Source organism: Triturus cristatus, chromosome 2_2 (assembly GCF_964204655.1).
Source record: "Triturus cristatus chromosome 2_2, aTriCri1.1, whole genome shotgun sequence".
NCBI lineage: Eukaryota > Metazoa > Chordata > Amphibia > Caudata > Salamandridae > Triturus > Triturus cristatus.
The window spans coordinates 705,603,550-705,747,728 of NC_140582.1; the positions used below are offsets into that span (position 1 = coordinate 705,603,550).

The 144,179-nt window shown below is 45.6% G+C and overlaps 1 protein-coding gene across 4 annotated transcripts; it reads left to right on the forward strand.

The window, feature by feature from the left end:
• The first annotated feature begins 16,462 nt into the window (after positions 1 to 16,462).
• On the forward strand, positions 16,463 to 113,909 carry CDKN2AIP (CDKN2A interacting protein). Of its 4 annotated transcripts, none has more exons than XM_085641883.1 (3): positions 16,463 to 16,815; positions 82,789 to 82,919; positions 111,003 to 113,909. In XM_085641883.1, exons 1-3 carry the CDS (start codon positions 16,613 to 16,615, stop codon positions 113,135 to 113,137), a joined length of 2,469 nt encoding a protein of 822 aa, XP_085498009.1. In that variant the 5' UTR covers positions 16,463 to 16,612; the 3' UTR covers positions 113,138 to 113,909. The 4 variants fall into 4 exon arrangements, with proteins under 4 accessions (XP_085498009.1, XP_085498011.1, XP_085498010.1 ...); XM_085641885.1 differs by having other exon boundaries at positions 16,477 to 16,815; positions 82,789 to 82,888; XM_085641884.1 differs by having other exon boundaries at positions 16,485 to 16,935.
• The last annotated feature ends 30,270 nt before the right edge of the window (positions 113,910 to 144,179 follow it).

Genomic DNA, 144,179 nt, shown 5'->3' on the forward strand with positions numbered 1-144,179 from the left:
GAGTTATGCTGTGGTGCTGAGTCAAGCTGAGGTGGTCCTGAGTGATGATGAGGTTGTGCTGCGTTGGGGCTGAAGTGGTGCTGCATTGCTGCTGAACTGCTGCTGAGGTGGGGCTGCGGTTGCTGAGGTGGGGCTGCGGTGGTGATGGTGCACTAATGTTGAGGTGGTGCTGTACTGATGCCGAGATGATGCTGTGCTTATGCTGAGGTGGTGCTGCGCTGGTACTCAGGTGGTGCAGAGCTGGTGCTCAGATGGTGCTGATGCTGTAGTGGTGCTCTGTTGTGCTGAGTTGCTGATAAGTTGCCGCTGCGCTGGTGCTCAGGTGCTGCTGCATGTGGGCTCAGGTGGTGCTGCATGGGTGCTCAGGTGGTCCTGATGCTAAGTGGTGCTGCGTTGTGCTAATGAGGTGGAGCTGTGGTGGTCCTGAGGTGGGGCTGCACTTGTAGTGGTGTGCTGATGCTGGAGTGGTGCTGTGCTGATGCTGAGATGGTGCTGCGCTGATGTTGAGGTGGTGCTGAGCTGGTGCTACGCTGGTGCTGCACTAGTGCTGAGGTGGTGCTGCACTGGTTCTAAGGTGGTGCTGCACTGGTGCTGTGCCGATGCTAAGATGGTGCGGTGGTAGTGCTGTGCTGATGCTGAGGTGGTGATGAGTGATTCTGAGCGAGTGCCGAGTGATGCTGAGGTGATGCGCTGATACAGAGGTGGTGCTACACTGATGCTGAAGTGGTGATGTAGGTGGTGCTGTGCTGAGATGGTGCTGGGCTGATGCTGAGATGGTGCTGTGCTGATGTTGAGGTGGTGCTGCACTGGTGCTACATTGGTGCTGCACTAGTGTTGCGCTGGTTCTTAGGTTGTGCTGCACTGGTGCTGAGGTGATGCTGTGCCGATGCTGAGAAGGTGCTGTGGTGGTGCTGTGCTGATGCTGAGGGCGGAGCTGAGCGATGCTGAAGCAGTGCTGAGATATGCTGAGGTGGTGGTGCAGCGCTATGCTCCGGTGGTGCTGAGTGATTCTTTGGTGGTGCTGTTCAGCTGATGCTGAGTGATACTGAGGTGATGCTGAGGAAGTGCTGAGTGATGCTGGTGCTCAGGTGGTGCTGAGTTGGTACTGTGTTGAGTTGGTTCTACACTGATGCTGAAGTGGAGCTGCATTACTGCTAAATTGCTGCTGCAGTGGGGCTGTGCTGGTTCTGAGGTTGGGCTGCACTTGTGGTGGGCCATTGATGCGGATGTAGTGCTAAGCTGATGAGGAGGTGGTGCACTTATGGTGAGATGGTGCTGTGCTGGCGCGGAGTAATACTAAGTTGGTGGTGTGCTTGTACGTAGGTGCTGCTGAGGTGGTGCTGAGTGATCCTGAGGTGGTGCTGAGTGATGCTGAGGTGGTGCTCAGGTGGTGCTCAGGTGGTGCTGTGCTGGTGCTTTGCTGGTGCTGAGTGATGTCAAATTGCTGGAAATGCGGTGCAGCTGCACTAATGCTGAGTTGGTGCTGCGCTGGTGGTGGTGCATTGATGAGGAGGTGGTACTGAGCTGATGTTGAGATGGTTCTATGCTGATGCAAAGTTGGTGCTGAGTGATAATGTTGTGGTGCTGCGCTGGTGCTCAGGTGCAGCTGAGTTGGTGCTGTGGTGATGCGCTGATGCTGAGGTGGTGTTGCACTGGTGGTGGCACAATGATGCGGGTGGTGCTTTTACGTCTTTCTTTTCCTCCCTCTTTCTGTTTTGTGTGTTTTTCCTTCTGTCGTTCTCAGGAAAAGTCTGATGAGGAGAATTAAGTATTGTGCACCCCACTGGCTCAAATTAACCACTAGTAGCATGCCTCAGTGGTCAGTGCTTAAAGCTGCACCAGTTGCCAGTGTAAGAAGCAGAGCTTTAAGTCGGCTGGGTCTCACCGGTGCTGAGCACCGGCAGCTTTTTAAAGGAGGCCTCGAAACGGACCTCTATCGGGCTCTGTTTTGTGCCTTGGCACAGGCGGTCTGTGTTTTTTCCGGAATGCAGTGATTGCAGGCACATCGATGGGCGCGTGCTCACACTGCTCACTTCTCACTAGTGGAGAAGTTACGGCATGACGTCATGCCAGGTGAGCATTGTAGGGGAAGGGAAATCCTTTCAAGAAAGTCATTTTCTCTCTGGATTTCCCTTCTCTTATTGAAACTCAGGAGCAGCAACATTGTTGTGGTGTCACCAGGGCTTTAGGTGGAAGCTTTTTCAATATTATATACAAGCCATAGTTGCTGCTTATTTATCATATGTAACTAACAACCACTGACAATGACAATAGTCCTGACTTATATGGATGCAATGACAGAAACAGCAAAATACAAGTCGGGCGGCACACTATGCTAAACACAGATTTTTAGCTTATGTGTTTTTAAGCCACGCCCTTAATTACATTGGCCACACCCCTTTGAGAGACCCCCAGTTTTTTCATCTCACTTAAAGCCCTGGTAAGAAGCATCTGCTAGTGACCAGCGCTAAGAGCTGCACTAGTGGACAGTGCAAGAAAATGGCATTAGTGAGCAACGTGAAATGTAAACAGTGTCAGGAATTGGCACAAGCTGACAAATTACTTAGTACTGGGGGGCAGGCTTGAAGCGTACATGTCCAAGGTTCTAAATAAGGCACTCGTAGGCGTATTAGGTATACCCCTAACCCTTCATAGCACCTAGCAGCGATTCTGTTACTGTGGGCACTACAGAAGGACACCAGATTATTCACAGGGGTCCGGCCAGGCATCCGCCTGCCCCTGATGAAGCCACAGATTACTGCTGAGCACCAGGGCCTTGACTGTCCGGAGAGTTTAGAGAGCTTGGATAAACAGCTTCTATTTATAGAGCACGGAGGACAGTGGGTGAGCCATGGGCAGGCCTCAGAGATGTGTTACAGCTGCGAACCCTGCGCACCCCATACCCCTAGCCCCTCTCCACAGGCAGACACAAGAGCTGCAAACAACTCGCAAGGACAGCTTCTACAGATGAAGCACTCTGGGGGTGGGGGTAAGAGGGAACCCCCTGCTTTCCGTGCCCCCTCAGAGAACCCACAATCGAAAAAATAATTCGCTGTGAGAAGAATTCTTTAAGCTGAACTGCAATTTTTTGTCCCAATCCTCCGTGTTCTCTTCCACTCTATGAGGAAATTAGGAGAACAAGCATGTGATGTGGTCATCGCCATTTCCAGCAACCCGGAAAGGGTAGCGGTGGACCACCTGTTGTATATATAGCACGTGATAAATGTTTGATTGTTGGGGGTGGGGCTTATTAATTAAATAAAAGGATCCTGGTGCGAACAGGATATTGAACAGTCTACTTCCTGGCTACTGGTTGTCTTTGATCTGGACATAACATTTCTGGCGGCGAAGGTGGGATACCTGCTGTTCCTTCCTGCTGCTGTTTTCTGGATCCTCACCCTTTCTTTGTTGTTGGCGGTGTCCTCATAGTCTTGGTCCCTGGAAGCCTTGCTGTGTGTTCTGGGTTTCCTGAGTGTTGCTGTTCGGCTGCCCCGGCTGTTCCTGGGGCGTGGCCAGCTAGAAACGATGTACAGCGTGCTGCTGCGGACCGTATGGTTTGTGGTGGTGACGGCTGGTGTGCTGTTGTTGCCCTGTGATGAGAGTGAGAGCGAGAAAACTCCCTGACTGCTCTCATTTCTGTTGGCTGCTCTTGTTTCTGATGCCTGGCAGTTTGTGGCAGTTGGTAGTATCCTGCTGCGTGTGGAGGTTGCTTCTGGTGCTCCGCGGTCTGGGTCGTCCTTTGAGGTGAGAGGTACATCTCTCTCTTCTGCCCGTGCCTGGATCCTGGTGCTGGGGATGTTTGGGACCTGGACTTGGTTTATTTTGTCATCTGGATTCTAAGGACCATATCTTTGGTCTTGAGGCTGGCGCCTGTGTGGGGTGCTCTGAACTGTGTTTCATTGGGTCATCATGTTCATTGGGTCATCATGTCGACCGTTCCGCCGGCGGAGCATTTTCTGTTGGACGGTCCTCCATCTGCTCAGGCGGCCCGCTGGAAGGAGTGGGTGGACCGCTTAGAGACCTATTTTGATGCTATTGGTCTGGTGGAGGAACGGAGGCACCCGATGTTGCTGCATCTGGGAGGGGCGGCCATTCACCGTTTGGGGAGGTCAGTGGTGGAAGGTGGACCACCACATACCTATAACACCTTGAAGCACGCTCTTACTGCCCACTTTGAGCCGCTGGCCAATCCAGACTATGAGCGGCTCTTGTTGCGTCAGGCTCGGCAGTTGCCTGATGAGTCTGTGGACATCTTCTGTGCCCGTCTGCGTGAATTGGCCAGCACCTGCACGTTGCCCAATGCTGCGGATGAGATCAGGGCCCAGTTTATTCAAGGCTGCTATTCCAGTAAACTACGTGAAGCAATCCTGCAGGTGCCGGGGATGCCTATGGCTGATATGTTGACCCGTGGCAGGTCGAAAGAACTTTCAAAGGTTAGAGCCGCTCATATGGAGGCCGCTCTCCAACACGTGGTAAAGGTGGAGCCAGTGAATGCCATTTCGGCCCGAGTCCCTGACAGACAAAGACTACAGAATCGGGGAAAGATGGACTGACCCCGGCATTGTTATGGCTGTGAAGGTTCTTTTCCTCATATGGGGACGTGTCCTGCCACTGGGTAGAGGTGCTCTAATTGCAATAGGCTTAACCATTTTGCGAAGGTGTGCCGCTCTGCCCCTGCACGAGGTTCTGTTCCCATGTCTTCTGCACAGGTGTATGTAGCTGCTCAGTTGCCGGCAGAGGGAGACATGGATGATGATGAGCTTAGGGGACTATACATGTCCTCCATGCCTTGCAGCCTGGGGGTTCGGTTCGAAGAGGTCTTCCTAAATGTTGTGTGATGGTGGACGGTCACACGGTGCCTGCTTTGATTGACACGGGTGCTTCAATAAATGTGATGGCCGAATCAATGATGATGACACTGCCAACTGCTCCTGCTTTGAGTTCAACCACTACGAAGGTTTTTGCCTATGGGGCCTCTGACCCCCTTCCTTTGGCTGGTGTTTTTACTGCTGAGGTGGCACATGGTTCTCATGCTATGAAGACACGGATATACGTCACAAAGGGGGGGTCAAGGGATGTTGTTGAGTTGTCGGACAGCAGAGGGTTTACAGTTGGTCGCTTTTGCTTAGGCTGTGCATCAATGGACTGTGGAGGATTTGGTGGTCCAATTCTCACCACCGTTGTGTAATGGAATTGGCTGTTTGAAGGGTCGTATGATCAAGCTACACATTGATGACTCCGTCCAGCCAGTGGCAATACGTCACAGGAGAGTGGCGTTCCATCTTCGGCCGAAGGTGGAAGCAGAGCTGGTGAAACTGTAGAAGGCAGACATCAACTCCCTGGGTGTCCCCTATTGTGGTGGCTCGTAAGCCTAAGCAGCCTGGTGAGGTCCGCATTTGTGTGGATATGCGGTTGCCGAATCTTGCAATTAAACGTGAACGGCACCTCACCCCTACTTTGGACGATATCGTGGTGGAGGTGAGTGGGTCACGGTGGTTTTCCAAGATGGACCATCATGCTGGTTACCATCAGTTGATGCTTGACCCTGCTTCCCGTGCGATCACCACGTTTTCTACACATGTGGGTTTGCGGAGGTATAAGCGGTTGAGTTTTGGGATTTCCAGTGCCGCGGAAGTCTTCCAGGACAAGATCCGTGGGGTTCTTTCTGGATTGGATGGTGTGATCAATGTCAGTGATTACATTTTGGTGCATGCCCCTACGTTGGATGAGCATTTCAGTTGTCTTAAGAACGTGTTTCAGCAGCTGCTGGATCATGGACTTACGCTACATAAAGAGAAATGCGAGTTTTTGAAAACTGACATCTCGTTTTTTGGATATCGTTTTTCGCAGGATGGTGTGTCACCTGACCCTTTGAAAGTGTGTGATATTCAGACTGCTCCTGTTAATGTGTCTGGTGTGTGGAGTTTCATGGGGATAGTGAACTATTGTGGCCGTTTTATCCGTAACTTGACTGATTTTACGGCTCCTTTGCGGGAACTTACTAAATCCAACGTTGCATGGAACTGGGGTTCAGAACAGGAATCTGCTTTTCAAGCCACGAAGCAGGCCCTCTCCGCTGATACCACTCTGGTGTATTTTAATCCTGCACTGGATTCTGAATTGTCCATAGATGCTAGTCCCGGTGGCCTGGGGGCTGTGCTTTCTCAGCGGCAGTGCAATGGAGAGTTGGCTCCAGTGGCGTATGCCAGTCGTGCATTGACTGTGACTGAACAACGATATTCTCACATTGAAAAGGAGGCTTTCGCCATACCTGGGGGTGTCGTCATTTTCATTTGTATCTTTAAGGCCAGCCGTTTGTTGTGCATATGGACCATAAGCCGCTTATTCCATTGTTTATGGGCTCATCTTCTAAACCTCCCCCTCGAATTGAGAAATGGATCCTGCAGTTGCAGGATTGTTGTTTTACGGTGAACTGGAACTTTGAATCCTGCTGACTATCTTTCCCGGCATTTCCATCCTGCTACTCCCGGTGAGGAATCTGCTGCTGAGGATACTGAGGAGGATGTGCGCCTGGTGGTGGAGCGTTCCAGGCCTCTTCCTATTTCTTTGGAGGAGATTTTGGAGTCCACGAAACAGGATGGGTGTCTCCAGCTCTGTCTTTCTGCAGTGGGTACCGGGTAATGAAATGTACTTATGGATTCTGCCAGGTGTCGTACTGAGGATGCTAGGTCGACTTTGGCATCTCTTTTCAATGTACGGGATGAACCGGTGATATCCCCGGAGGGGTGCTTAATGAGAGGTCCACGGCTGGTGATTCCTGCCTGTCTCTAGCAGAGGGTGGTGAATTTGGCTCATTTGGCTCACCAAGGGGTTGTGAAAACCAAGTCCAGATTGAGATGTAAAGTGTGGTTTCCAGGATTGGATGCCTTGGTAGAGAATACTGTGTTGCGTTGTGCGCTCTATCAGACTGCTGGGGCTGGTGACTCTCCGGCTCCCATTCTTACGGAAGATATTCCCTCGTTTCCTTGGCAGCTGGCAAGTGCTGATTTCGGATGTTTACCAGATGGGCGTCATATGCTGGTGGTTATTGACGACTTTTCTAAATACCCTGAGGTTGAGCTATTGGACACTACCACGGCTTGTCGCACTATTCCCTTGTTTTTGAAAATCATGGCGACCCATGGTTTGATTTCTGAGTTACGTACTGATAATGGTCCTCCTTTTTCCAGCCATGACTTTGCGACCTAGTTACAATCTAGGGGCGTTCGTCATAGAAGAATCACCCCTTTATGGCCTCAGGCCAATGGAGAGGCTGAGCGTTTTATGTGTACCCTTAATAAAGCTATCAGGATTGCTGTTGCCGACCGCCAGGATTTGGACTGTGCTATATTTACATTTCTGAGGGAATATTGGATGACCCCTCATTCAACTACGAAAGTCAGTCCAATGTCCTTATGCATGAATCGGCCTATGGGTGATTTCATCCCTCAGATGGAGGCGGTATCTGCCAAACATGCAGTTGTAGCTGATGAGCTACGGAATCAAAAGCTAAAGAATGATAAGGTGGCTTTCAGGTGTGGAGCTAAACTCAGTACTTTTAATGTGGGTGATGCTGTGGTGGTGAGGAATCGGCATCCAAAGGGGAAGTTTAGTTTGCCTTTTGAGCCTGAGCCATGGATTGTTCAGTCTGTTCATGGGACTAAAGTTACTGCGGTGAGGAATGGAGTGAGCATTTCTCTGAATGTGTCGTTTTTTAAGACCTACTGGGCTCCTGTTGACGCTCAGGTGAATGACCATATGGCACCGCCGGATACTGGGTCTCTGGTTTCTGATGATGAGTCCACAGATGGGAATCCGTTTCCTTTTCCGGTGCTGGACCATAACCGTCCAGGGAGGGATCATGCAGTTCCTGAACAATGTGGTGTGTCTTCATCCGCCATACCGTCTTGTGTGGCTCCGGAGCATGATCTGCTGCCCTCGTCTGATGAACGTCAGGTGCCTGATTCTGGTTCCCAGCGAAGGGGTGTTGAGAGATACCAGCTGCAGCCATGTCCTGCCAGGTCTACGCGACTAAAGAACTGTGTAACCTATTAAGGTGGACTTGGGACTCATTGTTTTGTTTTTGTTTGATTTTGTGGTTTGTGGAGGAGTGTGATGTGGTCACCGCCATTTCCAGCAACCCAGAAGGGGTAGTGGTGGACCACCTGTTGTATATATAGCATGTGATAAATGTTTGATTGTTGGGGGTGGGGCTTTGTCATTAAATAAAAGGATCCTGGTGCGAACAAGATATTGAACAGCCTACTTCCTGGCTACTGGTTGTCTTTGATCTGGACATAACAAGGCAGAGGATGTGGCGCAATGGCCAGCGCTGCTGACTCTGAAGCTGGGGAACCAGGCTCGAGTCTCGGCAGAGATGTTCCACATCCTGTAACTCTGGGCAGATCACTCAATTTCCTCGTGTCTACAAAACATTAATGTGTTTTTCTTTGATGTAACTGGTGCTCATTTAAAGTGCCCCAACACGTTCGGGTCGAAAGTGGATAAAAAACACACACAAAAAAACGTCTTGGGCAAAGGAAATTTGGGATGTTAATGCGGGATGTTCTTGATGCAGTTCTTCTGGGGACCAAAGCATTTCCTGCCAGGGGACACCATTTGTTTAGGTTGTCTGGCAGGCAGTAGCCCTTCTCCCATTGCCATTGAGGCTTTCTCAGCCCCCTCCCCCACCCCAACACACACGTGCAAATTCAGTACTGCCACTGGTTTAAATCTGTGGGATCGTGTATAAAGGAAGAGCTGGAGGAAAGGGTGGCTTGGACCCCAAAGGTACGCCTTCCACTGTTTTACCATGGAGAGAAACATGGTCTTGATCTCTACGGTACATCGCATTGGATAATAAAAAAAACACACGCCTTAGCGTGCCTGAACCCATTTGCTGCAGAGCTAGCGCACACCCACAACCCTGAGGACAGGCTAAAGAGGTCATCAACACTATGAAGGGTACTCCTGGCTCTCCCCCTCCCCATGCAGTACGCAATTAACGTTATTTCCTTCTACAATCAAACCCTAAATCAGTTTACTGTGCCTCTGCAATTGCAAGCTGTAATTCAATTCTGACAATTACCAGGAAAAATGTGTCCCATTTTAACAGACACATTACAGTTTTGAGGAAGTAATCGAGCACCGACCCTAGCTTCATTTGTTGGCCCGTGCCCCTCAAGTAAAAGCAGCTTGCTAACTGAATAAATCAGAAATATTGTTACAGAAATTATTTTGTTACTGACACCCAGTCAGGTTGTTTAAAGATTATGTGATTATTCAGTTGGTATCGAAATTATGTTTCCTGTTTTTAACTGGTGCCACTTCCTGTCCATGACTGTAGCTTTTAAATCAAGCTAGTGTGCATGAATTTGAATAAACTCTTTCATCCGTTGACATCGTACAACTGAAAATAAGAGGCAGCCACGGGCGGGGATGGGATGGCACGGGTTATTGACGACAGGCGCTGAAATAGTTAAAATAACAGGCAGTGACGGGCGGAGTGGCACAGGCAAATTCTTGAAAAGAAAGATTTACAGGCGTGTTTTCAAGCCGGTTTGCACTCAGCCAGTTTTGTTTTTTATTGCAATCTGAAACGAAACATGCAGCACCTGTCCACATAAAGAGGGTACTGTGCTGATACACGAACGGACTCAAACAATAAAAATTTGAAGAGACTTCCAATGTAGTGCCTTTAAAAGATCAGAACCGAGATACAGCACATTGTGGCTTGGATGTAGCTGACTCATGTTTGTTGGCAGAGGGAAGCAGTGGGCTCCTCTATTAAAATACCCTCCTTGTTTATCTGACCTCTGACCAGATGTCAAGAAGGCGACTCTCTGCCACTTCTGTGTCTTCAGTCAGCTGCACTGTACATTCTGAGACTTACCGGCCTGGACATATAATGGAGAAAAAAAATACAGGACCAATGAAAAAACGTGCATATGTGCTAAAAAATTACGGTCATTTTAAAAAGCTTTCACTTTAAGTTCAGTGAGGTCGGTATTATTGTGGAAAATCTTCACAAAATAGATGCAGCAAAAAAAGGCGGCTTTAGATAAAAACGTGCATGTTATATATCATATGTATGTGGCAAGAGAGCCTTTTTTTAGGTCTCGCCTGACCCAGCGCATACGCTGGTCTGGCGAGACTTATTGAGAGGGCTCCAAAAAGTGCTACCAGGCCAGCCTAGAGCTACAGTGCATGTGCGTGGGGGCACGCGCCACTTTTACCGCGATTACTTTCATTTACACGGCCGCTTTGATGTTTGATCGCGATCGCGATCACTTTTACTTTTGCAACTGTTGCATGGCTAAACGCTTATAAGGTCCCAAAGGCGAGACCTATTGGCTATGCCAATGCTTGTTTTAGGTGGGGGGAGTTTTATATAGCATGGACTTGACCCGCAGGTATTAGAGTGCTTTACATGATAGTAAATACATTATAATACAGACGTATGTACGGAAATACAGTTGTAGGTTAGAGTTGAGGTAAGATGAGTTTTAATACCTTTGCTTTTGGATGCTTTGTTCCTTAAAGGCATTTTTAATTGTTTGAGCGAGAGAATGAGCGGATTTCCATCAGAAGAGACTTCCAATGTAGCACCTTGAAAAGATCAAAACCCAGATGCAGCACATTGTGGCTTAGATGTTGCTGAGTTTGTTGGCAGAGGGTAGCGGTGGACTCCTCTAATAAAAGACCCTGCTTCTTTATCTGACCTGTGACCAGATGTAATAAGGGTGACTCTGCCAGTTCTGTTTTTTCAGTCAGACCTATAATAAAGAAATAAAACTACAGCACCAATGAAACAAGGGGGAAAGGGTTAACCATCTGCAAATGCCACTGCTGGAGTTGAGAGGCAGGCACGGGGGGTAGTGCTTGGGGGTGGAGGAGGGGGGTCGCAGTGCAAGGTCTCTTAGCCCTGAGAAACCCACAGCTGTGTGTGTGCTTGGAGGGTAGGGAGGGGCTCCGAGTGCAACGAGGGAGGGGGAAAGCCGCAAACAGGCAGCAACGGAAGCGAAAGCGAGAGCTGCCCTAATAGCAATGTGTCCAAAACTTAAAGCAGTGCAAATGTGAAGCTCTGCTGATAGACATGCGAAGGGAAAGGAAGAAAAAATTCAGCCACAACGGGGCGTGGGAGGGGTCTGCTTCTGAAAGCCAGAAAACAACATTCCAAACACGAGCTGAGGGCGGAAATTTAAAGGGACTCATAGAGGAGTTGTGGGGGCGGGCACACGGAGACAAGGAGGCACTGCAGATGCCGCCCTGCGCGCCTCTACTCGCTCCCACAGGCAAAACGCCGTGGGAGTTGACCTTTTCAGAAGAGGTGGGACATGCACCCACCTTTAGCCATTTACAGGCTACGATTAGAAATAGACACACGCAAAAGCCAACCCGATACTAGGGGGAGTCAGACCCACACAGAGTAGATAAGAGTAGATACAAGAAGCCTCGCAGGGCAGCACATGCGCGCTGCGCTAGGCTCACCCTAAAAAAAAATAGATGAAAAAGGGCAAGCAAAGCGGGCGCCTTGCAGGACAGCATGTAGCGTCTGCACTAGGAGAAAATCTTTAAAGAAAACAGTGCTCACAGGCTGTAAATAAAACATACCGTGTAACAACTCTTTTAAAAGGGCCAGTCCTCAAGGGAGGTTACAAATGTAGAAAAGGCGGTACTAAGGAGGGACTATCAAGCCTAATAACGAATCAGAAGCCAACATTTACAAAGGACAATGGCACAAACCAATGAAAAATATGGAGCTTCAAGTTCATACCTGAATACAGCATGCCTTTAAGAGAGAGCGCAAGCGTTGCGCTAGGCGAGTTCTAAAAACTAGTCAAAAATGTTAATGTTGTTGACAGTATTCTTAAATGGTCTCTGAAGCAATCATATGGAGAATCACTGCATTAAAAAGCAATTACAGGATTTTACAAAAATATTTTTCCAGTACCAACTCCTGTTAATTTCAGAACCTCCTGTCATACACAAATGGCTGTTATTTTCTCTGAGAAAGGTGACAACCCTATCGCTTAACCAAGCCGGCAACCTTCCTCTCCAGTGTCAATGATCTTAACTAAATTATTCAAATTAAAAAATACGGATGAGGATGTGGCGTCTTATATCCAAAGCTGCTAACTTTGGAACAGGGGAATCAAGTTCGAGTCTCAGCGTCGGTTCGATATCATGTGATTCTGGCCACAATTACTCTCCCTGCGCCCTCCCAAAACAAGCATTTACAATGCAATGGTCTCGGCATTGTTAAAGTTAGAGCTATTGGCATTGCTCATGACATTATTTTTGTTTATGTTTTTGTTTTTAAAACATTTAAAGAAACGGCATTGTTATTTACAATGTCAATAGCTTAATCACTCTCAAATGCGAGACCTATTGCATTTGCACCCACACACAGAGCCACACACACAAATAGAGCCACCCACACACACAGAGCCACCCACAGAGAGCCACTCACATAGAGCAACCCACACACAAATAGAGCCACCCACAGAGACACCTACACACACACACACACAGGTATTAAAAGGTGTTTATGATGGTGTGACAATCGTCTGCTCTAAATACACAAACACAACCGGTATAGCCATTCGCCGCAAAGCACGCATATACACACATCCTTACGAACACACTAATATGCATAGATGAGTGCCCACACAAACACAATGCCCACACTCTGGAAACTCATACGAATGAAGAGGCACACACAAACACGCACCCGCGAGTGACTAGGCACACACACGCACACAGACATGAATAGGCATGAACACATACACACACATTTGTACAAACACACTAATCTGTATAGATGAGTGCCCACACAGACGCAATGCAAACACACACGAAGAGGCGCACACACACACGAATGAAGAGGCACACACAAACACGGATACGCAAGTAAATAGGCACACACACCAACACAGACATGAATAGGCACGAACACATACACACATATCTGTACAAACACAATAATATGTATAGATTAGTGCCCACACACAAACACAATGCACACTCTGGCAAACACACACAAAGAGGCGCACAAACACGTACAGGCGAGTGAATAGGCGCGCACACCGCACAAACACACAGCCCACAGACATGAAGAGGCACAAACACACGCTTACAGACATCTAGCAGTTTTTTGACACACTCCTACAGAGTATACAGAGTATGAAAGTGGACGCACAAGTTGATCAATAAAAATGCAAGTTCTCCAGACAATGCACACCATAAAAAGGCTAGCTGGGAAGACATTAATGGGCGACTGCGTTATCAACACACAGATCTGTTCTATGAATGGCAAAGCCCATTCATAATGTCTATTTGTATTACGACTATTAATTATTCAAGCGCCTTCCTCCCTCCCCTTTTAATATTTAATTTGGCTGCACCCCCATTAAGTCAGACGTGTCTTTAACATGCAGTGCTTACTCAGAGATTAAGGAAGCGCTGCCTTTAAAAGTCCACTCACTTCATTTATATGAAGCAGAGGTCGGGGAAGCGGTCCACAAATCTGAGGCTAGTGCTTTCACAAGGGCCTGGCCCTTCCTGGCCCTGCGCCCTGGATTCTTTCCGTTATCTTTCATTCAAAAATGTACCTGCTGTCTCGGGTATCACCAGAGTTCTGTTTCAGCGACCCGACCTGCAAGCCCCTTCAAACACTGCACCTTTCACTGGCAAATCCCGGTCAGGGAGACTTTTTTCCACAAAACAGATGACGCGATTAGGAGTGTGAAGAGAAACTTGGCGCTCTTTGCAGGGCTCGCGCTTACAGAGTAGGGCTGGCGGTGACGTGTGATGAGAACGTGTCATAGCTTTAAATGCCCTCGCGCTGCCCCGTGAGAGGCAGCTGGGGAGGCGCAGACTGAGGGCCTACCACCGCAGAACGGCGACAGTCGGCATGACGCAGATAGTGCGCGACAATGTCCACCAGTCACAGGTGGGGACGGGACAGGGTGCGGCACTGGAGAAAGAAGTGGACACAGGACTTGGTGTTACCCATCCAACGACAGGGGTAAATAAATCCAGCAAGAGCCTGGCACTGCCCACCCAGTGACCGGGGAAAGAGGCGCAGAGAGGTCAGGCAGGGCCTTTCACTGCTCTTCTAGTGACAGCGAAAAAAGAAGCATAAATATGACTTGGCGCTGCCCGGGTGAAATGAAGTGCAGACAGGGCATGCACTGCCCACCCACTGACCGGAAAAGAAGTGCAGACAGGTTATTGCACTGCCGTGCAGTGCATAATGCATATATGTCTTTGCTTCGTTGTGTCCATTGTGCACCTCTGGCCAGATTCATACTTATGGAAGTGCACACCTTTTCATTTTTATGTTTTTGTGTAAAACGAGTATGTACTGTGTACTAGTCTGCACTGTGTACAGCAGATACGGTGTGTGTGTGTGTGTAATATATATATATATATACATATATATGTGTGTGTGTGTGTGTATATATATATATATATATATATATATATATATATATATATATATATATATATATATGCATATATGTTCGGAATGTGTACAACAGTCTGTTTCCTGCTCTGTCAGTGGGTGTTCGTTTATGCACCCACACACAAATAGGCTCTATATACAATCGTGAATTGGGTGAATATATATGTAACGTGTAGAACTATACCGGTGATCATTCTCACTGTACAAATCTATATATTTATTTAAATAGATCCTGCAAAGCGTGCATGTAACGTACGTATTGTGTGCAAGATACCACCATGCTCGCTATACACAGTTGTATGTTTCTATATGCATGATTCTACTATGCATGTTCATACCGTGTGCAACATAGCATGCTCATTGTACACATCCCTATGTTAATATATACAGTAATCTGCTTTGTACATGTGAGTAAGTGACACAGAGGACACTTATTTGTCACACTTTCTTTGTATTCACTTTATAGAGATGACAGTCACTGGATTGTTATGAACGGGACGTGCGCATTTTGCAGAGGTGGCATCTTGAGGTGCTAGGCGCGGTCACGGGGTCACAAAGGAAGGGCGCATCCACACAGCGATGGGCGATGTTTATCATAAAAACAGGAAGTAGGACCGGAAAGGGAAGAAGGACTCGAGGGCGCGAGGGATACTTAGGCAAGGGAGGTGTGTGGAAGGGGGGTGGGGGGTGCGAATGGGGGTAGAGAAGGAAACAAGTGCTGGAACTGACTAGCAAGCGGGGAGGGGAGGGGAGGGGAGGGGAGGGGAGGGAAGGCAGTGAAAGGACAGAGAGCCACTGAAAGCAAAGAGAGGGAGGACTGGCGTGTGCAGGAAGGAAAGGCTCGGAGAGCTCGGATTTTTATTTTTTTCTTTGCAGTCTTAGATAGCGCGGATTTGATCCCAGGGCATTAGGGCGCTTTCGATGACCTCCAGATAACATTACACAAAGTCAAATAATTATTTTTTAAGACACCTGGAGATTAAGTGATTTGCCCAGAATCACAGGATGTCGAGCATAGGGCAGCGAGAGCCATGCACACCGCCGCCTTTCTCCGAGGTTAAGCAGAAATGCCTCGGAGAAACGCAGCGGCATTTTCAGATTCGGGGGCGTGTTTTTTTTCTCTCCTCTTGCCATTGGCTGGAATGTTTACATTCCAGAGGAGAAAAAGAAAGTAAAAAACACGCCCCCGAATCCGAAAAAGACGGGGCTTAAACGGACAGACGCCCCTCTCCTCCAATGGCTGGCCTCCGTTTAGGAAGCCAGCCAATGGAGAAGAGGGGCGGGTTCAAGCCCCGTACTAAAAAACATGAAATCTCGCGAGCGAGACTGCGCATGCGCAGCCTTCGCTAGCCGAGACCTAAAAGTGAATGTGACCCTGCTCGTGTAAACTGCTTCAGTACATTCGAATCGAGTTCACGCTGTGTTAAACTGCAAAATAGAAGTGCACGAGTGCGCTAAAATACTAATATTTTTACAACTGGTCCTAAACATATATTTCCCATTTCCCAATTGCCACCATTGCCTCATGTAACGTAACGTTTGTTTTTGTGTTTTGAGTGTCTGCCATTTATTGCAGTATTATACCTCCACTTGTACTTTGTACGCTTTTGTAACATGCACACATGTCACTTTTTCCTTTTGTAACGTATCGTTTGCTACCTCTTGTATTTTGTTTGCTCTTGATACTTGCACAATTGTCACTATTGCCTCATGTAACGTAACGTTTGCTTGTGTAACATGCTCACTTGTAATTTTTTCCTCATGTATCAGTACTGTTCCTATTGTGAAGCGCTCTGACTCCTTCGGGTAAAGTCCGAGCTATATATAAACGCACAAAATAAAAATAAATAAAATAAAACAAAACATAGTCCTACCACCGACAACATGGCGCCCACTCCTGCCAAACTGTGTAAATTAAGGTAGCACTCTAGGTCATTATACCCCTGCCCCCGCCCCATTTGTCGCAATCCCCTAACTAAACAGAATGAGAAAAGACAGGGGTTGACGTCATAATGAGACGCCGGAAGTGCGCGCACGGGGTTTGTTGTGTCGCTACGGTCTGTCAATTCGTACCATCTCTACTCCAAAGAAGCGGCGGTGACCTGGTCCCCTGCCGGCGGGGCGAGACGGCAAGCCCCTGGTATGGATGCCACCCGGGGGGAGGCACCAGAGGTCGCGTGGGTAGAGGCAGCGCGCGGGGATTGCGAATCGGACAAGCAGTGGATGCACCGTCGGCAGTTTCTGCTGCGCAACGCGGAGATTGGACACGTACCTCCTGGTACTTGCCGAGACCGGCTGTTGGCCTACTCCATGGTGTGGGCCAACCACGTGTTTATGAGCTGCCGGTGAGTGAAGAGGGCCACTTGTGCATGTGAAGATACAAAAGAGGGTGAGAGCAACACAAGGACCGAATATTGATCGCGGCAAGGGCTGTCTTAGTCGTGCGACATGCAGAAAAGGGACTGGTGCGTGGCTTCTTATTTCCACTTCCGTATATCTACTATTTTTATCTGTTTACATATCAGGGTTTAAACATTAGCGTAATTATAAAATTCGCGTACTTTAGGATAGACCGGGGCAAGCCATATCTTGCACGAAGGTTTGGAAGCATGCGATATTACAGTTTGAACAAGTACCATAGATGAGGGCACAGTACCATAGATGAGGGCACAGGCTATCTATCAATCAATCAGTTCTTGTAGAACGTGGCTTAAAACCCTTGAGGTTATCCAGGTGCTGGGTTGTTAGGCTTAGTCGAAAATCTAGGTATTGAGTCTTCCCGAATTCTGTCAGCGAGGGTGATGTTCCAAGGTACAGCGGGAGGGCAGGGTATTCCAGAACATGGCGGCTACGTGGGAGAAGGAGCGGCCTCTCCTGTGGCGGATGTGCGGTGTCTATGTGAGGGAAAGGGAGGCAGAGCGAAGGCTTCTGGATGGTTGGTGGAAGTTCGTTCGGTGGCTCATGTATGCTGATCCTTAAGGGCTTTGTAGGCATGTGTCAGTAACTTAAATTGGCCTCTTTTCTGGACTTGGAGCCAATGGAGGTTCTTCAGGTGTTGGGTAATGTGGGTCAGTTTAGGCAGGTTGAGGATCAATCTGGATGCTGAGTTCTGTATTGTCTGGATTCTTCGCATGATTTAGGTGGTGGTTCCTGCGTACAGTGCATTGCAGTAGTCCAGCTGGCTAGTGATTACGGCTTGCGTGACTGGTTTTCTCATGCTTATGTGGAGCCATTTGAAGATTCTTAAGAGCAGAGGAGACTCGGTTGATATGTCGTTTTCTGGTGAGTTTGCTGTCCAGGATGATGCCGTGGTTTCAGGCGTTGCCTTTTGATGTGGTGGTGGGTCCGAGTTCAGCGGGCCACCAGGTGTGGTTCCAGAGGAAGGTATGCTTCCCAAATAGACTCACTTCGGTCTTGTCCATGTTGCGCTTGAGACAGTTGTCCTTCATCCAGGCTGCAACATTCTTTATGCCTCTAGGCACCTTTTAGCATTTTAAAAAAGAATATATTGGCTGTTTCACCTGTAGAGTCCGGGCATTTAGGGTTGCAGGACATTGGTTATAAAACTGCGGACTGATGACCTAAAATGTCAAATTGAAGTGCCTCAGTTTGCAGTTGTTTTCTGTAGGAAGCGCCTTGACAGATTCTCTAAAAGCAAATGTGACCCAACCGGAATATTATAATACAGACAATATTATTAATATATAATGTGTTTTGGATACAGGTGCTGGTGTTTCTTGGCCCTCAAGTGTGTGCCTAGTATAGGAGGTGGGCTTACCTGCGCCCCATTAGCACTATAAAGCACTTCTGACGTTCCCACAGCGCAGGACATATTTTGGATACAGCTGCTATTCTTTCCTGGACTTGAAGTGCAACAGCAGGACGAGGGGATATTCTCTCCTGTTCACCAGTGCCCTATAAAATGTGTCAGAAATTCCGTCAGACCGGAAGGAGATCACCCCCTTTTGTTTTGGCTAAAAAAAATTATAAGGCCCGCTATTACCTCTGGTAGAGCAAAAGGTTCCACGATTGATGATTTGTGAGCGTGCTATGGTGGTAATAACTAAAGAAATTGAGGTAGCTGGACTGACCTCCCACCCCACATACACACGCTTCATAAACTACTACTTCTACTATTACTGTAAGCTCAATCAATCAGGGTTGGTGAAGCGCAATACTCACGCTTGGGGGGGGTCGGGCGTTTGGGCAGGCACGCAGCGCTTATAGGCTCAAAGGGCTTCAGACCCCTCTGCCCCCGCATTGTGTGTCAGCCCGGGCACACACACAGACAGTAGCCTCCTGTTGCATGCATTTTCCCTGGTGGCATGTGAGCAGGTTCCCTACAGATTTTCGCGCCCAATATTAAGTCTCTTGGTGTGCATCAAACAGTAGCCAAACAGAAGAAAAGATGCCTGCGCCACAGAGTTTTGCTGATAAAGGTGTTAATGCAACCAATACACTTTCATGTTTACCTTTGTCCGAGCAATATTTGTAGGAATCTATTCATTCTAAAATTGGCAGTAAAATCAAAAACTGCTACAGCAGCTTGTTGAGGGGAAAAAAACTCATGGAGCACCAACTTAATATGGTATTACCGTCCTCAACTAACTTTTCAATTTGTTTCCACAGTCCCGCAGAAGACTAGACCAGAGCAGTCTTATAGACCCAGACCTTACCAGCCGACCAAAGCCTCCCTTCTGATTCATACTACATTCTGATTCTCGTCAGTGTCTCAAGTTTAGGTACTTGCAAAGCGTAGATGCTTCTCAGCAAAATACAGTTGGACATTGGCTGTAAAAAAAAAAAAAAACATCAAAAATACTAATAGGAAAGTAGGGTCTAAGGGAAAAATTATTTATAGACCTGCCCAAGTTCCAATCCCCACTACTGACTTAATTATACACACAAACAAGAACTGGGGGTCTAGTAACAGACAGCACAGAAGAAAGAGAAGGAAGTTGATGCATAGAATCAATCCCAAACAGTCCTAGAGCAGAGCATGGATTACCATCAATCTCACTCATAGGATGGAGCATGGAATTGGAACATATTAGCTCTCTTGATCGTTCATATAATTTGGTCATCCAACTAATAACGGAGGTATGTCTCTTGAACATCAAGACTGCCTCACTAGTTAGAAGCTCTATTGCTCATTTGGGCTGATGGATATTGACCACACAAGAAAGTCAAGAGATTGTTATGTCCAGGATGAATAATCCTGTATAGTGCAGTGCGAAGAAAACGGTGAAAACTAAAAAAGGTTGTGTAGAGAGAAAAATCTTGAATATTCCATTCACTTCACACACCTTGACTAAAAAAGTGTAACAAAATTATAGCAGTACTTCCTAGTGACTGCTATATGTAGGTCGACATGTTTCAGCCATCCGGGTATACTACCCACGGCTTTCTTCAGGACCTGTATCTATCTAAAACATGCTACTGCAATCAATTAACACACTGCCAATAGTGAAGCATGACCACACAAAACCAAGAAATGTGAATAATAAACAAGGTTGGAATTCATACAACCTCAGTTGATCCTAATCCTCTGGATCACAGGGTGCAAACGTCACCTAGAGAAATAAGACAATTATCACACAAGTTCCAACATCAAACATTAACTGTGCTGTCTTAAAACAGGCCCATCAAATAAGTATGCCTGTTCATTACATAAAAGCATGTACAAATTGCTTACCCAACGTGATCTGGGATTGCACCTCACCTACCCTGGAACCTGTCTCAGGTGAAGGAGGCCCTGCTCTAAATCGTGAGTGACAGGAGAAAAAAATTCCTTCAAGCCGAGAAACTCATCGGAATAGTCATAGTACAACTTGATACATATAACTCATGGTGTCAAACGCAGTACACCATCAAGCTCACTGGGGCAAACTAACTCCCAACACTAAAAAAAATAGTCCTAATCAAAGCACAAAAATCTCGCTTGAGCCTGTAAAGTAACAGACCAATGGTCTAACTGGTCAGAACAATGATGCATTATTTTGGCATTCCACATCATTCCATTTTAAGGCACAACTAATTCGAACTAAACATAAACAATGAAGAAACCATTTCGACAAGCTTAAATGGATCGCTTTAAAGTCAGGCCGACAGCAAACAAAATGTACTCGTCACCAAGACAGCACTTACCTGTCCGTCGTTGCCCCAAGTCTATCTGAGCAGGGTGGGAGGCAGCGACAGGACCAGGAAGTCCGCTTAAATATCGATTGCTGGCGCAGCTGAAATCAACCAGCGAATCCTCGCAGCTGAGTAATATCACACGCAGCTCCGTGGCAGCGATGCTGTATGCAGATGGAGTTTAGAACTACAGGATGATGTCATCCTGCATGGGGGATGTAGTTCCGTTTGCTGCCCATAGAACAAATCATGCGTTCTTTAAATACACACGTTCTTTAAGTATACACCAGACACAGCCTACATCATACCCCGAATAGTGATCACATGTGTCTACTACTAAACAACTACCAATCCAGTAAGGCCTTAGAGGGTAGCGACTATGTACCGAAACTACAGACTGATGTCATCCAAAATGGAATCGTAGTTTCTTCGTAGTTGTAGTTTTTCTTTTTTAAATTCCGTTTTTGTATTTTTCAGTTTTTGAATCGCCCATCCCTCGTTATTAAAAGGCGAAAGGTGTTGCAGTCTCATTTGCACAACAATTGTTTGTTGTTTAGTAGTAGACACATGTGATCACTATTCGGGGTATGATGTAGGCTGTGTCTGGTGTATACTTAAAGAACGTGTGTATTTAAAGAACGCATGATTTGTTCTATGGGCAGCAAACGGAACTACATCCCCCATGCAGGATGACATCATCCTGTAGTTCTAAACTCCATCTGCATACAGCGTCGCTGCTACGGAGGATGACATCATCCTGTAGTTATAAACTCCATCTGCATACAGCGTCGCTGCCACGGAGCTGCGTGTGATATTACTCAGCTGCGAGGATTCGCTGGTTGTTTTCAGCTGCGCCAGCAATCGATATTTAAGCGGACTTCCTGGTCCTGTCGCTGCCTCCCACCCTGCTCAGATAGACTTGGGGCAACGACGGACAGGTAAGTGCTGCCTTGGTGACGAGTACATTTTGTTTGCTGTCATCCTGACTTTAAAGCGATCCATTTAAGCTTGTCGAAATTGTTTCTTCATTGTTTGTTTAGTTCGAATTAGTTGTGCCTTAAAATGGAATGATGTGGAATGCCAAAATAATGCATCATTGTTCTGACCAGTTAGACCATTGGTCTGTTACTTTACAGGCTCAAGCGAGGTTTTTGTGCTTTGATTAGGACTATTTATTTTAGTGTTGGGGAGTTAGTTTGCCCCAGTGAGCTTGATGGTGTACTGCGTTTGACACCATGAGTTATATGTATCAATTTGTACTATGACTATTCCGATGAGTTTCTCGGCTTGAAGGAATTTTTTTTTCCTGTCACCCACGATTTAGAGCGGGCCCTCCTTCACCTGAGACAGGTTCCAGGGTAGGTGAGGTGCAATCCCAGATCATGTTGGGTAAGCAATTTGTACATGCTTTTATGTAATGAACAGGCATACTTATTTGATGGGCCTGTTTTAAGACAGCACAGTTGATGTTTGATGTTGGAACCTGTGTGATAATTGTCCTATTTCTCTAGGTGACGTTTGCACCCTGTGATCCAGAGGATTAGGATCAACTGAGGTTGTATGAATTCCAACCTTGTTTATTATTCACATTTCTTGGTTTTGAGTGGTCACGCTTCACTATTGGCAGTGTGTTAATTGATTGCAGTAGCATGTTTTAGATAGATACAGGTCCTGAAGAAAGCCGTGGGTAGTATACCCGGATGGCTGAAACATGTCGACCTACATATAGCAGTCACTAGGAAGTACTACTATAATTTTGTTACACTTTTTTAGTCAAGGTGTGCGGAGTGAATGAAATATTCAAGATTTTTCTCTCTACACAACCTTTTTTTAGTTTTCACTGTTTTCTTCGCACTGCACTATACAGGATTATTCATCCTGGTCATAACAATCTCTTGACTTTCTTGTGTGGTCAATATCCATCAGCCCAAATGAGCAATAGAGCTTCTCACTAGTGAGGCAGTCTCGATGTTCAAGAGACATACCTCCGTTATTAGTTGGATGACCAAATGATATGAACGATCAAGAGAGCTAGTATGTTCCAATTCCATGCTCCATCCTTTGAGTGAGATTGATGGTAATCCATGCTCTGCTCCAGGACTGTTTGGGATTGATTCTATGCACCAACTTCCTTCTCTTTCTTCTGTGCTGTCTGTTACTAGACCCCCAGTTCTTGTTTGTGTGTAAAAAAAAAAACATCCTAGATTTTAATACTGTTAATTATGAATAGATATTGGTGGTGAGGAGAGTTGCTTGGATTGGGGCTTGAAGAAATCTTTGGTGGGTGACAGGATAATTAATAATTTTAAGAAACCTATTTATGGCAGCAGTTTACTATCCCAGGGTCAGAAAGGCAGTCTATGAGTAGCCCTGTTGAAGTCTTACTTTTGTTTTTTCTACTACCCGTCCTCTCTCTCAGCATATAGTGCAGTTATTCAAACTGGTCAACCAGTAATTGGCTCAGTTGGTTGTGTTATTCCTTTTGGAAGTGCTTACCCATGTGGACTGCTGCTTGGCCTGCTCTAAACCTAATTCCATAGATAATAACAATCCTTGTTTGATCCTTTGCCCACTTCTAATGCTATGTATATTTGAGCGATATGTGTACTCTTAAGGTGGCAAGTTGAAACATTTGCCAGAATTAGTGGTAAGATTAACATGCATGATTTGGGTGTCATTTATTAATCCATATGAAATTGTCTTATTTCAAGAGGCGTTGGCTGATTTGTATTTTGACAGCTACATCTGTTAATCCATCCCTGTAGTTTCCTTTGACTCTGGTAGGGCTAATGGTGGGCTTTCCGTTTGGTTTAAGTTATCGCTTTCTGTTCACATTGCTGAAATAGCTGTTGACCCTAGTGAGTTTAAAATATTCTCAGTTAAATGGGAGAACTTTTTGTTTAATCTCATTCATTTTTATAATGGTTTTACTTATCATGGTCAACTTTTTCCATCTTAGGCCTCTTAGTGCAGGTACATAGGATTTCTTAATAAGCAGGGGTGTTGAATTTAATAAAATATCTACTTGGCCATTGAACAGGTAGCTTCATAAAGCTACTCACCCTGTAAATTAATCTACTTGTCCCTTTGGTGCCGCGTAATGTGGTGAAAAAGTATGGCAGCAATCTCATCAAAGAACTCTGATAATAGTCCCTCTGATTATGCCAGGGCTCATGTTACAGTATGGTTTGAATACTAGCTGTTCACTGTTTTGCTACCTTACCACAGACCTACATATTGGGGAGGTAGCAGTAAACAATACCCTAAAACAATAGTTTTAGGGTAGGAATGCCCCTTTGCGTCTGTGCAAACCTACTAACTGGCATGTTTTAGGGGGTTTCACAAGCCCTTTTCTCATCCTGAGAAAGGTTGGAAATTTACTCCTGACAAGGGCAGAAGTAAAACTTATTCCAGGGCTGTGACAAAAAGAAGTTGCAGGAACAGTGAATTTCTAAATGTTTAGCAGATTTTCACATGAGCAAATCTACACATGCATATTTGCCGTGGTAAAATGTAGTTCACCGATCTTTTCTACGAGGACCATTTCCTGGTCTATTTCTGTGAATTCATGAAAGGCATACACCTGCACTAATGTATGGGTGCATTTTTGAGACTCTCTTTAAGACTTGGGCAACTAATTAGGTCCGGCGTTAAAGACATTTTGGTTCTATTAAAATTCTCTCCCTCTCCCTATCAGCTAGCTTCACTGTGAGTGAAGCGTTCCGCTCTTTTACAAGGCGCATATTGGTACACAAAGTAGTTCTTTTCAGTATCTGGGACTACTGTAACGCTCAGTGCATTTTGACACCAAAATATATTTTTGCCAATGTTTGTAATAATGGTGAGGGACTGGATGCTCCAGCACCCTTAAGTTTTTACAATAACCAAGTCAAAACAAGACGCGCTTTGACAAAAACCAAAAGCCTGACCATGAATATGGCTTTGATAATCCTTGTTTATTTTCATGTTTCCCATAAGCTTGTTGAAACTAGTTGCACTGATATTTCATTCTGAATATTTTTGGGAATACTAGCATGTATCAACACTTTTTAGGCCTCGCCTTGGCAGCGCATGCGCTGTCTCAGCGAGACTTAAAGTAATCTGTATGTTGGCTCAAACTCCATGTAATTTGTTTTTCCTCTTGTGATTGGTTTACCTGTATCATTGCCGTTGTTATCTAGCTTTCGGTTTGCTCTGATCCTATGCTGACTTCCGTGTTGTCCCGAAGCAGCGGCGCCTAACTTCAGTTCTCATCCGCTCTGCTCGCACTTGTTTTAATTGCGTACAGTGTGCAGCGTTGTTTATTTATTCTGGAGATCACCCCCTGCGCATGTAACTGGAGACGCTCCTTTGTGGGATCAGCCTCTGTAACTACAGCGGCAGCATTGGATGATAGAATTGTGCCGGGCGGCCGCGCTTTATGTTTGCCATAAATCACCTCATTTCCCCGGGGCATCCCCCACCACCTCCCGCAAGTCGCAGCAACTCTGACAGAAGAATGCTTAACAAGATGTTTTTAGAGGGACGGTGGAAGCATTTACAAATAATTTAAGAAGAGCCCTTTCTTGGCAATTAAAATGCTTACTGAATAAAAAACATTTTTGGCGTATTAGCTCATCGGGTAATATCGGCGCTGGGCCGCTGAACCGTTCACGTAATCAGAAGTGGCGAGGACGGGCACATAGGTGCCAGCGTCCCTTAAAGGCACACTTCTGAGCCGTTTCAGGAAGACCCTTGCTAAACTCGAGCTAAACGTGTGGTCAGAGTCCTGGTGCGGGACTCGGGCTGCAGAGGAAAGACTCTCCCCTCTGTGAAATGAGCGCGGACAGCGTTGCGGGCTTCAGTGAGCGCGGCCGAGGTCCCCTACTTCTCACCGACCCTCACAGCCCGCAGACCTGCAGGTATATTTTCTATACAGCACATTCATCGGGTAATATCGGCACTGGGCCACTGAACCGTTCTAGAACCGGCCCTGGCCCAGAGCCCCTCCGCTTCTGCAGTGCGCTCTTTAAAACATTATCATTTTAGTTTTGTAGTGCCTTGTGCTTGCTTCAGCCCGACATAAAGGGAGCTTAGAACGATTCTTATTAACCCACACGCATGCATTGTTGAGAAGGAGTGAATGGATTGATCCAGTAATCTCCTCTGTTCAACACTTTTCCATGCAGCGCAAATGTTTATCACAACTGCCAAGTTGTTGATATGTTTTCTCTGCTGTATTTATTTTAATTGAGCATTATATTGAGGTTTACTTAACGCAAATGTTGGTTTGAGGTAAAAAAAAAGTGGAGATGTGACGTAACAACCAGAGCTACCGAAGCGTCGGCTCAACATCCTGTGATTGTGGGCAAATCACTTAAAGCGTACGGGGAAAGCCTCGGTGCTACAGTAACGGGGAGCTGATGCAGTGAGTGCAGTACCACCGGTCACTGGTACAGCCCAAGAGCCTGAAGTACGTACCAGGTGGGTCAATCTATGCTACAGAGCCGAAATAGGAATGCAGTAACAACTGCCCACTGCTGCCCTATGACTCAAGGGATCCACGTGTGCGAGGGCAGCTAATCAGTGCTGCAGAGTCAGAGTCGAGGTATGAATGCAGTAACTTCTGGCCCCTGCTGCAGCGTGAGGGAGGCTCGATAGGAATATAGACACAACATCACTGCTTTTTGGTGAGCGCTGCTCGGTTAGGTGAGCAGTGACTCTTCCACCCCGCCCCTCCCCTCACTTCACTTTGATTGCTGCTGTTGTAGTGTGAGCAATGCAGGTACATGTCCAGTGGCACCTTGTCTCTGGTGTAGTGTTGTGGGGGTAAGGTATGGTTCAGTCACTGCTGCACTGTGAGGGCCCAGGCAGTTTCAAGTAAAACGCACATGGGCGCCCCACTGCTCTGTCAGTTTAGTAGTCCGCGAGTGCAGTGACACCCCCCTCTGCTGCCATATGAGGAAGCCCCCTGTACAGTGATGAGCATTCACTGCAGCAGTGAGGGAGGCAAGAGATGGGTGCAGTACAGTGCGGGTACCAGTGCGCAGTGCAGTAGCCTCACTGCAGCAGAAAGGGAGGCAAGGTGCAGTACAGTGAGGGACACTGTGTGCGATGCATTCATCTCCACTACAGCAGTGAGGGAGGCGAGGGATGGTGTTGTACAGTGTAAGCTACTTAGTTCTTCATTGCCATCTGTTTGGTAGTTAGGGAAAATGTACGTGGATACCTTATCTCAGGGGTGTCGTGTGTACGACAGAAAGCCACACCTGCAAAACTTTCTGGTTACCCACTGAATATTTAAACTAGTTTTATTTAGATTAAATGTGTATACCTTTGTCGTGTCTAAATCTAGAAAACCTGTTACAGGGAAGTCTTCCTGGTACCCCTGCCTTATTGGGTTGATACTATGCAGAATGACTGAATAGCCTGCTCTGAATGGGTACACAATGGATTAAGGGCTCCAAAAAGAGTCTTAACTAGCTTACCCTGCAATAGGTCTCACATTTATGCAAGTTTGAGGTATTGGTATTGCAAATAACAATGCCTTTTATTTTGTTTTTTGTTTTTAAAACATAAATAAAAGGCATTGTCATTGACAATGCCAATAGCTTAAACTCGCGTTAATGCGAGACCTATTGCATTGCAAATGCTTGTTACTAAATGATGCTTCAAATAAATGGTGCCAAAAATGTAACAGTAGTTTAGCAAAACATTTTTTTCATAGTTGCATTTTTTGTGAACATTTAATTTTGAAAGCAAAGAATCATCTGTCTTGCTTTCAAGCTCCTGCAGATATTTGCAACTAATCAGAGGGCATTCTGGGTGCATTATACGTAGCCTCATATCGGTAAACTTTGCAAACGTGTACATATTTTTATACTGAACCAATGTCAGTAGTTCAGTCCGCACTTACACTACCATAGAGTGCTCACCATAATAATTAAGACTTTGCTTCAACAAACCATAAATACAAGTTCGAACTGCATTTAAATATGGATACACATGTTACCTCCACTGCAGACAGTGCCTATCCCAGATTGATAATGTGGTACAGTAAACTGGCAGCAAAAGGGTTTGTGCTGCAGTAGGGAAGGCCTTCTAGTCCCAAGGACAAAATAAATATGAAAACTTGTTGTCCTTGACCCAAGCAGTATGTCCTGGGCTTAGGGCTAAGAAACTCCACACCCCTGAAGCCCCTGTTGCTGCTTGAATCAAACCGGGTCAATTCCAGATAATATCACATATAGACCAAGTAATATAATACATGGGACAATCCACAATGCAGTGCCTTCCGTTCCATCTCAAGATTTACTTTCAGCTATTTTGCACAGCGGCTGGGCTGCTCTGCAACCTGGCTTAAAAAAATTGACAAAGCCAGTAGACCTCTTGGCTTTTCCAATGCTTGTTAGCAGGATTCTTGGAATGGGCCATACATAGGATGTTTGTTTGAAAGTTAAAGGTTTGGCCATCGACCCGCTTTCAGTGGCTCTTGTTCATAGAATAGCTGGGTCCCATACCAAATCATTTTCGCCTTTAGTGCATTTTTATTCAAACTGTATTTGCATATATTAAAAGGACGACGGTTAATTTCAGCTCAGTCCTTTCATAACGAATGACGACCCTGGCCGGTAAACTCTTCTGTGTATCATTAATGACTGTCTTAAATTCAGAGCATTTATTAAGTTCATATTTTGACTGCGGATGGTGTATTTCTCTTGGTTGTCATGGTTGGGTTGTTTTACAGAATTTAAAGACGCTATCAAGGCAGCCAATTAAACATTTTGTTTTTCAGGATAAGCCAAGTGTGGTCAGCCATTAGAGAATAGTTATCAGGCCGCTTCATCATCTGTCCAGAATGTGCACCACAGCCCTTTTCTATGAAATCTTGCTTAAACTTCAGCCTAATCATTAAATATTTTGTTTTATATTGTATGGTTTGTCTCTGTGTCATTTTAGAAATAAAACGTCATAATTCCATGGTTCCTTGTTTATTGTGTTGATGCTTTGTTTTTTTTAATTCCTCTGCTTCCTCCCCACAATAGCCTTTTGTGTTATTACATGCTCAGATGTACCAGCACTGTAGTTATTGCCCACTGACAAACAGACTGAGTGACAAAAAACATGTTTTGTATGTTATATATCATAATCTTGTTTGTCACTTTTTTGGATACATTATGTAACCATTGCATGTCTTGCACATTTGCTGCAGTTTGGAAGTTTGCACATCGCTGGCTTATACTGAGGTTGAATGGTTCAAATGTTTGCTCTATATGCATTCAGGACAGAGAAGAGGGTAGCTTTGCTATCTAAATGTCATCAAAATTCAGATTTCAAACTGTTTGTGGGCAGTGACATTTTATTGCAGATATGATCTAAGACATAGGTGTTCCATTACCTCAGTGAATTAGGAAGACTTCATGTCCTGTTGGTGGCTCGGGGGGGGGGGCCTTATGCACAAATGTGGTTTTGGCTGTTTTTAGTACTATCTTTGGACTGGTATCGTCAGGATTTTTGGTGGGCAGGATGAGTGACTGATACTTAGGATCATCAGTGATATGGTGAAGTTTGAAGGCACACTTAACATTCAGGCATTGCACCCATTGTAGATTCCTTGGTATCATAATGCATTAATTTCAGCAACTCCGCTATCTCTTCTAACGATTGTTGACTTTATGCTTATCTTTGACTGTGTACAATGCTCTCCTGTCTCTTAGTCATGTTCGCACTATAGACAAGCATTGGCATAGCCAATAGGTCTCACCTTTGGGACCTTATAAGTATTTAGTTATGCAGCACAATATCCTTGGTGCAACAACATCACTGTTGCATGAGTAAACACTGATAAGGTCCCAAAGGCGAGACCTATTGACTATGCCAATGCTAGAAAAATGGGCCTTATTATGACTTTGGCGGTCCTCCTGTAGGACCACCACCACCGTGCCCACGGGATGACCGTCAAGACAGTGGTGCAACTGCCCTCCGGATTCCGAATTGAATCCAGATCCATTCCTGGCGGCTGGTGCGGCAGCGGTCTCATGGTGGTTGTATGTTAGGCTCATAGGAGAGCTTAACATGCAGACCGCCGCTGTGAGAGCGTCAACACCACATTCCTGCTCAATGTGGCATGCACCATGTCATGCATGGATATGTGTGATTGTTCCTGTGCTTTTTGTTCCTTAATTTATAGGGTGAATAAATCCCCCAATCCTGCATTGGATGTCGTATGAACAAAAAGGGTTGAGTACTCGTTTGCAGTGTTCTTTTTATTTAAAGACATGTGTAGAAATAAAGAACAGCTGACACGTGTTTCGCCCAGAGGACAGCAGGCCAGGGCTTTCTCAAGGCTGATTTTAAAGATCGTGGAATGATACAAATATAGGGTAGTGAAAGGAGTGAGAGAAATCTAAAGGTAGGTCATACATAATTTAAGACGGTGAGAGAGAGATGTGAAAATACGGAATGAAGTGATGCAAATATGAGTATATAAGAAATCTGCATAGATCATAGGGTAGTGAACGGAGAGAAAGAGATCAAAAAGGTGAGTCATGCACAGGTGAGAGAGGAAAGAGAAAGAAAAGGGAAAACACGGAGAGAAATGGTTAGAAAAAAGAGGAAGAAAGGTTTAGAATTGCAAGTGACACCCAATAGAACATAGTGAAGATATGATTAAAGGTAGAAGAGAAAAATGTAAATAAAAAATGGGAATGGTTAGGTCATATCAGAATGGGTCAGAAGTGAGCAATCCAATGAGCACATGAATACAAATGATAATTGAGAAAACGTAAGACTCCTCAGGTGGGTACATGAACACTCATGAATAGAAACGATAATTTAGCGAACGTAGAGCCCCTCATGTGGGTGCATGAACACACAAAGTCAAAACCACATTACAGTCATGTTCAGTAATGTCACAAGGAGGTAACTTAAAAAGAGACAATTAAACCAATACAGTTGACTTTTGGGGTAGCGTGGAACCTAGCAAGAGATAATTTAACAAGGGTAAATTGTTTCAAATAGTCATTACCTACACATTCTGTATGGACATGGTCAAGGACATACAAAACCAAAATTACAGTTTGTAAAAAGTTCTTACTTTCTAGTACTTTGTTTATTTCCGGGGTAAGTCAAGTTCAACGTACCGGATGAGTCTCTTTTAAGTTGATTGTGTTAATACCTGTAAAGTATGGAGGTCAATGTGTGAGTCAAGGAGTCGCAAGAAAAGCCAAACGCCAGTAAAAGTTAAATAAAGCGCGATCTAGAAGGAGTTAAGAAGGGAGTCACCTATGTGAAATAACACGCGGGGAACAAAGGTGGGGCAAGTGGTAGGCCCAGTGGCAGACCAGGTTCGAAGGAAAAGTCAGAGGTATCATTACACCCCTAAAGGGAGTGTAAAATTTGCAGCGTGCAATCGGCACAAGATAGAAAATGATTAGTCCTAAATGAATCGGAACCGGGCGAAGAAGCAAAGATGATTATAAAAATCGGGCCGCATGGGTTAATATAAATGTGACCTCGTAAGTCAAGTGGACGAGGAGCTACAGGTGATGCCTGTATAAAATTGCGTAACGGAAAACACAGGAGGAGTGAGTAATAAGCCAGCAAGTGGGGTGGGTAAGCGTCTTGCGTCAACGGGAGAAGTCAGAGCATTAACATGGGGCCAGAGAAGGTCCAAGTACTTACAATCGGTAATCTGGAATGGCGGGTTGGTGCGCCTTCTGCTAAGCGGGTTAAATACGGTCTGAATGAGCTGGCAGCGGCGCGCGCCGTGTCATTTATTCTCACATGGATGCTGAAAATGAACGAACAAAGACGGCTGAAGGCTGCAAAAGTGTCGGGTCATTGGACCTGCTAGAGCGGTTCGAAGCTGCAGTCAGACTAGTGAAGGAGAGGAGAGAGGGACGTGTGGGCGAGGAGAGAGAGGGAGATGAGGTAGGGAGCAGGAGGTGACCCCGCGAGTGGTGCGAGCGCGCTTACCGCGAACGAAAGTGAAAGCGCAAGGATGTCGAGCCGGGAGAGCCGTCTGCTCTTTTTCGAAGCACATACTCGTGCTTGTGGCGTACCTCAAGGTGGATGCCTCCACAAGCACGGGTATGTTCTTCGAAAAAGAGAAGAACGACGGCTAAAGGTCCTCCTATGCAGTGCATTCGTGCTGCGTAGGCGAGACCTAAAAAACCATAAACATACTTCCATAAATGAGGGTGACGTGTGCTTGTAATTGTCTTGGCATGAGATGCAGCTGTGCTACGCACTTATTGGTAGCTCCAGATGCTGAATTGGTTGTGACTGTTGTAGTTCCAGGTTAAAGTGTCACATGTTTTACTTTGCCTGAAAGTAAGTGGGAGTAATGTGAAGAATGATTTCATTCTTGTGTACTTGGATTTTATATGGTGTGAGTTGTCCCATTTTTGTAGATTTATCTTCTTAACCCCTTCCATGCTCATGACGGAACGGTTCCGTCATGAGCCACGGTTGAGCTGTGCTCATGACGGAACCGTTCCGTCATGGCCCCGCCCGCGCTCGAACCCTTCAGCACCGCGGCGGAATTCGCCCAGCGCTGAAGGGGTTAAGTTCCTTGGATACTACCGATTGGTCAAAATTGACTACCATGAAATGGTTACTCCTAGTGCCTTTTAAACAGTGAACATAAATGCCCTTGATACCTAGAGTCGTTTTATCTTTGTTTAATAGAAAACAGTGGCGTTCCAATATGTATGTGTGGAGCAGGATGAATACAGTCTTTGTCCATGGTCACAAGGTTTATGATGTGTTAGGATTTCCTTAAGTTACGTGAGCTTCTTTCTATCTTTAGTTTTTGATTTATAAGAGTCACAGAGATTATACGCCCAGTATTTCCCACACAGCTGTGCGTTGGCCACATTATCTTTTATCTATGGCTTCATTTACAGATTTCAAAAATAGATCACAACTCAAAGGGTCCAATAGTTACTGACAATAGTGCACCTTGAGCCCAACCAACTCCCCAAATGCTTTGGAAAAACGGATTCTTTAACCTGCTGAGAACTGTACATGGCTATAAATGAGGTAAGCCTTTTGTTCAAGTGGTGTTAATATCCCTGAATTATAGACATTCAATTAGAAAGATGTTTGTCTGCAGCAGAAAAGAAAAATTCTACATATCTTAAATGTAATTAAAAAAGGATGGAAAAATGACTCGTTCTTCTTTACATCCATACTCTCAAATCAGAATTTAGAGGAATCCTAACATTTTTCATTGCTTTCTAATCCCTTGCATTTTAAGCATATAATGGATGAGGTGCTCCCTCAGAGAAAGTCTATATTTCAATGAATAGTATCTTGAGAATAAATATTGACACCGTACACATGGAGCCCCCGGGTCTAGTGAAGTGTGGAATTGCGCAAAAAGGGGGTGATTTACCTCAAAAAGGAGGGTGGGGGTTCCTATTTGAAAACGGTTTCCCTCAACTCCCCCCCCCCCTCCTCTCCCCCCCCCCCCCCGATGGTGGCATGCTTCATCGGGAATCACGATTTCTCAGATTAACGTGACTAGAGAATCCGGATTTCATTGAAGACACGGAGGCTAACATTATGCATAATCTTTTATTATGCCACTCCTGTCAGAAGCCCTTTAAAGAACTTCCAACAAAAAATAATCCAGAATAGGACATAAGTCTATAAAGTCTCCTCCACAGAATAGACAGCCTCTTTAAATGCAATCCTGTGAGCTAAAACATCTGTATTCTCTTGCTTCATTGATCTTCCAAACGACTCTTATTCTGTAACTTAGAAAAAATATTCCTTATTTAAAAACATAAATTTAACAACTCAATATATTCAACCAAAATTATAAACTATCTTAATCCAACTCCTCAAAATAAACTTTTACTTACACAGAATTAAAAAATGAAACACGTTTTTTTAAACATGCTCATAACCACTTCAAAGGGTGTGGTGGGAGGGATAATGTTAGCCTCAGTGTCTTTAATGAAATCCTAATTCTCTAGTCATCTGAGAATTGTCATTTCATTACAATACCGGAGGCTACCATTATGCATGTTGAAAGCTATTTAACACCACATCAGACATATGCTCAATTGGTCTAAAGTAATACTTCACAAATGTATTCGCATTAGACCAATCCGCTGCTTTCTAAATATTCTCCAAACTACTACCACACAGACAACTCTTACTTGCCATTGGTCCTCTGATGGAATGAGCTTTGAAATTATCTATATTCACTCCTGCTTGTTTCATCACGCATTTCACCCACCTTGAAATTGTCGCTGTACTTACCCCTCAGGGGTGTGGAATTTAATCAAATCTACTTGTCCGTGGGGCAGGTTGCTTCATAAATCAACTTGTCCTGTAACAAAATCCACTTGTCCCTTTGGTGCCATGTGATGTGGCAACAAATTATGGCAGCAATTGCATTATATAAGAGCTCTAGTATAGCCTCTGATTATGCTAGAGCTCATACCATAGTAGTGTCTGAATACTTGCAATCCCCTTGTGTTGCCATGTTTCCGCAGATCTACATACTGGGGCTGAAGGTAGTGGTAAGCAATAGTTCCAGGGTTAGAATGCCCTTTTGAGTCTGCGCAAGCCTATTAACTGGCATGTTTTAAGGGTTTTCAACAACTCTTCTGTAATCATTTCCCATACTGAGAAATGTTGGAAATATTCTCCTTACAATGGCAGACGTAAACATTCTTCCAAAGTTGGTAAAAAAGTGGTTGGAGGGAAAGCGAACATGCAAACACTCAGATTTTCGCATGAGCAAATCTACACATGCATATTTGCTCATGCTAAAATGCAGTTCACAAATATTTTCTAGGAGTACTATTTCTTGTCCTACTTCTGTAAATTCTTGAAAATTCACTAAAGCCGTATAGCTGCACTTAATGCAAGGACATATACCACGGGGTGCACTTTTGAGACTTTCTTTAATAATTGGGCCCCTAACTTGGCCTGGCGTTGACCATGGCCTTTTGCGTTTATTAAAATTCTGTCTCTCTCTCTGTATCGGTTGACTAAACTGTGAGTGACAGCATTCTGCTCTTTCACAAGGAGCAGATCGGTACAAAAAGTTGTTTTGTTCAGTGCCTTTAACTACTGTGGCAGTGTGTGCTTTTTTGAGACCAAAAACCATTTTTTGCTTCTGCCAACGTTTCCTATAATGGTGAGGGCCCGGCAGCTCACACATCAATAAGGTTTTACAAATACCATGCCAAAACAAGTCCCAAATCAACAAAACTAAAAAGCTGACCACCAATTTCAGACTTACTGGCTTTGCCAATTCTGGTTTATTTTTGTTTCCCATAATTTGAAACTGGTTACATTTATTTTCCATTATGAATATTTTTGGGAAATACTAGCATGCATCAATCAACACATGTTACTAAATGATGCTGCAAAGAAATGATACCTGAAATTTTACATTAGTTTCGCTAAATGTTTTTTTTTTCCTGCTTACCTTTTTTTATGACCATTTTATTTTGAAAGTAAAGAATCAGCAATCTTGCTTCCAAGCTTCTGCAGATATGTGCATCAAATCAGAGAACATTCTGGGAGCATTATACATAGCATTGAAAAGCACCCCCAATGATTTGGGGTGTGTCCCCCAGGCACTGGTAGAAGCCGCAAAAGCGGTTTTTAACTTCTTTAATAAAGATGGTTCATCACTAGTTGAGTGATTTTTGACGTAAAGTTTTTATTGTTTTCTATTCCTTCATAGAAGAACAATTGACGGTTTTAATCCTTAAATGACAATATCTCCATTGTGATTTACAATTGCGTGATCATTCCCAAGAATCGTTTCCCAATGCATTTCGGCAAAACTTGCCTTCATCAGGGGAGATCTATAAACAATTATACACATCATGAATTTACAATGTTTATACTGAACGAGGATACAATACAATGTGCATGATTAAGAGAAACATTAAGTAACGCTAAAAACAAATCAAAAAAGAAATCGTGGTGATAAAAGCTAAGTGACTGACACTATGCCTATTAACGGAAAAAAAAGTATAAACGGATAAGTGAGTGCCCGTGGGTCAACGGTGAAAGATAGTGAAGTAAGATTGGCGTTTTGTAATGTTAACGGATAACGGGTGAAAAATCAATGAGGTATAACTAACGTGTAGTGATGCTAGCGAATAACGGGTTGTGCAGGGTGCCTACGGTAGTTAGTAGAAGGTTAAAACGACATTGCTGGTTGTGCCGATAATGGTCATGAAGTATCGAACGACTAAAGTAGAGCTGTTAGTGCTGACATGCGGCAACGAAGTACTAAGCATGCAGAGAAATAGGTTACAGTATGTGCTGATGTCTACGTAGGTGTTATCTTACCGAATATACGGGATTCTCGTGCGCAGATTCAGTGGTGCGGTGGTAGTCGGGATTAGTACGTGAGTTTAAAAAACGAAGGTGTAATCACGTGGTATGGGTGATGTGTTGGAAAGTGAGAACAGACTGTATAATGATGGTGAGTAATGGTGTAAAACAGAAGAAAGACTAAAAATATAACGAAAGGGTTGAGATGAATGACATTAAAGGGTGGCAATTGAAACGATATACAAAAGCATAATACAGAAGCATAAAAGAGCATATAGGGTAATGAAAATTAAGATGAGTTTCAAAATTGAATTGGTGTTGAGAACGTATTTAAGAGTTGAGGGTCGAAAAGGTGAAAAAAGAGGAGTGGTAAAAGGGAGAAAAGACTGGGTAAAGAAAATGGTAGACATGAAATATAGACAGTGACAACATTTCTGAACAGAACATAGTGTAGATGAAATTATGTTAATGGGTAATCCTTCTTGAATTGATTGATGATTGTTTATTAAAGGTAGCAGGAAAATTCCGTACGATCATTCATTCCTTTTGGCTTCATAGAGTTCAATAGATATATCCAATGATTTTCCCGTTGTAGGAGGAAGTTGTGGTTGTCTCTCCCTTCTTTCTTCTCGATGGTTTCCAAAATACAGAATTTCAGTTGGCTAACTGAATGTTTTGCTTCCATGAAGTGTTGGGCCACTGATGACTTCGCTTGTTTGATTCTTATGTTAGACTTGTGTTCGTTTAGTCTAACTTTAATCTTTCGTTCGGTTTGTCCAACATAAACCATGCCACAAGGGCATTTAAGCATGTATATGACGTTGGAAGTATCACACGTGGCTGTTGTTCTGATTTTGATTTTGTGTCCTTTCAGTGGATGTGTTATGTGCGTACCTTTGATGATGTTATGGCAGTTATTGCAGTTTAGGCACGGGATTGTGCCTTTGAAAGTCTGTTGGATGGTAGGTTGCGTTTGTTGAAGGATTTCTCCGATGTTTTTGTTCCTGGTGAAAGCAAAAATGGGTGTTTCATCGAATATATGGTTGAAGTCTTGTTCCAGTGTAAGGAGTTGCCAATGTTTGCGAATGATTCGTTTGTATGAAGTGCTCAAGGTTGAGTACTTGGACACGACAGTAATTTGGTTTTTAGATTTTTTGATTTGAGGCATCAAAAGTTCATTGCGAGTCTTTATGGATGATCGTTTCAGTGCTTCGTGTAATACCTGATCAGGGTATCCTCGAGATCTAAATCTGTTCATTAGGGTATCCATTTGCATGTCGGATCTGATTGGGTTGGAAACGATTCTTTTGATCCTGAGCATTTGTGAGAATGGAAGGTGTTGTTTGAGAGGTAGGGGGTGGAAGCTGTGGTAGTGAAGAGTGTTGTTTCTGTCTGTGGGTTTCCGGTAAAGATCCGTTTCAAAGCAGGTAGGAGATCGGGTGATGTTAACATCCAAAAAGGTAATAGAGTGGGTGCTGGTGTTAAAAGTGAACTGTATGCGTTGGTCAATGTGATTGAGCTTTTTCAGTTGATTTTCAAGGATGTCGTTTGGACCGTTCCATACTATGAAAATATCATCTATGAATCTTAGGTAAAGCTTTAGGTGATCCGTCCATGTTTTCATGCTTAGAATGTTATCTTCTTCAAACTGATTCATAAAGATATTGGCGTACGCCGGGGCTGCACAATTTCCCATGGAAGTGCCCGTTAGTTGCTGAAACCAATCGTTGTTGTGTTGAAAGTAGCTGTGTAGAAGGGTGAATTGCATCAGTTCCATCAGAAAAACTTGTAGGTCTTGTGGATAGTTGGATTGTAATAATGCGTGTTCTATGGCCTCCAAACCGGATGAATGGGGGATAGATGTGTACAGGGAGTTCACGTCCACTGTACCAACCATACTCAGCGAACACCGACACTTCATCATCGGACAGTGATCGCACTCAACAACCCAGAAAATTTACTCCTAGAGATAGCACACCGGAAACCACGGTATTTGACCAACGCATACAGTTCACTTTTAACACCAGCACCCACTCTATTACCTTTTTGGATGTTAACATCACCCGATCTCCTACCTGCTTTGAAACGGATCTTTACCGGAAACCCACAGACAGAAACAACACTCTTCACTACCACAGCTTCCACCCCCTACCTCTCAAACAACACCTTCCATTCTCACAAATGCTCAGGATCAAAAGAATCGTTTCCAACCCAATCAGATCCGACATGCAAATGGATACCCTAATGAACAGATTTAGATCTCGAGGATACCCTGATCAGGTATTACACGAAGCACTGAAACGATCATCCATAAAGACTCGCAATGAACTTTTGATGCCTCAAATCAAAAAATCTAAAAACCAAATTACTGTCGTGTCCAAGTACTCAACCTTGAGCACTTCATACAAACGAATCATTCGCAAACATTGGCAACTCCTTACACTGGAACAAGACTTCAACCATATATTCGATGAAACACCCATTTTTGCTTTCACCAGGAACAAAAACATCGGAGAAATCCTTCAACAAACGCAACCTACCATCCAACAGACTTTCAAAGGCACAATCCCGTGCCTAAACTGCAATAACTGCCATAACATCATCAAAGGTACGCACATAACACATCCACTGAAAGGACACAAAATCAGAACAACAGCCACGTGTGATACTTCCAACGTCATATACATGCTTAAATGCCCTTGTGGCATGGTTTATGTTGGACAAACCGAACGAAAGATTAAAGTTAGACTAAACGAACACAAGTCTAACATAAGAATCAAACAAGCGAAGTCATCAGTGGCCCAACACTTCATGGAAGCAAAACATTCAGTTAGCCAACTGAAATTCTGTATTTTGGAAACCATCGAGAAGAAAGAAGGGAGAGACAACCACAACTTCCTCCTACAACGGGAAAATCATTGGATATATCTATTGAACTCTATGAAGCCAAAAGGAATGAATGATCGTTCGGAATTTTCCTGCTACCTTTAATAAACAATCATCAATCAATTCAAGAAGGATTACCCATTAACATAATTTCATCTACACTATGTTCTGTTCAGAAATGTTGTCACTGTCTATATTTCATGTCTACCATTTTCTTTACCCAGTCTTTTCTCCCTTTTACCACTCCTCTTTTTTCACCTTTTCGACCCTCAACTCTTAAATACGTTCTCAACACCAATTCAATTTTGAAACTCATCTTAATTTTAATTTTCATTACCCTATATGCTCTTTTATGCTTCTGTATTATGCTTTTGTATATCGTTTCAATTGCCACCCTTGAATGTCATTCATCTCAACCCTTTCGTTATATTTTTAGTCTTTCTTCTGTTTTACACCATTACTCACCATCATTATACAGTCTGTTCTCACTTTCCAACACATCACCCATACCACGTGATTACACCTTCGTTTTTTAAACTCACGTACTAATCCCGACTACCACCGCACCACTGAATCTGCGCACGAGAATCCCGTATATTCGGTAAGATAACACCTACGTAGACATCAGCACATACTGTAACCTATTTCTCTGCATGCTTAGTACTTCGTTGCCGCATGTCAGCACTAACAGCTCTACTTTAGTCGTTCGATACTTCATGACCATTATCGGCACAACCAGCAATGTCGTTTTAACCTTCTACTAACTACCGTAGGCACCCTGCACAACCCGTTATTCGCTAGCATCACTACACGTTAGTTATACCTCATTGATTTTTCACCCGTTATCCGTTAACATTACAAAACGCCAATCTTACTTCACTATCTTTCACCGTTGACCCACGGGCACTCACTTATCCGTTTATACTTTTTTTTCCGTTAATAGGCATAGTGTCAGTCACTTAGCTTTTATCACCACGATTTCTTTTTTGATTTGTTTTTAGCGTTACTTAATGTTTCTCTTAATCATGCACATTGTATTGTATCCTCGTTCAGTATAAACATTGTAAATTCATGATGTGTATAATTGTTTATAGATCTCCCCTGATGAAGGCAAGTTTTGCCGAAATGCATTGGGAAACGATTCTTGGGAATGATCACGCAATTGTAAATCACAATGGAGATATTGTCATTTAAGGATTAAAACCGTCAATTGTTCTTCTATGAAGGAATAGAAAACAATAAAAACTTTACGTCAAAAATCACTCAACTAGTGATGAACCATCTTTATTAAAGAAGTTAAAAACCGCTTTTGCGGCTTCTACCAGTGCCTGGGGGACACACCCCAAATCATTGGGGGTGCTTTTCAATGTTTTCATTTACACTCCATCTCGGAGAGTGATACCCCGTGAGCACGGCGCAACCTTGAAAACTTTGGAAAAACTTTAGGGAGTGCGCGTACTACCCTCTTTTTTAGCATTATACATAGCCTCATATTGCTAAACTTTGAAAAAGTGTGTACACATTTCTATACTGGAACCACTGTCAGTAGTGCAGACAGAGCTTATAACATTTACTTAGATCGCTCATCTTAATAAAAAAGGCTTCCATTTAATGAACAATAAATACTATATGGACAAAAATATTACCTTAACTGCAGACAGTGCCCTTCCCTGATTCATAATGTGGTACTACAAACTGGCAGCCAAAGGGTTTGTGCTGCAGGGGGTTGGGCCAGCTTGTCTCAAGGACAAAATACATATAAAAACTTGTTGCCCTTGACCCCAAACAATATGTCCTGGGCGTCGGGCTATAGAAATTCCACATCCCTGCGTCCTATAAGGTTTAACAAATGAAATCAACAATTGAAATTCTCCATCTCTTCTATTCTCTGACATCCTACACTCGTATTCTCTCAAACAATCCAGTACACACAACTTCTTGCACTCCTCATATTTAGGATAAAATACAGAACTCAAAATAGTCTTCTTTCTTTTATGAATTAAAAAAAAAAACACCATCAGGACTGAAATTATTTCTTATTAATCTCTACACACTTAACATCAGAAACCCTTCTACATGAAATTAAGCACAATAAGGTCGCCAATTTAATTGAAATATCTTTATTACTCAGAAACCTATTTAAAGGCCAGTCAAGAAAAAACTTCAAAACCAAATTAACATCCCACATTACTTCATAACTAGCTTTAGGAGGTCTCTTTAATCTCATACTCTTTAAAACTCTGCACACTAAAACATTACTACCTACAGATTTACCTCCTACTAAAGCATGACCTGCTGAAATTGCAGATCTATATCAATTAATTGTATGATAACTTAAACCCTTATTAAACTGATCCACTAGAAAATGTACTAACTTTACAACAGGGGCCTCCATGGGATCCATACTCCATTCCACGCACCAACGCTCCCAAATTCTCCAAACTCCTCTATACCTCCTTCTAGTTCCTGGTGCCCAGGACTCCTCGAGTAACTCTGCAGCATCTTGCGAAAGTCCCTCGAGAGTACTGGATCCCCTGATACTTTCCAAACAAGATGGTCCAACGTACCGTTCTGAATTAAAGGATGTACCTCTCCTACGCTCACCAACATACTCTCTTTTGCTTTCATCAGAAAAGGAAAGTCGCAAACCAACTCCAGCACAGCCGGAAACCATGGTTGCAACACCCAAAACGGAGTTACCAACACCAATTGACAACTTTTTCTCCTCACCTTCAACAATACCCTCTGTATCATTGCAAACGGGGAAAAGCATAACCTTTGACATTCATCCAATTCTGCTCAAAAGCATCTATTGCCTCTGCTTCCGGATCTGGAAACCAACTGTAAAACCTCTCCAACTTGCGAGTCAACCTAGTTGCAAACAGATCCACTTCTAGAGGACCTAAAACAGACTGAATCTTCATGAAATACTCTGAACCCAACATCCAATCGCTGAAATCCTTCACATGTCTGGAATGAAAAATTTCCTAGTAATCATGACGGAGAGTTTCAATTCTATTAAGGACACACAGGCGAGGATTATGCTTTACTTTCTTTATTCCTTTATCCATCAGTAACTTCAACTTTCAAAACCAAAACGAATGTTCCCATGATGCACTCCAAAAGGGTCATGTCCAATCTACCAATAGACAGTCCCAGAGGGATCCAAAGGTATGCACTTCCTGCTCAACCTCCTCTTTCTTATTTGCGAACTCATTGGTAAGCCTTGTTATTCAGTCTTGGAACTTTCAGCACCTGAAAGAAGACCAGAAAAGATCGATGACACCAATTCCTTGCAACATCAGTTAATTTCTACCTACCATGATATAAGCAAAATAGCGCCCCTTACAATGTAATATTGTACAATACTAACAGGACATTTCTAGAAAGAAAAACGTATACTTATACCTTACTAGTTGTCTGAATGACTAAATATTTCCGGGATGGGCAAAAAGGACTCCCCGAGCCTCCGGTGGAAATAATCCTCGCCTCCGCGTCCTTAATAGAATTGAAACTTTCCGTCATGATTGCTAGTATTTTTTTCATTCAAAGCTTATCCACCACCAATGATGCCATGTCTGCGACTGGTTTGAAATAAAATCTCTTGAACATAGAGTCCAATGACCAGTCTGCTGCGTTTATGATATCTTCGAATCTGACCCCCAGAGTAAAAGCCTTCGAAGCCATAGCGCCCCTCACAGAATGGGCGCCGAACTGTGAGACATTAATACCCGCTTCTTGCATAACCCATCTGATCCAACGGGCTATGGTTGGTGATGAAACCGCTTTGAAAGGTTTCCTTAGCAAAATTAACAAGTGTCATTCCCCTGGGGGACGGGTTTCCTCAGTCATTTTCTCATATTGTTCTGCGCACAATATGGAAAGTCACTCCTTGTGGGGTGAATACTCTTCCTGAGATGTCCACAAGAAACCCGATGACATGACACTAGGCAGAGGAGCATGGCCTGCTTAGCCGACGGTTCCTTACGGAACAAATACTTGTTAGGTTGCCAATACTGGAACAGGTAAAGAACCTTGACATACCATAGAGAGGAATACCGGGGTTCCGGAGGCAAGGTGAGACTAATTCCTCTCATTAGTCTGCAAATCAGCTGATGCTCCCCAGCCGGGGCTCCCTGAAAGGGTACATGCCCCGCTGAAATGGCTGACCTGTAAGAGTTAATAGTACGGTACGCTGAACCCTGGGTCGGCAAGGAGGCCCAAAAATTCATGATAGCCACAACTTCGCACCCCATGGGATCGTGGTCGTTCCCTATACACCAACTGACCCATCTGCCCCATGCGGACTTGTATCGTTTGTATGTGCTGTCTGTCCACGCTGCTCCCAGAAGCTTCTGAGCTTCACTCGATAGGCCTGAGACTCTCCACTGTGCCTGAAATCAGCCATTCCACTAATGGCATCCGCCCTTGCTGGACCAGCTGGTGGGGATTGCCCTGGGGATCCCTCAGAATAAATTGATCTCGGGGTAGAAGGATTGGAGAATCCCAGGAAAGTTCCAGAAGAACTGGAAACCACACTTGAGACCTCCAATACAGGGTGATCAACACCACCTTTGTCTGTTGATGGCGTATGAGAGTGGTGAGCCTCATTATCATTGCAAATGGGGGGGGGGGGGGCGTAGCCTTCCTCCCTCGATCAATCTTGGAGGAAAGCATCTGTTGCTGTGGCCAGAGGATCTGGTTTCCAGCTGAAAAACCTTGGTAACTGGGGATCCAGATGTGACGCAAAAAGTTCTACTGTGAACGGACCCCACAGAACAAGGAGTCTCTGAAATACTGATGGGCGAAGTTGCCACAGACTCGTGTCTGACCAGCTCCTGGTCAGACAGACATTGGACGCCCCTGGGAGATATTCGGCCGTCACAGAAATGTTGTGTGATAGGCAAAAGGTCCTTGGCTAGATCGTGCAGCGCTATAGACTTTGTTCCTCTCAGATGATTGATGTAACAGACCACCGAAACATTGTAAATTTTTCAGGAGGACATTGCAAGCTATTTTGTCTTTGTCCAACATTGAATTACGAAGGAACCCGCCATCAGGTCCAGGCAGTTAATATGAAGGTTGCTTCCTGTGGTGTACTACTTTCCTCTTGTAAAGGATTCCTCCCATCGTGCTCCCCATCCAGACTTGCTGGCGTTGGATTCTATCACAAAACCTGGATTGCAGCCGAAGATGGCCCTGCCATTCCAGGCCTCCATGTATTCTAGCCACCACCTCATCTCTGTGCGCACCTGATCCAAATATTGTAATTGTAGACCTCTGCGCAGGTGAGTGGCTCTCAGGCGTTGCAGCGCCCTGTAGTGAAGCAGCCCTGGAAAGATTGCCTGGATCGATGAGGATAGGAGTCCTACCAACCGTGCTATTTGCCTCAACGAGGTGGAGGAACGAGCTAACATTCTCCTGAGTTTCCTGCGGATCTTGGTCTTCTTCCTCGCAGGTAGACTCAGGGTGCGGGCTACTGAATCTATGACTAACACTAAGAAAATCACCTGTCTGGAAGGTTCCAACAATGTTATGTTATATTGTTCGTAGAGCGCACAGCTGCCCCTGCAAAGGGGCGTCCCAGCGCTAATAGCAGCAGAAAAGGAGAACCACTGGAAAAAACAAAAGCACCTACAGCGAAGGGAAGAGATGTGTCTTAATTGCCTTACGGAATGCCAAGTAATTGGTCAAGCCGCGGATAGACATTGGGAGAGAGTTCTTGGTGTGGATTACGAACCCTAGGTTCCGAAGAAGATCCACTGTCTCCTGTAGCAAGTGCAAGAGGCGAATAGGACATTGTTCCAAGAGCAGAATATCGTCTAGATAAATAATGTGAAGATGTCCTTTCGCCCTCAGTGTCTCGCCCACCGGCTTGAGTAACTTGGTGAAGCACCACGGGCCGAAGAAAGGCTGAAGGAGAGGGACGCAAACTCGTAAATGTGCTCCCTCCACTGAAATTACAGGAACCGTCGATGCAGGGGGAAAAAAATGGGAACTGCTAGGTATGCGTCCTTCAGATCCAACCTGGCCATCCAGTCGTTGGATAGAAGGAGGTCCCTCAAAAGATGGATGCCCTCCATCTTGAAATGGCGATAGACTAACCACTGATTGAACTCCCTTAGATTTATCACAGGACGTTGCCCTATGTCTGTCTTGTCCACCAGGAAAATATTGCTGAGGAAACCCCTTTGGGTGAAGGTTTGCTGGTACAATAGCTCCTTTTTGCAGCAGATCTGCTACCTCCTGATCTTGTGCAAAACCCAGCGAACATGTGGCGAAACTCTTGAACAGGGGACCCATCGAACTGTATCTGGAAACCTTGAATGGTCCGCAATACCCATGCGTCGGAGGTGATAGATCCCCCATTGCCTGCCAATTCCGCCAATCTGCCGCCCGCCTTTAAGTGAGGAAAAGGGGAAAGGCTCACCTGAATTGACCAGGTTCTGGTCTCTTGAAGCTCCACTGCCACCACGACCTCGGTAGCCTCTGTGCGACTGGAAGAATTCCGGTCTGCCTAGATCTTGGGCCTTCTTGCCTCCTCTTTGAGGGCCTTGTGTATAGAAGCGGCCGGCCGAGTGCCCTCTGCCACGGCCGGCCCCGACAAAAATTCTGGGTTGAAACACCTTAATAGAGACTTGCGCTTTATCTAATGAGGTGAAAGTGGCTACGAACTTGGATAGTTATTTGATAAAGGGGTCTCCGAAGAACCCCCCTTGCGCCACTGCGCCCGCTTCTGAGAAAGCTAAATCCCCTAATTTAGGGTTGACCTTCAGGAGGAAAGAGCGGCCCCTCTCTGTAGAGAGGGCGCAATTGGCATTACCCAAGAACACTATTGCGCATTGGGCCCAGTTCGAAACCCTCTCTGGGGAAAGAGGAGGGCCTGCAAGTTTAGCCTCTTCCGCTAACTCCAGGATCTTAGTAAGGGGTACTGATATGTCTAGTTACTTATCTTGGCAGGACCGCCCTGATATATTTCTGGAGTTAAGTGGCCATCCTTGGATCCATCACTGGCGTCACTTCCACCTTGCCCGGCAGGGCGGGACAGGGGTATTCTGCCTTGAGGCAAGCCCTCACCTCCTTCTCCAGGGGTTTTCAGAGATGCCAAGCCACAAACGCCGAGACCTTGGGGGAAGGTTACCACTCTGAGGACCTGGGGTATATTAGGTCCTACGGAATTAACGGGTCTAAGGACTCCTCAGCGCCAGCGGCCTGTGTCAACTGAGGGAGATCCAATAGGACGCCACGGCCAGGATGGACCTGCTTCGTCAGCAGACTCTCCCAAAGACTCCTCTCCAGCAACCTGTGGGCTGGGAACCTCAGTGGACTCTAGGACTGGAACCTGTGGGCCTCCGTCCGCTCTAGCAAGGAAAGCCTTCTTCAGGCGCTCAAAAGCTCCCATGTCCAAGCCTGGGCTGCTTCTGGGCTCGCTGAGGCTGGTCCGCCTGCCAGGCGTATGCAATGCAAATTGCATTATACGCCGCTCAAAGGGACTCATGGCAGCTGCTACTGCCTGGTGGATTGAGGCATCCACCGCATCGCAAAATTCATCATCGAGGGAAAGCAAATGCAGAGACTTTTGCTCTGTATAGTCCTCCTCCATGATGATTAAGCGAGCACTACCTCTGAGCAAGGATTAAAGGCACAGTAATGCACTGCAGCGCTACCAATGAAGTATCAAGGCACTCAGCGCAAGCAAAGGGAGTATTGTTATAAGGTAGAGATGAGCAGGTTCTGTGCAGCGTAGAAAAATGGCTCCACCCAGTGAAAACCTCACTAAGCGCCCTATGCACTTCCTTTAATGAATGCAGCTCGTGAAGGGCAGTACTTTTGGCGTGTCAAAGGCACTAATTTTGGGCGTCCCCAAGGTGCTAAGGATACCCCCAATCCTCAAGGGGCGACTCGCCCTTCAGGTTTCAACCGGATGTCTCTCCCCCAGGCACTCCCCCAAAGCCTCCTGCTCACTGTTGGCGCTCGTGCGTACTGCACTTTCAAATATGGACCTGCCGAGCGGGCGTAGAAATAATTGAATACTGACCTGCTGTAACGTGGGCATCAAGAGATGAGGCAGTGAAAAATACAGACCTGCTGGTCGTGCGGGCGTCTGGGCTTCCAGGAGAGATCCAGACAGCTGGTGCGGGCGCGGAGAAACGTCGAGCACTCGTTGATCCCGCCGGATAGTACGTCCGGGACAAACGAGACGCATACGCGCGCCCCCCCTAGGATTCTAACTGAACACCGCACTGCTGCCTGGAAGGTAAGTCCGCGAGCGGAGCATGACGAACGCTCTCACGGCCTCGAAATCTGCATTTGAAAGAGTGGCACACCAAATTGCAGCGCACAGTTAAAGCGCTACAGATAAAAAAAAAAAACGCAACAAGAGCCAACAATAAATCCAATATTACTTTGTTAAGCAATTGAGATAGAAAAATAACATGTACTTGTTTTCTGGAAAGTAGGAAAGAAAGAAGAGGTTGAGCAGGAAGTGCATACCTTTGGATCCCTCGGGGACTGTCTATTGGTGGATTGGACATGACCATTGTGGAGTGCATCATGGGAACATTAGTTTTTGTTTTAAAAGTTGAAGTTACTCCTGGAAAAAGAAATAAAGAAAGTTTAAGCATAATCCTCGCCTCCGGTCCTGACATAGAATTCCAATCCGCTATTACATTCCGTACCCCTGGAAGATATTCCGCTCTCAAAGAAATGTTGTTCTTCAGACAAAACATCCAAAACTCTTTTGCTACGTCCGACAGCATCTGCAACCTCCCAACCTGTTTATGTACGCTACTGCTGAAATGTTGTCCATCTTCAAAAGCACTGTCTGACCCTGTAACTTCTCCTTGAAACTCTTCAATGCATACAAGCCTGCTGTCAACTCTAGACAGTTTATATGCAGATCCTTCTCCTTCCTTGACAATGCATCGCCTGTCTCCTGTACTCCCAACCGAACCACTCATCCTAATAGACTGGCATCTGTCTCCAATACTACATCCGGAAGGCAACCGAATATTGCTCTCCCATTCCAAAACTCTAAATTGTGAAACCACCAATCCAGCTCCTCCTTTGCATCCAAATTCAAAACTATCTGGTCCCCATACCATAGTCCTGCCCTCAATGCTTCTGCTTTCACTTTCTGCAATCAAGATAGTGTAGCGGGCCAGAGAAGATCGCTTGTATTGACTAAGATAAAAGACCTAGAATCCTTGCCAATCTCTCAAAGTCAAAGACATCCTCTTCTGTACTTTCACAACTTCCTTCTTTATCATCTTTACCTTCTTCTCTGGTAATCTCAATACCTCTTCTACCAAATATATCGTAAAACCTAGAAAATACAATTTCCATAATTTATTACAAATCCCAAATTCTTTAACATACCTACTACATCATTGAGCTGATTTTTGTTGTTGAAGTTTTCCGTATTCTGAGACATCATTAATATATCGTCCAAATATACTATCAAACGATATCCTCTCTCCCGGAAATAAGCCACTACTACACGCATTAACTTTGTAAAACACCAAGGAGCTGATGAGAGGCCAAAGGGCATGCATAGAAATTGATATAATTGGCCTCTCCACCTGAATTGTAGAAATTTCTGACTGAAATCCCCCATTGGAACAGTGAAGTAGGCTTCCTTTAAATCTAGCTTCACCAACCAATCTTTTGCCTGCAACATGTCCCTTAGAAGGTGAATTCCTTCCATTTTGAAATGTCAGTACACTAAGAATAGGTTCAGACTTCTTAAATTTATCACCGGTCTCAATCCTTTGGCTTTCTTTTGCACAGAAAAAAACAAAGTACTTTTAGGAGAGTAGGTTCTGCTTCGCATGTTTACCCCCACTTTTTGCTGGTGTTTCAGTGTTTTTCGACTTTAGTCTGGCTGGGACCCTTCTATTTAGGGCCCCAGCCTAGCTGCTTACTCTCTAAAATGCTTCCATGTACTTCAGGTACATTACGGATTGGATCTGAGGTGCCCTTATAAGTCCCTAGTATATGGTATACTATGTACCCAGGGCATAGGTACCCCAGAGGCCTACCAGGGGCTGAAGCATGTATTATGCCACCCCGGAAAGCCACCCAAAATGACATCACAGGTCTGCTACTGCAGCCTGAGTAAGGTAGTGCATGCACCCCTTACTGAGTTATAGTGAGGGAGTTGTAGCCTCTAAGGAACTAGGAGTTTCCTGTGGGAGGAGAATCCCCATGATGAAGCATGTCACCTCTGGTGAGTGAGGGTTACGTCCTAACGAGGGATCTGCCCGTGGATGATTTTACATACTTATTATTGGCTCGCATACATCCTTCAGACAAGGAATATTGGTTGATTTACGTATACCATTGATACTTGCCTAGACCCTAGGATTTCTTTGTATTACACGTGATTTGTTAGGGGAAACAATCCTTTAGAGGTCTTTAAACTCTCTCCCTTAGACCCCCTTACCTCGAACTTTATTGTTTTTCAGTAAAACATATCTTTCCATCTATTTGAGGTCTTGAGCACTCCGCTCGCAAAACACTTCTCATCTCTCTGTCCATGGGTTTCCTCAACCAATGTTTAATAAACTTAGCCACTTGATCCAATGGCCACCAATCTGCACTTCTTGGGTGCCTTATGTCATATGGATTAAACATTTCCTCTCCTAGAGGGTCTTTTAATTTTTTTTTTTAAGTAGAGAGCTGATCATTTTTTAGATCATCATTAAGATCATCTTCATGATCTACATCTAAAACAAATTCATCATAAACGCTCTCATTCCTCTGTTGGTTATAGTTATCCACGTCCATATCAAACTCCTTGTTGGAGTAATCTTGTGTGCCGCTCAGGACACCTTTTCTTTGTATGCCGCCAAGGGCATCTCTCCTTTTTGGAGTTTAATCCATCTTTCCCTTTTTTTCCCAATCTTTTTGTCTTTCTTGCCCTCTTAGATGGTCTTTTCCCACTTCTCTCATCCTCATCATCCGAAAAGGACCAAAAATCCTCCTCTGATTTATTTTCCTTTCTCTTTTTATCCATCACAATTTCCACAACGTCCCTTATTGAGCTCTTCATCTCACTCTACAGCTTGTTGATTCACATTTGCCTCCTCTGAAGACATCCTAACCTCAATTATATCACACCTGAAATAGATTAATAAACCTAAAACTCACTTCTGACCGTAATCTCTCCTCCACAAGCCAACCGCTTAGAAAAAACGATCCAAAACCAGCTGTTTTTTTAAAATTATTTATTGTTCTCGCGCAATCGTGATCTCGTTTTCTATACTTTTCACCTTTATCTGCCTAATCCAATATGGCCGTCCCTCTCTCGCGAGAGTTTAATGTCCAATCACTATCCGTGACCTCATTCCTTGTCTTCTATACGCTTGGTGCACGTGCGTTCATCAGTTTCTTCAAAACAGACGTTCGTGTCACCAAATGCGCACCAAAAATAAATGATCGCTTGCTTAGAAATCTGCCCTCGCTCCGACTTCTACACGCACTGCCTTTTGAAAGAAAAACAGCTCACACGCGACCTAAATTAAAGTGCTTCACCTATTTTCCAGTAATCCATAATTAAGTTAAATACATTATGAATCACAAATACGATACTGCACTCTAAATAAACCTCTTATAATGAAAACAAGCATTGGCATAGCCAATAGGTCTCGCCTTTAGGACCTTATAAGTGTTTAGCTATGCAACAGTTGCATAACTAAATACTTATAAGGTTCCAAAATCGATACCTATTGGCTATGCAAAGCGGCCATGCGGCCGCGAAAGTAATCATGATCCGAAAATGAAAGTAATCGCGGTAAAGCGTGGCGCGCGCCCGCGCACATGCACTGTAGCTCTAGGCTGGCCTGGTAACACTTTTTGGAGCCCTCTCAATAAGTCTCGCCAGACCAGCGCATGCGCTGGGTCAGGCGAGACCTAAAAACGCTTTCTTTACAGCACCAGTTTTAAAAAAAATACAAAACATGCACTCTGTTTCTCTAAATTAGAAACATAATCACACGCTGTTCTCATTCAAACAGAAAACAATTATAATAAAAAATGACAAATGATAAATAACTCTTATAAGTAAAAATATGAATACTCATCTGAACAGGAGCAGCATTTAAAAGAGGCTGTCTGTTCTGTGCAGGAGACATTTATGGACTCGTGTTCTATTCTGGATTGTTTTTTGTTGGAAGTTCTTTAAAGGGCTGCTGATAGGAGTGGCATACTGAAAGATTATGCGTAATGGCAGCCTCCGGTCTTGTGATGAAACCCTCCTCGCACCTTGAAGCCTAATCCAGGTGCGGGCTACAACCCCCTCGCTGCAAGGGAGGAGCTCAGGGATGTTTTAATTCAGGGGTTGTGACTAAAACCCAACATGAGCTACCAAGGGGCGGTGACTAGGCTTCAAGGTGTGAGGAGGATTCGGTGGGTGAGGGAAACCGTCCTTAAAAGGAAACCCTCCCCTCCCCCCTCTTTTTTTTGTGCAGTTCCGCACTTCACTAAACCAGAGGGCCCTGTGTGTACTGAATTAATGGATTGGGGAGTTTGCCCTTGTTGGTCTTCTAAATCGCCTCAGGCTCCCTTCTTGTCTATATATAATAAATATTGACTACTCTGACTCTTCCCCTCAAAAACCCCTTTTTACACACCCAAAAGCCGCCTCCTACTGCAATGACCTCAAAAAAATAAATACAAAAAATCTCACTCTTCAGTCCCTCCACTATCCTTTTTCAATCAAAATAACAGACTAACATGTTTACTTCTCAATTTCCATATTCCACTATACTAATTCACCACTAATCCTTTATGGGTTCCAGAGTAGTGTGCTACTCGCCAATGAAGCGTTTCAACACCCCATCAGGGTTACCCGCGCTATATAAATGCAAACCTTTTTCCCTTTTCTACCCCTCCCCAACCCTTCTCGATCCAAATAACTGACTAACATATCCACCACTCAAAATTACTTTCATGTTTTGCCATACTAATTCTACAGTAATCCTTATGGGTTCCAGAGTAGTGTGCTACTCGCCAATTAAGCGCTTCAAAACCCCATCAAGGGGTAGCAAGCGCTATATAAATACAAATCTCTTTCCCTCTTCTATCCCGCAAGCTACCCTTCTCTATCCAAATAACTGAATAACATATCCACCACTCAAATTACTTCATACTTCACTATACTAATTTTTAACACTAATCCTTTATGGGTTCCGGAGTAGCTTACTACTCACGAGTAAAGCACTTGAACACCCATCCGGGATAACGGGTGCTACATGAATGCAAACCTTCTTCCCTTTTGTCCCTCCGCTACCCTCTCACTCAAAATAACTGACTAATATCCACCACCCAAATTACTTTCATATTTCACCATACTAATACAGCACTAATCCTTTATGGGTTTCCGGAGTAGCGTGCTTCAACACCCCATCAGGGGTAACAAGTGCTATATACATACAAACCTTCTTTTTTTTTTTTTTTTTTTTTTTTTTTTTTCTTTCCTCTTCTATCCTTCTGCTATCCTTCCGAATCCAAATAACCGACTAACCTATCCACCTCTTAAAATGTACTTGCATGTTTCACTATACTAATTTGACACTAATCCTCTATGGGTCCCGGAGGAGCGTGTTACTCGCCGATAAAGCGCTTTGACGCCTCGTCAGGGGTAGTAAGCGCTATATAAATGAAATTACAATACAATACAATACCAGTAGCAAAAACGTGATTTATAAACTTTTTAAATGTGTCTTTTTTTTCCAGATTTTTTCACAGTGGGGGAGAGGCTTCAGATCAGTGTCTGGTTTAGGGCAGCATTTCAGCTTCAATAAAGAGTCATGCATTCGTAACCATTATTAGATTAGATTCATATTTAAATTGGGCGCACAGATCATCCCCGAGGGGATCTCTCGGCGCCAAAGCCGTCCGATACAGGTCTCAATTCCATGAGATGATTATAGATCGAACAACCATTTTTTCAGGAGTTTCTTGAAAGAGATTAAGTCCGATCAAAAACAAAGAGTCCAAGGTAGCTTATTGTAGTGTTTGGGATCTAAAAAGGAAAAGGAGCGGCCAACATATCTGGCTGTATGGAGAGGTTTGGGGCGTAGCAATAGTAGCTCACTGGATCTGAGCCCACGTACCGGGATATATGGCTGCAGTTTGTTTTTGAGATAACCTGGTCCCTTCCCATGCAGTGATTTAAAGACCAAACACATAAGTTTAAAGAGCGCACACTTTTTTATGGGAAACAAATTAAGGGAACGTAATGAAGGTTCAGATGGAGATCGCAGAGGAAGATTACAGACTGGGCGCGCTGCTGTGCTCTGTACCACTTGAAGTCTGGAAAAGAGGCCATCATTCATTGTGACCAAAAGTGAATTCCCATAGTCCAGACAGCTCACTATCAATGCCTTGGCCAGGGTTTTTCGGGCATGCAGAGGAGCCCAGTGAAAAGCTTTTCTAAGCCTGTGCATCAGACCAAAACAGGTTCCAGAGATAGTTTTAACATACTCGTTCATGGAGACATTATCGTCCAAAAAGACACCCACATTTTTGACCATTTTTTTTGGGTGTTGGGGACAATCCAAGTTCGGGTGGCCTCCAGTCAGTAAACCAAACTGAGTGAGCCTTCCCAAAAAGGAAGACTTCCATCTTACTAGTGTTGAGCTGAAGGACATTAGCTGTAGTTGTTATAATTAAGAAAGGTGCACACCAATGCACTTCCAGCGCCTCCTCAGTGTGCATGATAGAGTTTAGGTCTCTGGGTTTCGCAGTTTTAAAGCTGAAGTCTTAAAGTTGCCAATGTGAATGGTGCTTTTACTTTAAATTTAGCTATAATTTCACCCCTAAAAAAACTTCCTTCAGGGGTGTGCGGAATTTTGTAAATATCTACTTCTCTAATGGACATAATGATTCTGAAATTTACATGCGCTGTCTGTGTTATGCAGAAGTGACACATTTTGGCAACATTCTCATTATATAAAAAATCTGATAATAGCTTTGCTATTTGTGTTAGGGCTCATGTTATATCGGGGTTTTGGTTCCAGCAAGGTTCAGATTTTGCAGCTGTACATCTGTGTAGGCCTGCATTGGGATTTGAGCGAAGTAGAATTACCATATGGAGTTTTGCATTACTCCATCTTGAGTGGGCTTTTGTTTCCGCATCCGGATTTACCATATGTGAGAACAATGGACCTAATTTTACTGGCTGACAAACCATGGCACATGCAGAGCAAGTAATGCCCCTTTCCCCTGGAGTCTCCTTTAGCTTTTATGGCATACCCAATTCAGACACCAAACATGAGCAATATTACTGCAGATAAGGCAATAGCATGCTTAACTCCACCTGGTACACCAAGCCTGCACGGTTACTTCCCCATTGCATTGGATACATTCGTAATTGCATAGCACTGATGCCGTGTTGCTACTGCATGGTACCTGTTTCTATAGGTGTAAAGTTACCACCTCACCAATCCATGCAACTTGTAATCGGTGTCATATAGGGGCTGTACATAGATCGAAAGTGGTAGTTGCAGTTTTGGAATGCCCTGTGCATTTGCGCACACCCACAAACTCACATGTACATTGCCTTTCCATTCTCTCTCCAAATTGGGAACGTACTGACATTTCCTAACAAAGGCAGGAGCAAACATTTTTCATCGTAGGAGAAAGGGAATGTGGGAAAAGTCAGTTTGCAGTTGCTTGCAATTATGCATGAGCAAATATATGTGTGCATATTTTCTTGAGGAAATAAATATCACAAAAGTGTCCATGGACCCTTGTGAGTTCCTGCAGGTCTTAAATCTGCAGTAATACAAGGACATGTACCTAAAAAAAATATAATGCATCAAACAAGTTTTAGCTGAACATTCAGATTGTTTTTTTGTGTGTAAATTTTTCTTTCGTGTTCCTTTATGTATGTGCATAAGAACAGGTGCAATCTGGGAGCATTCTAAGTAGCTTTAAATTGTTAAATTTTGCGAACAAGTGTGTGTTTTTATACCTGACCCACCATCTGTGATGCTAGCTGAGCTCACACCTCACTGAATTTTCTAAGTATGGATACACATCTTCACTTGGTGGCAGGAACAATCCTATTTCACAGATCTATGATGTGGTATGTAACCTATCCAAAGGTTTTGTACTGTAGTCGTTGGCCCTATTTGTCCAGTGTACAAAATAAACACAAAAACCTGTTGTTCTTGATCACCTAACAATTTCCTGGTTGTTACACAATAGGAATCCAAACACCCCTACTTCCTAGCTCCCTGTTTTTAATCGTGATTACAATGGTCCGTAAGCTCTTTAAGGAGATGTTCAGCAGCCAGGTCGGGGCTCATTTGGACCATGATGTCCTCAAAAAAACACCAGCCAGGTTCCCCTTGGTAGGGAAACTGCCGTGCTTGATCTGGAAGATAACATTCTAGAAGCCATTGGCAAAGGAGAAGTATTTTTATGGTCCTTTTTATGAATCTCCGTTTCCTTTGACCCAGTGGATTTGAACCTCCTCCTCGTTAACTAACTTTTCTCTGTTGCAGGAATCAGTATCTCCCATCTTCTTTGCTGATTTGTTTAGGTTTCACCTACACAGCGCTTGCACTGTGCTTGCGAAGTCTCTTGTATTCAGGGGAAAAAATCTTATAAGGGGCGTAGAACCCGCTCCTTACTTACCTGAACATACCTTTCTGTTTGTTCTAATATTGCTGTAATTTATGTGCTTCTGATTGGCAGCATGGCGTCTGCTTTCACTACCGGCTCTGATTTGCCGTCCATGCCGTCGTGTGGAGCATCAACCAAGTACAGCTTCCGGTCACTGGCTACTGGCCAGTCCTTCCACTAGCCATTCAGTCTGCTGGTACTTTTCTTTTCCATTTACGACCACGACTCTATACATGTGCACTTGCAGGCAGTCCCTTTCCTCCCAGCTTGTGGTTGTCGTCCTACCCTTCCCCCTCACGTGCCTGCAGAGGTACTTATTTCAAATGTAATTTTATTGCATATTCCATAAAGTCAACATCTTTAAATAAAAGGCAAATCAGTTAATCTCCCCATGCCTGCCCCCTTTTGTTGTTTGGTGTCCGCCACCCACTGCCTCTCGCCCGTCATTGCTTGCACCCACTAAACTCCTGTTGCTTCACACAGATCCTCTTCTCTCCCTCCCGATCCTCCTCCAACCCTGCTTTTCACATTTTTGTTCTTTTTCTTGCAGAGAACTCAGCAGCCTCTTTTGTTGTTGCAAACATGAATGCTACAGTAATGTGAAAGAGGTTGGTCAAAAACACGCTATTTTCCTTGAAGACAACCCCTTTGGTCTCTCTTAAGCTTGTTTATTTTCTTTGCTGCACTACTTAGGAGTACATGTGTTTAAAGTACGCAACACCAACTCTGCCGCCGCCTTTGCTTGCCCTGCCCCCTCAGATCCTCCTCCTCCTGCTGTCTGTAATGGTGTGTCTTCCTGCATTTGCTATGCAGCACAATTTTGTTTGTATTTACCATAATGTATTCTATTTAATGCTAAAAGTCACCATTATATCTTAGCTAAACCAATAGTACAAAGGGTGGGTACCTGCCTCAGTGATTGCCGCGCTGGGTGTCTCTTCTTACACACTGTGCGTTAACGTGTGTGCCCTCCCTACTGCATGACCTAATAAGATTAGCCCCCAACTCAAACCTACTATTACTCATCTGACTGGTTTAAACTTTGTAATAAACAGAAAGATTGAAAAAGGTCACCCAAGTCCCGTCCCTCATCTACCCTTCCTAAAATCTTCCTGGGGTGTTATTGCTGAGCGTGCCAGAGAAACCGGGCACTGGGAATGCAGCTCAGACCAGGGTGGCACCCATGTGTGAGATGCTAGAAACGATAGCAGAAAGCGCTCGGAGGGGCCATAAACAGAGCAGTGACATCTGCAAGCACCGTCAGGTTAATGAGCAGAAGGAACTACACATACACACAGTGGCATACACGCCACACGCACCCAAAGATTTCACACAACTACAGAGAATAACACTTTACCAACACATACCTACGTAACCAGGAATATGTATACTGAACAGATTTTCACTAATCGCGAACTACACGCATACCATCTTCTCATTTATTAGCTGCTCCTCATAAGTAGCACTCCTTCTGCTGGTTCATGCCAGAATCATGTTTAATGCTTTTTGTCATCACTTTGATGCCCTCTTGACAGGCAGCACCGCAATTTGATGCAGGCCAAATGCCTCAGAGCACCGCTGAATGATTAGGCATTGCTGATGCATAACTTGGACCCAGAACTTTTTACTTTCTTGTTCAAGTCTGGTAAAGACTCAAGGAAGGGTCTGGAACAGTGCCTTAATCAATGTCAGGACCGGTTATTAGATGTCCTGGACCATCTGGCTCAGATTTTTGATATGGTCGAGGAGGCTCATATCAGCGACTCTGAAATAGACTGTATCCTCCTTAGAGAATGGAGCCTACGAGCAGTTTGCATACTAGGAAATACTAATGCTGGGCTCATAGCTGAGAGAAAGAAGGCCATCCTTAGGAGGATGAGTCTGAAGCTCGCTGAGCTGGCTAATAGAGAGGCAGAGGGTAAACTGGGAGGCCTTCTCTTTGGGCAAGAAGTCATTAAATTACTCTGCAAATATGTGTCCACCTTCACAACCCTGAGCAAAAAAGGCCAGTACAATCTGCGTCGTGTGTTTGGATCACATGTTTTTGGAAGGGCCAACGGAAGGGGACTGGCTCTCGGCTGAAGATCAAGAAGGTTCCCATTCTATGCCCAAAGTCAGTACAGTCAAAACTCCAGAGGTTACGGTTGAGGTTTCTACCCACACAGAGGTAGGTCGAGATCTAGAGGGAGAGCAAAAGTAGCTTCCGAAGGTAGGTGGAGCGATTTGTGCTGGTTATTCCCCAGTAAAGGTTCCCGAAAGGCTAACCTTTTTAATCCTCAGCTGAGAAGAGATTACAAACAAACCATGGGTTTTAGGAGCAGAGTCTAGTTTCAAAATACATTTCTAAGAGACACCCATTCAAACTTCTCAACCCTAAGAGATTGTCTTCGACGAAGAGAATGGATTTGGTGGAAGTTTCCCAGATGTTGCAAAAAGGGTGCAATAGTAAGAGTGGTAGACACACACAATGGGTTTGTGAGCGCGATTTTTCTAGTGAGGAAAAAAGACCAAATGTGGCATCAAGTTATAAACTTAAGGGACCTTACAAGATATTTTTCTATCACCACTTCAAGATGGTGGGAATCAATCTTCATCGCCACTTCAAAATGATGGGAATCCTTTTTCTTCTGGATACTCTGTAGGAAAAAGATTGGTTTGTAAAGCTGTACGTAAGAATGCATATTTCACGATCCCCAAGTTCACAGAAAGACCTCCGTTTCAGGTGGAGGGGAGTGGTTCTCCAGTTTTGTTGTCTTCCTTTTGGGCTTTCCTCTGCTCTGATGTGTTTTACCCAGGTTCTAAGACCCGTGGTGGCGGCCTTCTTGAGGGAGAGAGGAATTCAGCTTATAATATATTTGGACAACATCCTATTGATGAATTGGGTAAAAGCAGAGCTGCTGGTGCAGTTAGGTGTAACAAAGGATCTCTTGCAGAGCCTGGGTTTATCAATGTAGGGAAATCAGTACTGATACCCAGTCAGTTATTGGAGTTTCTGGTTTTTCAGGTAGATACTCTGCAGTCCCTGCTTCTTTTGCCCATGAAGGAGGTATATAAAATAATGAAAGAAGTGAGATATATTTTGGGGAAAAGCTGTGACCCTCAGAGACTTAACAGAACCATTGGTCTACTGTCCCTCTTTGATCCAGGCCACTTCCCTAGGTCCCCTAGATTACAGGGCTCTCCAGAGATTCAAGATAGTTGGTTTACGCAGGGGTCTGTGGTATGTGACTTGTTAACTTTATCTCCAGAAGCACTTTTGGACCTGGAGTGGTGACTAAACTGCCTAGAGTGTTGGAATGGGAAAACAATCTTCAGGAATGTGACCGAGTTTAATTTAGAAACAGATGCCAGCCCTCTGGGCTTGGGGGCCTTCCATGTACAATCTAGAGATGGGGACAATGGTCAGGTCTAGAGAGTTCATTTAACTTGAATTGTTTGGGGTTGATGGCAGGGCTCAACGGTCTAAAGAGATTCAGATAGTTGTTGGTGAACAGCGTGGTACTGTTTCGCATGGACAATGTCTCCGCAGTTTCCTGTTTTGTCTGCGAAGTTCAAAGTCACAGAAGTTGGCAGAATTGGCAAGGGACATATGGTATTTCTCTTGGGAACGCAAGATTATTCTGACAGCAAGTAACATTCCAGGCAAACGGAATCTGAGGGCAGATTGGAACTCTTGGCATCAAGGATTTCAGCAATTGGATCCAGGGGTTTTCAAGAGAGCAGACTCGCATGTCAGGTGCCAAGGTTTTTCAGGGGTTCTGCAAGATTCTCAGGCCTTTCAGGAAAGGCTAAGGATTTACTGGAGGAGTTGTGGGCTCCAGGAAATGGAAAGAGATATTCGGAGCTTTGGTGTAGATGGTTTTGTTGGTGCGTGGAAAGGGATCTGGAGACTCCTGTGACTGATTTGGCCAGTTATCTAGCCGATTTGTTTCAGTCAGGTTTATCTTGCAGGACTATTAATGGCCAAAGTCAGGGGTTTCAGCTGGCCACGTCCTCATAGGTGACATCACTGTTGGGAACGATCCACTGATATGTAGGATGATGAAGGGGTTAAGAATTGAGAGATGCCCTAGGTCGCGCTACGATTTCCTTTGGGATTGTAAGTTAGTATTTAAACATTTTGACTCCTGGCCAGCTAATTCTTATCTTTCCTTAAGGCAGATTTCTCAGAAATTGGCTACTTTTCTATGGTATCACTCAGAAGGGTTTCAGATGTTAAAGTTCTGGAGAGTTACAGCAGGGTTTATTCTTCAGATGGTGTTCACTTTGATATCTGGAAAAGGACAAAGGATATGTCCGGTTATGTTGTCTACCCCCATACCAGGATTGTCCCAAAGTTTGTGTGGTAAATTACATGAGGGTATATGAGCATAGGATACTTGGATTTAGACAGGATGGTGCCAATCAACTTTTAATATCTTATGTTAGACTGCACAAGGCAGTGTCTACTGCTACTATAGTTTTATGGGTTAGGACAGTAATGAGTGAGGCAGGCATTGACTTGTCAATTTTTAGTGCTCATTCAGTAAGCGGTGCAATGGCCCGTAAGGTATTCTAGGCTGGTGGTACACTTTCTGAGATCCTTAAGGCAACAGATTGGTTGAATGCCAGCACCTTTGCAAATATTTATTTGAGACCAGTAAAGCATGTAAGCAATTTAGTAGTCGACAGCCAGCTTTAAACACGCATGATGATAGCCTCAGTCCCTGTAAGGAAATGACAATTCTCCAGTAAACATGCAAAGAGAATCTTGATTTTATTAAAGACAACAGAGGCTATCATTATCCCACCCACCTCATCCTATATTCCATTAGAAATAAGGTGAGGATATGTAATCCTATCACAAAAGTGTTTTAAAAAAAATAAACATAATAAAGCTGAACAAGAAATATAGATTTTGTGCCATTTACTGGGGAATACATGCTAAGTGTTGTGCATATTCTAGTCTTGGAATAGTTAATTAATCTATCCTTTTTTCATAGGACATTATTCATGATTTGATCAGACCACAGAGCATGTAGGAATCTTATTTCTCTGATGCTTTGACAGAAGAGGGCGATCTGAGATTCATCTAGGATGTATAGCACTCTTTACCCTTTGGACTGACACAGTTTCTGGAAGTCATCATCTAAAAGCCAACTAACTGTCTCCACTGCTTCCTGAAGTTCTTTTCTTTCCCCTGAGCAGTTTCTGCTATTTATTTCCATGCTCATATTACACCATGTCCCCTCTATCCACATCATGCCCCGGTCTCCCAGGTAGTATCAATTGTTGCCTACCATTAGCAAGATATCATTTTCCTTTTACTTCTGTGTAGGAAATACATCTGTTCTGATGGTCATAATGAACCTCCTACATGAGCCATGGCTCCTAGTCTAGCCTGTGTATAATGCTTCCTATACGGTATTTTGAGAGGTTTTCTTTCCCTTCCTCATGGCTTGTGAAGAAAAAGGTAAACGCAGTATCTTCCACCTGCTTCCACACCCTACACATGCTCCGCAAGATCTTCAGGAGGCTACCAGTTAACACCAGAATGACCGTTGAGCAGGCTCTCGTCACCAGCAGGCTGGACTACTGGAGCATCCTCTACGTGGGAATTATCACAAGACTCCTGAAGAAACTACAGACAGTACAAAACTCGGAGTCCAGACTCCTCCTCTACCTCCCCAGACGAACACACATCACACCCCACCTCAAGAAGGTAAACTGGTTCCGGATCCAGAAGAGATGACAGTTCAAGATGTTGACCCACGCATACAAAGCCCTGCACAACCAAGGAACATCATACATCAACAAAAGCTGAAGTTGTTTGTTACTGTCAGAATGCTTATTCATTGATGGGTGTCCAATGATATTTCAGCTCACTGTCCCAATCCTTTTGTAATGGAAACCGTTTTTGAGGCCGTGGGGTGGGGTTGCTTGGGTGCATTTAGCAGTCCATGAATACTAGAAACATTATGCCACCATACCATAATTGAGGAGTAGCATCTGAAACAAACTTCAAGTAACACTTGCCTGCTGCGAGGTCCTGCTGGGGAGGATTCCCTTGCGCTTGTCGCCACCTTGCTGCCCTGCCTGCCTCGTTGTCTTGCCGGAGAGTGTGGAGTGCTGTGTCTGGGCTGCCCCCGCCGCCGTGTCGCTGCTGCTGCGCGGCCGCGAAGAGGGCCGGACTACATCCCCCAGCAAGCCCTGCATCACCGCCCACCACCCGGTTCCCGCGCCTGGAGGCGTACTAAGGGAGGCAACTCCCTCCGCCTCGCGGACGCGCGCGGGCGGCACCGGGAGAAGCCCGGGACAAGGGCGGGACCGTCTGTGGCCGTCTGTGGCCGTCTGTGGCCGTCTGTGGCCGTCTGTGGCCGTCTGTGGCCGTCTGTGGCCGTCTGTGGCCGTCTGTGGCCGTCTGTGGCCGTCTGTGGCCGTCTGTGGCCGTCTGTGGCCGTCTGTGGCCGTCTGTGGCCGTCTGTGGCCGTCTGTGGCCGTCTGTGGCCGTCTGTGGCCGTCTGTGGCCGTCTGTGGCCGTCTGTGGCCGTCTGTGGCCGTCTGTGGCCGTCTGTGGCCGTCTGTGGCCGTCTGTGGCCGTCTGTGGCCGTCTGTGGCCGTCTGTGGCCGTCTGTGGCCGTCTGTGGCCGTCTGTGGCCGTCTGTGGCCGTCTGTGGCCGTCTGTGGCCGTCTGTGGCCGTCTGTGGCCGTCTGTGGCCGTCTGTGGCCGTCTGTGGCCGTCTGTGGCCGTCTGTGGCCGTCTGTGGCCGTCTGTGGCCGTCTGTGGCCGTCTGTGGCCGTCTGTGGCCGTCCGGGGCCGAAGGAGGCCGGGCTGGGCCATATCTCTTCGGCCGTGGACACTGGACTAGTGTGGACTCCTAACCATTACAGGTTATTTTATTCTTGTGTTAAGACGTAGTTTACAGTCTCAAGCTGCGCATAGAGTTTTTCATCTTTTATTAGACATTGTTTGTTTTTAGCCAATTGTTGCACACGGGTTTCTATTTGCACTACTCCAGTCTGTTAGTCTGCACCCGAACTATGGGGAAAACTTCTAAATCTTCATCGAGTCGCCCAATGACTAGACAACACGCTAATTTAAATCCCCCGCTTCCAAGTCTTACAGCTATAGACAAAATGCTGCAGAAAACCATTGGGGTGGTTGCCACAGCCATTGAAAATACGGAAAGACGGCTGTCCATTACCCCTGCATTCACTTTGGCACCCCCTTCTGATGGCCTGGCTGATCTGTCTTCCTATCAGGTGGACCTGGAAGCTATGTCTTCTATGTTGCCCTCCTTTACCCAGCTACCTTGTGCACAGGCGACTCTAGATGAGTCTGTGCAAGCGGAAGTTGGCCCACTATCATCATCATATGTTTCTATAGTGGCTCCCAAGAAGCAGGTAAAGCCAAGGAATAAAAAGCCGAAATCCAAAAAAAGGAGCATACGTCCCGCTCCCCCTGCAGCTGGGTCTGCCTCTTCAGCCCCGGTCCAACACCCTTCCTTTACTAACCCACCGGTTTGGGCTTCTAATTTAGTAATAGATCTGCAGTCGTATATAGACCACTCCCTAAACCTTCTTCTAAAAACCCTGTCATCCAAAATCGACAGGTTGGTATCTTTAATTAACACCAAAGGTAGTGGGAAAAAGCTGCCAAACCATGATCTTTTGCATAATCCAGGTAGCCTGGAGGGTGTGGGTACCCTAGCCTCGACCAATACTGTTTCTTCACAAGGCCAGTCTACTTTCCCCTATCCTACCCCTTCTGTTTCAGCGCAGCTACCCTTGGCGCTGCCTATTGTTCCTTCCCTTGATGCTGGTCTTCCCATGCCCCCGCTTACCACCCGTGTCCCCACTGTTTCATCAGCAGGTCCCCAGTCTCACAGTAATAAGGATTATATTCCTCGGAGCCCTGGTGGGGGTAGGCTTCCCTCTGATACGGGTGGTAATTTAGCTCTCCGGAACCTGGTCGATTCCTCTCCCCTCGTTCAGCTCCCTCCCGAGGCAGCCCCCTATGTGGTTGTGCTTACAGGTGTTCCTCCTTTAACTAATGCTAAGGGGGAGACCTATTATGAACTCAAAAATAAAGTTACCCACTGGCTGTCCAAAAATAGACCTCTGAATGAAGTTGGGAGAGGGGAGATTCTTTTTGTTCGCAGGGTTACTTGGTTAGGGACTCGACCAAAGGATATTGGTGGGGATTGTGTTCTGATCAACTTTAGGGACCCCAGAGTAGTCGGACATATATTGGATTTGGGCGGGAAGTTTAAAATAGGATCTATTGACACGTGTCATCTGGGGTATTTCTATCCCTCTTCTGATCCGATCCATGTGGAACCTCCCAACTTCTATCATGCCTCACATAATCCCTACTTCAATGTCCCGGTTGCTAACCGTTTTGATATGCTTAGGTTTGTGGATTGACCATCATCCCTGAGGTATAACATGGGAGGGCATAGGCATACGGGGGGGAGTTTGGGTGGGGATGGGCATGATGTGGAGATGGATCCCCCCTCGGCTGTTCCTGGTGCCGGGGGCGGTCTTATTTCCTCCTCCTCCCCGCTTCTGTATAACAGCTTTACGGAAGGGGGCCCTGAGTTGGGCCCCTGTGAGCATATTGCTTCACAGGGTTCCCCCACTTCTTTCCCTCTGGTGGCTTGTTCCCTCTATATGCCTGCACGTAGACCTTTAATAGGGTCTTGGAATGTGGCTGGATTGGAGTCCAAACTCTCCGACCCCGAGTGGGGAGAGTTAATGGACAATCATGATATTTGTTTATTCCAAGAAACATGGCTACGGCATATTCCATTGAGGGTGGGATACGCTTCCTTTTTTGTTCCTGCGGCCCAAGGTGCAAGGGGTAGACCCTCGGGGGGCCTTGTCGTTTGGGTTGCAACTCATCTAGGTTGCTCTGTAAAACTCATAGATTCAAAATCCCCAGATATCCTATGTTTGTTACTCACATTCCCTACCGGTTATTCGCTGGCAGTACTAAATGTCTAAATGTCTACCTGCGTCCTCATCCGGTACAGCTGGGTTTGTCTATCTTGGGCGCCCTAGATGATGTACTACATTTCCTTCCCCCTGCGTGTCACAAATTAATAGGTGCAGATTTTAATTGTCACTTTGAACCTCTCCCTGGGATCCCCTCTCCTACTTGTGATGAGGACGAAAACTATAAAATTCCAGAGCCCACTATCTATCCTGCTAAACGTCTGATTCCACTAGCCCTTGAGATCAACAAGTTGGCCATTGCACATTCCTTGAGGGCTTGCAATGGTAGACTCTGTCCTGATGTACCGGGGTCTTTCACCTTTAACAGACCTGGGAGTTGTTCGACTATCGACTACATCCTGGTGAATGTGGAATTTTGGGGCTTTTTAGCAGCCTTTTCTGTTACTCCGCGTGTCGATAGTGATCATAACCTACTGTCACTGGAACTGGTAAATAATATTGGTGGCAGTGGAGTCCCACGGGGCCTAACACCACTAAATAGTGAGAACTTGGTGTTAGTGGCAGGAGGCAGACGGATTAGGTGGGCTAGGGTTGTGACTGATGAGTCAAAACTTGCAGCACTTTATAGCAATGTTACCAGTTCCCTGGAGGCGGTTTCCCACCTTTTGAGCCCCAATGGGGATATTCCGCCGAATTATTTCCCTGATTTACAGAATATTCACAAGGAACTCCTCGGCGCCCTGGTTGGTTTTTTTTACACCTCTACTGCCCCTAGGCCAAGGGTTGTTAGGCCTGAGCACTGGTATAATGGCTCTTGTAGGCTGGCTAAGGCTGCCCTGATTAAAGAGGTAAAAACGGGTACACAGTCTAGTGTCCAGGCTGCGAGGACCTTTTACAAAAATTTGATTAAGGAGGCAAAATCCGAGTGGGAGGACCTAAGGTGGCAAAATATGAAGCAAGCATTAGTTGATCGTGATTCGAGGGCTTTTTGGAACCTAGTTCGAACAGGTACGGCAGTATGCAGCCCTGCTATTATCCCTAACCTCAGTGAGGAGGTTTGGCTTGCCCATTTTAAACCCCTTTACTCTTCTAGTAATCCTAGGGGAGGTGTTGACCTGGCAACCCCCCCTAATGTTACTGTAATGAATCAAGTGCACCAGGAAGATTTAGTGAGTCGATCCTTCTCCCTTCCTGAAATAGAGCTGGCCCTTTGCACCCTTTCAGTCGGGAAAGCTCCGGGGCTCGATAGGATCCCTGGTGACCTTTACAGAAGTGAATTAAAAATCTGGGCCCCTTATATCCGGGTATACTTTAATGCCATTCTGCAGGGCCTTGAGATCCCGGATACTTGGCTGGGAGCAGAAATTATACCCATCCATAAAAAATCTTCCCCTTTGGATCCAACGAACTATCGCCCTATAAGCTTGATCGACGTCTTACAGAAGCTGTTTGCCCGAGTCCTTTTAACAAGACTGCAGACCTGGATGGAGGACCACCAAATTCTAACCTCCCTCCAGGCGGGGTTTCGTGCAAAGGTCTCCACTATCGACCAATGTTTAGGTTACAGTTGATCTATTGGAAGACAGTCAGTATGGGCGCTGGTAATCTTTATTTGATTTTTGTGGACCTGCGGTCCGCATTCGATATGGTCCAAAGGGAAAAACTATGGGTCTTATTACTAGAGATGGGCGCTCCCCCCTACCTTTGTCATTTATTTAAACGTCTGCACGAAGGTACCTATGCAAGGGTGAGATTCGGGAGCTGTGGGGAGATTTCAGGGCCATTCCCGGTTGAAAAGGGTGTGAGGCAGGGCTGTGTTCTGGCCCCCACTCTCTTCTCCCTCTTTATCAATGGGTTGATCGAGCATCTTTTGAGCGCCGCCAACTTGGATTCCCCTTTTCTAGCGGGGCGTAAGATACCGGCCCTAATGTTCGCGGATGATACGCTCCTGTTGTCTAAATCTTACATGGGCATCCAGCGCACATTAGAGGCCTTTTGCTCCTTCTGTAAATTAAGGGATTTGGAACTGAATCTATCTAAAACAAAATTTATGGTCTTCAGTTCTAATTCAACCAACTGCCCACACCCCAAGATGGGAGATGTTGCATTGGACAGGGTCTCTACCTTCGATTATTTGGGGGTGACCCTCAACGACAAAATGAAATGGGGGTCTCACTTGGCGAAGGCAAATCTCAAGCTAGCACAATCAGCGGGGGGTATCCTGAAGGTTTTTAATAACACCTCTTCTAAACCTCTGGCCCCCCTATGGAAATTTATAAATCCCAAGCAAGAGGGGGTGCGCTTTACGGCGCTGAACTCTGGGGACATTGCACTTGTGCTACCTTAACGTCAATTGAGAATTCCTTTATTAGGCGATTGCTAAAACTACCTGCAAGTACCCCTTTAATTCCATTGAGATGGGATTTAGGTCTAGTTCCTATAGAAGAGATTATCCTGAACCGCCCACTCCTGTTTTGGAGACGTCTCTGGTCAACTCCCGAGCTTGCAAGCTATAGGCAGGATCTTGGTGACGTACTGTCAAGGGGGAATCTGGAAAAAATCCCTTGCTTAACTTATGTAAAGAACCTTTGCTACTCCATAGGGATGGGGGACCTATGGTCCATGCCGGAAGTGACTAGTCGCTCACTTTCTAAGAATTCACTGCGGGAGGCACTACAATTGTATCGGAGGGAGATTTTACTGCATTCCTCTCTGGGCAGGCTTACCAACACCTTTCTGGACACTAAGTTTTGTCCCCAGTTTGAAGTTTTTTTGGATGTTATCCAACCCCCTTTGGCGAAGAAACTCTGCATTCAGTTTAGACACGGTTCGTTACCATTGAGGGCTCTTACCTGCAGATGGTCTAATGCATCTGATCCCTTAAACACGTGTCCTGTATGCATTGATATTTGTGAAACAGAGCTCCATGCTGTTCTTTTCTGCCCTCTATATAACAAGGCAAGGAAGAAGTGGATTATTCAGCTCTGCAAGTCCAAGGGTTTTAGGGACTATCAGGAGGTGTTTAGAATACTGAAGTATGACACTACCCCTTTAATAGTGTTTGCGACGGCCAAATACCTTCTTTCTATGTGGTTTACCTGGTCCAAAAAACTGCAATCTGTCACACAACCCTCCCGATCCTAGTGTTGCTACTTCCAAGAAGCTGTGGTGTAGGAAGAACACCGTGGGCCTTGGATCTAGTTTTAACAATTTGTTCTTATGAAATTTTTATCTTTCGTTGGATTATACTCTATGCATTGTCAATTTAATCATGTTTTATTGTATATAATTATTTGTGTCTTTTTATGGTATTTTACCGAAATAAAAGCTTGACTGACTGACTTCAAGTAACTTCACCTCTTCATTTTCAAATATGGCCCTTATACTTTTTCTATTTTAATATTGAACAGCAGTGTCTGGAAAACACAAGATTTTGCTCAACAGGGGCATCCTTACGGCTCCTATGCGCCCTAGCCACAAGCGCAGGTTGTTTTTCCAGTTTTGTAATGCTACATTTTAACTTCTATAGGTTTGCTTACCTGGTTTTAGCTAGGGTCCCACCAAGTATGTAATGACTGAGCCATCCCACTTTAACGGGGTCAGAATTTTGTGGAATTATAAGTATGTTCTTTGGGGTCGAGATATTAAGCCCTTCAGACTTGCTTGGATTTATTTTATATTCAGATACTTTCTGGAATCCTGAGTTTGTTTATAAAGGGCAGCAGGAAATTCATTGGATCTGTCAGAGAGAGCAATAGATTGGTGGCAAACATAGTGATGTTTAAGCCCATCTACCCCGAACCATATTCCTTTGATGGAACAATTGGTGCTGAATTTTTTTGCTAATGGCTTCAGAGTTGACGCAGATAGCAGGAATGAAAGTGAGCACCCCTGTCTCGGTCCCCATTTATGTGTACCGACTGCGAAAGCTGTCCATTCAACCTTGCACTTGGTAAGCGGTAGCAAGATATTATCCACCATCTGAAAATATTACTCATGCCAACCTTCTTGAGGGTGTCATCCATAAAGTCATTATCTACCCAGTCAAATGTTTTTTTTTCTGCTGTGAGTTTGCATGGATTCAGAATCAGTGAGAATGTGATTTCAGTAATTTTGGGCCTCTGTTTACTATCTTCCATTATCTCTTGATGGACTTTCAGCTGCAGGGGGTAACATTTTGGAGCCAATGGTTTTATAAAGCTAAGTTTTAATCCCTTCTGGCTCAGGTGCTTCTGATGGGTGTCAACTGGATATGGCCCTAATGAGCTCTTCTTTCGAGATTAGTTGTTCTAGTGTTTCTTTTTTTGGGCCTAGATTTTAGGTGTGCTTTCACCTACTAATTAGAATTTACGTTGGGCAGAGTCTATGGGCTCTCAAACATATAAACCTTTGTAGAATTCCTAGAACCGCACATCTGTTTTCTGGTTTCACATTGTGCAATTCAACCACTAGATGTACATGCATCACTTCCCCTATGCCCATTCCCATTCCCCCTTCCACTGCTACCCTGCTGTAATCAATGAGGCTCCAAGTCATACCGCAGACCAAAAAGATTGGTCCCTGTGAAAATGTTTGCGAGTACCCCTGGTCTAAGAGGATGTGGTCTTTCCGTACTTCACTTTCATGGAACACTGAGTAGTGTGTGTTCTTTTCCCAGTGGATGCCTTTACCTCCGCCCATTAACAACTCCTAACTGTTCTAGTTGGCTTTTCCTCACCCAAATATCACGGCTGTGCTTCTAGTAGTTTGGTCTGATTTCATCCAAGTGCAATTGATTAGTCTTAACATGTTATGAAAGATAGTCTTTAACACATCTAATATTTAAAAACTGCCTTTGTTTCGATGTAAACAAGGCTTATATTAGTTGGTACAGTTTGAAAATGTTTTAAAAAGTTTTTTTCTGTAGTTATGTTAATTATATATTGTAACGTTGCTGGTCTCCTTTCACCTACATGGTTTTCATTGGTCTTTTCTCAACTGCATTTCTGCCTGCTCCTTTACTATGTTGAAATTTATTTCTTGAAATGTGGCTTCTTTGTTTTTAGGTCTCGCCTGGCGAAAAGCAGCGCATGCGCTGCTCTCGTCGGAGAGACCTTTTGAAATCGATTCTCCGCCGTGGGCTCTTGCACGTGCCTGCATGGACAAAGATGGCTGCTCTCGCCATCTGTCCATAGCAGACAGCATGCGCGTGTCCATTTGGACAGTGGACAGTCCCACGCCATCTTGCGAAGCTTTCGTCATAGCAACAAACGCCGCTTTGCGTGCTTGTTTACTGTTCTTTTTTATGTCCCTGGAAAACATACCCCCCACCCAAAATCATACCCGGTGACCAGAATCAAATGCGCACTTGTTTTATTTCCCACAATATATTGTATTGGGAGAAATGGAGAGTACACTGTAAAGGAAACGAGCATATGTCCCCAGACAACGGCATGGATGGGTTTATTTTAAATAATCACGTCCTGAATTTCTGTGAGGAAAGGTTTGATATGCAGAAGGTCAATCGAAATTCATCTTTCCGTCTGGTTGTGTGCGGGAGTCTGCTCAGTACATTAGGACGTGGGGCCCGGAGGCATTTTGTGCCATCTGCCCTGATTCAATTGATTTTCCAGCCGCCCTCCCCGCCTCCCTCCCCACACTCTCACAGAAGCCCTGAGTGATGTGTTCTTGATTCTGCACAGTCTGCTGAGTCATAATGTCTCAGAATGCACATGTACCCCCAGCAAATACCGAGTGCAGCCTTCCCAGCCTGCAGCCCTCTCGCGTGACTTTGGAATCAACAATGTGAGAGTCGGCTGGGGGTGCGCCATGTTCTGCCGACATGCCAAAGCGGAGCGCCCCTCTGCTGGTTGGCTGCAGACACACGTTATCCCCACCATTGTAATTGGGTGCGGCTGCGACCCCTTCCAATGGCGTTGTGAGGAGTTTGGTGCAGGTTGGCGGTTTGTTCTACGTAATGGGGTACCTGATTTTACCTGCGTGTCTTCCGTGGAGAAATCCCTTCAGTCCCCAAAACTGGGCTCCCCGTTCTGGCCTGAGTATTTGTGTCCGGCGTCATGGGTATGCAGAACGTTAAATTGCTTTTGAGGCACTATTGCTTTATTGTTTTGTAAAGCACTAAATACTAGAAGCTAATTTATTTCTAGGCGCTCCCTATTTTAGGAGGCAATAAAACTGAATCGACAAGGACTAACATGATTTACTCAGGATTACATATTTTGAGCCAACTGTGTCCCATATCGTCAAGTGCTAAAGATGCAACGTTGCTACTAGTTCAAAATGTACACTTCTTAGACAAACAAACTCTCTAAAGGCACCTCTTATATAGACCAGCACCTAATTAAACCATGACAAAATTCAACAGGAAGCCCGTTTATTCTATTCACTGACATTTGCATCACCCGCCCAGTCAAAATGCAGGCATGTAGCGTGCATATGAAATATGGAACAATAACATACAAATATATGTCCAGGCATGTATATGGCGATTCATCGCAGCATTTAGCCCACTGCGAATCTCTACTGCTTGAAGTCTATAATGGAAACTGTAGCTAGCACACGGGGAGGTAGGGGGCGGTCATTTGACCCAAATCACACACTGTTGTCAGATAGGAAAGCTGGGATTTTATGCCCGGTCTCGCGAATCGACAAACAAACTTTATGTCCCAACCGCAAACATTTGCTTAGCAACCTGACAGCCTTCCCAGTGAAAGACCCGTGTTGTGTGCCCAAAGGAGTCTGTTGTTTCCGCTAGTTTCACGCACTTTGCTCTCTGTGCCCGCTTTTTTATCTGAGCCCTCGTTGTATTTTCAAGGCGCGTGTTGTCTCCGTTGGTGGCACACACACGGCTGTGTGTGCCCTCTTTTATTTCTTAGAGCGTGTTGTGTTTTCAGGCGTGTGTTGTCTCCGCTGAGTTCGCACGCATTGCTCTCTGTGGCAGAGGCGCAATTAGAGCCAAATTTCGGGTGGGGGGCTAAGAAAAAAATTCAGGGGGGGGGGGGGCTGAATCTTTAAGCAATAGGCAGAGTGGAGCTGATTTCGGGGGGGGGCCGAATCTTTAAGCAATAGGCAGAGTGGAGCTGCAGGGTCTCTTAGAAGGGGTGAAACAGCAAGGCCTCATTAACATGCAAATGGTCTTTTAAAGACCTGTCAAGTGCTCGGGTGCGGCTGTGTGTGTGCCCGGGAAGCTGTCTCATCCCGGGCTGACACACACGACGGGGGGGGGGGGGGGGGGGGGAGGCTGAAGCCCTTTGAGTCCAATGGGTGTTGTGCACCTGCTCCGTGCCTGCTTTTATTTCTGAGCCCTCATTGTGTTTTTAGGGCGCGTGTTGTCTCAGTTGATATCCACACACGGGCGTGTGTGCCCTCTTATTTCTGAGCCCTCCTCGTGTTTTTAGGCCTTGTGTTGTCTCCGTTGATATCACATGCGTGTGTGTGTGCCCTCTTTTATTTCGGAGCCCTCATCGTGGGTGCAGCCCTATACTGTGCTCCCGCCACTTGCGAGTTCGCTGGTGACACCCTCCTCTCATCGTGTAGGCGATGGGAGTTGAGGGGTGTTCTTGTAGTGGGAGGGGGCAACAGGGGTAGGCATTACACCGCTGTGGGAGGGGATCAGGGGCTCAGTCTTGACGTGGCTGGTTGCTGGTGGCCTGCGTGCAGCTTGTCGGCAGGGATTCAGCCTTTATTTGGGTGCGATTTCCGTCACATAATTATGCAGATGCGACGAAGGGAGCGCATAAGAACCCAGGTGAGCTGGACACTATAGAGTCTTGGGCCTTATAAGCCGGGAAAGTGTCTGGAGCCCCTTTCAAGGGAGCCACTATACCAGCCAATTTGGGGTATAGGGCTGATTATGCCTTCTCAATATCAGGCTTCCTCTGTCGGTTAGGTATTTCGGTCTCCAAGGTTACCGACTTGAAGAAAAGTAGGCTCTTGATTTCCCAGAGTGGCTCATGTCTACCACTCAACATCGACTCTACTATCAGCAGCCCATACAACCGGAAAGGATGACCGCCACAAAACTGAAGTCAGGTTGTACATTAATCACCAGACAGTGTATCAAGCAAATCTGTTGAGGAATAGAGCTCTCCATCTAGCCATACTTAATGCATTAAAAATGCACTAGGTCTCGCCTTTCATTAAGTTAAAGCCATTTGCTTTGCTATACAATACCATTAGCAAAGCAAATGGCTTTAACTTAATCAAAGGCGAGACCTATTGCATTTTCAACGCTTGTTTTAATGCTTGTCTTTGTAACATTCTTTAAATTGCATAACTTGTACCCTTCCACTGCTGACATCAGGCAACTTCTGTACTTTCCCTTCTCCGCTCCGCTCTACTCTTCCTCATTTCGTTTTTTTAGGTCTCACCTAGGCAGTGCGCATGCGCTGTCTCTCCGAGACATCAAGTCATCTCTATAAGAGGTGAAACTCCGCCTTTTGCCAGGGAATTTCTCCTGCCACTTGCCATTTGTTTACACTGGCATTGTGTTTGTTACAGGGCTTATTATTGGCTGTAGAGGCGATGCGTCACTTCCATTTAATTCGGAAGCAGCACCGCCTAACTACAGTTAAATTACGCAGTGGGTGTGTTTTGTCCTTTGGGGACTACTTTTGTTTATTTTTTCGGCCTCGCCTATTTCGGTGGCTCGCTTGTTACTATATTGATTCAGCACTTAATCACGCATACTGGCGTCAGCTTCACAGTCCAGTTCAGTCCCCTAATTCAACTAACCTGGATTAGAGCTCGCGCTCTTGCTTTCCGCGGTACTACTGAAATCTCGTCTTTTGAATGAAAAATGTGTGGCGACATGATGTCTGTGCTGTTTTACCTGTGTGCATCTTTATGGGGCAGTCTTTAAGCATGAACAGGCAGACACTGAAATGTGAGTGTAATCTGTTTACTGCCCGCGGTTCCCATCTCGCTCTTGCTGCTCCTCTGCATACCAGCACAGAACTTTCACCGGTCTCCACAACCCGCCCCCACGACCCCTCCCATGTCGGTACTTGTCTGCTATTAATATGTCCCCATAGCTGCTTCTTTACGTGTATTTGAAACGTGAAACGCAGTATTAGTAGGTAAAAGAGGGCGCGCGCAGGCCATGTTTTCCCTCTGTGCATCGGGTGGGGACACATTATTTCCCAAAGCACACATTCAGCTAGCCCCGCCCCACACGGAAGACCGACACCGTGGCCCCGGTGTCTCTGGTACAGGCTAGCTGCAGCCTGGCTGCAGAGTAAGCAGTAAAACAATAGGTTGGTTTTTTCAGTGTGAATTACAATTTTACTTTAAAGTTTCGATATAATTTGGACTCGCAGGCTGCACGAATATTTATTATTCACCAGACAGAGTGAAAACGAAACCACGTGAGGCTCCGAAGGGAGGGGTTTCACAACAGTCACTCCAACTTCGATGTTTTATTGCTCCCTTGAAAGCAGTCCTTCATCAAGAGTTGGATAGGCTGCTTTTATTTATGCAGTCCAGTTTCGTTCTGAATTTCCGTGGTGGGCTTCAAAGATTCCCAGTGTAAACTTCATTTGTCAAGCAGAAACATTTCAGAGTGCCCTCGAAGCGCAGAAGCTTGAACAGTACTGTATGACATTGTGTAAAGGAATAGGCAGTAACAGTGACTAAATGTGGGTATTCAGCAAGATGAAATCTATTGCTACTTATTGGCCAGCTAGCCCCTGCACCACTCTTTGGTTTTGAAGCAAGTACTCGTAGGCAATGCCCGCTGCTTTGCACAAAGACCCTTCTATTACACAACCCGATTCTTCAGAGTGGGGGTGGTCCAGTGCTCACGTGACTGCAAGGAAGAAACGTCTAAACTTTACCGAACTAAGTGAAAATGCTCACATTTGCATACACTGTTTAGCTCCACTCGTTTTAATTTGCTTCGGCTCGTGTTTTATGATTGTTGTAAGAACGGCTGGCCATTTTGTTTCCCCCGTTGAAGTGGCATCTCTATTAGGCGTTTTCAGGCTGTCTGAGTAAGCGAAATTCCGGCATCTTCTATCCCGGGCTGCTGAGCTTGTTTTCCGTTTTTTTAGTGAATGTTGTCCGGGGCCTCCTTTTGTGACTGCTGTTCTGGGGGGTGAGCTGGGTGTGTTTTTCAGACACCTTGGATAATGTATGAGCTGCATATCAGTATTGGTTCATCAAAGCGTCTGAAATGCTGTGAAAATAGTAATACGTTTTTTGTTCCCTACAGATGGTTCTTCTTTTACTGCACTGAGCAGGAACGCTTCGTTCCTCATAGCCAAACCTTCAAATGGGATGCGAGTCATGAAGACTTGTTCCTTGAAAGTAATTACTTCCTATTCAAGTGATAGGCGATAGCTGTGAGCAATCCGAGGTTTGGGGGACCTCGTAGGGAGCACTCCACCAAGCATAAAAAGTCTGTAGCGTTTCATGTTCACCATTGATTTGTACTTGTACCTATACGTGTATGTTTAGGGGTCCCCAATTACCACACTAACCAAGGCTTATGCTGTGGCAAACATGAACAAGCATTTACAATGCAATGGTCGCGGCAATATTATAGGTAGAGCTATTGGTATTGCTCATTATTTTTTTATTATTTTTGTATCCCTAAATAAATGGCATTGTCATTTCTATTGGCATTAGCTTTTTTTTGCATATGTGATACCTATTGCATTAGCAGAGAGAGTGAGGTATTGAAATAGAGAGTGAGGTATTGAAATAGAGAGTGAGGTATTGAAATAGAGAGTGAGGTATTGAAATAGAGAGTGAGGTATTGAAATAGAGAGTGAGGTATTGACATAGAGAGTGAGGTATTGACATAGAGAGTGAGGTATTGAAATAGAGAGTGAGGTATTGAAATAGAGAGTGAGGTATTGAAATAGAGAGTGAGGTATTGAAATAGAGAGTGAGGTATTGAAATAGAGAGTGAGGTATTGAAATAGAGAGTGAGGTATTGAAATAGAGAGTGAGGTATTGAAATAGAGAGTGAGGTATTGAAATAGAGAGTGAGGTATTGAAATAGAGAGTGAGGTAGTGAGAGAGAGAGTGAGGTAGTGAGAGAGAGAGTGAGGTAGTGAGAGAGAGAGTGAGGTAGTGAGAGAGAGAGTGAGGTAGTGAGAGAGAGAGTGAGGTAGTGAGAGAGAGAGTGAGGTAGTGAGAGAGAGAGTGAGGTAGTGAGAGAGAGAGTGAGGTAGTGAGAGAGTGAGGTAGTGAGAGAGAGAGTGAGGTAGTGAGAGAGAGAGTGAGGTAGTGAGAGAGAGAGTGAGGTAGTGAGAGAGAGAGTGAGGTAGTGAGAGAGAGAGTGAGGTAGTGAGAGAGAGAGTGAGGTATTGAAATAGAGAGTGAGGTAGTGAGAGAGAGAGAGTGAGGTAGTGAGAGAGAGAGAGTGAGGTAGTGAGAGAGAGAGTGAGGTAGTGAGAGAGTGAGTGAGGTAGTGAGAGTGAGTGAGGTAGTGAGAGAGAGTGAGGTAGTGAGAGAGAGAGTGAGGTAGTGAGAGAGAGAGTGAGGTAGTGAGAGAGAGAGTGAGGTAGTGAGAGAGAGAGTGAGGTAGTGAGAGAGAGAGTGAGGTAGTGAGAGAGAGAGTGAGGTAGTGAGAGAGAGAGTGAGGTAGTGAGAGAGAGAGTGAGGTAGTGGGAGAGAGAGTGAGGTAGTGGGAGAGAGAGTGGTAGTGGGAGAGAGAGTAAGGTAGTGGGAGAGAGAGAGTGAGGTAGTGAGGGAGAGAGAGAGTGAGGTAGTGAGAGAGAGAGAGAGTGAGGTAGTGAGAGAGAGAGTGAGGTAGTGAGAGAGAGAGAGTGAGGTAGTGAGAGAGAGAGAGTGAGGTAGTGAGAGAGAGAGAGTGAGGTAGTGAGAGAGAGAGAGTGAGGTAGTGAGAGAGAGAGTGAGGTATTGAAATAGAGAGTGAGGTATTGAAATAGAGAGTGAGGTATTGAAATAGAGAGTGAGGTAGTGAGAGAGAGAGAGTGAGGTAGTGAGAGAGAGAGAGTGAGGTAGTGAGAGAGAGAGAGTGAGGTAGTGAGAGAGTGAGTGAGGTAGTGAGAGTGAGTGAGGTAGTGAGAGAGAGAGTGAGGTAGTGAGAGAGAGAGTGAGGTAGTGAGAGAGAGAGTGAGGTAGTGAGAGAGAGAGTGAGGTAGTGGGAGAGAGAGTGAGGTAGTGAGAGAGAGAGAGAGAGAGTGAGGTAGTGAGAGAGAGAGAGAGTGAGGTAGTGTGTGAGAGAGAGAGAGAGTGAGGTAGTGTGTGAGAGAGAGTGAGGTAGTGTGTGAGAGAGAGTGAGGTAGTGAGAGAGAGAGTGAGGTAGTGAGAGAGAGAGTGAGGTAGTGGGAGAGAGAGTGAGGTAGTGGGAGAGAGAGTGGTAGTGGGAGAGAGAGTAAGGTAGTGGGAGAGAGAGTGAGGTAGTGGGAGAGAGAGAGTGAGGTAGTGAGAGAGAGAGAGAGTGAGGTAGTGAGAGAGAGAGTGAGGTAGTGAGAGAGAGAGAGTGAGGTAGTGAGAGAGAGAGAGTGAGGTAGTGAGAGAGAGAGAGTGAGGTAGTGAGAGAGAGAGAGTGAGGTAGTGAGAGAGAGAGTGAGGTATTGAAATAGAGAGTGAGGTATTGAAATAGAGAGTGAGGTAGTGAGAGAGAGAGAGTGAGGTAGTGAGAGAGAGAGAGTGAGGTAGTGAGAGAGAGAGAGTGAGGTAGTGAGAGAGTGAGTGAGGTAGTGAGAGTGAGTGAGGTAGTGAGAGAGAGAGTGAGGTAGTGAGAGAGAGAGTGAGGTAGTGAGAGAGAGAGTGAGGTAGTGAGAGAGAGAGTGAGGTAGTGGGAGAGAGAGTGAGGTAGTGAGAGAGAGAGAGAGAGAGTGAGGTAGTGAGAGAGAGAGAGAGTGAGGTAGTGTGTGAGAGAGAGAGAGAGTGAGGTAGTGTGTGAGAGAGAGTGAGGTAGTGTGTGAGAGAGAGTGAGGTAGTGGGAGAGAGAGTGAGGTAGTGGGAGAGAGAGTGAGGTAGTGGGAGAGAGAGTGAGGTAGTGGGAGAGAGAGTGAGGTAGTGAGAGAGAGAGAGAGAGTGAGGTAGTGTGTGAGAGAGAGAGAGAGTGAGGTAGTGTGTGAGAGAGAGTGAGGTAGTGAGAGAGAGAGTGAGGTATTGAAATAGAGAGTGAGGTATTGAAATAGAGAGTGAGGTAGTGAGAGAGAGAGAGTGAGGTAGTGAGAGAGAGAGAGTGAGGTAGTGAGAGAGAGAGAGTGAGGTAGTGAGAGAGAGAGAGAGTGAGGTAGTGAGAGAGTGAGTGAGGTAGTGAGAGTGAGTGAGGTAGTGAGAGAGAGAGTGAGGTAGTGAGAGAGAGAGAGAGAGTGAGGTAGTGTGTGAGAGAGAGAGAGAGTGAGGTAGTGTGTGAGAGAGAGTGAGGTAGTGAGAGAGAGAGTGAGGTATTGAAATAGAGAGTGAGGTATTGAAATAGAGAGTGAGGTAGTGAGAGAGAGAGAGTGAGGTAGTGAGAGAGAGAGAGTGAGGTAGTGAGAGAGTGAGTGAGGTAGTGAGAGTGAGTGAGGTAGTGAGAGAGAGAGTGAGGTAGTGAGAGAGAGAGAGAGAGTGAGGTAGTGTGTGAGAGAGAGAGAGAGAGTGAGGTAGTGTGTGAGAGAGAGTGAGGTAGTGAGAGAGAGAGTGAGGTATTGAAATAGAGAGTGAGGTATTGAAATAGAGAGTGAGGTAGTGAGAGAGAGAGTGAGGTAGTGAGAGAGAGAGAGTGAGGTAGTGAGAGAGAGAGAGTGAGGTAGTGAGAGAGTGAGTGAGGTAGTGAGAGTGAGTGAGGTAGTGAGAGAGAGAGTGAGGTAGTGAGAGAGAGAGTGAGGTAGTGAGAGAGAGAGTGAGGTAGTGAGAGAGAGAGTGAGGTAGTGGGAGAGAGAGTGAGGTAGTGGGAGAGAGAGTGAGGTAGTGAGAGAGAGAGAGAGAGAGTGAGGTAGTGAGAGAGTGAGGTAGTGAGGGAGTGAGGGAGTGAGGGAGAGTGGGAGGGAGGGAGGGAGGGAGTGAGGGAGTGAGGGAGGGAGAGTGGGAGGGAGGGAGAGTGGGAGGGAGGGAGGGAGATCGGGAGGGAGGGAGAGTGATCGAGGGAGGGAGGGAGGGAGAGAGAGTGATCGAGGGAGGGAGGGAGGGAGGGAGAGTGATCGAGGGAGGGAGGGAGGGAGGGAGAGTGATCGAGGGAGGGAGGGAGGGAGAGTGGGAGGGAGGGAGGGAGGGAGAGTGGGAGAGTGAGGGAGGGAGGGAGGGAGGGAGAGTGGGAGAGTGAGGGAGGGAGGGAGGGAGAGTGGGAGGGAGGGAGGGTGGGAGGGAGGGAGAGTGATCGAGGGAGGGAGAGTGATCGAGGGAGGGAGGGAGGGAGAGTGATCGAGGGAGGGAGGGAGGGAGAGTGGGAGGGAGGGAGAGTGGGAGGGAGGGAGGGAGAGTGGGAGGGAGGGAGAGTGATCGAGGGAGGGAGGGAGGGAGGGAGAGTGGGAGGGAGGGAGAGTGATCGAGGGAGGGAGGGAGGGAGGGAGAGTGGGAGGGAGGGAGAGTGATCGAGGGAGGGAGGGAGGGAGAGTGGGAGGGAGGGAGAGTGATCGAGGGAGGGAGGGAGGGAGGGAGAGTGGGAGGGAGGGAGAGTGGGAGGGAGGGAGAGTGATCGAGGGAGAGAGGGAGGGAGAGTGATCGAGGGAGGGAGAGTGATCGAGGGAGAGAGGGAGGGAGGGAGAGTGATCGAGGGAGGGAGGGAGGGGGAGGGAGGGAGAGTGATCGAGGGAGAGAGGGAGGGAGGGAGGGAGGGAGAGTGATCGAGGGAGGGAGGGAGGGAGAGTGATCGAGGGAGGGAGGGAGGGAGGGTGATCGAGGGAGGGAGGGAGGGAGAGTGATCGAGGGAGGGAGGGAGGGAGAGTGATCGAGGGAGGGAGGGAGGGAGAGTGATCGAGGGAGGGAGGGAGAGTGATCGAGGGAGGGAGGGAGGGAGAGTGATCGAGGTAGGGAGGGAGGGAGAGTGATCGAGGTAGGGAGGGAGGGAGAGTGATCGAGGGAGGGAGTGAGGGAGAGTGATCGAGGTAGTGATGTTTTGAGAGAGTGAGGTAGTGATGTTTTGAGAGAGTGAGGTAGTGATGTTTTGAGAGAGTGAGGTAGTGATGTTTTGAGAGAGTTATGTAGTGAGAAAGAATAAGAAACCTTTTTTAGGGGGCCAGTACATTGTGGTGCACTGCATACATGCCACTGGACCTGATTCAGACGGGAGACTCGAGATTGTTTGAGCCCCAAATTGCTTTATTTCGGCCGTCTCCCTGCTAAAATCGCATCTGCTTCAATAGCAGTTCATGGGGGAAGTACATTCTCCGATTATGTTTTTTTTTTTTTAAACTTCCACTTTCCTGTTCTTAAAGGTTGGTATGTATAGTGCAGGTAAATTCACCTCTCCAATTTAGCCCACCATGACTCGGCAAGAATCCAGTTGGGGGGTGGTGGGTAGTTACGGGAAGCATTACTCACTGGGAAATCAGAAGGTTTCGTGACCCAGCGAAAATCAGAGCCAAACCGGCCGATGTTTGTGCAGACTCGCGCTGTAGCGTAACTCAGCGAAAAACGAAATCCGACTTGTGACTGTGTAGAACCAGCCAATGTTTGTGCTTAGTCAAAAAATACAAAACCCATACCTTGACTCTACGAAAAATAAACTCCTGACTTCTGAGTAAGCAGAACCGGCCAACGTGTCAGCGCAAACACAAGAAGAGGTGCCATACTTCAGCAAATACAGTAATGCGGAGTGAATATGGGCTGGCAGAGACGGAAGAGCTCGGAGGTCTCGCGAAAATAGTCTAGTCCTGCAACTGACCGTCCTTGCCCCCCAACCCCCCCCCTTTAAGAGTTGAGTCCGGCACATAAGTGACTCTGTCTGCACTAATATTAGCGACTTTGCGCATTTAAGCCTGGAATGTACTACAGAGAAGCGGGCTACGGGTCTGGCTTGACCCCAAGCGCCAAAAGGTCGAGCCGAGTCCTCGCGAGATGTGGCTTGTAAATCGCATCACAAACATCGTATAAAAATATAATTTTTTTTTTTTAAATAAAGAAACATTGAATTTCTTCCACGTACGTTGTTTAAAATCTAGTATGTTAGATTCTATTGGTGAATTGAGTGATGTTATTTGAAAATAATCTTTGCCATGCTTAGAAGCATTGCTGTATGTCATCAGGCGGCCTTTAATGTTATCAGTTTTGCTGTGTGATCTATATAAGGTTAATAGTAATGTTATTTACAAACCACTCCTATTATTTATTGCACTGTGCAGTTGTGGCGTTATTGTATAGCACTCGTTCAAAAACAATCGGTTTCACAATGTTCTCAAACTGGTCGTTGAGAGAAAACGAGGCACTGTGAAGTTAAATGATTCGCGGCGTTTCCGTCCCAGGCAGCTGACAAACACGGAAGAGGAGCTGTAAAACGGGCACATCGGCCTCCAGAGCCAAACCCTGGGCACCAGCGGCACCCCGCACTCAGTGCAGCGATGTGCCCACCTCGATATAAAGGCAAACAAGAAACACGACAGAGTCAGAGAGAGACATCTGCCTTTCTCCGAGGCAAAGCAGAAATGCCTCGGAGAAAGGCAGCGGCAGTTTCGAATTTGGGGGCGTGTTTTGCTTTTCTCTCCTCTTGCCATTGGCTGGAGGAGATAATTAGAAAAGTTGCAAAAAACACGCCCCCGAATCCGAAAAGGACGGGGCCTGTTCGGAGTGACGAACCTCTTCTCCAATGGCTGGCCAGCATTCAAGAGGCCAGCCAATGGAGAAGAGGGAAGAAGAAGGGCGGGTTCAAGCCCCTCTTCTCCAAGTCATTATCTCTCGCGAGCGAGACTGCGCAAGCGCAGACTTCGCTAGCCGAGACCTAAAAACTGCCATGAAGAGAAAAGAAGAAAATAACATGGAGCTGCACTGAACAGGACTGAATGTTTATAATGGCTAATGCTCGTCTGTCTGTTATACTGCGGTGTTTGCTTGAGTCTCAATTAAAAAGATGACACCATGTGCTCTGGATTCGGTAAATGTTGTGCTCCTACTCCCTGTGGCTTCCCTTTTAACTTCTCCCTCTGTCCGCATAGCCCAGGATAGTTTGCATTTTTGATTCTATGATTCACAGTGGTTCAGTTTGTCCCAGTCCTATATGCTCCTACTTTCTGTTTTAATAGTTTTAACTATACCCAGTATGCACTCTGATATCATATTTTCTCTTCTTTCTAAGGCAATACTTGCTGCATGCAATTAAATGGTGGATAAGCACCCTAAGTATTGTAAATGGTCTATGCCTTTTATTTATGTTTTCAAAACCTGCAAGCATTGTTCACGCACTGCTTGCAGCTTTTCAGAACACATCAATAGAAGGCATTGCCATTTACAATGCCAAAAGTTCAAACTCTCACAAATGCGCGACCTATTGCATTGCAAATGCTTGTTCTTCCTTCCAGTAGCGAGGGCCCTTCAGTTGCTTGCCTATTATTTTTTTTGTTCTCCTGTGCTTTCTGTTTGATAATTTTGTTTAGCGCATTCAAAAGCAGCAGTTTTGAATGGTACATTAAATTTTAAAATATGCTACAAAATGGACGACAGTGTGTCATATTCTCCGGCCAGATGCCATTTGTCAATTGGTTTTGTTTGGAAAAAACACCATTCAAGACAGCTGCTGTGGTTCATGCCTACATTGTAACTTTGCTGCTAACAGTGTGTGTCGCAGCTGAATAGGGTTTCCTGAAAGAGAACTCATTTGAAAATGACCACTGTGGGGTGCACGTGTCTTATGTTACAGTGACTAATATTTTTAATTTAAAGGTTTTGAAATTGTAATGTTACACAAATTAAGTTAGTAATCACTGTTGTAATTAACATTGGAACTCACTGGTTCACTTCTCTAGGCCCCTCTCATTCCATAAAATCTTTTAGTCTGAGGTGTATACAAATGCACTCTTTAATACTATACTGGGGCATCTTCTGCATAATCGGGGATTTCCTGCATTTGCAGAGTTAATCATCATCTGCTGCATAATTTGCAGAGGTTTCCCAAAAACAAGTTTGTTTCTTAAACGGATCAAAAGTTACTAAATCGTGTGTTGCTGCACAGTGGAAGGCCCTACTCAAATGTTGACTGATCATCTTTGAATTTCCTATTGCTGTATTCCAGTGTTAAACTGTTACTAATGAGCTCGAACCGTTGTTCAGACAGTTTTAACATATATAAAAAAAATACAAAATAATGCTGTAAGACTGGCACAATATGTGCAACGCTACACCACATACTTTGCCTTGTCTTGCCACATAATTTAGTCACCCATGCCGCATAATGTTATCCTCCTCTGTCCCTGTGGCTCTGGATATATTTTATTTGTTTACTTGTTTAGCCTCAATAAACATTTCACGTTGTTTCCATTACCTTGTTAATAATGTGTGCATGTCATATTTGACAGGTTTCTTTTTCTTTCTAGGTATCCGCCGAAAGTAATGGAACAAGTGCTTGACATGGCAAAAGACATCAAAGTGGTTGATGCTCCCACTCATACTTTAAGAGATGATCTGGTTTCCAAGGTGAAGAAAAGAGGGATCTCAAATTCCAATGGTTAGCAAATAATAAATATAAACTTAATGATATGCAGTTGGTGATAGATTTGGGTATTGATTTGTGCTAATATTTGACTCTTGTACACTACTACTCTTAGGAATCGTGAAAATAAACTCCTACCTGTCTCCTGTCACTGTCTATTATAAGTGAACCCTGATACTGAGAGGGGCAACTCCAACTGATATAACAGACTCAGCACTTGGCTATAGTTTAATTGATACCAAGTTCCAGGAATTTTATTCATTCCTGCATTACTCTAGTGCAGTGTTTCCCAAACTGGGGTCCGAGGACCCCCAGGGGTCCGTGGCACATTCCCAGGGGGTCCGCAGGCAGCAGTTCTAAAAGCACTGCGAAGTTCCTTGTAAAATTAGCAGTTTTCGAGCAACTATAAAAGTGTCAAGAAAATGCCAGTGATTAATGTACCTGCTGGAGAGAGATGAGAGCTTTGTCCAGTGGCAGCTTTGACTTATCTAATGTAACACAGAGGGTTAATATGCCTACTGCAAAGAACGTGTACAATGCATTATAAAAAACAGTATTTTATGTGCATCGGTCAGTGGGTTACTGATTTTGTCACAGAGATTCTTTTGTCACTGTGCAATTCATAAGGGACAATCGTAATCTAGCACAGTGTCCTATAAACTGTCAAACAGCTGCTTGCAAACTGCATGATAAAAGTTAGCAACATATGTTTATTCCCAGTCTATCATTATACTGATGCTGCTATGTTCCCACTTCCTGCACATGAACAATTTTGTAATGCCTTTTTGTCACTTCTATGTGTGCTGCCTAATGCAGCAAACCTGGAAGTTGCAAAACGTCATTTTTTATTAAAGATTGTTTATGTGCAGGAAGGGTCACCTTCCTGAACTTAAACAATCAAAGGTGTTTTGCTTTTTCCGTTGGAAAAAGCAAAAACGAGGAAAAATATGGCATTTCTTCTTCTTTCGCCAAGTTAAGACCAGGTTTTTCATGGTCTTAATTTTGGTGCTGTCTCCTATTTAAGCTGACTTTGTAAATAGAGGGCAGCATCAAAATCAATGGGTGTTGGAGTGAAACTCCCACTGCCCACCTTTTTCATGCTAAGCATTGCGTGAAAGGGGGCCTTATTTACAAGGCAGCGTTAAGCCACAATACGTGGCTTAATGCTGCCTTGTAAATAAGGCAAAGCCCCTATTGCCAGGAACATTGCAAAATGTGACATTCCCATGGCAATAGGGACTTGTAAATATGCCCCTAGAATCCTTAGTAATTTGAGTATTTGTTTTGTGTGCACACGTGCGTTTTTTTAATTCGAATTACTGTTTTAATGTTTGAAATTTAAATCCTACAAATTGCTTGGGGGTCCCCGGCTTCCAGTGGTGACTCAATGGGGGTCCTCAGAAGTCAAAAGTTTGGGAACCACTGCTCTAGTGTCTTCCAAGAAAGCTAGACAGGTGGTTACCTTAGCCCATTACCGCCTTACCCTTGAAAGGTTTTGGTAGTGGCATGGCTGTGTCTTCCAAGGTAGAGAAGCACTTTATGAGATCAACTTTACTCTCTAAGCATTTTACGGAGACCCAAACAATAGGGTGTTTTATTTGTTTGGAAGGAGTGCATTTTGAAACTAGTTGTTCGCCAGATTGTCCTACTGTTACATCTATTGCTTGTTTTAAGAGAGAGGTGTGTTGCCATTTTCTATTTTGTTTTTCTGTGTCATGTGCCTGAGTTAGGCCCCGTAGGAATTGTTGTCATATTGTACATGCACACGGTCCTTTCCTAAAGTTGCCTTCTCTTTGCTACATCAACCTTTGACACTTATTTGCATTTCTGACTTTTAGACTAGTTTCTTGTAAGCACTGGCCTTGCTGACACGGAACGGTTTGTGAGCACGCTATCGCACTGCCTTGACATTAAGGGCATGACCCTCACGTGCGTGACACAACTGTGTTTATTATTACTTCCATGTGGTGACACCGCTATCTGTGGAATACAAACAATGGCTGGCCGATCACAATCTCGGCCCGAGGCTTGGTTACCATTTTCTATATATAACCTTTTGTTCCCTAACATAATCTTAGGAGACACTTGTGCTGGCTTTGGGGGGTGGTTGCATGCCAAAGCTTTCGCCTGGCAGCTGACCGACATCTCTGTGAGGAGTGTCCAGTTAGCAACCAAGATTGGGGGGTCTAGTACTCTTACCCATTAGGTAATGGGGCTAGATCATCGAGAAGGAGGATTCTTGACAAAACATACATTTTCAGTATAGACACGTAGGTTAGGGGGTTGTATTGTGAGTGCGCTACATAGTTACATTATTGTTTATGTATGCCTATATAAGTTGTCTCGATTAAATGCTGGAGCTATTAACTTTGTTCACTGTTCTGACATTCAGTATGACGTTCATCTGCTTCTGTCTATTAATCTTCGCAGCCCACTTTTTCTATGCAAGAACCACTACTGCTCAATAAATATTGAAAACGCCCCTCTGTGTATTCTTTGTATATGTCTCTGAGCGAAAGAAGGCACAAGTGACTGAGCGAGAAGTTTGAAGTCTGTCACCCCAGTTCCTGAGGGAACAGAGTTGTCATGTTCAGTGGTTGCCAGAACTGTCTAGGTTTGGGGGGCTAACAGTGGCACTGTGAGCTAGCTGGTCCAAGGGACAACATATCCTGCGGGGGTGCCTGAAATTATTCTGGCACCGTCCTAAGTTAATGTTGTCCCCAAATGAGCAGTTCCCACTGAGTGTGTGGAAACTACACAACATGGTGCCGCCAACGTTGGTTGGTTTCTTATTTAGTATAGATCAACTGAGTACCTCTATCGTGCATCCTCAGAGATCGCTATACACCTTTTAACCTACAGACATCCATGGTGGCAAGGAACATCCTCGGCTGAGTAGATATATCCTATATATTGGCTTTTGTTAAATTCAAGCTTGATAGGATATTGTTCCCACTATGATAGCTGTATTCTGTAGTCCTTAGTTCTCATAACATGGCACAGAATATTTCTGAGAACTGCAGACATGCGGTTACTCAAAAACATCTACAACACGGCCTCACCCTAGATGGTGGGGAAGTTACCTTTGTGGTAGACACACACAAAGCATTTAGGACTGAAGTATTTTACTCCTGGGTTAAATTCCCTGCTGCACATGATGCTACAGAGGTAATTCATGAATATGATGTGAGCGAAACACCAGAAGAATACACTCCTTACCAGGAGATGGAAATACCATTAAACCAATGAATATGTTCTTGGTAATTAAAGACTCCCTTTCCCATAGTATACAAAACCTAAGACTGGGCCCACTCAGCAATGAAGGAGCGACATGGCCAGTCCTAGCCGGTACACACCATACCCAAATATTGATCGACTGGCCACAGGTCAGGTAAGCGGATTATACAATAATTTAGTAACCATATACAGGAATCTTACACAATACGTGATGCGAACACTATCACTGGGTCCTGCGTGGACTGTTCAAGCAGTAACTCCTCAGTTAGCTTCTCCAGGCATTAACCCACAAAAGTGGAATCCAGCAATGGGTAAAATCTCCACCAAAGGGGAAGAAATTCCATTTTGGATTGCACAAAAAACAAACCAACTTGAAGCAGTATTCCCCCATATGGTCCCGCAGGGGAAACTTAATTCTAACAGTTTGCTTTTCAATGGGGATGGCTCCCCCGGTAGGAGATTGTGCCAATTGGCACAGTCTCTGCTGCAGTATATACCAGAACTCATGGTTCCCCTTTGCAGGCCGTATTACCAGAAGTGCTGAAACAAGTGCAGAATGAGCATGCGGCAACACCTGCCCTGAATCTGGGGATGAAATTGATGGGCAACTCTACCGCAGTATCTGCCATAATGTTGAGTAACATTAAAGGGGAAGCAGCAGCATTAGCTATACGCCAATGCCTAAGGGCTATGACTCCTGCTCAGCATGAGCACAAATTGTCTAAAATTAACGAAGAAACCTATGCTATGCTAGGTAGAGATAATTTGGCAGCCAGACCAGGAAAACCACAAATAAAGAGTAATTCTGAAAATGATAACTTTAAGCAAGCACCCAATTCTTCAACAAAAAAGAAGTGGGCCGATAAGCAAAACAAGGATAAAACAAAATTACGGGATGGGCCTCTTGCACAGGAATATACCTAAAAACTTTACAATCTATGCAACCGTGATAATCTTAAACTGCCTGATAGGTGTCAGGATACTGATGCGCGCTCCTCTCGTTCCTTTTAGGATACATCCGATAGACGTTCGGAGAGAGGATGGCAGTCAGCAGAGGGAGCTTGCGAAACCAAGGAAGGACTCGCAACGCTCGTCTGATCTGATTACATAATTAAACAGGGAGACAAACCTAGAATATTCTAAACCTCAATTTAAAAAGAAGGTAGCTGGACTAAAAGTCAGGCATGCCACAGATTTTGAGGACTCTGCTTCTCAATGGGGAGTGGGAACTGACCATGCTAGACAGCGTGGCAGAAGGCATGATAGTTCACCAGAACCTAATGGATTGTCTGGTGGGAGTAGCGCTGAGTGAGTATATCACGGTGGCAACACCTGATACCAGGGTAAGTGTCCAACATCGATTGTATGAGGTCCAACTATGGTTAGAGAGGGACATTCCCAGATTGATCAATGTCCTCTTTTGGGAGCAACTCACTCAATGTTATGATTTCTTGCTGGCCGAAAAAGATTGGCCACCTACCTTCATAATGGATTGTCCAAAAGGAAAAACTGTAATTTTACCAGCTTTCTCCGACCTCGTTCCTGAATCAATCAAACACTCATGCACCAGGGAGGTGATGTTGGTGCTGGCTCCTGTGTTATACCGCAATCATGTGTGGTGGGATCATGGTCCACCTTATGATATACCATTATGGGCAATTCCACAACTTCAAAGACCATACCCAATAAAAACTGAAGCTAAACAACAAGTTAGAGACATTTTTGAACAACCTGAATATCAAGGTGTTTTTGAAACATGCATCTCAATGAATAATCCTCTGGTTCGAGGCATGTGGGCTGCTGAATTCATATCTGTGCATAGATCGCCGCCTAGTGTTGGGTCCGGATGTTTGCACGTTGTTGTCCTGGAAGAGTCTTCGAAGTATCCTGAGATAGGTGACTCCTCCCCTGGACCACAGTGCGCATGGGCATCCTCTCCATCCCCAGATTGTTTTTTTCCGCCATTGGGTTCGGATGTGCTTATCTTGACTTAAGTTAGGAAAATTTAGTTTAAGGCCAAAAGGCCTTTAGTTTTCGTCGGTACTGTTCCCTATCGGTATCGACAGCTTACTTGCTAGTTTAGAAAACTTATCAAGTTTTTTTGGATCCGTTTAATCCGACCATCGACCTTACATCCACGATGGAATCGAGGACCCCATTCAAACTGTGTCCGTTTGCCACGCCAAATATCCACATATCGACGTCCACCCGGTGTGCAACAAATGCCTCTCGCCGGATCACGACGAATCGAAATGTATGGCCTGTGCCCGATTCCGATCCAAGAAGACTCTCTGGAATCGACGGGTAGCGAGATTAGAAGCGCAGCAATCTGCACCGGCCCCGACCAACATCTTCAGCACCGAAGACGAAGATATTGAAAGCGTGGAAGACATAAACTCCAGCCCCGCTTCCGAACACGATTCCCGATCGGAAGACGCCGATGAAGCGCTTTTTCACAGGGAAGAAGCCGACGATGAGGTAGGAGACTACGATGAGGCCTTTGAGGCCGAAGAAGATAGCTCTGGTGAAGAGCAGGGCCTACCCGTCCAAACGGAGGCTATCAAAGTGCGTCAGTCTACGGCTCCGGTCGAGGGATCACCTTTGGGCCTTACCTGAGATCAATCCCGCAGTTCTTCGGCCCCGCCTTCTGGCCCGGCCTCGAACATCCAGCGAGAGCCATTATTATCGAAAAAGACTGGTTTCCCTTCAACGAAACCGAAACCAATCGTCGCACCGGTTCAACAGAAACCGAAAGTGAAACTGGCAGTGGTCGGCTCGAAGACCTCCACTCCTTCGACACCAGCCAAAACCCTCGGCTCCGAACGCACAAAAAGGGATTTCCGCGCCGAACTCGCTGCAGCGGATGTCGGCACCGACCCAAAAAGGAAAACCATCGGTACCACCAAAGCGCCTCGGCCCCCGGCACCGAAGCAATCGGCCCCGACCACCAAGGTTAAAATGGCCGCTCTATCGGAGTCCACTTCGAAGGCAGCGACTAGGGTCCAGTCATCGACGCCGTCGACCGCTACTACCTCTCCTCGACTCGATGACCCTGTGGCTCCGAAGAAGTCCACGCCTACCTCTACAGAACCACTCGGCACCAAAGAACCTTCGGCGTTCTCGGTGCGTCAAGTTGCAGCGTCATTGCAACGCATCAGAGAACAGGCAGCCCTCCAGTCCACGTCTGGCTCCGACCCGAAAAAGGCTCCAAAGGCACCTTCGGCACCAACCAACATCACTTTTGGTTTGCCACCGGCCACGGCGCCAAAAATGTTTGAGATCCGAACACGTGTCACCCAGACAAGGTCCCCATCTACTGGACACTCTCCTACTGGGCCTTCACCGTCCCAATTCATCGACGCCGACACCGGCAGACTCATGCTCCGAAAACGGAAAGTCACGCCAGACCAGGCTTTGGACTCTTACAGAATCCCTCTAAAGCAGAAACTGCCAGCAGAATCGGAACCGGTTCTATATGAACACCTGCACACCTCCTATCCAGATCCCCAGTCCTTTTCTCCGACACGGACGCAATGGAGGATTACATGGGTGATGATACCACCTACCCCAGGGATATAGATCCTGAGGAACAGCAGGACCCAGATCAAGCTTGGGATGACCCTGCAGACCCGGGTGCCACAACAGATACCCAGGACACGCAGCTTTACGGCGCAAAAACATCTCCCACAGAGGACACTGCTGCCTTCAATGCCCTCATTGAACGTGCTGCAGCCAATCATGGAGTACAACTCCACTCGGACACAGTTGAGGACGACTTCTTGGTGGACACTTTCGCCTCCTCAGAGAGGACAGTCAAGACTCTGCCCATGTTAAAAGGTGTTCTCAAGCCAGCAAAGGACATTTTCAAGGAAACAACCAGGGCACGGGTGATAAACCCCAGGATTGAGAAAAAATACAAACCTGCGCCCGGGGACCCTATGTACATTAGAGGTCAGTTACCTCTGGACTCCATGGTGGTTGCTAACGCTCGCAAACGAGCGCACTCGCAAACAACTGGTGATGCTCCTCCCCCGGACAAAGAGTCCAAGGTGCTGGAGACCTCCGGCAAAAGGATTGCAGCCCAAGCAGCAAACATCTGGCGCATTGCCAATACACAGGCACTCCTGGCTCGCTACGATCGTTCACACTATGACACGCTAGAGTCCCTACTCCAACATCTACCAGACGAGTACAAAGAGGCAGCGGAGCTCCTCATCAGAGAGGGACAACTTCTTACAAACGCATCCATTAAGTGTGCACTAGATGCTGCCGACACAGCTGCGAGGGCGATAAACACCAGCGTCATGTTACGCCGACACGCTTGGTTAAGAATCTCCGGATTCAAACCTGAGATTCAAAATAACATCCTAAATCAGCCTGTCAACCCCGACTACTTATTCGGACCAGAAGTTGACACCACCTTAGAAAAGATCAAAAAGGACACTGACACTGCAAAGTCAATGGGGGCTCTGCAAACGCAGACATTTCGTAGTGGCTCCTTTCGTCGCCCCGGAAATAGGGGAGCGGCTAGAGGACAGGGGTCACAGCAAACATACAATAAAGGGGGCACACAGAGTACCTACGATAAAAACAACAGAGGTGGATATCGTGGCTCCAGCACCAAGGGCAGAGGACGCGGTTACGGCAACACCAGGTCCTCACCCAAGAACAAACAGTGACGCCCTCTCCCTTCCCCCTGACCACATAACACCTGTCGGGGGGAGACTCCAGCGGTTCCTGTCCACGTGGAATACCATCACCACGGACAGGTGGGTCAGGGATGTTATCCAGCACGGTTACTGTCTCGAATTAACCTCCACTCCACCCACAATACCGCCAAAGCACCGTCCTATGTCCTCAGAGCACTTAGCATTATTGCAGCAGGAAGTGCTAAGTATGCTGCAAACAGGTGCAATAGAGGTCCTGCCCGTCCACCAGCAAGGGACAGGGGTATACTCTCTGTACTTCTTAATACCAAAGAAGGACGGGTCACTCAGACCTATACTAGACCTGAGACCCCTCAACCACTACATTCTCTCAGAGCATTTCCATATGCTCACCCTACAGCAGGTTCTCCCGCTGCTCAAACAGGGAGACTTCCTAGCCACACTAGACCTCAAAGATGCGTACTTCCACATCCCCATACACCCGGCACACAGGAAATATCTCAGGTTCACTATTCAGGGGCAGCACTACCAATTCAAAGTCCTCCCCTTCGGTGTGACGACAGCACCCAGAGTTTTCACCAAGTGCCTAGCTACAGTGGCTGCACATCTACGGAGACAACACATTCACGTCTACCCTTACCTGGATGACTGGCTTGTTCAGGCAAAGTCAGCCCAGAAATGTGCCAACCACATGTCCCTCACCATTCACCTTCTTCACAGTCTGGGATTCTCACTAAATTACACAAAATCACATCTCCAACCCGCACACGTACAACAGTACCTAGGTGCGACCATAGACACTCTGTCAGCCACAGCTCAGCCAAATTTAGTGAGGATCAACAGCATGCAGATGCTGATTTCAAAGTTCAAACCTCAACACTCCATTCCTGCGCGAGTGTTCATGCAGTTGATAGGCATGATGGCCTCCTGCATTTTCATAGTCCCACACGCGAGACTACATATGCGCCCGCTTCAGGAGTGCTTAACACGTCAATGGAATCAGGCTCACGGGCAATTAAAAGACCTAGTGTTGGTGAGCGGTTGGGCATACAACTCTCTGCATTGGTGGAATCCACAAAACCTTTGCAAGGGCCGACCGTTCCAAGAGCCTGTTCCACAAATAATACTGACGGCGGACGCGTCTCTCCAGGGATGGGGAGCTCATGTACTCAATTACACAGTGCAGGGACTATGGACAATACAACAAAAGAAGATGCACATCAACCTTCTAGAACTGATGGCAATCTTCCTGGCAATGAAGGCATTCAAAGTACACTTGTGCAACAAAGTCGTGTTGATCCGGACGGACAACATGACTGCCATGTACTACATACAGAAGCAGGGAGGAACACACTCTCCACAGTTCTCATCTGGCTCAGAGCATGTGGAAGTGGGCCATTCAGAGGAACATATTCCTCATGGCGGAACACCTCCCCGGCAAGGACAACCAGATGGCGGATCTGCTCAGCAGACACAGCCACCAGATGCACGAGTGGGAGCTACATCCGTCCGTACTCCAACCGTACTTCCAACAGTGGGGTCATCCAGAGATCGACCTATTCGCCACACACGAAAACGCAAAATGCCAAAGCTTTGCCGCCAGGTTCCCACATCCACAGTCGCAGGGCAATGCGATATGGATGAACTGGTCCGGCAGATTTGCATACGCTTTTCCCCCAGCGCCATTGATACCGCTGGTGGCACGCAAACTACGACAGCACTCACTGACACTCATCCTAGTTGCTCCCACATGGGCGCGCCAGCCATGGTACACCACCTTTCTAGATCTTTCCGTGGTGCCGCATCAAAGGCTGCGGATCAAACCTGCACTCTTAACGCAGAACCATGGCGAAATTCAGCACCCAGATCCGCAACAGCTGAACCTGGCAATCTGGCTCCTGAAGTCTTAGAGTTTGGCTACCTAAACCTGCCACCTGACTGTATGGAGATCATTAAGGAGGCCAGGAAACCCACTACCAGAGCCTGCTATGCAGCTAAATGGAAGAGGTTTGTCATCTACTGCAACAACAATGACATTAACCCGCTAGACGCATCCATTCAAAATATAATCTGTTACCTCCTACACCTATACCGATGCAATCTGGCATACACCTCAATACGTATCCATTTGACCGCAATAGCAGCCTATCTCCAGAACAGGCAGCACCTCTCCTTGTTCAGAGTGCCTGCCATCAAAGCTTTCTTGGAGGGACTTAAACGAGTAATTCCCCCAAGACACCCACCAGCACCGGCGTGGAACCTCAACTTGGTCCTCACCCGACTAATGGGTCCACCCTTCGAACCTCTCCACTCATGTGAGATTCAATTCCTCACCTGGAAAGTAGCTTTCCTAGTGGCAATCACTTCGTTAAGAAGAGTTAGTGAACTCCAAGCACTAACCATTCAAGAGCCATTCATACAGGTTCACGCGAAGAGGGTCGTACTTCGTACCAACCCCAAATTCATGCCTAAAGTAATATCACAGTTCCACATGAATCAAACTATAGAACTGCCTGTTTTCTTTCAAAATCCACAAAATGTAGCAGAGAGAATGCTCCATACACTAGATGTAAAAAGAGCCCTCATGTACTATATAGACAGAACTAAAGGGAAGACAAAACAACTTTTCGTTGCCTTTTCTCCACAACACAAGGGCAACGCCATTTCAAAAGCAGGTATAGCCAGATGGATCGTTAAATGTATTCAAATTTGCTATCAAAAGGCTAAACGCACATTAACGATTCCCCCACGAGCCCATTCAACACGTAAGTTAGGGGCGTCCATGGCTTTCCTGGGAAACATTCCTTTACAGGAAATATGTAGAGCAGCCACATGGTCCACTATACATACATTTACCAAACACTACTGTGTAGATGTACACTCCAAACAGCAGGCAGCTGTAGGACAGGCTGTTCTCAAAACTCTTTTTCAAACCGCTGCAGCTGGCACTGGTGGCCGCCGCTAATAGAAGGTACTGCTATGTATTCTATGCACAGATATGAATTCAGCAGCCCACATGCCTCAAACTGAATATGCTACTTACCAGTATGCATCTGTTCTTGGCATGTAGGGCTGCTGACATTCATATCCACCCTCCTCCCCGGCGCCTGTGGCAGCTGCAGCTCTCAGAATTACTGTATAGCATGGTCATCACTTTCTGTATCTACTCCATCACTGCCACAATGGCGAAAAACAATCTGAGGATGGAGAGTATGCCCATGCGCACTGTGGTCCAGGGGAGGAGTCACCTATCTCAGGATACTTCGAAGACTCTTCCGGGACAACAACGTGCAAACATCCGGACCCAACACTAGGCGGCGATCTATGCACAGATATGAATGTCAGCAGCCCTACATGCCAAGAACAGATGCATACTGGTAAGTAGCATATTCATTTCCCGTCATAAAACCAGATCAGTCATACCGTCTAGTATCTGATTACAGACAACTGAACACAGCTAGTTGCACATTTGCAGCTCAAAATGCACACTGTGCTGCACTAATGAATAACATTGTGCGGAAGGAAACAAATATATGACCATCTTCACGGCACTAGGCTCACAGAAACAATTCTGCAGTTTTCCCCAGGGGTATAAGAATAGCCCCGGGCTGTTTTCAGCCAGTCACAGAATTACTAGAGAACTTTGATGATCAGGCATTGTCATTTGTCGATGACCTACACAGAACAGACGATGACCAGATGGAGCACTTGACCAGAGTAGATCGCATAATTTTGGGGTTTGCTCACATGGGCTACAGATTAATTTTCAAAACATTGCCCACCTCAGGGTCTTATTTTTGGGGTACGATGTGTCAAGTTAGGAAAAAAGCCAGGCAATACATTTTTTTAGAAAAATGTGCGTTGCTCCAACCACTGACGCTGAAAAGATTGCAACCCGTATTAAGATTTCTAAATGTTTGCGGAACATACATTCCTGACTATGCAGAAGGGGGAAAATTCTATGATTTATGCATCCAGATTTGGCAACACAGAAATCTTACGATCCTTCCAAGCTGACGTGAAAGCTTCCACACATGTGAACACAACAAACCTGGTGATCCGTGTAGTCGTGGGGACATCAGGCTACAAATATGTCACGTTCTATGAAGGTGACACTGTACCAATTGCATAGAAGTCACACCTCTATACAAATGCTGAAATGTGTTTTGCACCGGCTGGAAAAATACCGACTGCAATTCAGACTGGTTTAGTGAGAGAACGTGCCATGATATAAGGGAAACAAATTATTGTTGTGACCCCGGTACCAACCTTAGAGGAGGTGACTAGTGAGTGTACCAAACGCAAAAGCTCTACTTCCAAGATGGATACAATGGGCAAACTCCCCCACTTCAACCTATGTAGATTACAGATTTGACTCTACATTAAAAAATACAAGCATGTCTGCAGTATGAGCAAGAATATCCACTACCAAATGGAATTATGCCTCAGGATCGTTATGACAACATAATTTATACTGATGGTTCTGTGCAACCTTCTATAGGGACAAAACAACAATGTTCAGCCTTAAAAGGCTGCATGCATGATGGAACATTCCATCCAGAAAAAACCTATGTCCAATCATTTGGTGATTTCACAGCATAGTTGTCAGAACGTAAGTCTCTAGTACTGGCACTACAGAATACGGATGCTGGATTCCCCACACTTATTGTGTGTGATTCGTATTACTGTGTGCAGTCTAATAATACATATCTTCATTATTGGAGTCAGAATGGATTCAGGGGTTCAAAAGGCTGTGGGAATAGGTGGCAGAGCTGAAAGAATGCTTGCCACGGTTTGTCATTCATACCTGGTCATCAATATGTTGGCGTGCACGTTGCTGAGATTTAGTTGGCTGATGAAGCCGCAAAGGCGACACTTCGTATTACCGAAGTTGCTTCAATAACTCGTTCAAGTACAAGGATAAACAGAGACATACATCATGGTGGCTGTCAGTGCTGCTTGCAACGACACACCTGCTGAAAGGCTTTCCTCTCAACCTAGATGCACAAAACATACCGTATGCTCAGATTCCAGGAGTGGGAGGACAAAGTAATGCCAAACTGTGATCGCAGTCTAGAATTAATACTGGCTATGCATGAGGTTCTGGCTTCTGCACATGCAGAGGTGGCTGGTACAATTTCCTTATTACAACAACACTATTGGTGGCCGTGTCTTTAAGAACAGACCAAGGACTTTATCCGGAGATGTGACATCTGTCAACAGAGGAAGGGATCCACCATGGCACGTCTACCCCAGACACGCTCTAATAAGCCACTGGCTTGTGTATATCTGACCCACTGCGGCCCCCTATCATCAGACAGGGCTTACAAGTATAGCTTGGTGGCAGTGGATTCCTGCTCTTGATTCCTAAGGGGTCGACTGATGCCAGACCTGTTACAAAGGATCAGCGAGTATTTATCGGGACATACGCAGTTGGCACATTGCATTCAGAACTAGGCCCGGTGTTTAACTCTCTGCCTTACAAAGAGGCCATGGAAAGTTTGGGTGTGACCCTGTTTTTCAGATTTCCGTACCACTCCGAGGGAAAAATAGTCCTAGAGAGGAAAAAACTGGACTTAAAGCAGTCTTTAACAGCAAGGGTACTAGGCTTTGGTCGCAGTTATTGTCCATCACCTATATGGTGTCCAGAGGGCCTTGAATAACATGCCATGAAAGTCCCTGAGTGGTCGTACTCCCTATGAAATCCTGTTTGGTGTTCAGATGTGGGTCCCAGGCTTCGATAGTAAAAGCACAGTGGTGGCTGAAACACTGTTTGACCTTGGTGAAAGTTTTGCTGTTTTACAGGAGCTGGATGATTTCCTGGATAAACAAAGCAATGTCCAAATAAAACGCACTGCCACTGGAGAAGTGAAAGTTGTTCCGGCAAGAACAGGCTTGATCCCAAAGATCCGAGATCTAGGTCAGTGAAAAGATCATGGGAAAAAAAGAGTTTGGGCTATCTTACAGCCTGTCCCTGTCCTGGCTTTTGAGGGTACACGGACTGTACTACTTCTGTGCCTTGCCGGATGCTGCGGCAAAAGATTTGTCTCTATTGATCTGATCAGACTACACCACAGCCGCAGGGCCCCCTGGGTAGCTACCAGTCTCCTCTCTCTGCCTGGTGGAAGCTTTAATAGCAAATTAATCCTGCACTTTAGAACATTAGGCTGCGATCAACAACCATGAAGTACGCCTGCTACCTGTTTCAAAAACAACTACTATTGTGCAATCTGCAAGTACAGAAAAACAGATTTCTATTAGAAATTAAGAAATAAATAAGGTCAGTGACCATACACAACAGATTGAATCAGCGTCAAGTTCAATACAGCCTGCCGAGCTGCCAAAGGTAGACAGGGCCGCGTCTGGATACTTCATCGATTTTGATGACTTCTCGGATGCATTGGAGGTTCCACCGCAGCAATGTTCAAATTGAAGGTGCGTGTTTCTACCGCTGGCTGAAAAGAACATATTTTGTTAATCCATGGCTACACCTTTGAATTACAATTGCATTACTTTTCCTCATCTTTTGGATTGGTTTTGTGACTGTGTTCTTCCTCCTGTAAAATGGACATGTTGTTCCAGAGCGCTCTGCAGTACACACTGTGAACTTGGTCCTGAAACCACACGCATCATCACACCGCGAGCAAAGAGACTTGTCCCTGGTGAACATTTCGGCTGTTCTAGTTATGGATAGGATTGTATGGGAGAAGGTATTACTTGATCTGTATAGTCCCACTGAACGTTTACAAATTCCTCATTTGTTTAACATTTCATTGAATGAAATTATCACCCCCAGTACTGTTTCTGATGGTTGGGATTCATTGTATGAAATGTTGGACCGAGAACATTAAACTGTGTTTTCTTCTGTTGAGTTTTATGATGCAGGGCTCGAAAAATCATAAATATATTACTAGACCTACAGGTCTTATAACTTGAATCATCTACTCGACCAAACTGTAATATACTTGATCCATGAGCTGGTCTAAAATTATGTGATCCTAGGCAAATATTTTGTATCATCACATAAGAGAGCACATTCAAATATGCTAGTTCACTATTTCTGCTGTACAAAAAAACCTTTTTATTTACTAGACTAAACGTTTGCTCCATGTATATTAAGAATCTAGTCCACATTTAGGGTACACATGATCCCTAGCTTGCATCTTAGTTAACTAATAGCATTGCCATTTGGACAGGAGCAGGAATATTTCCCAGACTCCGCTTCCAGGACGAAATGAAAGACGTCGCAGCCTGGATGAACTACAGCTGCCTTAAGCTCAACTAGGAGAAGACAGAGGTCCTCCTCCTTGGACCCTCCTCCACCGCCCGGGACACCACCTGGTGGCCTTCCACCCTCGGAAACCAACCCACTTCATCAGACCAAGCCCAAAACCTTGGCATCATTCTAGACTCCTCCCTCACCATGACCCGCCAGATCAAAGCTGCCGCCTCCACCTGCTTCGACTCCCTCCGCAAGACCTTCAAGTGGATCTCCCCCCACCCCCTCCGAATGCAAAAAGACAAGTCACCCACGCACTCCTAACCAGCAGACTGGACTACGGCAACGCTCTCTACGCCAGAATCAACAAAACCCTGCTACACAAGCTCCAAACCATCCAGAACACCCCAGCCAGACGTCCTCAGAAACCCACAACACGAGCACATGACCCAGCACCTACGAAACCTCCACTGGCTCCCCATTGAGAAGAGAGTAACTGCTACTCACCCACGCCTACAAATCCCTCCACAACATCGGACTCAAATAACTCAACGAAAGAGTCTCCTTCCGCGTACCCAAAAGGAACTTCCCCTCCGCCGACCTCGCCTTGGCAGACACTTCGCGCATCCGCAGAACCAGAGCAGGCGGAAGAGCATTCTCCTACGTCGCAGCAAAAACCTGGAACGAGCTCCCAGTCAACAACAGACGTTCCCCCACTCTGCACACCTTCAGGAAGAGCCTCAAGACCTGGTTCTTCGACTGATCCGGAGCTGCAGCCCGCCCCCCGCCACTTTGAGACCCTCACGGGCGAGTAGCATGCTTTATAAAACCCCCTGATTGATTTTTAAAAACTCACTTTTCATGAATATATTACTAAAGCATGATGTGGTGCTGCACTGTCATTTACAGATAGCACATGTTCCATTGAGTCGGCCACAAAACGTTCACACTAACGTAGTTTTACTGATAAACCTATATAGCGCATAAACAATGTTTGGAAGTTGGGTTTCAGCAAAAATCTTTAAAATTCGCACATCAAGTAAAGTGTTCAGATTTGTTTTGATCCTATAAAAAAAAAATCCTCCACAGAATTACAAAAATATGTCTTCATAACTAGGGAAATATATTTGAAATGTTCACATATTAGATATTTCAGTGCTGTGTTAGAAAAAAAGCGCAATTGTAATACAGTTCACTTTACAAAATCCTCTAACTTCAGTCACAGAAAAAAGTAAATGTAGTCAGACAAAGTGACGTTTGACCTCGGTCTCCGAAAGCTGAGCAAATGTGACCAGATTTAAAGGCATCTTTATTGTTCATTCACTTTGTGAGCAAACAGAAGCCCTGTTGTCAGCTCGCCAGAATGGGCGACTAGGCCCTAAAAAGAGCTGGACCTGATTAAATCTGGCTCACAATAGCAAGTGGGAGAGTGGATTTTTCGAGCCCTGTGATGGTCCAGCCAATTTCAACGAGATGTTTTATCGTCAACATAATGGGCATCATTTTCTACACAAGGCCAGTACACCAAGTGAAGTATTTAACTTTACTTAATGGGAACATTGCCCCTCACCACTGAAAGGGAGTTCAAAAGCGTTTTCACAAAAGTTTGACTATTTTTCTGGTTCTGACACGTCTGACCCAGCCTTTATTTTATTATAGGCTTGAACCATTACCTGCAAAGAAAAATATGTTAACTGATACTAAGCTGATGTGCGTCTTTCCTTTCCCAGCTCTTTGCACAGGGTTTTGACTTTTGGAGGGACACAAAAGATGCAAAATCTATTTGGGGGACAAAAGATTGGCATGTCTCCCATGCAGATGATTTTCCTGAACAAAACTGTGTAACCTACAACGTATCTTGGCTTAGCAAAGAATAAAGATTTGAACATGCCATGGGTTCCTGCTGTTACACGATTCAACAACTGGTAGCAGTTAACACAATATGATGAAACAACTATTGACTCTGCTGCGCAAGAGTAGACATAACTCGTCAGACCCCAATAGGAAGGGATGGTTAATATGGCCATTGGGCACCAATAGGTGTCAGGATAGATTCCTGGGTAAGATCAAGGGGTTTACAGCTCATAGGTCTGACATGCGGTATGTACAAAGTGAGCATTTGGGGATGTTAACAACCTAGTGTTGGGAAGTTGCTCCTTGATTGCCTAAAAACCTCAACAGTGTCCCAGGTACAACAGCACTTGTCCCTTTTATTAGATGATTTGGACTTCTTGTTAGATCCTTGGAAGCCACTTCAAAAGTGCTTTCTGCATGCTGTATATCTCAACAAGAAGCTTCTAAAAGTCTGACATTGACTGGGCCAATTAAGAACAGGCTCTTGCAGTAGTGGACACCGGTATGACTACTTTATCATATAGAATGTATTCTTTAGGTAGCCTTGTCTCATCAACATTCAACGTACTCCAGCAAGATTTGTCTGCATTACAACATGGGCAGTCCCAACTTAGGTCAGTTATATTGTTACGTTGGACAATGCATACATTGGGTTCAGGCCACGTGCCTTTCAGGCCACGTGCCTTGGCAATACATTAACACCACAAATCTTTCTTCACCTTACCATCTTTCTGATCAACAGAAAGCTATGGTATGAACAGATGCAAAATAAACAATGTTACACATTGAAAAACTTAAGAAATTACCTTTTACCGTTTCTGAAATAGCTTCCTCGGATTTGATAATCCTTGGGTACATTACACTGCCAATCTCATCTTTTAACTTTCAGTACTGTCTACAACACCATCAGTTGGGCAGATATGAAGTGTTAGGTGAAGGGTTCATGCATGAACAGTGGGAACTTCCTTTCACTTTCCGGTGTAGGAATAAGGACACTGAGGTTTTTCTCAGCGCGTTTGACTGCGAGAATACTTTAAACGGTCCCTGGAATGCTGGGACGTTTCGTTGCACGGGGCATGCAATGCGTTGTTAGCTAGCCTGTCTTGCTACTTGAAAGGGTCCACTGCAGCCATAATGCGTCCGGCTTTCAAATGTTCTCGAATGGGAGTTACCTGATGCTGAACGATCAAGGTTGCTGTGGAAAGAAACCAGGGGTCGCATATGTGTTGACCGTCTCGTCCAGTGTGACGTGTTGAACACAAGTCCTGTGTGGGCCTGCTCGTGCAGTTAGGGCGGATACGCTGTGGCCTTCAATTAATCTTTCCACTGTGCGCTTTGACGCCCTGAGAAAATGGAAAGCCTTCTTGTTTCAAAAAGATGTGGCCTTCACTTCGGCCAGGGAGACGTTTGATCTTCATGTGGCACCTTCCTCTTCGGAGATACAGGCGTACTAACTTCCCATGACATTTTCGGGAGCTGGTCCGTCGTATTTTTAACATGTCTAATACAACTGGAATTGTAGGGTTTTTAGGAGCATATGCTCTGGGTTAGTTTACACTTTCCAGACCGTGCTTGGTATTATTCCATCCTTCATCCACTCCGTCCTCTGAAGCATTTTTAAAGGTCTTGCGCTAGTCCTGCTCCTAGTTGTCGAGATACTGCTTTTAGTATTTGTTTTCTGCTCAATGGATGTCCCAGTTTGAGTTCAAGTGGAGCTGGCACTGCCTCACGTTCAACTGTGTTGTGATCTCATGGTGCATTGCTTTGGAGTAACTCTGCTTCAAGAACTGGATAAGCATTGGTTCCTGTCTCTCCAGCCTGTATGGCTTTATTGCATACAGTCTGTGGTCCGCTGCCATGTGTGCATTTACGAGTGTACACTAGACTTGTGTTTGGGAATTTAGTTTGTTGAACCTTCCAGACTTACACTTGCTGGTGGACCCGCTAACGGTACAAAACCACCCCCTTTTGTACCGCTTTGTTCGCCATAAGTTGGCAGGGTATGCTCAGACGCGAGTCCCTTGCTCACTTTCCACTGGATTCAAGCAAGCCTGGCTGAAGACGGCTGAAATGCCAGAAACCGGTCCTAGGAAGCTTGTTTCCGGTCCAGGTAAGGCATGGCTTGGCAGTTCGGACTGGACTGTTCCCATGAGGCACAGGGTCAAACTGATTTGCATATGGCAAAAATCCCGGTAGAACACGGGGGTCAAAGGGAAATTTAAAGACCTGCACGGAGTAAATCCCCTAATACCTGAATCTGAAAACAACAAGAAATCCGTGGGTCTAAAGAAGCTGATCTGTTTGTTCAGCGTTACAAGTCAAAATGCTATAAGAAAACAAAAGTCCTCATAAAGAGGACGAAGTCCCATCACCCACCGAAGTGGCATGCTTCATCATCTGGGGCCTCCTCTTGACCACACCTGGTGTGGCTAAGGAACTACAACTCCTGGATGAATAAGGAAGGAGGAGCTCGCGGATGTTTTCTTGATTACAACAACCTAATGAGGCCTAACTAGACAGAGACTAAAGCTGCCTAACGTGTAGTGAAGTGACGTAGAAAGTGCAGTGTAAGTGAATACTATGTTAAAATTGACTATCTAATGAAAAATATGTTTATTCGACACACACTCACTGCCTGCCTTGACATTAGGGACATGGCCCTCACGCGCGTGATACAAATGTGTTTATTTTTACGTCCATGGGGCGACACAGCTGTCTGTGAAATGCCAACAATGGCAGGCCGATCACAATCTCGGCCCGAGGCAAGGATATAATTTTCTATATATAAGGGGGTTTCTTGGCAAAACATACATTTACACCCTAGACACATAGGTTAGGGGTTTGTATTGTTAGAGCATGCTACATAGTTATATTATTCAGGGCTCAAAAATCCACTCGCCTGCTTGCATTTGCGAGCCAGATTCAATTAGGGTGAGCTATTTTTAGATCCCAATCGCCCTTTTCTGGCGGTTAGGAAGACAAACTGACTTTTGACCTCGGTCTCTGAAAGCAGAGGAAATGTGACAAGATAGCAAGATTTAAAGGCATCATTATTGCTCACAAAGTGAATGAGCAATAAAAATGCCTTTAAATCTGGTTAACTTGTCACATTTGCTCCCCTTCCAGGAACTGAGGTCAAGTGCATTTCAGTTAGGTCAAGTAAATCTTTTAGGTTACTAGACCTGCAGGTCTAGTAAAAATTAAACGATTTTTCGAGCTCTGTTATTGTATATGTATGCATATATAAGTTGTCTCGACACAATGGTTGAGCTATTTATTTTGTTCACTGTTCTGACATTCAGTAGAACTTTTGTCTGCTTCTGTCCATTAATCATCACGGTCCAGTTTCTGTAGGCTAGTATCACTATGGTTCAATAAATCTTGAAAACGCCCCTCTGTATTCTTTGTTTATTTTTCTAAGGGAAAGAAGGCAAGAGTGACTGAGCAAAAAGTTGAAGTCTGTCACTGCAGTTCCTGAGGGAACAGAGTTGTCCCGTTCAGTGGTTGCCAGAACTGTTTGCTCCCTGTATTGGTTTGGGGGGCTAACTGTGCCACTGCAGGCTAGCTGGATCAAGGGAAAACATATCCTGCATGGAATCAGTCTGGCACCATCCTAAAGTTATGTTGCCTCCAAACTTGCAGTTCCTACTGAGTGGTGGAAACTACATGACAAAAGTATGTAAATAATGCGTTATTAGATAGCCTACAAAACCAAATTAACTTTAAGTCTCTACATTTGGTTTCAGGTTTGAGCTTTCAAATTTTTAGGATCCAAATCACAGTATATTTTCAATGTTTACTCTTGATTGATTTTGAAAGGAACTAGCAAAGCGCGTTTGCCCAAAATAATTGTGGTGCTAGTACTGAAGAATAGAACGGAATGAAGATGCAGGGCAGATTATAGGGCCTAACAAATCAAGCCTATATTAAAGGCCTCCCCTGAAAGCACCATTCCTCACATTTAACAAAGCCAAGGATAGAGACAATTCCAATTAGAAAGAATATTCTTCCCGCTACCCTCCATAGGATGCACCTGCTTATAGCGAGGAACTACCAATAAACATGGTGAGATTCAGACCCCAAACAATTATAGCGGACCTATTGATGGATTGTGGTCTGCCACCACATGAGCCCCATCCACATAGTGTGCTGAGTCTGATCTACAGGCTTTGTGACTATTTCCTGTTGTGCTCTGTACAACTATTTCACAATGTGGCTGGCTGTCCCCAAAGTTACTAGTGCCTGGAGAACACCATGTGTCTAGGGTTCTTGCTTGCTTCCAGGCCATCAGTTTTCACCAGTGCATGATAAGTCGAAAACTGGCCAGGGGGCAGATCATAAAGGGACAGGAAATCTTCCAACTGGACAAGCTCTCCATGCTGGAAGCAGTCACGCACCGTGATAATGCCGGCTGACGTCCAATCTGAAATGTGGCCTCTCGTAAATGGAGAAAGGGTCTCACCATGTGGCAGCCCGACCAAGGGTCGATCTAGTGCATAGAGAGGGGGTCTGAACGTACGCCATAAGCAGCTCCGCCAACATTTCAGTGCCACCTACAACAGGATTACTGGTGCAGGGATAGCCACTTTTCGATGAAGTTGCGCCAACAACAGTCCCTGATTGTCTACTAATCCTATAGGACCTAGTGTCTCTAGACCTGTACCATTGAGCTACCCATTGGAGCTGAGCGGACAGGTAGCATAACTCGAAATCAGGGGGGGCGCCTAATCCCCCTGCCTCGGGGAGGGGTGGAGGGGAGGGGGGGGCCTCACCAACACCGCCAGGGAGGCACAATTCTGCCCCGTCCCAAATTAGGTCTCAGAGCAAATTGTCCACTCCTTTGAACCAAGTGCGTGGTACCACAACAGGCGGAACTCCACGATGGCCACAGTCTTTGCAAAGGGGTCCAATACTGGATAGTTATTAACTCAATTAGAGACACTGAAAGCGTTCTGTTCGAGGCAAAACTAACCTTATCAGCTGACTACCAGACTTTGTAGCAATCGCTGTCCAGCCGAGCTCCCCCAGCCCGCCAGAGCACAGTGCCAGGTAAGTGAGCTTCACCTCCAGAACAGGTGCCCGAGCCGCAGTCCTTTGGTTATAGTTAACAACACTCAGGTTATGCCCTGGCAACAGATCCAGAATGGGCAGTGACCTGAGCCCAAACAAAGGGCCTCCATGGTCTGGAAAGTACCTAGGCGTCTTGTCCTCACAAAGTCACTTTCTGTACATAGAGGTATTCTCTTCCCCTGGTGCCCTCCCCACAGTCTTGCCTCGCACCCAGTGGCCTGAGCTACACTTCTATGAGCACCAGGCCACATCTTTCTTCACAGATGCTTCACAGCCCCAGTCATCTGCTGGTGCAGGGGACGTAGCATAAGGTCCCCCCAGATCTTCTCCCTCCTGTCTCTCACGGGGGAAGGGTGTCATCACTCCATTTGAAAATCTAACTTAGTCCCAGGAAACGCAGTGGTTATCGGGCCTCAGGTCTGTTTGTCAATACTCAACCTAGCAGCTCGCAGGACTTCTGCCCAGGCTCACATCGTTTCACCCTATCCTCCACCAGTGGGATGGCAGAGTCCTAACGCTGCAAACGGAGCACAAGTCTCTTTCTGTGCTGCAGCCATCCCCCACACCGTCCTCTATATTAGCCCTGACCTCCCTTGCCACCACAGTACTCTCACCTTCGGGTCCTGCGAGTCTTCCTCCTGCTGAGTTGCAGTCTTGCCCTAGTTCCGCCTTCTCACTCCTCCAGTTCTCGGGCCTGCCTCCGATTAGCAGTATCCACAGTGGCTGCCACAGGCCCTCTCCGTCCTGATATGCAAATAGCCGCACTCCTATGGCCACAGGTGGGAGGGCAGGAGAGATCCTCCTACTTTGCCATTTTCAGGGTGATTTGTTGACTGCTGCGGTCCCCACAATCTTGCGAGTCCCGTCCCGACTGTAGGCCAGCCCCGGCAGCCACGACAGGCGGCTGGATTTGCGCCAGGCCGCCCTATCCTTGCTTCTGCTATTTTCGGCTGCTCTCCTCTCACCTGTAATACCGGTGGCGGAGTAGAATCCCTGCTACTGAGCCCTCCAGAACCTGCTATGGCCACACCAGCAGGCTGATGCAGCAGGATGATCGCTGGCCTGATGTGGGAATGACTGCTAATGTGTCCGCCATCATCGACATCGTAGCCACGCCCCCAACCCAACGTTAATGATTTTTTTAAACTCCATTCTTGTATAAAGATACTTTGAATGCACAGGGCTGTAGAACTACTCATCAATTATGTTATGTTATTTTAACTTATAGAGCGCACGATTACCTTATGGTGTCCTGGCGCTAAGCACTGCTAACCTAACGATAACAAGGAACTAGAACTGAGAAAAAAAACATGTTTTAAGATTTTTTCTAAAGAAACTGAAATCCGAGGAGTTTCTTAACATAAAAGGGAGTTTGTTCAAGATTTTAGACGCACTGTATACGAAGCTTCTGCCTCCTCAGTTAACTTTTTTAAAGTGGGGTGTTTTCACTAGTTTGGTCTCAGTGGATCGAAGAGTTCTACTAGGAATGTACCAGAAAAACGGATTTCTTAGAAACTCCGTACCTGTCCCATTCAAGGCTCTAAACACTATGCACGAAGCTTTAAAACGTGCTCTCAAACGCATAGGGAGCCAGTGCAGCTTCTGTAATTCGCCTTTGACTGACACAGTCCTGGGAGTCCGAGTCAACAGTCTGGCGTCAGCATTTTGAATGACCTGCAGTCGATTTTGATGTTGTATATGCATACCGACATAAAGACTGTTGCAATAATCAAGACGTGATAGTACAAGTGCAGTTACCACTATTCTGAGACACCCCTCTGAGAGATATGACCTGATTTTCCTGATCATTCTGAGTACCATGGAACATCCCGATGTCACCTTGCTCACCTGGTCCCCCATATTAAGTTTATCATCCACCATCACACCCAAGTTTTTAACTTTCCTACAGGGTTTAGGGCAGGGACCAAGCATGTCAGGCCACCAATCGGGTGTCCACATCAGAGGGTTATTGCCAAATCTCATGACCTCTGTTTTAGCTGAGTTTAGCTTAAGGCAGTTTGCCGACATCCACCTAGAAATGGATCCCATACAGTCCGAAAAACGTGCCCCTGTTTCCTTTTCAGTTCCCTCCATCACAGACAACACAATTTGGGTGTCGTCTGCGTAGGAGTTAACCATATCCCTCTGATTTTAAAAAGAGAAGGCTGCATCCATCCAGTTTCAACAACTCATCGAGGCAAAAGAGGGTTTGCTGATTGAAATTTAGGACTTCTTTCTTCCTTTTAGTGGAACTCCTCTAGCTATTATTATTATTATTATTATTAATGGCATTTGTTAAGCGCATGGTTGCACACGGAACAGTGCGTCCCCGCGCTGACAGTTCCACTAACATCACACAAGCAACGTTCATGGCGGTGGAGTAAAGTGCAGGAGAAACTATACTAAATTATGTTTTGGGGAAAAGATGGGTTTTCAACCTTTGTCTAAACCTAGTTTCGGACGGTTACATTCTCAATTCAATGGGAAGGTCATTCCAGCCTTTACTGGCAAGGTATCTGAAGGACCGTCCTCCCATCCTTGCTCTGTGAATCCGTGGAGCAACTAATAACATATTGCCCATCGACCTAAGAGGGCATGAAGGTCGATAGACTGGAAGCAGTGCCTGTAGATAAGAAGGTGCTTTTAAATGAGCAATGCGATGGGTAATGCACATCGTTTTGAATGTAATTCGTTCCCTTATCGGAAGCCAATGTAAGGAACGCAGGGCATTTTTCCCAGAGGCCCTTCTTGGGAGGTTCAGGACAAGCCTAGCAGCTGCATTTTGGACGCGTTGCAACTGCATTAGACCTTTTTTACTTAGTCCGCATAGGAGGGAGTTCCCATAGTCTAAATGGGCGGTAACCAAGGCATGTATCATTGTTTTTCTGGCGCTAGGAGGCAGTAGGTCCAGGACCTTCCTCAGGACCTTCAGGATACCATAGCATTTACCAGCCACATTACCCACATGATTAGTGTAGGCTAGATTAGAATCCAGGAGTATGCCGAGGTTCTTGACTGTTTCAACCGGGACAGGGACAGAGCCCAGTTCTAAGGGCCACCAAGCGGATGTCCAGATGGAGGGACAGGGGCCAACAATAAGAACTTCCGTCTTATTGCCGTTGAGGCGGAGGTAGTTCAGCTTCATCAATATAGAATAGTCTCCCTAAAGAAGATCTCAATTCACAGGTCCAATTACTGTAAAGGACATGTGCATATTAAACGTAAATTACAATTGTACATTCCTTATGGATCCCTTTGATAAGGAAATAACTGATATCTCACTGTGCCTATAGTACAGAGTACTTGTGTGGGCGGGTGCTGGTTTTGCGTTTTCTGCAGACAAGCAATAGGGTTTGCTGTTTATCTTCATAAGCTAAGTGAGCTCACTGAAACTTGGCTTCTAAACTCCATGTTCTTCGTGGGTTTCTTATTTCTCTATAATTCTTATGACTATCCCTGTGCACCTGAACTCCATCTAGAATTTCCAGTGTTATACTGAGGTACATCGGCCTGAGCCTCGTGTTGTGCATGATCTGCTTTCATGGGTGACTACATGAAAATGAATATCTTTAAGGGTATTGCTCAATGAATATGCTCTATATGCATCTACAGTATCAAAAACAAATCTATTGGCAGTCACTAATCACTCTTTCTTCTAGCTTTGAAATAGAACACCAACAAAGACAAACCTTTGCAATGCAATAGGTCTTGCCTTCTTGAAAATGTGAGCTATTGGCGTTGCAAATTGTAATGTTTTTAGTTGTTTTTTGTGTTTAAAGGTATGCCAGCAGTAGCATAGTAAGAAAAGCAATTCCAGTAATGAAGGAAAGGGTGCAGTACCACGGTCTGTTACTAGGTGTCCCTGGTGGTACTGCACCCTTTCCTAAGATTTGAATTCATTACCCAATGGCTTAAGGAATGAGAACTCGTTCCTTAAGCCACTGGGTAATGGAATTCCTATAATATTTATGAAGTCTTGCTGTGTGACACCACTGAACTGCATTTCATGTGCAGCAGTTAGAAACTTCAGATGCTTTTGAGCTAGCAACCATCTTTTAAACAGGAACTAGGCAGCAGATGGCAGATTGCGTTACAACTCAGCAAACCATTATTTGGGCATAAACGTATAATTCCTAGGACTATGTAAATAAAAGACACTAGTGAATTTGAGGTTCCAAACAAGTCAATAGGGTAACTCAACAGTTGAATAACTCTGGAACTGCTAGTTACAGAGCCCACTTGTGGAGGGCTGAGAATAAATCTGCAGAGTCTGTCCAAAGTATGACTCGTTTGTCTGCCGTACGAGTTGCTGTTAATCAGATTTCCTTCTTAATAGTCTAAATCCACAAGTTAACAGCTGGCAGGGTACATGCACATTCAAGGGATGGCTGCTGTTTCTCTTCACCGCAAAGAATCGAGAATGAAACCCTTTACCTCTCTCCTGCAAAAGAACAAGCTCTGTTCTCTAGTCAACATACAGATTTTCAGGGCTTCACGTTACGCACTTTCGAAGGTGTTTGTAGGTACGATAGAAGACTGAAGGGAGGGACAAGCGGAATTACTTTCTCGCTTAAGAGGTAAACAAAATACGTTTCAACTAATGTAAATTCTGGCTCTTAAGTATTGGACTGGAGACGGCTGTGATTGAAGCAAGCTGTCATAATCTTTTACTGTTATCTGGAGCATGTCTTTCAGTTTTGAAACTCATTATGAAAGGCAGAAAAACATGAATGTGGATGATTGTTTCATGGACAATAAAGAAAGTGACTATACCGACAGCAGGTGTGCTGGTTGAAGAGTTAGCAGATGGAACCATCATGACAGTTTCATTACCGAGTGAATGCTCGTGCTAGTTTCTTAAGCCACTGGGTAATGGAATTCCTATATTGGGTCTTATGAAAAGGGTTCAGTGCCACAGGCTGTTACTAGGCATCCGGTGGACACCTTGTAACAGCCTGTGATACTGCACCATTTCTTTAAGACCCAATATTTAAATTCTATTACCCAGTGGCTTAAGGAACAAACGTGAACATTTGTGACCATTTCTATTTTTAGGGTTTTGTAGCCTTTGCAGCACGCTTTAACTTGGTATGTTTAAAGTTAAAAGTGTGGTTCCATCCATGGTAGAAAAGTACATGGAAATTAAAGGCGGGTGGCTGCCATGTTAAAAGGTAATGCAGACAATGATGTAAAGTCAGCGGCCTGCCTTTGTTGTGTATTTAATTTCTTTTTTTTTTTACCATTGAAGGCATGGCACTCTTTAATTTTGTACATTTTTTGTTCAAGTGCAGCATACTGAAAAGGCTACAAAAGCCCAACAACAAATTCTCGCTCACAGTGGTGAAAATAAATAAAGAAAAGCAGTTTCTTTTTGTTTATTTTTGTATTACTGCACGCCGGAAATGCCATTATTTTAACTTATCGAGTCATGAGGCTAAGTGGTGCAGTTGCTGGAAAGCTTGTCCTGCCTGCAACAGCAGGCAGGAGAAAGTCATTTAAGGAAATAGTGCTTACAGACTAGAATTAAAACATCCAGAGTAACAACACATGTAACAGGGGCAGTCCTCATGGTAGGTTGCAGCAGGCGGTACTTAAGAGGGACTACTAAACCTATTGATGAATCAAAAGCCACCATTTACAACGGACAATAACAGGAGCCAATTGAAAAGATGGGCGGAGCTTAAGTCCATACCTGATTACAAAATGACTTGAACAGACAGCGCAAGTGATGCCTAGGCGAGACCTAAAAAACTAATCCAAACCTTTATTCCTTTCCCCCCCTCTCCTGCCTTTGTTGATTACCTAAGAACACCTATACTCCCTTAACAATCTGAACCCATTTCTTCTTTACTCTGTAGTTTTATTCTGCTTCCCAAAAAATCTGGTTCATCGCATCTGTGCCTACAAATGAGTTTCCACTTCACTATGTATTATTTTTCATCTAGGCCTTTTTAAGGGGAACGTGTAAAATTACTGTTCTGTGAAGCATTTCTGAAATGTTACATGCCTGTAATGTGTGTCAAGTAACACAATTTTTCTCTTTTTTTACAGAAGCGCACGAGGAACCTTGCAAGAAAAAAAGGTCTACAGAATGTAGATCTGCTAAAACTATTTCTAGTGCGGTGAAAGATGAGAAAGGGACGGTTTTGTGCTTCACTAGTGAGATAATGCAGAAAACAAAAGTTATTGATGCAGGTGATTCACAACTAAGCCCGAATTTGGACGTGTCTTCTTTGAGTTCAGGCTTTGAAGAAAAGTGTTTGAACACAGCCAGGCCAAGTTGCCCAGTCGATGAAAACTATGAAGGATGTCAAAAGTCTGACACCACCCCAAAGCTGCCTTGGCTTGAATCCGCAGTAATGGCTTCACCTACTACTGAATCTATGGAAACTGCTCTGCCTCGGATTGAATGTGCAGCAAATGCTCTGCCCATTAATGAACGAACAGAAACAACTTTGCCTCTGATTGAACCTGCAGTAACAGCTCTGCCTTTGGTTGAACCTGCAATAGCAGGTGAGTTGACTGAACCTGTGGCTCCGGCACTGCCTTTGCTTGAACCTGTAACTTTGTCTATACCACTGATTGATCCTACGGCAACGTCTCTGCCTCTGATTGAGCGCGAGGCAAAGTCTCTGCCTCTGACTGAGCCTGTGTCAACCCCTCTGCCACTTATTGAGCCTGAAGCAACAGCTAACCTGATTGAACCTGTGGCTTCAGCGCTGCCTTTGATTGAACCTGCAGGTTTGGCTCTGCCTCTGATTGAATCTGTGGAAACAGCTGTGCCTCTGATAGAGACCACAGCAACTGCTCTGCCGCCGATTGACACCACAGCCACGGCTCTGCCGCCGATTGACACCACAGCCATGGCTCTTCCTCTGATTGACACCACAGCAACGGCTCTGCCGCTGATTGACACCACAGCAACGGCTCTGCCGCTGATTGACACCACAGCAACGGCTCTGCCGCTGATTGACACCACAGCAACGGCTCTGCCGCTGATTGACACCACAGCAACGGCTCTGCCGCTGATTGACACCACAGCAACGGCTCTGCCGCTGATTGACACCACAGCAACGGCTCTGCCGCTGATTGACACCACAGCAACGGCTCTGCCGCTGATTGACACCACAGCAACGGCTCTGCCGCTGATTGACACCACAGCAACGGCTCTGCCGCTGATTGACACCACAGCAACGGCTCTGCCTCTGATTGATCCCTCAGCAACGGTTCTGCCTTTGATTGACCCTGCAGCAGTGCCACTGCCTCCAACTGCGACTTCTGCAGAGTCATTACCTCGAAGTGAGTCTAAGGCAGTGCTGTTGCCTCCAAGTGAGTCTGCGGTAGTGCCATTGCCTCAGAGTGAATCTACAGTGGTGCCTTTGCCTCGGAGCAACTCCACAGCAGTACCTTTGCTTCTAAGTGGGTCAGCATCAGTACCTTTACCACGCAATGGATCCATGACAGCGCCTTTACCTCGTAGCGACTCCACAACAACAGCGTTGAATCTGATCCAATCTGTGACCAGGGGTTTACCCAAGCATGAATCCACAGTCACAGCTTTGCCTCGCATTGAATCTACATCAAGTTATCGCCCAGCACAATACAGTGTCTCTAAACTAAGTGCTGTGGCTAATGAAATGAACCACTCTTCCAATAACCCGCATGAATCTTCCTCTAAAAGCACTTCTCAGACAGTAGTCAGTCCGGTTAAAGTGCCTCGCAAGTTAACTGCGGAAGACACCAAACAAAGGCAGACTTTCTTCAACAAGCTCTATAAAAGCGTTGCTTGGAAACTTGTTTCTGCTGGGGGCTTTAGCCCATCTGTGAATCATGTGGAGATCCTAAGAGCAGCAATAGAGTCTCTGAAATCTACATTGGATGTTGATTTTGTCCCACTTAAAGAACTGGCAGATTTGCCTCAGAATAAAACTTCTCAAGAGAATATTGTGTGTGAACTGAGATGCAAGTCTGTGTATCTGGGTACAGGTTGTGGGAAGAGTAAGGAGAATGCCAAAGCTGTTGCTGGAAGGGAAGCTCTTAAGGTGTTTCTCAAAAAGAAGGTGGTGGTTACAATCTGTAAAAGAAAGTATTGCGGGAGGGAAATTGAAGACCTTGTGCTTCTTGATGAAGTTTCTCGACCCATAGGCTTGCCTCCTGCATTGAAAATTCCTCAGGATCTACTGTAATGTAACCCAAATCTTACATGTTGCTCTGTGAGTGTTTTATAGTCTAAGGATAAAGGAGAAATTCAATGATTGGTTTTTGTTTTGTATACAAATTTGTTTCCAGATATTTTGTATTTGCTTCCTCCTTTCCAATTTTACAGAAAAAAATATATTTTTGTTCTTTTTACGCCTTGGCAGTTAAAATAATTTATTAAAAATAAAAGTTGGGCCCAGTTCGGTTTGTCTGTAGGTTGTGTGCCACAGTGAAGGGCCAGTAATGTTTGCTTGTTCTTCATATGGTAGGCATTCACTTTGGCTAACATGGCCACTTCAGAGCCTGACCTGCAGGATGGGGTACCATATATTTAATTGTATGCCTTAATGGCAGAATACTGTACATTATTTCATAAAATGCTTATTTTATTTCCTAATTTTAATTAAGGTGTGGCAGTATATGTGGTTTTGCATTCAAATAGAAAGATAATGTTATTTGTCTTGTTTTAATGACGTGAAAATGACTAAACAATAGACATTATGGCATTTATGCAAATAGATGCAATTCTAAACAAATAAATGAAGAAGTATCCACTTAGTTGTTATAGTTTTCCCTAAACTGGAACAGCTCAATAGCAAAGGATTTTTTGGCTTAGTTAAGTTCTAAACACATATGTTTACTGTTTCAAACAAATCTTTGGATCTGATTCATTGCCAGAAAGCGGCAGGATGGCACTGTTGCCAAATGCAGGGAAAATGCTTTTGTGAATAAATGCCATTAAAATGTTTTTTCAATCAATATCACCGTTTCTAAAAGAGTCACATTTATTTCCCTTTTTGATGCAGTTCTAGGTATATACTTTTCGTGATATGGCTTTTCTGTTGCTCAGAAGCAACACTGTCACGTAGCGCTAAAAACTGATTATTTGAGCAGTCTCACTATAGAGCGTAATTCAAATACTTTGTGTTTTTGCTTTTTCAAGGTTTATCCCACGCACGTTCTGTACACATGCAAACGAAATACCATGTAAACTCAGTTCGATCAAGATAAAATCTAGGTTTGCAGCATGCCAGTTGAAGTTCACTGTCACAAGCAAATGTCTGTGACTGATCCCCATCAGATTTACCTATGGTGCTGGGGGTTGGAACACCACTCCAAGACCTTCAGAGACTCAGCCTTGATGAATCCAAAAGCCATTATGGACCTTGATCCCAAGTTATATGTTGCCAACTACCAGATTGCTGCACACTGTAACTGGTTGAAGTTTAAGGGAAAATTCTTGATACCGCTCCAAAAATAATTCCATTATATCAGTCGGTTAAATGGCCCAAAATTGCCCAGATCGCAGCCACAGACGACATCAGAACCCTCTTAGAGGAGAGACAGCCGCTCTGATCCTCCTCAACCTGTCATCAGGCTTCGACACTGTATCCACCACACACTGATCAAGAGGCTGCATTAGATCGGAATCCAGATAGACGCCCTCAAATGGATCACATTGTTCCTTCCTGGAAAAACCCAGAGCATCCATCTACTTCTCTTCACCTCAGAACCCAAAGTAATATGCTGCGTCCCCCAAGGCTCAATCCTACTCTGTTTGACCCCCCTGGCCAACATTGTTAGAATCCATGGACTGAACATCATGCATATCCTACGCCTTCGACACCCAGCTCATTCTCTCTCTTTAAGAAGAACCATCCACCACAAGGGTCAAATTCCACCCATGCATGACCGGCGTCACTGACTGGATGCAAGGCAACTGCCTCAAACTAAACAGAAATTTAAAACCGAAGTATTGATCTTCGGGAAAATCTTCTCCCTGTGGAATGACTCCTGGTGGCCTGCTGCAGTAGGACCCTCACCAACTCCTACAGACCATGCCTGGAACCGTGGCATCGTCTTGCATAGCAAACTCACCATGAAAAACCAGATCAACGTCTCTTCTGCCTGCTTTCTCACCCTTCGCATGCTTCGAAACATCTTACAATGGCTCCAAATCAGGACATGATATACTGTCACTCAAGCCCTCGTCAACTGCCGCTTGGAATACGGCAACACACAATACACAGGAATCACCACCAACCTACTAAGGATACTACAGACCATACAGAACTCGCCGGCCAGGCTTATTCTCGACCTCTCCAGACAGACCCGTATCACCCTACACCTCAAGAAGCTTCACTGGCTTCCCATCCACAAGAGATGTCAATTCAAGATGCTGATACACCTACAAAGCTCTGTGCGATCAAGGACCGGCTGACATCAACTACCTCCTGAATTTCCACCAACCCCCCAGACACCGGCACGCTGCCTCCCTCTCACTTACTTGCACCCCCTGCATCCGCTGAAGCAACAGTGGAGGACGCTCCTCCTACCTCGCTGCAAAGTCCTGGTACAGCCTCCACCACCGGAACTCAACCTAGCTTCAGAAATTCAGAAACTGACCCAAAACCTGGCTCTTCAATTGATTCCACCCAAGCAGATGGCTTTCAGTGCCTGGATACCCTCGCTGGTGATTAGCAGACCTCTACAAATCTCAACTGATTTATTGATTGAGTGGATTTTCACCACAGTTCAATTCCTCAGGTAAGTCAGAAAATAAATCACAAGATGTCCAAGAGGGACTCTGCCCTTTCCGCCACTCTTGACCTCCGGAGAAGGCGCAAGGGTGTAAACATGCCTCTTGATTTGCTCCCAAACTCAATCTCCTTCAAAGCAGAATCCTACTCTCGTCCTGGGGCAACCAAACTTTCCTGGTCCATCGATTTTGCTACAGCACATCCATGAGTTCTGCAAAGCTTTGATGCATCTCCATCATGCTGCTGGCTCCCTCTGGGCTTCAAGGAACTTCGAAGACCTCCGCCTGGAACCATGCCGGCAGGTTCATCCTCTCTGCCTGCTGAACCCTGTGGGCCTGTTTGGGCCCCATACTGGCTTTGGTGCTCACATCTGTCTTAGTGCCATAACCAGAGCCCGACCCTGGAGCATCGACGCTTAAAGACCAAGTGCAATCAATAGTACACTCTGACTCTACGTTGACCGAGGCTGTTCCCTAATCCCACTGTGCCGCTGACTTCCTGTAACCCATTGGAATGTGATACATTGCCCTTGCTTCAAAGAAGTTACCAGATCATCTGCAATCTTTTTGGCATATACTCAACCATTATGGGACGAATGTATTCAACCCTGTACTTTTAGCAACTGATATGATGAGCTTCAAAATGACTGTTGCCTGCATACTTCTCTAGGCACCTAGGCTGGCTACTGAAACAAATGCCTCCTTCGCAGTAGTTATGTGGAGGACTGCTCCAATTGCCCACCATGGAGGTGACCAATGTCCTCACTGACTTCCTTCAACGCGGGCAAACTAACACTGAACCCCTGCTACATTTCGACGACGCTCTCTAAGATCCCCTACTTGGGACATGGGCAAAAATCATGTTCCGAATCCCCCAGTAAACGAGCAGGTAGCACAGCGCCACCGCCCTGCCCTGGGTTATCTGGCCTAACATTCAGGTATCTACAAGCAAGATCAACCCCATTGGCTTTCCTACCAACACACTGGATACAAAAGGAAAGCACCTTGAAGCCTTTGGGAAACGCATATTTCCGTAAACAGCTTGAGTCTTTCGATCCGTCAACACCGGCTGCCTACTGGGCCGCTGTACTCGTGCCCTTTAGGATTCCGTCACTCAGGTCCTGTCTGCTGTTCCACATGACATGCACCCCATATTGCACCAGCCATTCAGGGTGGTTGCGATGTGACAAAATTCCCAATCTGTTAGGGGTTGGTTAACACATTGCTTTAGTTTGACAATTGCACCAGTGTGACACTTGGGAGACATGCCTGGATTAGGTTTGTGGCTTCTCCGGGGATGGTCAGTCTTTCGTAGTGGACATGGGTCTTGCCTCTTTGTCAAGAAAGTCTAATCACCTCTCAAGCAGTTTAAAGACAGGAGGGCCACAGAATCCATCATCAACCAGTTTGCCCCGGAGCATTGGTTCCACAATGTATTTCCGCTCCCTCCGTGGCAATGGAAGCTTTTTTTTTTTTACCCCTAGCACCCACCCATGCAACCAGTCCAGCAAGCCCTAAAGCTTTTTCGTGGCCGAAGCTGCAGTTCCCACTGGCCATGTGGACAACAGGGGCAGCGTGCAGCCCAGTTCCCATGCCCCTGCAACTGCTACAGCTGCAAAGCCCCTTTAGTTTGTCCTTCAAGCCACACAGCCACACTACTGAAGGCAGGGTCCAACATTTCCCCCCACAGTGCAAGCCATAAGAAGTGAGTCCTGCAAGTTATCCAGTGGGGTTATGCCCTTCCCTTTCTCTTCACCTCACCCTGCTGCACCTTCACCCACCTTCACTGTGGCTGACAAAGGATCATCTGTGCCTCTTGCAGCAGTAAGTGCAGACCTTTTTGGCCAGATTGGCCATAAGGGAGGGTACAGACATCAAAAGTAGGCTCTGGTTGCTACTATCACTAGTTTCTGGTGCCGAAGAAAGATGGAGGTCTTTGTCCTATTTAAGGCCTTCGCCCTCTTGAATCCTTTCAGAAAAAGGACAAAGTCAGGAGGCTCACTCTGGTCCAGGCCTTGTCTGCACTCGACCCTGGAGACTAGATGGTAGCACTGAACATGTACGACGCTTATTTCCATCCCCCGTTCTGCAGGCCCACATGTGCTATCTGCGGTTCACAATGTAACAGGAGCACTTTAACTGTACTTTTCCATTGATGTCACTAGGGCACCTCTGGTATCAACAAAAGTGATGGCTGTGGTAGATTCCTGTCTTCCCCAACCTCTGCATCTGGCTTGTCTTGTCCTGGTGAGTCATCATCCACCTCCAGGATATAGCAAATCTTCTAACATCTTTTGGGTTCACCATCAACCTATTGAGGTCCCACCTGACTCCTTCACAGACTCCCTTTCATCTGATCTTTTCTGGACATGATGCAGTTTCCAACCTTCCTCCCGGAGCAGAGAGTCCTGGACATTCAAACTATGATGTAGATGTGTCAGCCCATTCTGCAGTGCGGATGTCCCGGAGATCGCTGGAACTGATGGCGTCCTGCATTCTGCTGGTCAAGCAAGGCAGGTGGTATATGTGAGCTCTGTAGTGGAATCTGAATTCCCAGTGGGCATCATCAGTAGGATCCAGACTTCGGAGGAGACTGCAAACTACCTGCAGTGTTGGCTGTTGGATAATGATTGGTTCTGCTTCAGACCCTCTCCTTACCCCAAAAATAGCTAGCAGTTGTGACTAACACATTGCTTCTAGGTTGGGGAGGACATCTGGAAGAGGCAGAAATCGGAGACATCTGGTCTCTGGTGGAGTCCCGATTCCACATAATCGTCCCGGAGTTATGGGCCATCTGCTTGGCATTGAAAGCCTTCCTGCCATTCACTAAAGGGAGGCTGCTGCAGGTGTTCACGGACAGTACCACCACCACCACCACCACCATCACGTGGTACTGGAACACAAGCAGGGCATGGTGGGGTTGTGGCATCTGTCAGGCACTGCACATCTGGAAGTGGCAGGAACACCAGGGACATTTCATGGTGGTACATCATCAGGAAGATGTCCAAATGCTATGGTGGACTAATTTAGCCGCTGAATCCTAGTCGATCACAAATAGCAGTTGGAAGTGCACAATGTATCTCCTGCGAATGGGGAGAACATAGGTTTGATTTTTTGTCACCGTAGAGAACATATGCACTGTAATCTAGCAGACTGCTCTTCATTGGAGACTCATGCTGTCTGGAGTGGAGCTCGGGAGCCCTGTATGCCGTTCTGCCATGAACTCCTGCCCAGTGTTATGAAGAACAGGAACAACAAAGCCTAAATCATCCTAGTGACACTGGCTTGGGCCATGAGATTGTGGCATCTGGAAATCCCAGGTATTATTCCACAGTGGGACCAGAATCTAGTCCATACAGTCCTTATGTGCATGCCCTTGGAACCTTAGCACTACTGTCCACTATGTTTCATCACCCTCACAACAGTTTTCCTAATCACCATAACATTGAAGTGACGTGCTGGGGAGCTACAAGCCCTCTGTGAACCCGCAACACACTTTCTTTCTGGACAAGTTGGTCCTGCGGACCCTAGCCACCTTTCTTTCAAAAGCTTTCTCACATGAGGCCAAAAGATTCACCCTCCCAACATTCTTCGTTCTACCTCATCCCTTTGAGGAGGAAAGGCTATATCAGTTGAATCATAAAAGAGCTCTCGGCTTTTTCATTGATTGTACCAAACCCCATTGATTGGATGAACTGCTCTTTATTGGATGATTCACCAGAGCAAAAATGTTCAAGGCAGTGCAGAAGAGAACCATCTCTTATTTGCTTTGACTCTGTATCATATTCTGCTACGCATTGGCGATGAAGCAGCCCCCAGAAGCTTATATGCTCATTCCACCAGAGCCATGGTTGCTACCTTTGCGCTAGCTAATATGTGGCCATCTCTTCATTTTATGAAGAACTACTACCTGGACAACCAGGTCCATCAAAAGGAGCACTTTGCTCACTTGGTCTTGCAGAACGTTTTGGCAAGTTTATTACCTTTGGTAAAACTGTTTTTATTGAATATTCAAACCACAGATTCCTCACCATTCTGTGAACTGAGATCTTCTCTTCATCTAAAAATGTTCCCAGTCTAAAGATCAGTACACTGGTCACAGACAATCTGCCAGTGGGCTGTGCATCTGTAAGGGCAGACATCCTAGAAAGCAACTGACGTCAATGTGCATAGGTAGCACTTGTATGTGGGCCCACATGTCACTTCCGGAGTGGAACGATGTTTGTGCCGAGCCGCACACCACCATCTACCGGCGCACAGGAGGTACTGCTAAAGATTTTTCTGATCCAGCCTGACTGCTTGGAAATATTTAAAAGGTGAGGTGTCCGCGGTTAGCTAGAGTATTCACCAGAAAGGGTGTTACCGAGGTTAAGTAGCTTGTTAGTTGGGGAGCGTGTAGTGATGAACAAAAATCACACTTTTGCGTGTTTGGCTCAGTGCAATACCTGCTCTCCCTGAAAGCACCCGCGTGTGCAATTTCTATTTGCCCTGGAATTAGGATAACTTGTTATTAGACCTTTCAAGCCGAAGTGGCAGGTTGGGAGAGCTAAATGTGGCATGATGCATGGCTTCGTTTAGAGGCCTGTTTTTTATTTTTTTGTTTAGTGAACTATGCCAATCGTATCCACCAAAATCTTCAAAATGAGAGCAAGATTAACCTAGAAATGTCTTTAACCATACTCGAACAGAAATCCAGATCAACAGATGAACTGATGATTTCTATAAGTTGGCTGTAGGAAGAAGTGACTTGGAGGTTACCAATTGACTTTGGTGATCGGCCTTGAAAAGAGGATTGTCTTCCGCACAAAGAAGTAACCTAAAGTTTGATTACTCACCCCTACTGACTGCCGCCAATCAAGTGTGCTAAACCGAGTCCCAGAGTAAGAAGATAATTCAAATCAACCTCTAAACTACCAATTTGTAGAAGATATTTAGCACTGCTCAAATATGTACAAGTGGGAGCACTGTGTTTAGGGTAATAATGCTAGGTGGTACGAATTTTTTGGATCTATAGAGATTCCAGAGCTTACCTTACAGAAATGTGAGGAAAATGCATGATTTTAGCCAACGTTCAATGCTTGCAGGGTTTGGTTTTTTTTGGATAAAGAAAACCAAGATCTAAGCAAGCAATGGCAGCTAAGAATCCTATTGGTGCCTAGGTTTCTGAAATGGCCAGGGTTGCATGATTCTGTGGTTGGGAGTAACCCACAGTCCAAATAATGCAGTTACTCACTATAACAAGTGAAAGGAAATTTGATTTTCCATCTATCTGCCAACCCATATGTGAAAACTACACCCAAAAGAATCCAAATGTCCTTTTGTTTGCCATTGTGAGTGGCATACTGTAGGCCCCAAGAAGCATATTGTATACTTTAAAAGGCCACAGGGAGGCAGAAAGATTGGGGCTTTTGGGGTGGGAGAATAGTGGGTGGGCTGCCCACCCCAATATTTTTCCTCCCCAAAAATATCCTTGATGTCTGGTGGGCTTTCTCTCCCTCCTTGAGAAAGGGTGAGAACAGCCCGATGCTTGGGTGGACCACCCCACCCTTTTTCATTTTGGCTGTTATTCTCGGGTGTCTAGAGGGCTTTCTGTTTACCCCATAATGCAGAATGGCTAAACACCCCCATTCAAAGCATTTCCCCTGATGCACTAGTAAGTGGATCCCTGGTTGGGCTAATCACTTTCCTGGTGTGAACCCCTACCATGGATCCATTATGGAAAGGCAGCCATAGAAACGGGACATTATCCCTTTTCTAGCACTGCCTCATCTGTCTTAATTGTTGCTTGGGGCTGGAAGACCTGCAGTTATGACCTCTATGCATCAATAAAAGTGAAGTCAATGTCCATACGCTAGATATCACAGTGAAAAACGTTTCAGAGAGAAAATATTCCTGGTGCAAGCCCCAGAATGATTTGTTCCTGGAATGCAGAGGACATATGGTTCACCTTCTCCAGATTCTATAGGTAATGAGGAGGACATGAATCGTTTGTCATCCACGTTCTAAAAGTTAAATGCATCCAATAAAATTATTTACACAGCACATATATAACTCTGGAAGTTACTCAGCAAGCATGCTGCCATGTCAAGTGCTGTACAAACTGTCCTGTATTACATGGCAACTTTGTTTCTAGGATGTAGACCTTGACCACTCATGTGAGCAAGTGTCACTGCAGTTGTATTGACTTGAAAGAATGGGCCACTGTCACCCATCTGAGATTTGTCTTTTGGGTCTGATTATCTATAACTTCTTGGGCCTGTCATCTGTGTTGGCAAAGCACAGGCTATCCATACTATGAAGACCCAGCTAGGCAACATTAAGGGATTGGATTAATGACGTGAGTAGCTGGTCTGCAGCAGAAGGTGCTGCCCTTAAAGACAATAGAACATAGGAACTGCCTGCTTTACGGGATGACCTATTGCTTTTAATTCACTAGTCGCACTAGATAATATCTTGTCTCTGTCACATGTCTTTGTGACAGTGGACATGATATTTTTGAAACTGTTATGTACAGAATCTACTCTTGCATGTACTCAAGACAAATTCTTGATGGGTTAAGCATTCCTGATCCCGGCTGCAGAAAAAAGTGTGCTCTGAAATAAGGAGATGGATCTTTTCAGTATCCAGCAAGTTAAGCAGAAAGGGGCAGAAGAAGGGAATATTTTAGTTTGCTAATTTTGTCAAAATAGGTCAGGTTGGTCGAATACTCGTGGCATTCTATATGTGACATCTTGTGTTTGACCTCCCCATAAAATGTCTGGTATTGAAAATAAGAAATAGAGAATTTATTGGGCATCGGATTGTTCCACCTTGTTTTTGAAAAAACGACTGCAAGGTTTTGCTTTAGGGACTGGTTACCATTAGCTTGCATTTAGCCATTTCACAGGCCTTAGCAGTTATGACAGTTTACAATAGGAATACATGGAAAAGTTTATCAATACCTTCAAGCATGTCCTCGAAAATAGGGGATATGCAATTTTGCAAGAAGCCATCTCGTTTTACGTCTGGCATCCAATCTTTTATGGGATTTATCAGTTTATGGTTTAAGTCTTTTATTGATTTTGAACAAGAAAAGTAACAAGACTCCCAGCTCCGTGGAGACGATGCAATATAGACAATAGGTGTCGCAAATGATGGCATTACCAAGGTAATATAAGCGGAGCGGGTCCATGGGTATACACAATAAAGGGGAAGGGGCAAAACAAGCAACTAGAACCCAAAATTACCACCCCCACCCTTCCCCTCGTCCACCAGAAAAAGGGAAAAAGAATAATCGGGAAGTCAACGTGGTTGTTTACGACGCCGGGAAGGATCAGCTTGTGGGAGCGGTGTGTCCAAAAGGCGGCAAAGTCTAAGATATCGGGGGCATGTCAGTTCTCGGAACTCTGACACTAGTAGAGCCAAGAAGGGCCGCCACATCTCCGGGAAGTCAGACCCTCTGCCGGCCAATGTGAGGGTTAATTTCTCCATACCCAGCACCATCCAGAGTCGCTGCAGCCATCCGGAGAGTGTTGGAAACTGGGCGGTACACCAATGTATCAGGATGTTCTGTGTAGCCGTTCCTAATGCGATAGCAATCATTCGGCCCCTCCGGGATTTTAAAGGATATGTTATGGGATTAGGTAAGCCCAGGAGGATATAGGAGGGAAATCTCGCGAGCTGTGTCTCAAAGTGGGCGTCTTATTTCGTCGATCACTTGAGACCAGTATGGTTGAAGACGGTCACAGCCTCATAGGATATGTACCAGGGTGCCCACCTCCCCACAACCCCTCCAACAAAGGGCGCTCTGTCGGGAGTTGAATTGGTGTAAACGGTCCGGTGTGTAGTACCAATATGTGGCTATCTTAGTCAGTGCTTCTGTGAGTCCCGAGTGGTATGCTGAAGGCCGGGCCCTATATTATATGCCTTTCCATTCCTTGTGGCTAAGTGTCCTACCTAGGTCTCGTTCCCAGCGGGCTCGGCCGATGTTGTATGTATGCGTAAAGGATGTTGATAGCATTTTATATAGATAGGAAATTATTTTTTTATCGGACGTGCGGGTGATAAGCCATTTCTCGTATGAAGTCAGGAAACGCTGAGCCCCAGGTTTGATATGTGAATGAAGTGCCCAGTGTCGAAGCTGCAGATAGGGCAGACACTCTGAGTCAAAGAGGTGACCTAAAGATCGACATGAGGAAGAGCGTCAAACAGAAAAGGTCTTAGTGTCCATGTCAGGTTGAAATTCTGGGTTATCGAACAGTGGCGTGAGAGGGGAGGGATAGGTAGTCAGATTATGGGTAGTGTTGTCCCACAGCTCAATTATCGTACCGGTGATTTACGATGCATATAAATTGGGTGGTCTATGTGATTTGCGAAGAAAGGGTATGCCCTGTAGAGGCATGGCTGCCACTGCCTGGTCCTGGAACCACCAATTTTTCTCCGATACCAGTCGGTGCCATTCCACCAAATACCGAAGTTGTGAAGCATAAAAATAGAGCTGAAGGTCGGTAACGCCCTACGCCTCCCTTCTCCGGCGGAAGAATGGCGATCGCGTGTTTGAACCGGGGTTTGCGGCTGTGCCATATGAAGTGTGCGAGGACCAATTGGGTCTGTTGAATCCAGCCTGGGGGAGGGCAAAGAGGGAGGGTCTGGAAAAGATATAAGATCTGTGAGAGGATGGTCATCTTGATGGCCGCTATTCTACCAAGCCAGGATAGGGAGTAATGCTTCTACTGGTTTAGGTCCTTACGTATATGTGCCTGGAGTATGGAGTAGTTGGTGTCGGCTATAGCCTGTATGGAGGAGGCTAGTTGTATTCCCAGATATGGGATCGAGGAAGTGGACCAATGTATGGGATGTTCTTCTTGTAGATGAGCCAAAGTGTGCGGGAAGAGGGAGATGTTAAGTGTTATGGACTTATCCACATTAATCTTAAATCTAGAGTCTTGCGCAAAGCAGTGCATTTCAATGAAGAGGGCTCGTATCGCTGGGATCAGGTTGGAGAGGGAGAGCAAGATGTCGTCTGCGTATAGGCTTATAGTGTGTACATCCCCTCCAAACTTGACCTCAGAGATAAGGGGGTGGCGCCTAATCCGTAATGCCAGGGGCTTCATATAGAGTGCGAATAATAGGGGTGAGAGAGGACACCCCTGTCTGGTGCCTCTTTCTATGGGGAAGCGAGAGGACGTGTGACCATTGACTCGAATAGTCGCCTTGGGCGAGCGGTAGCAATTGAGGATCCGAGTGCATAACTTCTCACCGAAGCCAACATGCATCAAGACCTGCTCCAAGTAGGGCCAGTGCACCCTATCAAAGGCCTTCTCCGCGTCAATGGCCAGGAACATGTATTCTCCCTGAGTGCGAGATGCTTTTTTGAGGAGGTGCAAGACCCGTTTGGTGTTATCACTCCTTTGTCTCTGAGAGATGAAGCCTGCCTGATCCGGCTCGACTAGTTGGGACATGTAGGGTGCAAGGCGGGTCGCTAAGATGCTAGTTTAAAGTTTAATAGCGATGTTTAGGAGGTAGACCGGCCTTTATGCGCCACAGGACGTCTTATCCATTCTGGGTTTCGAGATAACCACTACTGATGCTTCGAGCATCTCCTTCGGGATAGCCCTGGCCTGCGCAAAGGTGTTAAACAAGTCCCTCAAGAGGGGGGGCCACCTAGCTACAGAATGTTTTATAGAAGGCCGCCGAATAGCCATCTGGCCAGGGCGATTTGCCCAGCTTAAGGCGAGAGAACGCTTCTATGACTTCTTCTGTCCCAATCTAAATAGTCGGCTTGTGCTTGAGTGAGGGAAGGTAAGTGTGTGGGCTCCAGGTAGTCGGCGCTACTGTGGGCATCTAGCGGGTAGCTCGTATAGAGCGTCGCATAGAAGTCTCGAAAGACTTCCGCAATGGCAGCATCTTCGTTGACGAGGTCACCCCTAGAAGAGCGGATGGCGTGGACACCCTGTTGTTACCTTGCTTCCTGTAGTTTGTGAGCTAGGAGGCGAATGCAACGGTCGCCGCCTGTGTAATACGAGTGGCGGAGGCGGAGGGCCGCATATTTGGCCCTGTCTTGGTCTAATTCTGCAAGTTGCTTCCGCTCCGTACACAATTGCCACCAGGCCCAGAAGCGCCAGTCTGCTGATACATTTGCTCCAGTTCCGTGACTCGCTGAGAGAGTTCGGCCCGTTTACGACTACGTTCAAGGTTGTCTGCTGTGGAAATGGCTATGAATTCCCCCGTATGACTGCCTTCAATGCCACCCATTGTGTCGCTAGAGAGGTGTCGGAATTGGCGTTGAGTGTCAGATAATTTGTGATGGCTTTCTGGATTTGTTCAACTACGGAAGCTCGATGGAGTAGCGTGTTGCGGAGGTGCCGGTGTCTGAGAGGCTGCTGTGTTGGTGGGAGTTGAAAGGTGGCAATGACCGGGGAGTGGTGTGAAAGAGAGGCAGGCAGAATGTCAGTGTCAGTCGCAGGCGTGTGGAGGGAGGAGGAGCTGAGGAGATAGTCTAGTCTGGCGTATGTTTTGTGCGTGCCTGAGTAAAAGGTGTAGGTCTGACTGCGGGGGTGGAAGTGGTGCGAGGTCTTGGAGGCGGGCCTGCCCTGCAGGTGAGAGAGCGCCGGACTGGCCTACCCTCTGGCATGAACGGTCAAGGACGTTGTTGAAGACAAGGTTTAAGTCGCCCCCCAGTAGTATGCGTCTTTCGGTAGTAGCCGTTGCCTCAGTAATTGCGTCATGAAAGAACTGGGCCTGCCCCTCATTGGGTGCGTATATGGACCCCGCTATAAAGGACACCCCTCCCACCAGGAACTGGTATGTGATCAATCGGCCCCTAATCTAGGCCTCCTTTTGCAGGAAAAAAGATCGAGAGACCAATATGGCAACCCCGGCTGACTTAGTGGTATTAGAGGAGAACATCTGTGTGGGGAAAGAATTGGATTTCAACCTGTGGTGATCCTTGGGGAGAAGATGAGTCTCCTGTAGGAGGCCTATATTGGCTTTGGAGTGCTCCAAATATGGAATAATGAAACCCTATGTTTGATCGGGTTGTTCAAACCTCGCACATTCAGGGCAAGAATTTTAAGAGTTGTGCCGCATCTAGGTTGGAAGAGAGGTAAAAGCCATAGTGTAGGATATATATCGTGGCGGGTGGGAAGGCGCAGAGGGGAGAGAACCATGATCCAATGGTGAGCGACTTCTAAGGTGCGGTGAGGAGGGGTGGACGAGGAGACCTAAACCCAAAAAACACAAAAAAATCCTAAAAACGAAAGCCCAGAACAAAACAGAAACAATAACAGTAAAACCCAAGAAAGTCAAGGAAAGTAGTCCGTCATCCCGAGATGACCAGCCTGTCAACAAAGTGGGGTCTATAGTGTGACCAAGAGGGGGGAGTTTCAACCCCACCCGCCGCCCGCCCAAGGTCCAGTGGAGAACATGCAGAGCAAACAACGACCCCTGCAGTTGGTGTTAGTCTGCCACAGCCAGAGCATCCGAAGCAGAGGCGAGGGCCGCCTGTTGACCTTTGGCTATTTCTATCTTGTTTGGTTTCCGTACACACCACCGCCGGCTCTTCTTCTGCCACCCCGAGGGGGAGATCGCAGGCCCCGAGCTGACACTGCGCTGGTCGTCTTCAACACTTGGCACAGTGAGGCCTAGGAGCCGGCAAGAGTCCGTGAGCAATCGGAGCTGAAGAAGTTTGCCATTGTGACGAAAGATAAGTCGGAAGTGATGCGCCCAGGAGTATGGGATTCACTGCTGTCGAAGGTGTTCGGTCACGGGGCGGAATTGCCGGCGGCGCTGAAGCGTGATGAGAGCCAGGTCTTGGAACAGCACTGGAGAGTGGCCCTGGAAAGAGATGGGGTGAAGAGACCTTGCTTTATTGAGGATGGCCTCTTTGGTTTTAAAGTCCTGCACGCATACAAGAATATCTGCTGGGGGAGCAGTAGGCGCTCAAGGAGGACCGACCCTGTGCGCCCAGTCCAGGACGATCTCCGCTTCATGGGAAGCGCCCAGTATATGGTGGAATAGACCCTTGGCGAATGCTAACAAGTCTCTAGTGTCTTCTGTTGTCTTCACTCCCCGGATCCAGATGTTGTGCCTGCGGGACATATTTTCTAAATCCTCCAGGTGGGTTTGCATGACGACGTGCTGATCCTGTAATCTGATGACCTCCTGCTAGAGCATAGTGGACTCGGCCACCGTGGTGTCACTCTTCTCCTCAAGTGCAGCCACCTGGTCCCCAATGTCATCCACATCCCGGCAGATCTCCTTGATTTCAGCCGTGAGGTCATTTTTCACAGATTGTAAGTCCTCTCTGAGAGTCAGGAACAGCGACTCCAGCAATCCTTTCGTGATAGGCTCCGCACCAGCGCTAGCAGGCTGCTGTGAGGCCGCAGCCTCGGGGATTGTGGATGCCATGTTGGGAATGGATTGCAAGCGGCCAAAAATGTCTTTCAGGGGTTTCACCGTCTTCGCCCTGGCTGGGGACATGCTCATCGGGAACCCCCTAGCAAGCTATGAAGGGAGACGTGTGAGGTGGAAGGACCGCAACCGGGTAAGGGCAGTGCAAATGTCAATGCAAAGTGGGCACTATGCGAGCTGCTGGTTCTGCTGTGTCTCGTCGCTGCTAATCACTGGGAAGACACCCCAGAGGAGAAGGCAGGGGAGCACAAAAAGTCCAGGTAACTCTGCCGGGTCTAGGCGCCACGTAGGACCACAGCGTCCATAGATTGCCGCCGTGCGATGGATGGAATGAGGTCCAGGGCTCTACCGCAAAACTCCTAGAACACTGCGCCCCAGGATAGTCCGAGGAGGCCCCAACTCTCTCACATCTACCCCGCAGCAGAAGGAGCGTGGCGCAGATCCCAGCGTGGCCTCCTGTCCAGCGCAGCTGCAGAAAGCGTGATCTTACCAGACGTCGGTGGGTGGAAGCATCCTCCGGTGGCAGGGCCCACCTCCACGTGTATTGTGGGGTGCCAGAATCGACACGGGGGCCCGATCAGCAAAGTGCGTAACTGGGGCAAGGTCACAATCCGCCTCTGACCCCCGAGTCGAAGGCAAGGTGCAAAGTGATGCGGCCGCTCTCCGGAGTCCCCAGGAGCCTGCCGGGCCTGTCACCCCGGGCCTCAGCTACTCAGACGGGCGGGTCCCAAAATCGAGGCCGGGGATCTTCGCGGCCTTGTGTATTACCGGGCTTCCTCAGTGTGGCGACCGTGAGAACCGCAGGGTACCAGAGCGCCTCAATTTGGCCCCCGAAAGCCGTCCGATGGAGGCGGTAGGCTGCCTCCGCAGGTTCCAGTTGTCTCCGTGGACAGATCAAGGGCAGGGCCGGGGATAGATCTGCAGCTCCGACTCCGGCGATCTCCGGAGCAGGAAAAGGACGGGGATCGCAAGAAGCCAGGTGGAAAGCTGGGCAACCCGCGGGTCATCCGGGTGCCTGTAGTGCGGCTGGGCTCGAAGCAACTGGCCTCGGTGGTCCGGAGGACCACCGCGTTGTCGAAGCTGCTTCCAGGTGGTGGCGAAGAGAAGGCTAGGCCGGTTCCCTTGCGGTCCCGGTAGGGCAACTGCTCACGTCGTCTGCAAAGGAGGTCGCAGGGCAGCTGTGGGCAGAGTCTTGCCAGGAGGGCACTCCGGAGGCGCCCGATCCAGTTTCGTGCCCCGCGGAAAGTTGTGTGTGCTAATTCGGCGGACGGCGGGCAGGAGCTCTGGACAATGCGTCCTACCTCACCGCCATCTTGGCTACGCCCTTCTGATTTATCAGTTTAAAACCAGTCATTTGTTGTACAGCTACCCTCCGCTTATACTGTCACTCTTTCACCAAAAGGTTTTAAGAGACGTCTTTAAATTTGGCTTTCTATGGAGGGCATCTTTTTGACCAGAAGCTTCCCAAAGACTAAATAGGACACACTGATGATAAAGTCCCTGGGAAGCCTCACAAAAACAATGCCTCTGTTTTTTAATTTATTTATTTGAACAGGTAATACCTTTTAGAGAAGAGAATGTGGTTATACATTTGATAAAACCACTTTAGAAATGTGTGTAGGTAACCTCAAGCATGTATACTGCATCAAGATGGATCATATACCACCTCCTCATGAAATTCAACTCTAACCCAAACATTTGTCACGCAAGATATTTCCTTGCTATTAGGCAAGGGTGCCAGAGATGTGCCTGCCGCATATATTTGCAATCTAGATTTTAAAATGAAGTCATTAAATTATTTGAAGAGGGAGGGTTAATGGCAATCTCAAGGACAAACATTTGTACATCATGATTAATCCATCTATTGACAGTGGCTGTGGTCTGTGGTGATAGCAAACAAACATTAATTTAGCTTTCATTTGTGATCAAGTCTGCTTTGAGGTTGTTCACCAAATGCCTGCCTTCGGTGGGGGGAGCTCAATTATGCTGTCAGGCATAATGTAGAAGCTAAAGCATATCTTGCACAAGGAGGAGTGTATGCATTTCTGGTTATGGTTCCTCTTTACCACATGTTGTAGTCTGGTAGTGAGGATTGGTTGACTAATGCAGTGCACTTGTTCTTCACATGAGTCTTGACATGACCTCTGACTGAGAAGTGGTTTTAAGCGTGTTGTGATGTTGATAACTAGATTTCAGAACATTGTCAAGTGGTGAAACAATCATTGTCTGGCAAACATTTAGCTGCCACTTTGCTGTAGGTGAGCATTACAAGAGATACGCCTCAGGAAGTTCGGGGAGCTCACATAAACAAGTTCTTAATACAGGGCATGTGGACATAAATGGAGGCATACAATTATATTAATATTTTAGGACTCCAGCAGTTGCCTTGCACTAGCAGCATGTCCAACACAACTTCTTCATTAAGTGGTCTTAAATCACATAAGTACTATGACAATGTATTGTTTATAGATAGAACACCCCCTTCAGCTGTCATTAACTGCCCGAAATGTATTGCACTGGGCTTTGCAGAGGACACTTTCACCTGTCAACACATGTGCCTTGGTTAGTAAAGAACATCCTGGCAGTAACATTAAGAAAACGCTGCCAGGAGACACACTAGTGGGAAGAATATTCCAGTGTACTACAACTATACTTCAAGTGGAACATCTCCATTAAAGCCTGTGTTGACGGCAGTGAAGAGATCCTTGCCAATAACAGTAGCACCTTCAACAACAAGGCCATCATCAACAATGACCGTGTTGATGGCCATACCAAGGACGCGTCTCATTTCACCATGAACAAACCAGTCAATAACTAATATGTCAAGCCTTCCTTCACCGTCAACACAAGACTAGTACTGGTGCCTACTACCTCATCAATGAGACAAATTCCCATTTTGGGCATACGTCTTTGACCAGATGATCGCCTCAGCTGCAGATCATAGTCCTACACAGGTATGTTATGTGCCTCAGTTTGAGTTTAGAAAGCTTTATTGAAGAGGCAAAAGAAAAAGTAAAACATCATTACAAGAAGAGTTGACAATAAATGGAAGTAAAATATTCTTAACATTAACAGTAAACAATGCAGTCCCAAAAAGGGATGTAAATACTATACCAAGGGAAAAAGCTTTTAAGGGTTTTTTGTTTCATGTGGGGGAATAAAAGAGAAAGAGAGAAAGAAAGAGAGAAAAGAGGGGAGGAGAAAAGTTATCTTTGAAGTGTTTTAAGGTGAAAGCTGAGTGAAAGCGAGTGAGGTTAGGAAAATTGACTCCACCTAAGTTCTTGGGTTGTTGGAGACGAGAGAGAGAAATTCTGGCTTTGCGATTGTTCCATAAAATGGATTAATGGATTTAAAAAAATAGAGAGGAAGAGAAATAGGAAGCATTGAAAGATAGAAATAAATAATAGGAAGAAGCATCATTTTAATAGCAGTATAGAGAATACCGAGGCATTTGATGTTCCTGGGGTTCCATTCGAAACCAGAACCATCGAACATATGAGAAAGGCAAAATTTATTGAGCGGAAGGACCTCAGACTTGTCTATATTTAATGTATAGCCAGAAACAAGGGAATAGTCTTGCAGTAAAGAAGTGGACGGGTTAGAAATATAAAGCAAAATGTTGTCTGCATACGCAGTGAATTTAATGTCGATGTCATGAAATTTGAAGCCGGTGTAAGATGGAAAACGCCGAATTGTTTCCAGAAAGGGTTCTAAAGCGAGAATAAAAAGAAGAGGGGAGAGGGGACAGCCTTGTCTGGTGCCTCTACGAAGAGGAAAATAATTAGATTGGGAGCCATTGACCCAGATAGACGTAGAAGGAGCTGAGTACAACAATTGAATATATTGAATAGTGAGGGGGGCTGAAACCGTGCCATTTCAGTGCACTAAACATAAAGTCCCAACTAACCCTATCAAACGCTTTTTCAGCATCTAATGTGATAGCTGCAATAGGACAGTCCATGTTGGAGGCGAGATGGATGATGAGTAGAGTTCTCGTATTATCAGTAATAGATCTCCCTTTGACAAACCCAGATTGGTAAATAGTAGTAAGGTCAGGAAATATTTTATTAATCAGAATTGCTAAAATGTTTGCATAGATTTTGCAATCTGAGTTGATCAAAGAAATGGGCTGGTATTTTTTGCAAAGGGAGGGATGCTTATCTTTTTTAGGAAGGAGACATAGCATAGCCTGCGTAAAGGACTTGCCCTTGATCAAAAAATAGTTAATCAGTGAAATCAAGTGTGGTATTAGAACAGATTTAAAGTGAAGGTAAAAGCGAACCGTGAAGCCGTCCGGACCAGGTGTTTTATCTTTGGGCAGAAAAGTAATGGCATTAAGTATTTCTGTTTCTGAAATAGGATCATCAAGGGGTGAGAGGTCCACAAGGTTATCAGAAGATTTGGGAACAGAATGAAAAAAGGATTCTATTTGAGCGGATGAAGGAATGAATTCCGGAGTATAAAGGGAAGAATAATATTGAACAAAACAATCCAGAATTTTATCATCCGTGGACTGTCGATTTCCATTATTATCAGTAATAGCTATAATTCTAGATTTTTGCTTTTTGATTTTAAGATAGTTCGCAAGGGATCTGCCAGCCTTATTTCGCCCTCCGTACATCTTAGCATTGAATCTAAGAATATTATTACATGCAGAATCCCAAGAATGCTTGTTATACTGCATTTTCGCTTTGATAAGAGAAGATAGTGTATCAGAGGAGTTCGTAGTGAAGATAAGATGTTCAAGTTCTTTAATCTGTTTAAGAATGTGAGATGACTGTAGAAGGGCTTTTTTCTTTTTACGAGAGACAAAATCAATTATAAAACCTCTAGCGGCAGCTTTAAAAGCATCCCAAATAAAGTGGAATTGAGAAGCAGAGTGAAGATTGTTATGGAAGAATTCTTCCATAAAAAGCGTAAAATGCTCAGTAAATTGGGAGTCTAGAAATAAGGAGTTGTTGAAAAAATAAGGCAAGCCTGATGGCGAGGTGAGACAAAACTGAGCTGCCCAGATCCGCAGTTGCACATACAAAAGATACCAGGCTCTCAAGTCCCCAGTAAAAAGAAGTTTCTTCAGGCGAATAAGACAGAAAACACCATGAAATAGCGGAAAAAGTGGCAGGGGGCGGAAGTTCATAAACCACTATGGCATATTCCCAGTCTCGCAGTATCCCACAATCACAAAATGGCGGCCGCCGTCGCTGAGGAGAACGGAAAACAGAAGAAATGAAAGATTAAATACTGTCAAGAGCCGCCGGAAACATGCCCGCGTACTCCCGGCAGTTTCCGACGCGTTGTCCTCCGTCCGTCCGAACATCAGCGCGGCTGAAATGAGGCTCCTTCCGTGTGGAGAGAAGCTCGCTGTGTCGGAGCATTTCAAGTAGCGGCCATCTTGCCGCCGCCCCCGCCGCGCGCCTAAACCTATGTGCCTCAGTTTGAAGTAGAAACTTTTGAAAAAGAGGAATTGTACTAAGAATATGAATATTGGTTTCCGATGTTTACAGTTGAGATCCCTCTACCATTGTATGTTCCTCAACCTTAACGTAAAGAACATGAGGTCACGCAATTACTTGTTGCACTGCAACAGATGATTGACAGTGCAGAAATTACTTTCTCTACAGCCCATTGAGCAACCATCAGTTCTATTTTTTGGAACCACCCATGCTTCTGCCACCACAAGTACGTAATCTGCCTCTACCCCCTGTAATACTGGATTCATCTAAGTGGAATATTTCCTTACTACTTGTTCCACTCACACATAAGAACATGAGCTAACAGGATTCCTCTGACTACATTTGGGGGGGAGAAGGTGAGCTCCCAAAAGGAGATCAAGAAGGCTAGCAACCGGAATGGAGGGGGACAAAGCACCATCACAACTTGATTCCTGTCTGAACAACTATTGCTTCAAAGAGTGGTCACGGAAGACCACAAAGTTGATTTCCACACTTTGACCTAAGGGCCTAAAACTACGGTAGATCCCAGCTGCAATTCTGGCAGTGGTGCACTGTTTGCAGAACAAGTATAGGTTCTCTGACTCTGCCCCGGTCTGTCTAAAGGGCCATCAAGGACCAATTCCATCTTCGGGGCAGCGGTTCAAAAGCAGTCAAAGAACACAGTCACGCCATCTTCAGCATCTCCTGATAGAGACAGACAATAAACAGATAACGAGGTCATAGAATTAGGCAGTGATCTCTATTTAAGTTACAAATACTTTAGCAGTCATAAGCCAATATGACTGTGAGATGTGGCAGACATCTCACCACTAATCAACTTAATTCTTGCATATAAGAGCGAAGAAGCCAAGGCAATAGTTAAAGAAGGATCAACTACATCTGCAGCCATAATTGATGTAGCAATAGATGTTTACAATGCAGACTTCTGCCTCGTGGCTGGAACAGCTGCGCTGAGAAGGCAAGGATGGCTCGGTTTCCTGGCCTTTCACCTACAAGTACAAGCCAGAGTTTGGATATGCCTTTGGATGGTGTGACACTGTTTTGTAAACACATAGACTGCCCCTGCAAAATCTCTTTTCAGGATAGATACCCTGCCTCAATAATTTTTCATGGCTCAAGAAGATCACAAGCTTACAGGGAAGGTTTTAATCAGTTTGGAGCCCAAGGACGGCCTCATTATCCCAGACAGGGCGGATAGGACTCGGGCTATAAACACAGAGATAGGGATATGGCAGACAGATACTCTGGAAGAAGGGAGAGCACTCCCCAATCACTCATCCATTACAACCATAAAACAGCTTGTCACAGCTGTGTCATCTCCAGCCTGGGCACGCATTTCAAATTGGGTGCGCTATCCTTGTTTGAGCTAAGGTGCACCTTTAATCAGGTGCACCCTATTATTATTTTTTTCTCTGAGTTTTATGTAGCGCGAACTTGACCCGAAGGTATCCGGTATCGGATCACTTTACATAGCACCACTCGCATTACATGAGGACACATTCATTTTTGTTAGGCACGGGGAGATTAAGTGACTTGCCCAGAATCACAGGATGTTCAGCTTCATTGCCGAGACTTGTACTCGGTTCCCCAGATTCGAAGTCGACCGCCCTAGCTGTTAGGCCAACTCCTCTCCCCAAAATTAATGATTAATGAGTTGCCCCCAGGCCAGGCGCAAGCTGTGTTGCCCTGGGAGCAGCACATTCAGTTAAATACGGAGCAGCTGTTTACAAGCCGCTCTGTGTTTCACAGTGCAGGCTGCATGCCGCCTGCACTTTAAAGGAGGGAGAAAGAGACCCCCTAGCAGACCGGTGCAGTTTGTGACTGCACCTGCCTGTAGGGGATTATCTGGTGGGGCATTGAGCCACCTTTACCCCCTCCAGAGGGCTGGCTTAAAGACGTGCACTGAGGTCCACCTTTTAGGGCCTGTTTGCCTCTGACTATGCCCATAATCTGGCACAGGTACAGAGGCAAAGAGATTTTGTCATTTGCATGGGGTGCTAAATGTGCTCAAGCACTATCCGTATTAGAGAAGGGGCGTATCTATGGCACCTTCTGTAATATCATGGTGCCCAGAGAGTGCAAAAAGCCGGCGCTTGCTACCCCGGGCACTGTGAAATACAGTCCCGAGTGGATATCGCAGTGGCACATCTCCAAGGCTGGCAAAATGAGCAATTAACTGCCACGAATGAGAGCTCCACCAAGACTAAGTTGATTAAATTTCAACAAACCGGGCTGCCCCACACAAGTCTATTTTTACCACCATGGAGATAAAAAAAATATGCGAGTACTATGCCAGCAGGTTCTGGAAACCAGGAATCAATGGCAATGCCTGTTCAATCAAATGGCTGAACTTCTCAGCAAATGTCGTTCCTCTATTTCCCCTGATCCCTATTGTAATGAGGAAGGCAAAGGTGATTTGCTTCACATTGCTCATCTATTAATACTCAGTACCTCAGCAGGTCAGGCCATTACTGAGGTTGTTAGTATAAAAATTGTATTCCTCATTTGTAAAGCGCAAACTTATCGCCCCTATTGATATCAAGGTGCTGAGCGGCTGTCGGGGAGATTAGGTGAGCTATTGCCCAGAGTCGCATGATGCTGAGATGCTGCCAGCGATCGAACCGTGAGCCCAGCGCTCTGGAGTCAGCCACGCTGGCTGCTGTGCCACACCTCTCTATGTCCAACAATACCACTGAGGATGCACCCCAGGCCAGTTGCAGCTGCTTCCAATGATCTGATAGGGTGGCAGTGCAGGAGAATACAAAAACACCAACAACAAAACATTACCACTTACCTGACGCTGTATCTGTCCTCTTGGTCCTCTCCCGATCCTCGACTGGTGCACACTGCACAGGCACCCGGATGCCAATCCTGACACTGCTCTCATACTGGGAATGCTGTAGCCCAGGATGAGAGAAGCGCTGAGATTGGTCTACACGGACTAGTTTGCCGCTCAGACAGGGCCTAGGAGCCTGTGTGTTCTCCACCCAGCTGTACAACACACCTCAGGTTGGAGAAATGCTAACTGTGCAGGTCGGTTTGCCCATCCTAAGGCGGCTGGCCAAACAAACATGCGCCTTTAGCAGTGCCCATCACTCGTCCCCAACTGAACACCAGCCTTGCCCCACCCTGCGACTCGGCTACCCAGCAGATGCAACAGTGAAAAAATGCTAATAACATTTTTATCATTTTCTTTTTCTCCGTTTCCTCTGCTGGGTAGCAGCAGTGGGGCAACGCCTTTGCCTCTCTTCCAGACACAATGGAGAGATTCCTCATTAAAACCTCAAGTCATTCAGCTTGACAGCCTAGTACTTGACCACCTAGAGAGGCCATTTAGACATTGCGGAAGACTGCAAGAACATACTGGTGCAGGCATGTACACCAACAACCACAATGGCTTACAACGTCAAGTAGAAGTGTTTCTGTGCATGTTGTAAAGACTACAGCTTCCATCCAGTTTTTATGCAGCCTCCTCACACTCTTTCACACCTGATAGATCTGGACAGCATTAAGTATTCTCCAGTAATGGCAGAAAACTCAAGATTTAGAAGAACAGAAAAAACTTTGTTGCTGCTATTTTTGCAAGGGATCATAAAACATTTTATGAGGGGACTTTTCAGGTTAAAGAAAGATTATAGTCTGGTGTGATAAAAAGACCCTACTATGGCCATTTTCTCCTAAATTATGCTGTTCTGTATCTTGAGAGATATAAATAGTTTTAAGCCAACTCCTGCTATTTCCTTTTGAACCCATCTATTGAGTGCACCTGACGTTTTGCAGTGTGAATCTATTCTGGATTCACATGCTGTCCATTATTTTGCCATCTAGTGTTTGGGTCCGGAATTCACCTTTATAGTAGTAGTCCCTTTTCTCTTTTTTTGTATTTTTTTGGGGAGGAGGGGTTTGCTGGGCATCAACAGCCCCACAATTTGGTGTTTGATCCAGCCTTTTTTGAAGTCATACACCCTCCCCGGAAGCTTACTTGCATGATCGCCATCTTTTTTCTTTCCCGCTGCTGAATCTGGAAGCATTGCTAAAAGCTCTCCAACCATCAAAAAACAGGAAGATTTTGTGGAGAGTTTGTCAAAGTAAAAAAAATTAGACACCGGAGAAGACAACAGATTATAGTAATCAAGAGTCCACACACCGAAGGAAGACCTAAGAATGTCGAAGCAGGGAGTCCCGTGTTCCATCAGCCATGGGTAACACACCATTTTGATTCTGCCTGCGGTGCCCCCACTAGTTTGCGCAGAAGGATATACTTTAAACCAAAGACTTTAAAGGTGCATTATGCCATGCAAGGTCAGAAGGGAGACTCCTTCACTGAAAGACCTGGGGTTGTTGAGTGAGGAGGAGTATAATATAGTTGAGGTGGCCGAAGGAGATGGCTCGGACGTCAAAATGAGGGTTATCAATGTCTAGAAGGAACATCAAAAATTGAAGCAGAAACTGGCACGAGTAACGCCAAAAAAGCATATGGGGGGGGGCGACTCTTTTTATCAGACCCAAAAACTGCCTCGGCGTCTAATGTTGTCGACTGAAGGCATGCAGAAACCAAAACAACATCTGAAATCACATTTGAATTAAATCGCACGCGGCATGAGCTTCGGAGAATGTTATAGCCTCGAAGGACGACCAAAGTCGAGAGAGAGTGAAGAAACAGTCGAGCGAGATCTTGCCAATATAAAGCTCGACGTCGAAAAGGAAGTCAACACCTCTGCTCGAAGCCAAAGATCGGCTAAATTTGAACACAAGAGGAAATGTTGCGAAGCTGAAATGGCTGCGATTCTTCAAAAGAAGAAAGAGTGCTACGCCTCTCTCAGAGTGTTTAGGATTCCACTGAAAGCTTTGACGGAAAGGTGAAGGATGTCCAAGAACTTGAAACCCTGACAACACCAGATCCTCTGGAGGAAGAGGAACAAGACATTCTCTTTGAGGAAGACTCTTCAGGACACAGAGGGGTCTGAATCCCCCAAGACCCAGTGGCAGGACCTCTAAACAGACTCCCCAGAGAAGGGGATAGACACTTAGCCATTGATACCATCATCACCAGATAACATTGCTATGTATAATCAGGTGACTAAGAGGGATGCTGATATTTATTACATTCAGCTTGAGGAAGAGAGAGCACAGGCTTGGTTTTTATCGAAGACTTTACTACTATCACAAAGTAAAAGTCAGTACCTTCCCATGTTCACCAGTACACTGGACTAATGAAGAGAGGCCTTCAAGGAAACTGCAGCATGCAGGTCTGTAACACCAAGGACTGAAAAGAAATAAATGCATTCATCAAAAAACCCTCCATATATTAGCGGGACTGTTCCAGCAGACTCTATTATTTCAGCAATTGTAAGAAAGAGAGCAAATGTTCCCACGACATCTGGCCCACTTAGGGACAAAGAAAAGCAAAAAGATGGACATGGTGGGAAGAAAATGTGAAAGAGGTGCTGCTACTCAGTGGAGCATTGCCAGTTCTAATGCCCTGCTCAACAGATATGCATATCAGCACTGAGAGAAGATGGCAGAACTCATGAAACATCAGCTCGAACAATACCAGAGGAGATCAGCATCACTTGCAGAGTAAGGTAAGAATATTGCAAACCCTTGCCTGAAATCAACACTAAATGCTGAAGATACATCAAGTAGGCAGATGATGGCAGGGACCACCCTAAAAAGGCATGCTTGGTTAAGAGTGCGCAGTTTAAGTTTCAAAAGTGAAATACATGCTAATATCATTAATGTAGCATTTAATGGGTAACAACTACTTGGCAGTAAAGTTGATGAAACACTATAGCACCTAAAGAAGGACAATGAAACAGCAAAGTCAATGGAAGGATTTCAATTTAGGGAAAACCTAAGAAGAGGATCCACACTCACTAAGAGACCTGTTGGAAGAGGGAGTTTCCAGAGCACAAATTCACATGAACGGTATCGGGGTACAAGCCGATCGCAAACACCAGTGCAACAGTGGCAGTACCAATCAACTCCACAGCAACCCTTTAGGGGACAAGCAAGAGGAAACTTCAGCCACAAAGGGGAGCAGCGGCTGCATCCAGTAAATGACAACACACCAGGGTCCCCTCACACATGCAACACGTGGGAGAGAGAATAAAGGACTTCTTCCAAGAGTAGGAGAAGATAACATCAGACAAATGGATACTCAACACCATACTATTTGGCTATTGCATATAACTAATCAAGAAACCACCAGTGAATGCACCAAAGAAAGTGGTCCACACAAAGGAGAAAAGTATCATATTACTACAAGAAACACTAGAATTGCTTCAAAAGAAGGCAATAGAAAGGGTGTCTAACACAAGATCAACCAGGGAAACTACTCAACAAATTTCCTGACACCAAAGCGAGACGGAACGAAACTGCCATTTTTTTAAACAAATTCATAAAAATACAAGTTCAAAATGACAACGCTGCAAGATGTCGAACCACAGCTACAAAAACAAGATTTTATGGAACAATAGATCTAAAATATGCCTACCTCCACATCCCAATGAATGAAAGGCACAAAAAATAATTGTGTTTTGTGGCAAGCTGAAAAAACTATCCATTCAAAGTGCTAGCATTTGGAATAAAGTCAGCACTCAGAGTGTTTACAAAGTGCCTGGTAGCAGTGGCGGCGCATCTAGGAAGGCAAGGAATACATTTATATCCTTATTTAAATTACTGGCTGGTGAAAGCAAACTTCCAACATGAGTGTGAAGAGCATATAAACACAGTAGTATCAACACCTCACAATTTGAGATTTTCACTAAACATAGAGAAATCATCACCTAAACTGAGAACAAGGAAAGCTGTTCCTGGGAGCAAGAACTCCATACAAACAAAAGTGTACCCTTACGAGACAAGTATAATGTTTTTATTGTACGAAACCCACAATACCAGAAGGGTCAGCCTCTGACAATGAGGACTGTGGGGTAAATGCTGGAGAAGATGGCCCTTCTACCATATGCAAGGCTGCATATGAGACCAATCCGAGAATGGGTTCAAACTCAATGGCCACAAGACACAGGGAGTTGGGAAGATTTCGTGGTTGTTGCACAAAAAGTACAGGAAGAGATAGTGTGGTGGAACAGAACAAATATAACGGGAAGACCATTCTCCTAACCAACTTCCACAGTAACCATTACCACAATGCCGTGCATATGGGTTGGGGAGTTTATATGGTAAGGCTCAAAATCAGAGGGATTTGGAGAGAACAGGAAGCAGTCCCAACATATCAATGTACTGGAACTAAAGACCGTGTTCCTAGCCTCAAAAGCCTTTCAGAAACAGCTGTGGGGAAAGTCATAGCTAATTCAACAGAAAATAAAACAACAATGTTCTATCTCAACAAACAACATGGAACAAAATCCTTTGTAATTCAAAACTAGCTCAAGAGCTCTGGAGTGGGCCATCCTGAGACAGATCAACATAACAACAATACACCATCCAGGAAAGGACAGTGTGAAAGCAGACCATCAGAGCAGACAAGCATTATTGTCACGTGAATGGGAATTCAAATAATACTCACAGATATTCTCACAATGGGGAATGCCAGAAATGGATCTGTTTGCAACACCAGAAAACGCAAAATGCCAACTCTTAGTGTTCAGGAACCCACACCCCCACTCCCTGAGGGAATGCAATGTCGATAGACTGGTCTGGGAGATTTGAGTATGCTTTTCCCCCGATCCTACTATTACACAAGGTAATTAGTAAATGCAAGAAGGCTCCAAAGACACTGATACTCATCGCCTCACAGTGGGAGGCAAACTTGGTTCTCAGACCTAATAGAAATAGCACAAATCAAAATATGGAGGGCTACCAGGTCGTAAAGATCTACCCTTACTCTCCATGCAAGGGGGGAGAGTTTTCCATACAGAGCCAAAAACACAAGAGTCTAGCAGCTTGGCTCCTGGGGATATAGAGTTTGGACACCTAGGTCTACCAAAGAACACAATGGCAGTTCCCAGGGAAGCATGAAGACCAACAACAAGAAAATGCTATAAAGCCAAGTGGGAAAGATACTCAAGGTGGTGCCAAACAAATGTATTAATTACAAGACAATACAAAGGACACAGCAGTTCTATGATATCTTACACACCTGCAAGACAGCAAATTGAGTTATACTTCATTGAAAGTACATTTGGCAGTGATAGTGGCTTACACAAGAGGTCATCAGTAATCAAAAGATTACTCGAAGGAGCAAAAAGAATAGCCTTTCCAAGAAGGGGGCCAGCTTCAACATAAACCTAGTGTTAACACAACTATTGAAGAAACCACTTCACAAGGCATCCTTAAATGGTCACATTAAAAACGGCTTTCCTTATTCCAATGACATCTCTTCACAGATAAGTCAATTACAGGCACTCACAATCCAAGAGCCTTACATGCAAATACACAAGGACAGGATAGTCATGAGGACAGATCCTCTTTTCCTACCAAAGGTTATGTCATTTTTTCATATAAACCGACCTATTCATAAACATAGTTTCGTCCAAAACCTCCAGCAGATAGAGCGCTACACACAGACACCAGAAGAGCAATAATGTACAATATGCCAAAAACTAGAGTAATCAGGAAGGGAAAAAACTCTTCAATTCACAGACAATAACAAAGGGAGACAAGTTACAAAACATACCATTGCAAGATGGATGTTACACAATCCAGACGAGACCTATCAGCAGGTGTACAACTACTAAACAAGTTAAGGGCACACTCGCAAAAAAGGCACTACAATAGCCGTTCCTGCAAATATATTACATTACAAGCCATTTGCAGGGTAGCGACTTGGTCATAGTGCACACTTTCACAAAGCACTGCTGCATAGACCTACAAATAAACAAGAAATCTCAAGTGAGGCAAAGAGTGTCGGAACATTTATTCTCAAACTCGTCTTCAACCCAGCCACCACAAGGATAAAAACTGCTACAAAATCAATGCACAGCATAAGAAATCTGGAAAAAGATTCACACTACAAAACTAAATTGATTCTTACCTGTAAGATTAGTTTTGCAGCTTGAAGAACTTTCAGGATTGACATGCGTCCACCCACCTCCCCTAAAGATGAAGGAGCAATAATAATAAAAATAAAAAAAGAAGAAAGGAATCTGAAGATGGCGACCCCGAATGGAAGTTTCCAAGACGGACATATGACGTCAAGAGAGGCTGGATCAGACACCAAATATTGACACCGTCAATGCCCCACAAAAACAGAAAAAGGACTACTACCATAAATGAGAATTCCAAACCCAACCACTAGCTGGCAGAATAATGCACAGTATTCTTTAAGCTGCAAAACTACTCTTACAGGTAAGAAACTATTTCGTTCTTCTCTTGGACTATAGTGCTTTTGCTTGCCCTCACATGTGTTAGGAGAGGCCTTTACAATAAGCAAGCCCTTTTTACAGTTTACTAAAGATGAACCAATAATAGGTTTATGCCCAAAATCCATACAGACTTTCAACTAAATTAGCCTGTCATACTACGTTCTTTTTTCCCTAATCTATTTTCTTTAAAAGTGATTTTATCAAGGGGCGTGGCTACGCAGCATAGCGCGATGGCCACAGACTAGTGTTTCTCCGGGACGTCTGTTCTTCTCCCGCATATCTGTTTACCATATCTGTCCCCTGAGAAGGGATTCCTGCAGCGTAAGGTGTGCTGACCCCAATGACCCAAGTCCCATACCTGTGGGACCTCCGTGGCAGAAGTTATGGCCACCGCCGGTTTGGGCCTGCCCCGAAGTTGAAGCTGGGACCTCGATTGAGCTCTGAGGCCCTGGGGACTGTGACGTGCAGCGGCCAGTGCCTGGCGCGACCCCGGTGCTTGGGCCTGTGTCAGCGCGACGGCGTTGCTTTCAGCCTGAGATACATCCGGTGGCCCAACAAGCATCGGGGCATGCACGGAGGGGGCTCAAACGGTGGTGGACCGGATGTGAAGGCGCCTGAGCTGTGTCATCGAGGTCTTGCCCTGAGACTCTGAAGCCTGGAGGGGTAAACAATGAGGTCGAGAGGAAGAAGTGAGGCGGTGGAAAACCCTGACGCGCCTTCTCCTGCCTAGGAGGGATTTCCCATACAGCGCAGCGGCCCAATCCTCTCTCGGCGGTGGATGATTGGTGAGCTCCCAGGACAGGAGGACAGTGAAGCGGGAGGCAACCCCTGCCAATTGCCTGGGCGTCGATGGACCCATAGCACGTGATAACTAGAGACCGTGAACACTGAACCTGTGTGGCGATCTACCCCCAGACTCGGTCAGGGGTGCAATCGACTGAGCTGTGTAGCCTGGCTTGACCTTGATGGTGACAGTCACGTTGCTGGGAGCTCCCTACCTGCCTTCTGAGACGCACAGGTGGTGAAATAGATGGGGAGGCCCCGAGTTTGACTTTTTCCCGCCCTGCTGACCAATGAGCCTCGAGGGACTACTGATCACATGGAAACAAACTCCCCCGCCTCTTCAGTGGTGAGGAGTGGCAGTCTGCACCCCCGCACCTTCCCAGCCAAGAGCGAAGTGGAGGCCAAGCCAATGCGCACCAGGATGTTGGGGTCAAGGGGTCCAAAGGTATCCCAGCAGAACAAACTGGACCGCTATACATTCCCTAAGGCGACGCACCAAGAGCAGCAGCTTAAAGACAAATCGGTGGGGGAAGCAGAG

Bases quoted from the DNA above. Each gene is read 5' to 3' on its own strand.
- CDKN2AIP (XM_085641883.1), top strand. From the start codon at position 16,613: ATGGATGCCACCCGGGGGGAGGCACCAGAGGTCGCGTGGGTAGAGGCA. The intron at 16,816-82,788 runs GTGAGTGAAGAG...TTTTCTTTCTAG, and splicing joins CACGTGTTTATGAGCTGCCG to GTATCCGCCGAAAGTAATGG. The intron at 82,920-111,002 runs GTTAGCAAATAA...CTTTTTTTACAG, and splicing joins AGGGATCTCAAATTCCAATG to AAGCGCACGAGGAACCTTGC.